Consider the following 106,071-nt stretch of genomic DNA (forward strand, 5'->3'; position numbering starts at 1 on the left):
ATAAGGAAGATGATAGCCAGTTACACCACACTGGACTCATTGGAAGATGGGCTGGTGGGGGCTGGCTGAGGGCAGACTAAGGATGGTGGGGCAGTGCTTCATTTGCCCATATGGACTAGCCTCCACTGGCCATTAGAAATATTACATTCAGGGTCTGCATTTTGTTTGCATTTCTGTTGGCCTGGACAGGGCGAGTTGCTTGGGGATGTTTCACTTCTGCTTCTGGTTTATTTCAAACAGTTTCCATTGTTCGTAGTGCCACCCAGCCTATAAATAACAGCCTATAGTTTTCGACACAGTCCCTGAGAGATTCTCATACTTATTATTTATAAGTGATGTGCTCCTTACCAGAGCGATGCTGACGACTGCTGGACGGATCACTGATTAATGCGTTCTACGTTGGCTATCAAGATACCTCAACGCAGGCTTCAAGGAAGGAAACCAAGGTGCAAATGAACACTCAAGCCCTTCCAAGATCCTATTAAGTGGGATTGCTTCCAAATTACTCTTAAGGACCACCAGTGTCGAAGCAATGATTCTTCAACATCAACTTCGTTGGACTGGTCATGTTGTGCCGATGCCTGATTATCATCTTCCAAAGCAACTAATCTATTCCCAACTCAATAATAGAAAGCAAAATACTGGTGGACAACGAAAGAGGTTTAGAGACTCTCTCAAGGCAAATCTTTAAAAATGTAGGATAAACACGGACAATTGTGAAACACTGGCCTGCGAGCACTCCAATTGGAGAACAGCCTTTGGAGAACAGTCATGGGCTTTGAAGACGCTCAAACTCAGGACGAAAGGGAAACATGTTAAGAGGAAGGCACATTTGGCAAACCCTCACCGTGATCAATTGCCGCCCAGAAAGCTATGTCCCCACTGTGGAACGACGTGTGGATCCAGAATTGGCCTTCACAGTCACTTAATTGACTCACTGTTAGACTGTGTTCATGAAAGACAATCTTACTCAGCTACAACTGATCACTAAAGAAGAAGAAGAAGATTTATATTCCATCTTTTCCCCTGACAGGGACTCCAGTCCAAATGGCTTACAGATAAAACAAGACCAGCTAAAAATATAGGGATGAAAAACAAAACAAAAAACTACAACAATTAAGCATTGATAGAATCAAAACTATAAATATAGTTTCCAAAAATGTTGTATGTTATGTCACAAAAGACTCCTGAGTAAGCTTGGCACCCATGGAACAAGGGGCGAAGTACTGTTGTAGGTTAGGAATTGGTTAAGTAGCAAAAACCAGAAAGCAGGAATAAATGTAGAAATGTAGAAGGTGGAGTTTCCCCAAGAAACTGTATTGGGACCTGTGCTTTTAACTTTTTCACATATCATTAAGAGTGAGGGGTGAGCAGTAAGGTAGCCAAGTTGCTGATGACACTCAGTTGTCTAGGTCCATTATAACAAAGAGAGATTGCGAAGAACTCCAAAGAACCTTTTCAAATAGGGTTAGTAAAGCAGCAAATGCAATTCAACATGCCCACCTATGCGTACAGACAACATAGCAAGTAGCTGCCTTTTTAGACTATACATTATCGTGCAAAGGCATGCAGAATGGCAAACCTCTATGAGGGTTAAACCACAGAGCCTAGGTCTTGCCGATCAGAAGGTTGGCAGTTCGAATCCCTGTGACGGTGTGAGCTCCCGTTGCTCGGTCCCTGCTCCTGCCAACCTAGCAGTTCAAAAGCACGAAGTGCAAGTAGATAAATAGGTACCGCTCCGGCAGGAAGGTAAACGGCGTTTCCATGCGCTGCTCTGGTTTTGCCAGATGAGTGGCTTAGTCATGCTGGCCACATGATCTGGAAGCTGTACGCCGGCTCCCATGGCCAGTAAAGCGAGATGAGTGCTGCAACCCCAGTGTAGTCCGTAAAATTTTACAACATCCGCGACTGGACCTAACGGTCAGTGGTCCCTTTACCTTTACCTTTTATGTACAAAAAATGCTATGACCCATGTGTGTTTTCAAAGGCTACATATGTATATAGAGCCTAGGGCTACAATCCTAGTAGGGGGTTATTGGGTTGCTGTTTTTATTTTTATTTTGTTCTGTGAACCGCCCTGAGACCTCCGGGCATAGGGCAGTAAATTAATAATAATAATAATAATAATAATAATAATAATAATAATAATACCCATTTGCCAGGGAGTAAACTACATTGAACTCAACAGGACTTACTTCTGAGTAGACATGAATAGTATGACAATTTTGGCGCAAGCCTCGGTGGACCTGATGAAAAGCTTATGCCATTAAAAAAAAATCTGTCTTTTAAAATCGACAACACAAGGGTGGCAGAATCCTACTGCTACGATGCCCATCCCGGCTTTGGCTCCACCCGGAAGTCAGTCTATATTATAGTTCTATGTTTCCCTCTATCATGACATCACATCCTGGAAAACCGGGCGGACTTTCCCCCTCCCCCGCTCTCCAGGAAAGAATTCCGGAGTCGCCGGTGCCTGTGGTCGCCATGGAGACGGTCGAGAGCCACCTGTCTGTCTCCGAGACCCTGGAGGCCTTGAACGCTGTTCTCCGAGGAAAGGCCGGGGTCCGTGCTCGCGGCCCGGTCTGGTTCAAGGAGAGCAGCGCCCGGAACTTACGTAGCAGGGATTTCCTGGCTCCGCAGGCTGCCTTGATGGCGATGTTCGCGGACGGACAGGTAAGGGGCGTGTCCTTCGCGAAAAGGGGGCGGGGCGATGGGGCGGCGCTGCCTTGCCTGTATCCATTTATTGGTATGCAAATAGTTAGTTCGGCTGTTAAAAACACAATAAAACATTAGACATTAAAAACTTCCCTAAACAGGGCTGCCTTCAGATGTCTTCTAAAAGTCAGATAGCTGCTTCTTTCCTTGACATCTGGAGGGAGGCCATTCCACAGGGGTCACTACCGAGAAGGCCTGGTTTCCTGTAGCTTCACTTTTCGCAGTGAGGGAACTGTCCGGGCTGAACGATGGGAGTGGAGACGCCCCTTCAGGTATACTGGGCTGAGGCTGTTTAGGGCTTTAAAGGTCAGCACCAATATTTATCATTCCATATTTTATTTATACTCATGTTTTCAGGTATCTTAGACATGACTTGACTGGAGAAGTCACAATTATTTCCCTGCAGCAGATTATTTTAGTGATCTAAAGGCCAGGTTTTAATATGCCACCCACAGCTGTGATCTATTTGTGCTTGAAACTTGGGTTGTCTTTTTTAAAATTTATTTAAATCTAACTACATGGTGAACTGCTTTGTTTCTGCTCCTGAACAGCCCAAAGCAGGAGGAATCCTTGACTCTTCTGCCTTTTCTTGTATCACAACAGGTTCCCGATGGCGTTGCTGAGTGTGTGTCTTCACTTAAACGCCCAGGGTTGCCACCCATCCGGAGTTGCCAAAAGAGCCCAGCTGGACTGACTGTGCAGTTAGAGAGGCCTGCTGTCTTTGAGCAGGTCCTGAAAGCCATTCCTGTGTATGCGGAGCCCCCTCAGACAGCCCATGGGCACAGCATCCTCCTAAATTGTGTGCCCCTGCACAGCTGCAAGGGCCTGAACTCGCTGACTTTGAGTCACCTGAGAGCCATCCTGGTCACTGACCACCTCGCAGGCACACTCCAAGCTCAAGGGTTAGTAGATGCAACTAGATGGACCTATTCTAATTGTCCGTCACGGATCCAGAAACATGTGTGGCTTTCTTATTTGTTTATTACAACTTTACACACAGTGAGAAGTAGATGCAACAATGTTCAGTAGGGCTGACTTCTATTTTTTTTTAAAAAAAAAATTTTATTAATTATAACGATCAATACAATCCATCTCATACATTAATTTCAAAGAAAAAACCACATACCAACAAAAAAATATAATACAAGCAAAAAAACGTAATGCAATACACCACCCTCCACCATCCCCCCCCCTCTGACTTCCCTCCACTACCTACTCGACTTCTGTTTCTAACATTGTTTTAATTCTGTAAATTCTATTATCTATATATTCCTATAAACATATATCTCTGCATGCATTCTATTTTCATATGTTTCTAAATCCATATCCTCTTTATCTCCAATTTTATCCTCTTGTGTCACTTCATATCTTTCATTCTAAGCATGGAAGCATATCATCCTTTGCAGTAGGGCTGACTTCTAAGTTGGCATGCAGACGATTGCAGCATTAATTTGTCCTCCCCACAGTTCAGAGCTGGTTATATAAGCTGTGGATGTGCTGTGTCCTGGAGAGAACAGTATTGTCCTTTCTAGGACTTCAGCACCGTTCTGAGAACCTTACCTGTTTTTAAGAGAGCTCTTGGTTCTAGTCTTCATTTCTGTGGAGGAGAAGTTCAGATTTGGAAAGCAGTGCTCTACCGCTGAGCCTTTAAATCTAGCACTCAGTTAATATGGGACATTTAGCTATTCTTTGAGTAGAATATGGAGAATTTTTCTTCTGCTCGCTTTGGCGGTTGTACGACCAATGTTCTGTGTGGTTCTTTGCCTTTCAGGGTGGATGTACACCTGGTCCCATCTTCGGTTGATGAGGAAATCCATAGATTCCTGCGTCGGCTACGAGTTGAGTGGCCTTCAGGTTTGGAAGCCTCCCAAAGCCCTGAGGATATTCTAGCCATGAAGGAAAACCTTCGCCAATGTTCTCATGCCACTTTTGACCAGACGGAGCAGAATGGAGTGGTGTGCAAAGTGCACTTGAAAGGGTTCCTTGAGGGGGAGCAGGAAGACTTGGAGGGCTATGACCCGAATGTGGACGTCTATCTTGGTAGGCGCTTTATTTTATCATTTTTAAACAGATGCTTGCCTTATCCCTAAGACAGGGGTCTTTTTGTATCTCTCTTCACAACAATGTAGGTTGAGGATTGAGAATAATAATAATAATAATAAATTTTTATTTATACCCCGCCCTCCCCAGTCAAAAAACGGGCTCAGGGCGGCTGACACCAACAGAACCACAATAAAACATAAAAACAATTAATTAAAATACAGGTTAAAATACAGTATTAAAATTTAAAGTGCAGCCTCATTTCAAGTAGGCCATAAGTGGCTGACACCAACAGAACCACAATAAAACATAAAAACAATTAGTTAAAATACAGATTAAAATACAGTATTAAAATTTAAAGTGCAGCCTCATTTCAAGTAGGCCATAAATCCAAGCCATGAGGGAGAAAAACACAGGGGTCAGGCTGAGTCTAACCCAAAGGCCAGGCGGAACAGCTCTGTCTTGCAGGCCCTGCGGAAAGATGACAAATCCCGCAGGGCCCTGGTCTCCTGGGAAAGAGCGTTCCACCAGGTTGGGGCCAGTACTGAAAAGGCCCTGGCTCTAGTAGAGGCCAATCTAGCCATCTTATGACTCGGGATCTCCAGAATATTATTGTTTGTGGACCTTAAGGTCCTCCGCGGGGCATTCCAGGAGAGGCGGTCCCGTAGGTACGAGGGTCCCAAGTCGCATAGGGCTTTAAAGGTCAAAACCAGCACCTTAAACCTGATCCTGTACTCCACCAGGAGCCAGTGCAGCTGGTAAAGCACTGGATGAATGTGATCCCGCGATCATCCCGAGAAGATGACTTGCCAAGCTAATAAGGGAGCCACTGTGGTGTAACACTTAGAGTGTTGGACTAGGGGACCCGGGATAAAAGGGTTCAAATTTTTGCTGAGTGACCTTGGGCCTGTCACTCTCTCTTAGCCTATTTAGCCTATTTATATATAAAATATAAAGAAAATAATTGGAAACCCAGTCCAATGCTGTTATACCAAGTCTATTGACCTGACAGGTGTTTTTATCAAGGAAAGCGCTGTGGTTGGATCATGGTTGAATTAGTTCCACTTGGTTGCGCTAAGCCCTAGGAAACAAGAGCTCTGGAGCTGCAGAAGCAGGCAGAGCAGAAACGGAACACCCTTCACACAATATTCCCTGAGAGCCAGTGTGAAATTGTGGTTGGAGTGTTGGGCTGGGACCTGGACCAGGGTTCAAGAGCTAACTCAGGCATGAAGATGACTGGGTAACCTTGGGACAGTTACTGACCCTCAGCCCAACCAACCTCACAAGGTTGTTGTGAAGATATAATGGGTTGGGGACGCATGAGGACAACTATATATCCCAGCTTGAGTTGTCCTTAGGAAAGGTGGGGCTGGGGCATTGTTTGGGTGGTTTAGTGTGGGGGGGGGGAGGTTGTTGCTGTTGGTTTTTTTTTTTTTGTATCTTCATTTTAGATTTTGTTGTGATTGGCGTGGAAATTTTTCAGCTTCATTTTGTATTTTTAAAATTTATCGGATTATGACTACTTTTGTTACGTTGTAGTTATGTATTTTTTTATATGTTGTAAGCTGCCTTGAGCGTGGTTTGAACTATGGGAAAAGTAAAAAAAGCTAAAGGACAGTTAAGTCCAGTCACAAACGACTCTGGGGTTGCGGCGCTCATCTCACTTCACTGGCCGAGGGAGCAGACAGACAGTTTTTCCGGGTCATGTGGCCAGCATGACTAAGCCGCTTCTGGCGAAACCAGAGCAGCGCACGGAAATGCCGTTTACCTTCCCGCCGGAGCACTACCTATTTATCTACTTGCACTGGTGTGCTTTTGAACTGCTAGGTTGGCAGGAGCAGGGACCGAACAACGGGAGCTCACCCTGTTGCGGGGATTCGAACCGCCGACCTTCCAATCGGCAAGCCCTAGGCTCAGTGGTTTAGACCACAACACATGGAAAGGCAGCGTGCAAATAAAATTATGTATGCATGCATACATGTAGTAATAGTAATAGTAATAATAATAATAATAATAATAATAATAATAATAATAATTTATTCCTTTTCAGTGACAGAGGAAAAGCTGCGCCATGTGGCTGAGCTGGAGCGTGTGGCCCTGCAGTGCACGGTGAGTAGACGGGTGAAAACTTTCAGCCGGGGGTGAACTGAGCTACCTTCTTGTGTGGTCGCTGCATCTCATGTGAGCTGCTGCTCTTCTGCAGGTGATTGCGCCAGAAAAACGCTGCAGCATTGTGCATGTGGTGAGCAGTGAGGAGGCCTTCCAGCAGCAAAAGGTGGACTTGCTATTGAGGCTGTTAGCCCCACGAGTGCTCGCAGTTTCACAGGTGAGGAGTGCCCTTTCTTTCCAGGATGGCCTGCAGTACAAGCTGTGTGTACAGCTCTTCTTGCTACGTTGGGTTGCTGTGGGGCCAGATTGAGACCGTGGGTTAGGAAAAGGGACCTTTACCTTTGACCTCACTGCAGCCCCACTTGGAATTTCCTCCTCCATTTTTTTTAAGAGGGGAGGAAAGCTTCCATTTATGCCAATAGGTGCATTCTTTTTATTGCAAAAAGCAGGCACATGGTGGTTGTGGGCGACTAATGCTTTGTTATCTACTTATTCCCTAGAAACACCTTGTCTGTGGGCCTGTCAAAGTCACACGCTGTGCCTCTCCCATGGGTGCTCTTCAGTATTTCCAGTAAGTTACTTTTCTCTGCCAGGACCCTTCCCACACAGGACCCTTCCGCTTTGCTAATAACAGTGGAGTGGTTATTTTTCCGCAAGGGCAAGCTGGCGATGAAAGCACGCTCTTGCTTGCGCCTACCTTCTGGGTATTCTGCGCTTACCTTTTGGTTGCCCACGGAAATTGCTGCATTACAACCGCTTGATAATCCACTGGTTTGTGATGCTCTCTTAAGCATTCATTCTTGACTTTGGACAAGCAGCTTTGTTTCCAGAGTCCTGAGCATGGTGGGGCTCCTGGCATTGTGGCCTGAGTAAGAATGCATTGAGAAACTTTACCAGTACTAAGCCTGCACATGTGGATGGGGTTTCTCTCCCCTCCTTTTCCCACCAGCACTAGTATTATTCAGCATTTGATTTTGCACCCGTGGCACTGTAAGTATGTATGACATGTTCTCTTTTCTGAGGGGCTGCAACATCTCCTTGCTTACAGGCTGCGTAATTCTCAGATGCATGAGGCTTCAGTGCTGAAATATGGAGACCTCTCTCAAGGTAAAGGTTTGTCTCTTCATTTGTTGCGTGCTGTTCTGTCTCCTTGTTTCTGCTTCTGGGAGGTTTAGATGTGTCCTACAGCTGGCACGTTGGGGGTTGTTCTTCCTATTATTCTGGGTTTCTTGCCCACTTCAGTTGGATGTCCTGCTCAAATGCTTGAAAAGACTTTGCTATGGTGCTAAAAGAGACTCTTGAGTGCCCCATGGACTGCAAGAAGATTAACCTATCCATTCTGAAGGAAATCAGCCCTGAGTGCTCCCTGGAAGGAGAGATCCTGAAGCTGAGGCTCCAATACTTTGGCCACCTCATGAGAAGAGAAGATATTGGGAAAGATGGAGGGCACAAGGAGAAGGGGACGACAGAGGACGAGATGGTTGGACAGTGTTCTCGAAGCTACCAACATGAGTTTGACCAAACTGCGGGAGGCAGTGGAAGACAGGAGTGCCTGGCGTGGTCTCGTTCATGGGGTCGCGAAGAGTTGGACATGACTAAATGACTAAACAACAAATGAGTCTACCAGACTTTCCTTTCACCCTGTCGGATAGGGGAGCCATAAGCATTTCCTCCTGGATGCCCCCCGGCCCCCAAATGGTCTCTTCCACCGAACACTCCAGTTCCACTGAGCTTCTTTTTATTTCTAAATTACTTATCTAACAAATTTATAGCCGTGCTTTCCCCCGCCACAAAGGAGTCGGTCAGAGCAGCTTATAAAAATGAAAGCAAACATTAAAACAACGGTTAACCCAATAATTGAAACACAAAAATGATCAAACTAAAAAAGAGCAGCAAAAGACAAGAGCCATTAAGTGGCAATAGAATCAAAAGCTTTTTTTTTTTTTTAAAAAGGAATGCTTTCAATTATCAATGGTTTTGTGACTGCTGGTCCTTTCCTCCCTGGCTTCCTTCCCCTAGACGACACTTGGACGGAAACAGTCGGCGTCTTGACATCAGCTGCCATCCGATTTGAGATGCTGAGCACGACCCACCGGAACCAGGTAAGCGGAGGAGTCCCTTTCAGGTGTGCTGCATTCGCAGTCAGGAGGCGATTGGGTTGCTGATGGGCGGAAGTGCCATAATTTCAGCTGCGTGGAACTGCTTTCTTTGGAAAAATCGCGAGGTTTATACTTGCGCTGCATTAAATGGTTCATGCCAGCATAAGAAGAGGCTGCTGTATTGCAATGAAGAATGCAAGACCCCTGCTAGTTTTGGCCAAATGCCCATCTAGTCTTTCTGTGTGCCAGTGGGAAGCTCACAAGATGCAACAGCTACCCTCCCCACTTCCAATTTCCAGCAACTGGTGTTTAGAGGCACACTGCCTTTGACAGAGGAGGTAGAAGATTGCCATTGTGGCTGGGCTCTACCGTCAGAGGCAGCACCTTTCTTTGTCTGTGTTTATGCATTTTATCCTGAATATAGAATTCGTTGGCAGGGTTTTTTAAGAGTTCATTGGCTGTGGGATACAGTTTCTATATATATCCCAGCTATTGTATAACCAGAAGCGTTTAAACAGGCATGGCCAAACTGTTTTGGGACTACAACGCCCATCATCCCTTGCTAACGGGGCCAGTGGTCAGGGATGATGGGAATTGTAGTCCCAAAACAGCTGAAGGGCCAAGTTTGGCCATGCCTGGTTTAAAAGGTGGATCATGCTTCATGTGGTAGCCGCTCCCTCACTTTACAGTCCCAAGTTACAGCAGCTGAGAAGGTCTCGCTTCAAAAGCAAGCCAAACCCATAACCCTTTTTTTAAAAACTGTGATTAGGTACACAGGTATGGGGACAGAGGCACTGCAACACTGGGGAGGGTAGATGAATTTGAGGACGTATAGCAAACCGGCTTAGAGTGAATAGAAAGAATGCAACAGGCTACTTTGGGCCAAGGGAAGGGGTGGTGGTTATCATCACCTTGACAGGTGTGGATGTGATGGGCCATGAATAAAGTACAGTTGCAAATGAACAGACAAAATTAGCCTTGTGCAGGCGGACTTGTCAGAATCCCTCTTCCAGGAGGAGGGAGTCTGGGTTGGCCTGGGCAAGGCCACCCTTTCTGGAAAGTGGAGGTAGATGGTGGCCGGTGCTCCCTTTACTTTCATTCTTTGGAGAAGAGCACCTTGGTAGCTTGCAGAGGAGGCCAAGGACTTCTTGGGCTAGACCTGGCATTTTCTGCCTGCTCCCCCCCCCCCCCGCATTGACTTTTGCATCATCCTCAGGTTCTCCTGGATGTGGAGGAGACCAGCATCTCCACCAAAGGAACCAAGAGTGGAGCCTTTGTGATGTACAACTGTGCTCGGCTGGCCACACTCTTTCAAACGTACCAGCGGGCAGTAGAGCAAGGTGAGAGCCCCCCCCCCTTCATGCAGACTGTGCCACAAAAAAAAAATTCCTTCCAGTAGCACCTTAGAGACCAACTAAGTTTGTTATTGGTATGAGCTTCCGTGTGCATGCACACTTCTTCAGATACTAATGGAATGATTTTTTTTATTGAATTTTCTGGAGGAGGGAGGGTCCCTTGCATTGGCCAGTGATTTGTAGCAGATGGCCAGAAACTATAAATCTCCTTGGCTTGGTTAAAAGCATTCAGAAAGGTACCTGATATTAAAACGTTTGCCATGTGTGGAATTGTGACACTTTCCCCCTTCACACACACACACACACACACACACACCTCATGACTACAGAGGCAGACTTTGAAACTTTCACACAGTGTCTCCCAGTCTTAGAAACAAGAAGGGCACATCCCTCTAGCGGTTGAGGGATGGTGTGCCCACACACCAGTTCATTTCTACTCAGCGTAGACCTGCTGGAATCAGTGAACCTAGGTTAGTCAAGTCTATTAACTTCAGTGGGCCTACTCTTGAGCAGAGCTCGCATTGCCTATAACCCTTTATGTCTTTCTGCATGGCCCAAGCTCCTTTTCCCTTTCATTGCTGCTCTCTCAAAAGGCCACGTAGCCCTTTATTTTGCTCTTTAGAACTGCTAAATATTGCAGCTTCCCCACCCACTTTTTAGTTGCAGTTGGGATTAATTACAAAAACAACAAAAAACAACAACTGAGTAAACTTAGGAAAGTTGGTTTAATCTGCATGGCTCTGTGTAACTGGCAGGTTTGGAGTTTTGCTGCAGGAAATGTGAATCCCTCGGTATGGCTATCATTGCATCCCCCGAAAGGCTTTTGCCTAAGGCTGTTGCCATCCTTGTTACCTATGATGGTAACAAATTTCTTCCATCATATTCCAGGTCTGTACCCAGCCTTTCCTCAACCTTCGGAGCTGAACTACGCATCTCTCAGGGAAGAGGTAAACAAAAGAATACAGTTGGCGACCATTGTAGGCACATTCAATAGATGCGTGATTTTCAATGCGTGGATCCTTTTGGACCTGGAAGAAGGCAGAACGGGGGCAGGGGGGGTATTTATACATGCTCCGCTGACAAGCACAGGGGCCAGAAATGGAACCCCTGTGTGAAATGGTCACCACCTGGACAACAATCCAGGCCTGCAGGGCTGCTCCTATAGGATCAGCTGGATTTGTTGGGAACACAAACATCATTTGGCAGGTTGAGCCAAGTTAGGGCAACTGATAGAAAGCATGGAGGAGGGTCTAAAGTATGCAGAGCCAGCCCACCCATGAAGCGGCGTGAAGCAACCACTTCAGGCAGCAGAAAGGCAAGCGGTTCCCCTACAGGCGCTCTGTGCTGCCCCCTGCAGAAGCAACGCAGGTATTCCACTACCCATCTTTGCTAGCGAATCTCCGCCCCCCCCCCCGAGCCCCCAGCCTGGTAGGGTGGCAAGGCTTTGTAAGGGCTTTTCCTCGAAGGGAAGCCCTTGCAGAGCCTCACACCCTCCCAACATTGTGGGTGCAGGGAGCCAAAATGTCTTGGGGCGCCCCTGAAAACATTATCTTGTCCAAACTTTCTGCTACAAAACAGGCCTCAAGACACCTGCCTTGCACAAATCCAGACCGCCGTGTGCTGCAGAGACCGCTTCTATGCCACAGTCAGGTGCTTGTGCTTGTTGTGTCTGAAATCTCATTGCTTAGTTCCCTTCTTGCTGATTAACAAACTGGGGGATGAGTATAGGGCCAATGATGATTGGACTACAACTCCCATCAGCCCCAGCAATCACGGCCAGTGGTCAAGGATGATGGGCGTCGTAGTCCAAAACATCTGGTTGGGGAAGGCTGGCCTACTGAGAGACTCCCACATGTTTCTCCTCTTTCCGCAGGGCGAATGGCTTTTGTTGTTCAACAGTATCCTGCCTTTCCAGGAGATCCTCAGCCAAGTGATGCAGGTGCCCATCTCCAGCGCTGGGCTCAGAGTCACAGCCAGCACGGAGGCGGTGAGCCGAGTTTTCAGATATTGTGAGGTGGGGCTGTTCCCCACCTCCCCTGTATCAGTTTGGCTTCCTCTTAGCCATAGGTGAATCTGGCATCGCTCTGCTTTGTGTTGCAGGTTTGCAAGTTCCTGATCCAGCTGAGCATGGATTTCAGTTCCTACTACAACCGGGTGCATATCCTAGGGGTAAGTGCTCTGGGAGGAGAGTCGCTGGGGTATACAGTGAGTTGCAAGTCCACACTGCACCGGCTCAGGCCCTCTCCACATAATGAACATCTGGACCGAAAGGTGCATTTGCTACAAGTCAGGTAAACTTGTATTAGGCTCGTTTTGAAATATACTGATCTTGAATCCTCAAATCTGGATTCAAGGCATGGCTTTGTAGAGTTGCGAAGCCTAGGGAGTGGCCAGCTTCGGGTTTGTCAGTTCTTGACTTCGAATGCCAGAAAATGTCCTGAGTTCTGCCCACCTTCAGACTGCTCCTTGGCAGCTATTTCACTCCTCCTTTAAGCCAGGAAACTGAAATTAACGGTGGTTTCCTGTTGTGTCTGAACTTGGAACTACAGTTAATGATTTCCAAATAAGCCACAATCTGTAACCCATCTTTGAGCAGCTTCACATCTTTGCTTGCTTAGAAACCATCAATCATAGTTTCCTGGTTCAGACAGAACAGGAAGCTGTGGTGAACTTTGGCTTCCTTGTTTGTTTAACCATTTTCATAAAGGGAAGAGTGAGGTGCAGCTTGGGCATAACCTGGCATATTTTATTTATTTCTGAGTCAGGTGGCTGTGTTGGCATCTTCAGTCATCCATGCTAAGGCTGCACTATACCTGGGGGGGAGGGAGAAGCCTCGCTCTATTTTATATCCTCTGCTCACTCTATTTTATATCCTCTGCATATTTTTTTGCAAGCATCATGGTAAAGAGGAAGATAGTTTTGGAGCAGAAGGCTCCAAAGACTTCTGTTCCCACCGTGTAAAGCTCATTTCTGAAGCTTTGCAAACTAGAAGCTTCCATTTAGGATGTACTAATATTTTCAAAACGTTGACTAAGGTGAAGAGTTAGACAAAAGGATCGGCTTTCTGAGCCTAAAGCCACAAGTGTAATTTGCCTTTGAGTGAGAGTGACAGGAATCAATTTTATAGCTCAGAGTCAGCTGATGCCGTCACCGTCACCGCTGTCATAGCATAGAAAGCTGTCAATAACATAATTTCTGGCACATTGGCCTCCGTTCCCACGAAATTCAGGTCTACCCAGCGCCCTCTGCGTGACAAAGGGGGCCCTGTCCATGGGCACTAATGGAGAAATTCACCCATTAAGGGAAGACACAAACCCACCACTCAGCCCTCAGAGCACCGGAGAGTTGCATCAGGCCCCTGTGACGATCCTATTTTTGCTCCCGACAGGAACCACGTCCCCACTTATTCGGTCAGATGTTTGCCCGGTTGCAGCTGATGAGAGCAGTGAGAGAAGTGTTCTGCAGTGCCTTGGCCACCCTCCACCTGCCTCCTCTGAGCCAGATCTGAGCAAGCCTGCAGGGGTGACTACAGGCAACCTGCACTGGCCCTCCCATTGGCCAGCTCTGTTGCGAGGAGCAATGGACAGCGCAGTCACATGATCAAGAACGGGGAGAGTGCGTGCAGCACTGTTGCTGTTGGACAACCATCCATCACAGCTCAGCCTGGCCTGGATACATGCCATGTTTTGGACTTGAAACAAAACGACCCAATCACAATGCTGGAGAGGAGAGAGAGAGGGCACAGACTTCACCTACATTCTGGATTGGGGGGGGGGGGGCTGCTCAAATTCTTTGCGGAGCCAAAGTTGTGACATTCCAGTTAGGAACGTATAGGCTAAAAACTCCCCCAGGGGGGCTAGGTACACAGGTTAAGCGTTGTAGTGGTGGCATTGCTTTTATCCCTCCCGTTTTGCTCACAGCGGGTCGAAGGCACAAAAGCAGACATTTGAGCTATCCAAAAGAAAGCACAGATGATGGATGCAAATGATGGTTCACTGGTTGTTTTTATTCTGTTCTGAGCTGACTGACACCCGCCCCCCAAATGTCCCTACCACATATGGAAAATCTTTGGCATCCTTATCAGAAAGGAAAGTTTGTAAACGAAGTTGCGTAGCCTCACACAAACACAGATGTCTGCCTGCTGTTTGGGCAGAAGGCAAAGTTGTTGCGTAGAGCAGGGGGAGTTTGTTGTCCATGGCAGTTGCAAAGATTTGCTCTGTGCATAGCAGGGTGGGCAGAGGCTTGTGTCTGCAGCATCAGCTTGCTGCTTAGGACAAGGATAAGGGAGGGAAAGAGGACTCAGATGTTGCCAGCGTTGATAAAATGTCCAGCGCCTCCTCTCAGCAGCTTCACTGTGGAGCAGAGAGGCAAACTGATTGAATGGGGGCTGTGTGTATCTTATGTCTATCACCAAGAGGACTCTTTCTCAAAGGCTTGACGCTGAATTTAGCCTATCTTCCTTTGAGAGGTGGTGCAAGTTGCCAATTCCACCCACTGCGCCTGGTTGCCGTCCCTCTTGTTTCGCACCCAGCGCCGCAGAGGTAGGCCGGGGCTCGCTACTGCAGCTGCTTCATCAGGAGGCGGATGAGCTGCTGGCGCTGCACCCAGTACTGGGGGCCCTGATGCGGAGGCAACTCAAAGAAGGAGAAGGTGAAATTGCGGCTGAAGCTGAGGTTGGTGATGCTGGGCACGGGCGGCAGCTTCACCCCCTGCCACTTGCTCCGGAAGTGCCTGGGTGAGCCTCTGCTCCGGGCCTTCTGCTTCGCCTTGCCTTGGAGCAGCAGGGTCCTCTGCCGTTGCTCCCCTTCGGCAGCCGGCACCTTCTCTCCGAGATGGTCTTGGAAGAAGCTGCAGGAGCTGGGTGTTCCTGCTGCTGAGAAAGGGACACTGTGCAAGAAGGACACGACAGGCTTGAAAAGGGCATGGAAGGAAGTCTCGGACTGAGAGGGCCCAGTCCAGGGCGCCATGTCAGGAGTGCCCAAAGGGGCTGCTTTGGCATGGGGGAAGCAGGCAGGGAGGCATGGCAGCTTCTGGCCTGGTTTCTCTGAGGCAAGAAAAATGGGAGCAGAGCAAGCGTTAGTGAGGCACGAGACAGGAGACTCAAGCACTGGGCTCAAGTGTGGCACTGGGCTGGGCACACAGGGAATCCCCGAGGCAGGGCAATGGGGGAAAGGATCTGGTTGATACAAGACCCCCCGGTTGACTCCCTGGGGAATGTCAGCACCAGCCTGCACCCCCTTCCTCTTGAGGAACACAGGTGCTCCCTGCTACCTCCATTCCCCGCAAAGAAAGCCCTTTGCCCCTGCATATGATCTCTGTGCCCTCCACAGAGGCCAGGGATTCAATGGAAGCCCCAATGTTAAGCAGCCCTAGAACCTGCTGCTTTCCCCCCCACAGCAGCCCAGCCTCCTTCCAATTACCAGCAAGAGAGCATTAGCCCAGCACCAGGCTCTCTGCTATCCTGCCAGTGGCAGGTGGGGCAGTGTCAGACACCAGAGCCTCACCAAAGACCTTGCCTCCTTTGGAAATCTGGGGAAGAGCCATCCTGTTTTGCCGTGGGGTTAAGGGAGTCTTGGGAGCAGTTTTATTCTGGTGCTTGTTTGCAGCTCCTACCTGGACGTGGAGGAGAAAAAGATATAGGAGGTTAAGTTTTGTAGCTCAATAAAGCAAACAGCAATCTGTGAGAGACGGGTTGTGACTCTTGGGGTCTAACATCTGCACATACTTGGTATCTGAAGAAGTTTGCATGCACACGAAAGCTCATACCAAAATAAAAACTTAGTTGGTCTTTAAGGTGCTACTGAAGGAATTTTTCTATCTGCACATACTATTCAGTTTCAGTCCCAGTATGCAGCTATTGTGAGTCTTGGGCAGGTGTAAACAGGACTAGGTGGACCTCAAACTCTCTCTGTTTTGATGTACAGCAGTGGAGTTTGTACTGCTGGTCAAGAGGTCTTAGGAGTACACCACGAGCAGAAAGCAGGCATCGCCCTGCTGCAGGGAGGAATAATACATAATCCTGATCATTCTGTCTATTCCAGCAACTCTGTAATGGGACTTCAGTAAAGCTGGAGCATCTCATACGGCCCTGCAAGGACATCTCAGCCTCAGCTAACATACCCCTTGTTCAGCCTTGTCGATGGCCGGTCTTTTCCTCTGCCCTGAAACCAGTGAACCAGCATGGAGGGATGCGGAAGCGCCACCAGGCAGCTTCCTTCTCCAGCACAGGCTCTGTACCAGGCATGTGAATTTCAAAGCACGAACCAGCAAACACAGCTGTGCTGTGAAGGCAGGAATATTCATGGATGCTGGTCCTCTGCATCAGTGCCATCCTGAATTCTGACCTGAGTTTAATACCCCACCACTGCTGCAGAGTTACATATATATTTATCCCTGGCAATGCACCAATATCTCCACCCTGCCCCACCAACAGGGCTTTCCCTACCTTCTCCAGCCAGCCTGTGCACTTCCCTCTGGCAGGGTCTTCTCTGGTCCTTGCATGGCCCTGGCACCGTCTGAAGCCGGGGGTCACACTCATCCTCATGGCGCAGCCGGGGTGGGTGGTGACACTCGCTGTGGGCAGGGCTGAACCTCGCTGAGCCACCGAAGGGAACAGGCCTGTTGCTTCCAGGGGTGCCATCTGCTGTGGCTGCTCTGAGCCAGCCCCCCTCTGCCTGGCTTTGGGGACAAAGTGTGGCTGGAACGGCATGTTTGAGTGGGCCGAACTGTAGCATCCCAGGTTTGTCGATGGCAATGTCAAGATGCTTGGAAGCAAGGTGCTCAACACAGCGCCTGCAGAGGTCTGGAACGGCGTGGAGAGCTTGCTACTCGGCGTCCTTCTGGTACCTACACCACTGGGTGCATCCTACGATCGGTGCAGCTTGGGACGGCATCGCCCTGCTTTGCAGTAAGCTTAGTGGTTCATCCAGGAGCCAAATAGATGGGAGGCCATTGGGAATCGGCAGTGCGTGACAGCAGCGCCCACGTGCTGAACCTTGCACACAAAGGGGCCTTGTTGTGACCTCCCCGTTGCTGAAATCTGGACCATGAAATATGCATGGCGCTGCTGGGGGGCCAGTAACCCCAGCCACTCCAGGGCTCAACCGCTGAATTATTGAGTGCAGGACAGGAGCAGCATACTCTGCGCAACTGAGCAAATCCCCCTGAACAGGTGCCACAAGCTGCAGCAGCCGAAAAGTGAAAAGTCCTGACTCGGAAGAGGAGTCTTGATTGGTGGAAATAGAAATCGGGTTGGGGGGGGGTAGAGAAAACTCAAGAGCATTTCCTATTGTAATGGGGGGGGACAGACCGAAAGCTAACCATTTCCCTGCAAGTCTGTACCTCCAGGATATTCCCATTCCATCCCAATTCCTGCACCAAATGGATCATGTGATTGAACTTGCCATCCCAGTTCTACTCCATGTGCGTTGTGTTTTTATCTTGCGTTTTTATGCTGAGAACCATAGAATCATAGAGTTGGAAGAGACCACAAGGGCCATCCAGTCCAACCCCCTGCCGAGCAGGAGACACCATCAAAGCATTCTTGACATATGCCTGTCAAGCCTCTGCTTAAAGACCTCCAAAGAAGGAGACTCCACCACACTCCTTGGCAGCAAATTCCACTGCCGAACAGCTCTTACTGTCAGGAAGTTCTTCCTAATGTTTAGGTGGAATCTTCTTTCTTGTAGTTTGAATCCATTGCTCCGTGACTGCTTCTCTGGAACAGCAGAAAACAACCTTTCTCTCTCCTCTATATGACCTCCTTTTATATATTTGAACATGGCTATCATATCACCCCTTGACCTTCTCTTCTCCAGGCTAAACATACCACCAAGAGCAGTATACAACTCTATTTATTTTTAAAAAACACACCATTATCTCCCACCTGGGTAGATATTATATGAACATCCCCACTCCCCAGCGACCCTCTTCTATCATTGCTACAGTCTAAAATGGATTCATTCAGCAGATGCACACAGGAATGTTGCTGTCCATTGAACTGATTAGCACCTGAAACTCCAGTGAGTTTGTAGCAATTCTGAGTTCTGTAGGCAGTGCAACAAGAAACCCTCCGCGGCAATGGGAGGACGGGTCTTGAAGTTCTGTGGGCCCTGGGCACCAGGTGATCAGCTCTTCCCCCAAATCCATGTGAATGGGATTCATCTGACCATACTGCAGGCTGGAAGGCAAATGGGATTAGGTCTCCTTAAGGAGTAAGATCACATCTCAGCATAGCTGCCAAGTACCCTGTTTTCCCCGGGAAACCCCCGTTTTTACTTACCTTTTCCCGGTGGCCCCCCCGTATCACTTCATCTCCCGTTTTTCTCCGTTATTTTCTCCTGCCGGCGGCCATTTTTTTCCTGATTTGCCCTTCTATGGGCACAAAAAATGGCCGTCGCTGGCTTCAAAAGTAGCTTCTACGCATGACCGGAAGTGCGTCGACGCAACTTTCGGTGTCGCCCCGCCCATCTATGGGCACCAAAAATGGCTCCTGCCGACACCGGTCATGTGTAGAAGCTACTTTTTAAGCCGGCGGCGGACATTTTTGGTGCCCATAGAAGGGCAAAGCGACACCGGAAGTTACGTCGATGCAACTTCTGGTGTCACACGGCTGCCGGTCCCAGATTCTGCAGTCCGGGACTTGGAAGGTAAGCATCTCAGAGGCAGTAAACGTTATTTGCACAGAGGTTCAATCCCTGGTATTGCCACTTAAAATTATCAAATAGGTAGCGTGGGGGGGAAAGACTTGCCTGAGAGCCTGGAGAAACCCTGGGGCAGTTGGACAAAGAAGTCTGTCCTGGTATAAAGTAGCTTCCTACGTTTCTCCGCGGTAATCAGAAGAGGAGGCTGAAATCCAGGACATATACATAGCTGTCAAACCTCCGGATTTGAAGATAAGGAAATCCTATTGTGCTGTCAACTCCTGGATATGAAAGTAAGGGCGCTGAATAAGGGAATTTCCCGCAAAAAAGGGGGGGGGGAGTTGACAGCATGGCATATATTTGCAAGGAAAAGGCATTTAAAGCCATTTAACCAGCGGATGCAGATTTATTACTACATTTCTCATGACAGGCCCTCTGTCAAAATAGGTTGGCTAAGCTCCGGTATAACTGCCCACAAGCCACAAGGCAAAGAAAAGCGGGCAAGCTACATCATATCAGGGACAGTATCTGCATGGTTCTGGAGGAAGCGGTTTCTCCCTGAAGAGAGGGGCAAAGTATTTCTTCCGGTCCTTGCTGCTTTCGCATGACAGCCCTCTGTGCCCCGGTGGGTCGCTCAAGCTCCTCTCCATCCCAGCAGAATAAAGGTGGTTACACAGTTCCTTCATACACCATTTTCTGTTTCTGCACCTGGCCCATCTAGGCTGCAGCGGAGGATTTCCAGCCCCTGTCCGCAGATCACGCTGTGGCAGTTACGGGCCCCAGCCTCCCAACACTCCAGGCCAGCTGCGTCGGCGACGTGGCAGAATTTGCTGCCGACGAAAGACAGGCTGTCCTCGTGAAGGTGCCAGAGGGCCAGGCGCTGGTCCACCGAGACGGAGAGGAGGAAGTCTGGCTGCAGGAGCCTCACCCCCGTCACATGAGCTGCATGGGCGCAGAGCCTCGAGGAGTTTCTGAGAAGGCGGATGCCGGTCCCAGCGATGGCTTCCTGGTCGGCGTCGCTTCCAGCATCCACTTCAACAGCACTGAGAGAGATGGAACCGTCATCACTGCCGCTGGCCACCAGGAAATGCCCGCCGGCTGCTTGCTGGATGTGGAGGCTGTTCACTCCACAGCTGTGAGCCTGGATGGTCAGGACTGGGGTACCCAGGCCTGGAAAACACACACAGGCAAAGGAAGTGTACAAGGCTGGGAGGAAGCGCAAAGGGTGATATATACATTTGAAAAAGAAGGTATACCCAGGAGGATCACAAACAGGGTGGGCCGGTACGGGGGACTCCCTGGTCCTGAATAGGGTAACTGCGCCCCTGAAGGACCAGGTGCGTAGCCTGGGGGTCATTTTGGACTCACAACTGTCCATGGAGGCGCAGGTCAACTCTGTGTCCAGGGCGGCTGTCTAGCTGCTCCATCTGGTACACCAGCTAAGACCCTATCTGCCTGCAGACTGTCTCGCCAGAGTGGTGCATGCTCTGGTTATCTCCCGCTTGAATTACTGTAATGCGCTCTACGTGGTGCTACCTTTGAAGGTGACCCGGAAACGACAACTAATCTAGAATGCGGGTGCTGGGACCATATAACACCAGTCCTAAAAGATCTAGATTGGCTCCCAGTACACATTTCCGAGCACAATTCAAAGTGCTGGTCCTGACCATTGAAGCCCTAAACGGCCTCTGCCCAGTATACCTGAAGGAGCGTCTCCACCCCCATCCTTCAGCCCAGACGCTGAGGTCCAGCACTGAGGGCCTTCTGGAGGTTCCCTCCTTGCGTAAAGTGGAGTGCTCTCCCGGCAGATGTCAAAGATTTAAGCAAATATATAAATTTCTGTAGACATCTGAAGGCAGCCCTGGTTTGGGAAGGTTCCAAGATTTGAATTGTGTTTATTTTTGCATTATTTATTCTTTCGCTGGAAGCTGCATCTCCCTAGCGGCTGGGGCAACCCAATCACATGGGCTGGGTATAAGAAATATAATCATAGTACCACAAAGTTGGAAGGGACCACAAGGGTCCTTTAGTCCTAACCCCTGCAATGCAGGAATCTTCTGCCCAACACGAGTCAACACAACCACCTACCCAGAAGCTTCATTTCTGTGCCTTCCACCTTCAAGGCCTCTGCAGCACGGTTAAGGGTAGGGGTGAAATCCCAGAATGCAATGCTCCCGTCGGTGGCAGCGCTGCTCAACCAGTGCCTTCTATAAAAGAAAGAGGAACGGGTGAAATTAGCTTTCTAGGGCTTGGTGGGTCGGCAGTAGTAAACTCAGGGGAGGTGCATCTCAAGCACGGGGTGTGTGTGTGTGGATGTAGCCATTCCATTCTCACCTTCCTCCACCTGCTGTTTTACATGCAAACGCCTGGACCTTCAGGACACAGTGCTGATGGTGAAAGGATTCTGCCACAAGCTGCAGCTTCTGGGCATGCTCAAGCAGCAGGAAGAGGCTATGTAGACAAGAGAGCAGTGAAGTCAGTCCAAGGAAAAGAGTCTCTGACTTTAAAGAGGGGGAAAGGGCCACATCCTTTGTACGGCTGCCAAGCGCTACAGCTTTTTTTTCCCTGTTCATGTTCCCTTCTCTAGTTTGGTGAAAGTGCTGCTCTGGGAAACGTAGGGAGAAGCATTTAGTCCATTCTGCCCCTCGTCTTCCCATCTCTGGATTTTTGCCTGGCATACAGGAAAATCCCACCCCCACCCCAATCCAACAGGCCCCTAAAAGGGAGAGCCCAACAATCCTCCTTACCGGACAGAGCCATCACTGCAAGCAGCAGCTAGGAAGAGCAAGGGAACAGGAAGCTCTGGGTACTCCACACCAGCCAGGACCTCAATAGACATATACCTGGAACACAGAAGTTATCAGTTGCCTTCTCTGGAACTCACTATCCAAACCCAGAGCAGTGAAAAAGTTACACACACACACACACAAGCTGGAAAGTGGCACGTGTTGCCTACTATGGACTCGGCGCCCAAAGTCCTACCTATTCTCTCTGTACTAACGTATTCTTAAGCATGAGCACAGCAGAATAGGGAAGAGGAGGAGAAAATTCCGAGACTGGAAAATCAAGCAAACTGACCTTTATTTTTTATTTTTTGCTGCTATTATTCACATTGTTTTATCCTGCTGGTTTTGTTTTTTAATCTCCTGCTGCTACAATATTGTTAGAACCCATTTGTGTATTTTGGGTTATTTATTTGATTTCTCACCCGCCTGTCATCATCGGATTTTGTGAGCTGCCCTGAGATCTGTGGATGAAGGGCAGTATACTAATTTGATAAATAAAATAAAATAAACAAGATCTCAGGGCGGGTTACAGCCATTTAAAAATACGCTAAAATATGTTTAAAACAAATTACAGCCAAAATAATAGGTAGGGTCTAGTGTAATATAATAATAATGATAATGATAATGATAATAATAATAATAATAATATTTGTACCCCGCCCATCAGGCTGGGTTTCCCCAGCCACTCTGGGTGGCTTCCAACAAAGATTAAAATACATTAAAATATCACACATTTAAAACTTCCCTAAACAGGGCTGCCTTCAGATGTTTTCTAAATGTCAGGTAGTTGTTTATCTCTTTGACATCTGACGGGAGGGCGTTCCACAGGGTAGGCGCCACCACCGAGAAGGCCCTCTGCCTGGTTCCCTGTAGCTTTGCTTATCACAGTGATGGAACCGCCAGAAGGCCCTCGGTACTGGACCTCAGTGTCCGGGCAGAACGATGGGGGTGGAGATGCTCCTTCAGGTTGATTTGACCGAGTGTAGTGTAGTGTAGTCCTGTATAGCCTAGCCTAGCCTAGCCTGCGTGCCTGCCTATCATCTATCTATCTATCATCTATCTATCTCAAGTCTTCCAGGCTGGATGTGAATATTGTTGTGCCCACTTGTGTGACAATAGGAAAAGCCTGTGTGTGAGACAGTATGTATGCTGGGGGGGGGGGCGTTTGTTGGTAAAGGAGTTAGCAAGAGAGGGTGCAGATTTCACATTCCCTATATGAGCATCAATAACATCCCCAGTCCAGATTGTCTGCTTTTTGAGAACCCATGACCCTGCCTAAGAATACAAACTCCTGGGAAAGGCCACGGCTGCTACCTGGTCTCCGGGTCCATTTTGACGAGCTTGTGCCTGTTCTTCCTGTGGTCCCACTGCTCATCCAGGCGGTGAGAAGCCACGTGGACCAGCTGGTGGACTACACCGCCGCCAGAGCTATGGCTGGGGCTGAGCAGCATCCGGTAACACTCAATCTGGGCCCGTCCTCCAGCTGAGAAGAGGATGGCAGAGATACTTCCTGCCTTGGGCTGAGTGTCCTTGGCCACAGCCAGAGCTCTCACGCTCGAGATGTGGTCGCCCAGAGCCGTGAGCTGGGTCACCGTACGAGACTGCGCCCTGTAGGTCAGAATATTGACCGTGCCGTCCTCGCTGCCGGTGGCAAGGGTGCTCACCGGCTCCTGCCCGGGTGCCTGCAAAACCCCGATGTGGCAAACGCACGTCAGTTCCCGCCCGTGCAGGGACTCCTTGAGGATGCGCTGCCCGCTGTGCGCATCTTGACTTTGGTACACCACCACATCCCCGGATTTGATGTAAGCAAAGGTTCCCACCTGGAGGCAGTGGGCATAGCTCCAAGAGCGGTGGCCGCCACCGCAAGGGACAGACAGCAGCATCTCGTTGCTGCTGGCGCTCCAGAGAACAAAGCGGTCAGCGTGGAAGCCCAGCACCCACACGCTCCCATCGGGGCCGAAGTGCAGCTCCTCCAGCCAATCCAGGCCCTTGCACGGCCTGTGCTTCCTCAGCACGCGCAGCTGGCGGCCTTGCACCTGCAGCTGGCGGTAGCAGCTGTCCCGACCGGTGCTGTAGATGAAGTCCTGGTGGCAGGTGATGGAGGTGACGCCCAGCTTTCCGTGCAGGCCAAAGAGCAGAGAGACGGGGCCCTCGGCGAGCGGCTCTTCCCCTGTGAGAGGAAAGGCCGGGCCGGGCAAACCGGAGACCCTCTCTGGGTCCGAGGAGCCGACTCCTGCTCCTCTGCTCAAGGCCTGAGCTGGCTCGCACTCAAACAGCATGAGGGAGCCCCTGCGGTCGCCGCAGAGCAGCAGCTCTCCCCGAGGCATGAAGGCAGCGCATGTGTGCCATCGCTGCTTGCAGAGAGGCAGGCGGAAGCATCGCTTCACCACCACAGCGACTCCCTCGGGTGGGCCAAGAGAGACCTCCAGCCACAGCAAGGAACCGGCTGCTCCGGAAACGAAGAGGCTGCAAGTGCCGGGATCCTGCCCTGCGTAGGAGGCCCAACTCAGGCTGTGTACTTTCCCCTCGTACAGCTTCAGCTCCTTGCTTTCTGCAGGGCTGCAGAGAGGGAAGACTTTAACCTGTCCCGACAGGTTGCCCATGGCACACGCCATGACACCGCTGATGAGCACGGAGACTTCGAGGAGGCTGTAAGACCGATACGCAGCATCCTCGAGGACCAACGCCCAGGCTTTAGAGGTCAAGTCATAGGCGTAGACAGCCCCGGCATCTGTCATCACAAGGAGGTGGTTTACATCCACCAGCTTCACCGCTCTGGGAGACCCTTTTGTGCGAGGTGAGGGGAAGTCCAGCCGCACAAGGCTGTCCCCGCCGTCGCTCTGCCCTTTAAGGAGCCACTGCCTGATGCCAGAATCGGCCCCTCCTGTGAACACCCAGCCCCGCCTCTCGTGGGCGGCGACTGCCCGGAGGCCACGCCCCTTGTGCCCTTTGAAACGGTGAACGATCTCGCCCTGGTAGTTCCACACGAGGCAAGCGGCGTCTTCCCCAATGCTGAGGATGTAGCTGCTCAGCAAGCGCACCGACCAGACCCGAGACTGGTGCCCGTAGCACACCAGCAAGCATGGGACAGGGTCAGGGGGCGATCTGAGGTCGCCGACGCCCCACAGCCGCAGGCTCCTGTCATCTGAGGCCGAGGCCAAGATGCTTTTGCTCTCTGAGAAGCAGATGCTGAAGATGACGCCCTTGTGCCCGTTGATCCTGCTGCGGGGCTTTACTCTGCCTGCGTTGTCCGTCGGGTCGGCTGCGCACCAGACCACCAGCTGGTTAAATACTGTGCCAGCCACCAGCACCAGCGTCTCCCAGCTGCTCCCAACCAGGTGGGCTGAGTAGAGGATGCACTTCTCCTGGCAGTGCACTTCCCGAAGGGTCCTCTGGCCAGCGCAGTCGTACAGTGCCAATGAGTTGTGGCCCAGGGCCAAAGCCACACAGCCAGGTGCCTCCAACCGCTGCAGGTCCCAGATCCAGTCGTGCAGCTCGCGGAAAGGAAAGAGTTCAGCTAGTTTTGCCGTGCCGCCCTGGAAGCTGAGCTGTAAAACGACAAGGCCTTTGCCTCCAAAGACAGCTAGGGTGGTTGCTCCTGGGGCCGCATCCTGCTGCTCCTTGATACCATGGACATTATGGTTTCGAAGGACCTTCTTATAGCATCTTGCTGACTGGCTGGCATCAGGCTCCAGGGAGTAGATGGCAATGTAGGGTCCTTCACCTGGAGGAAAAGAGGTTAGAATCACCTCTTTTGATATATATATATATATAGCATACTCTTTCCAGCAGCATCCGTCCTCACAAATACAATCCACACACAACCTCCATACCAGCCCAGGTACACCTTGAGCAGTGCCTGGTCCCAACATGAAAGACACATTGAGGCCGAATGTGGTATTGCTTCTGCTGCAGCTTTCCCACAGCTTCTTGTCAAACTGTCCCTGTGGAATCATGTTACTCACAACTTTTGCCTTGCTTGAAATGGGAACAGGCTTCTGATAGGTCCCCCACTTCCTATCATCTCTATGAGCATCATTTCCCCAGCAACAGGACGTATGAAATCAAAGAAACCAGCTTTCAGGAGCTCTGGTCTCCTCCCCTGACTTGGTGCCTGCCTGTCCCACTATAATGCACCATATTGCTGTGATTCCTGCTTTGCTTGGCTATTCAGCTGGGTAGAACAAGCCCTCCATTATCATGTTTCATTTCACCAAGTGTTCAGTGCCATGGCTTGGTATCTGACACACTTGACATAATGTTACCTGTTGCCCACCGGAAAGGACTCTGATCACCCTGTGGCTGTTGGGAGTTGGGACTCCAGCAACATGGGAAGGTTACTACGTGGGCTGCCATTGCCCCAGGATATTCTGGCCTACCACATACCTGCAACAAGGTGATCATCCACAATCTCCAGAGCTGTGATAGGAGCCAGCAGCAGTTCTGTTTCCATTGCTGAACAAGGATCGGAAGTGAAGACTCCTATTGATTCGCTTCCTCTTACATAAGACATCTGAGGAAGAAGGGGGAGGTGACGACAGTAATAAATGCTGCAGATATTCCATAGCTTGAGGTGATGGATATAAAAGTATACTGCCTTTTGGCTTGGAAGGTATACATTGTTTAGCGCTGCAGTAGGGCTACTCCAGATAAGAGTCAGCATGGTCTAACTGTGTTGGACTTACCCACATCACTGAGCACTAGGGATGGGGTGGGAAACCTCATTCCCTGGCCTAATTTCATGCAGATAGGAAGGAAGGAAAAATGGAAGGAAAAGGGGTAGCCAAGAGGGAGGGAGGAAGGGAGCTGGGAGAGACAAGGGAGTGCATTCTCCACTTTTTGTTCCAATCCTACCCACCACCAGCAGCATGTGCCCCCCCCCAACTACCCCTTAGGGAATGCTGCCCTTGACAATAAAAAAGGTCCCCACCCCTGGCATGCAGGAATGAGATGCCACCTGCTGGAGGGACAGCAATTGCAATGCTTATTCTCGGTTTAGACCAGAGAGGCCTCGGTTCAAACCCCGCCAAAGCCTCGGAGGTAAGATGCTTTGTTGGTTCTAACCACAATCTGTACAATGGGAACAAGCTAACTTTGCTCAGTTCTTATGAGAATGAAATGATTTTACCTCCTAAACACTTGGTAAACGGCGGGGCTTTTTGATAATAAAGTGGTCTGAACAGGCGTGTACTTGCCCATTCTGAGAAGCCCCTGGATGCCGCCGCGCGACAGTATTTTTGTGTGCGGCGAATGTTTGGTCAGCTTCTTATATTGGCAGATAGGAAACAAAATCAGAGAGGGCCGTTGACTGAATATATAAATGGGAGAACGACTGGATAAAAGAGCGCCCTCCCCGTGGAGGAACAGCAGGCGCAGAACGAATGGGATGCTGAAGCTGGAGAAACTGCGGCTTTGTTGGGACACATTACTGCCTGAAGTGGAAAGGACAACACACTTATCATGGCACAAGCTTCCCCAGACTAGGGCTTGCAGGAGGCAAAGTGGACCTGGGAGGCTATCTATAGTTGGCAGCTGCATGAGGTTCAAGTCAGGGATGGGGGGGGGGAATCTTGACCCAGCAACACTCACGGGCCCCGTCCTGGTTTAAGCCACGGAATGAGCGGGGCTGCTTCCAGCCTACTGCTTAGCGAAGCGGGGGCGCTGCAGGTCAGAGCTTCATGCATAGCCTGGGAAAGAGGCAGGGAAGGCGCGCGCGCGCGCACTCCCGCAGAGGTAGAGGCAGAGGAGCAAAGCAAAGCAGGGACTACCATATCGCGAGAAACCGGGTCGCCCTACCTCGCGCTCCCTCTCCGTCGCGCCCGCGCGCGAGCGCAGACCCCGTGAACCAATTGGGAGGCTTCTTCCGAGCTCCCAAGACACGGAGGGATGCTATTGGCCAGCGGTGGTTCTCTCCCCAGGCCGCCGAGACTGATTGGTAGTTAAAGGCCGGCAAAGGCAGGAAGATAATTTCTTAAAGGCACAGCTCTATCTAAATAGATAAAGTTACAGGTAGGTAGCCGTGTTGGTTTGACGTAGTCGAAACAAAAAAATAAAAAGTTCCTTCCAGTAGCACCTTAGGAGACCAACTAAGTGTCATTGGTATGAGCTTTCGTGTACATGCACACTTCTGTTTCAGTGTATCTGAAGAAGTGTGCATGCACACGAAAGCTCATACCAATGACAAACTTAGTTGGTCTCAAGGTGCTACTGGAAGGAACTTTTTTTATTTTTTGTTTTAAATAGATAAAGATAGCTATATAAGGTAAAAGGTAAATAGAAAGGTATATTACCTTTATAGCTATTATACACAGTACACATAATATGTATGTATTTACACACACACACACACACACACACACACACACACACACACACACACACACAGTGTACAGGTATGTGCCAAAACAACAAGAAGAAAAAATTTAAAATAAAAATAAGGTTACCAGCTGACATTAACAGTGATAATTTCCCATCAGTTAGTGGGGGGTGGGATTGGGGGGGGGATTTAAGTTACTTGAAAGAACACTGTAAACAATTGAAAACCTTGGCAGGTTTTTAAAAACACTTGCAATGAAGCGAGAATTATGATAAAAATTGAGATTTAAGAAAATATGATACGATGTTGTTTGAAAAGAATATCTGGGGAAACCATGGAAGGGTGGAGGGAAGTTTGGGGATTCTGAGAATCCTATTCGTAAAATTATTATGATTTGTGTATGATGATAAAAGTGAAAATGATTTTTTTTTTTAAAAAAAATTCCCATCAGTTAGGGTTGCCCAAAACCCACAACTTGCCAAAGATCCAGAACAAGCTGCTGCCTTCCTGAAATTAGCCTTGGATGTCCCTTCCGCCCTTAAAATTCTGGTAATGTATGGATGCATGGCAGCCCTACCATCAATCCCAATTTAAACATATAGGTAGGCAATCCATGTGTCCAAATACGGTAGTTATCTAAATGAGATTGACAATGGAAAGCCGTGCATTCAAATGTATAAAGGGCGCTGAGATCTTCAGACCACTGAGTAGATTATGGTGGTTTTGTTTTGTTTTTGTCCTTCCAGCGTTCTCGTATATCTCAGCCTCCACCGTAGGTTTTTTCTTCAAAAGCTCCCAAAGTTCTTATTCAAGCAATGCCTTTATTAAGCCAACCAAAAGGTCCACAAGATAGCAAGTTTTTGAGTTCTCCAGAACTCTACAGCAACTCCCAGAGAGTTCATCCAGCTCAACCACCAGCCTATGCAAGAAAATCAACAGCTCTAGCATGCCTCAAAAGTGGGCAGCTATCCCCTGCTTAAAAACCTAAGGACGCAGCGTTACCTTCCAAGACATTCTCTTCCACTGTTGAACAGCTCATCCCATCCCAATCAGAGTGTAGAACCATTGAAATTAATTGACACACCTAATTTAGGTCCATTCATTTCAACGGGTCTTCCTCTGAGTGGAACTTAGGCTATCTGGGAACCAGATGCAACAGGGTTGTTGCTGGGCCATCACATCACATGTGATGAAGCGGTAGCTACGGCAGCCACATCTCCAATAGCTTTAGTTCATTAACTCCCTCCACATGTGAGTGTTGCTTCCAGTAGTCCCTGATTGGTTTGTACTGAAGGAGTTTCCAGGGACACATGGGGTTGATTTTTAGTTTTCTTAGCTGTATGTGTTTTCCTCTCCTGTTCTGGGTGGAACACACATTGGATATAGTGCAGAGACAGTATCTTTCTGATACTGGCATAATTTAAATACAGGATTTATCTGGCCGTTACTTATCAAACAGGTGACCCAGTTGACTGTGTAAAAAGCCATAAAAACATTTCCCATAATTTGCAGTTTTCATATCAAGACATGCATTCGCAGAATATAACCAAGATTGTGACCAGAATGGAGCTAATAAAAGTGGGACCAGGGTTGAGAAACTGTCAACCTGTCATTTCGCAATATGATCAAAGGCTTTTTTTATTTTATTTACAGCCTGCTTTAACTTTGTGTTAGAAGCATTAGGACATGGCTCACAATCAAGGTCTACAAATGGAGCATTTGCTCCTAAAACTGGATCATGGTGTAAGAGACATACAAGAGATTTTTATCCTTCATGAGAAAATAATAATAATAATAACCTTTATTGTCAATGTACAACCTGTGTACAATGAAATTAACTGAGCCCGCCCCCACACAAACACTCAATCTCATTGCACTCTGTGTGCTTGTTGCACAACACACCAACCCTGAAAGTCAGTTGCACTATATTATTTTCCGCTCAGCAGCCTAACAGCCCACGGATAGAAACTGCTTTTTAGCCTGTTGCTACGACTGATTATAGTTCTATATCTCCTGCCTGAGGGTAGAAGATTAAAGAGGTTCAGGCCAGGGTGGGAATCGTGCCTGAGAATTTTTCTCGCTCTCCTAAGGCAACGATCCCTTGCGATGTCATGTAGCGGGCTCAGGGGACAGCCCATGATATAATGTGGTGTGTTCACCACCTTCTGTAAAGACTTTCTGTCCGTGGCTGTCAAGCCAACATACCACACTGTGATACAATATGAGAGGACACTTTCTATTGTGGACCAGTAGAAGGAGGTCATCAATTTTTGTTTAACATTGGTCTTTCGCAAGACCCTGAGAAAATGGAGTCTCTGTTGGGCCTTCCTAACCACCTGAGTTATATTGTTTTTCCAAGCGAGGTCTTCACTAAGGTAAACTCCCAGAAAAAGCTGCATCTGGCTTTATCTTACTTTTGTAATTTAAATGCTTTAGGAACACCACCACTGGATATAAATGGAAATGGGCAAGAACATCACCACTTTTGTAAAAAAAAATTTCTTATGCTTATAAAAAAGCATTTTAATCACAGTTAGAGAGAGCAGAAAATAAATAGATGAGTGGGGTGGGGGGATTGCTTGCAGTTTAATACCAAGCCCTGGAAATTCTAGGCACCAAGAGACTAATGAACAGAGGCTTGCTTTGGGCCCCACTACAAAATTTGATGGTACCCCAGTTCTTAAAGAGTAGAGAATAGTAATATGTGGAATGCATAACTTCATACCCCAATGAGGAATGGGAGGCGCAAAGAAAATCTACAGATAACAGCTAGGTTTCAAACTTTTATTTGCAGGATAGACAAGCTACCTGACATCTGTGTGTGGGAAACAATAAATAAAATAAATATTAAATAATAAGGGGAAAAACCCAACTTTTTGCAAAACACACAAGTGTAGGGAACACGCAGAAATTCCAAATCCAACGCCGACCAGTTACCTATCAATGCAACCGGCAACATGAAGTCACTTAAATTAGCTAAGGTTAGCAAAGGGTTCAGCTATGGGCTTGGATACGCATGTCATTAAGGACATGATTCACAAAGCAAACCACTCTGCTAACACCACCCTCCCCCCACTCCAGTACAGGTAGCTGAGCCCAGGCAAACAGCCATGCGGTCCTGGGTGTGGGATTCTGCACAATCCACAGAGCATGCAACTGCTTGCAGCACTTCCCCATTCGTGGCCCAGGGGTTTTTGGTTTTGTAGATTGCAAACTGGAAAAAGGTGGCATCAGATCCTTATCCAATTCATGGCTTCTTAAACCTGAATCAAAGCCCTACATTCTTCTACACTTTAAGTCTCTGCTAGTAAAGTATAAATATCTCAAGTTAGAGGTGAATAGCCTCTCTAGCACACACACACAAACACACTCAAAACAAAATTGCAAAGTCCTAGTTTGGAATGAACAGCAAAATAGGAGGTCTATTTCATGTCCAGCCTTTTGGCATTTCATAAGTACTAAATGAGACAGGACCTTTGAGCTGAGTCTAGATTCTTCTTATTAAACAGTTCCTAAAGGGGACCTCTAAGAACTTTAAATTGGCTTGCGAACTATCTGCTAAGTGGTTAAATTTCCAAAGTCATACCAGGGAAAGCAAGACGCTTCAAGGGATACTGAATCCTTGTTGTATCCTATCAGAAGAACACCTACTTCACTCTCCCCGCCCTACAAAACCTTGCAGCGGGACTGCAGTAAAGTCGCAACCTTAGGCATATTTCATTAAAATAACCTGCACCAAAATCAATAAAACTTACCAGGATATTGTGGAGGACCGAGATGACATTTTTTAAAATCTGGCCAGGGCCATGTAGTGGTCACAAGCCTTAACCTTTCTGCATTATAAAGCGCACTACTAAGGCTGATCTACACAACTTGTGACTCACCAAGCTGACTATAAGCCACCAGGACATGCCTGGGATTACAAGAATGGATGGGGTGGCAGAGCGGGGAAGCTGTTAAGCACCTGCCAGGTTGGTGGGTTGTGTTTGGCTTAGAAGGTCACATGTTGCACAGGTCTCTAACTAAGGCAACTGACAAGGACTCCAATAAAAAGGGATGCATGGGATGACCTCATTCCTTGGAATGGAAATTGACTTGCTGCCGACATAAACTGATTCAATATATACAACAATCAACATTCTACAATAACATCAGTCTCTGTCTTCAGGGAGACCTACCGTGTAGGAATGGCGACTTATCAAAGCAAGGAAAATGCCATACAACTTAGCATCCTTTGGACAGCAATGGAGGCACCCAGCTAGACAACTAGCTGCAAGACTGCCACCTTAAAGGCAGCTTGGTCTACTTCAGAAACCTCAAGGCATCAGGAGGAAACAATCATGTCAAAATAAAAAGTATCTGTGCGGGCGGGGGTACGGGACAATTATATATTTGCTCATCAGGATTGAGCAGCCGGTCTAGGATTTCCAACACCAACATTGAGAGCTACATGGCAGATAGATGCATATATTTTGGGTTAAATGCAGAGAGCTTTCCTAATGGATACAACTTATTACAAGCTATGAGCTGCAAGGCCAAAGCAAAAAGATCTCAGTTCTCTACAGTGATGGCTACAGCCAAACCCTGCATTTTGCCCTATGTGTAGATGTCAAACAGTCAGGGATTTTGTAACTGTAAATTATCTTTCAATTATATATTAAAAACACCACACAATTAATCCCAGCTTTCCTAACAGCGATGAAAGTGTTTCTCTACAGTCGCAAGCTTCCTGTGGTCTCACTGAATGCTACAGGAATCTTCTCTGTATCTTACTGAAGTTCCACTTTATCTTTCCACTTCATCTCCTTTTCCAACACCACTTCCTTTTTGTTACAGACACCTATTCGAAAGAAATATATCCTCAGGCCAACACAAAAGGGAAAAGGGCCAACTCTGGCTCAAGCTTCAAGTTCAATTACAGGGGGAAAGCCTCTCTGATTAGCCTCATCTCAAAAAAGATATTGTAGAGTTGGAACAGGTGCAGAAAAGGGCTGCAAAACCTTTCCTATAAGAAAAGGACTCTGTTGCTTGGGTTTTTTTAGTTTGGGGAGCAGGGAATTGAGTAAGGGGAAACATGAAAGAGGTTTGTAAAATTATGCATGGCGCAGAAGAGATTCTGGACAAACTGAAGGGAAGTACTTCTGGACACAATGAATAATACATTTATGGCATTCAAGATGATGGCCACTGGTTTAAATAGTTTTATAAAGGGATTAGACAAATTCATGAAGGATAAGGCAATCAACAACTACTCATGATGGCTATATGAAAGCTAAGGGAGGAATTCAACATTGCAATTAGGTGATTACTCCATCAAGACAAGCATTTTGGGTTGCCTCGTGAAATAATCCCCCCCTTTTCTCCCTCTGCATGCTGTTCCAGGGGTTCTCCCAATTCCCCAGGAACTAATTTCAGAGGGTGCAAAGCGGCAGCCCTTGCACAGGGCTTCCCTTGATGGGACTCATTAGTTGAATCCCACTCTCCGTGTTCAGATGCCATGTGTCTCTTGAGAAAACAGGTAAAGGTGAAAGAACCTTGGACGGTTAAGTCCAATCAAAGGCGACTATGGGGTTGCGGCGCTCATCTCGCTTTCAGGACGAGGGAGCTGGCGTTTGTCTGCAGACAGCTTTCCGGATCATGTGGCCAGCAGGACTAAACTGCTTCTGGCACAATGGAACACCGTGACGGAAACCAGAGCACACGGATTACCCTCCCCCCACAGCAGTATCTATTTATCTACTTGCACTTCTTGGCATGCTTTTGAACTGCTAGGTTGGCAGGAGCTGGGACAGAAGAGTTTGGATTTGATAGCCCGCTTTATCACTACCCGAAGCAAAGAGCTCACCCCGCTACAGGGATTTGAACTGCTGACCTTCTGATTGGCAAGCCCAAGAGGCTCAGTGGTTTAGACCACAGCGCCACCCGTGTCCCTACTGTCTCTTGAGCAGCAACAATGGAAAAGGACTATCAGTTTCATGTCCTGATCAGTTTCGTGTCCTGCTTTTCAGAGGAATCTGATTGGTGACTGTGGAAAACAGACTGCTGGTATACAGGGACCTTTAGTTTGATCCAACAGGAATCTTCTAACGTTCATGATTGTATATATCCATCTGCAAGAAGGAACATGATGTGAGTATGCTGTTGGCCCAAACCAGACACTAAATGGAGTGGACCATGTCTGGGGGTGGGAGAGAACCCCTTCCAAACAGACTCACAGAGGGGGAAAACCCAACTGAGCACACAAATCAAGTTACTGAAATGAAAATCTCAACAAATACAGCACACCAGCTGCTATTGCACACTTGGAACACTTCCCCCCCCCCCCCGATAATCAACACAATAAATATTTCAGAACCATGTCCTTATTCAGAACCAAGTCTGACCCTGAGAAAAATTATCCATGATGAGCATTAGAAATCATCCGGAATAACTCCAACACCTTCAACCCCTGCATCTTCCTTAACATACAGCTGCTCAAGACCCCCTTACAGAAAGTTTACCTATTATTATGAACTTAAGATGACAACCTGTGCCTGTGAGAAGAAGAAGAGTTTGGATTTGATATTCCGCTTTATCACTACCCGAAGGAGTCTCAAAGCGGCTAACAATCTCATTTCTCTTCCTCCCCCACAACAAACACTCTGTGAGGAGCGACAGCTTTGCCCCATAGAGAACCACCTAGAGACACTTTCTGAGATCAGGTTTGCTGCTTTACGGGGAGATCTTGTGACAGCAGGTGGGCAGGTGCCAGGAACAGACTGCAAACCCAGCTCAAGGAGAAGAACTGCATTCCAGCGGGGGGGAAATGGCTCAGGATGAAGAAGAGCAACAAACCTGGAGGCTAACTGACTGCGCATGCCATGGGGAAGGCTCGCTCAGAGACCTAGAACCAAAGCTAGGCATTTAAAAAAAGATGCAAGTGAGAACTGCACCCTAACAACCAAGCCACGGTAATTTCTCCTGCCTCGCCAGTTCTCTTTCGCAGTGCATTCCAGACCATACCTCCCTATCCAGTCTCTTGTTTTCTCCAGTCTAGGCTGGAGCGCAGCTAGCAATCTCTGCTGAGATATGCGGGGATGGGGGGAAAGTGGGAGATTAGAGGGCTGAAAATGGCTAGTGCAAAAAAAGTTTCTTCCAAGTCCACGAAAAGGCATCTCCAAGCACTACAGCTCCACATGTACGTTGCTGTAGGATTTGTCCACAGTCCATTCGCTTTGGTCTTCGTCCGCACTGTTTGTATATCGAGCCATCTCCTCTTGGAACTGGAGCTGCCGCCTCTTGTTGGGATCAACGTTGATCCAGTTGTTGGCAATCCACTTGGTTCCTTCAGTGACCAAGCAGCCTCCGTGCAAAGAATATTCATCTAGGTCGCCAACCCAGCCTGCAAGGAAATAAGAACCCATGAACCACTCCTAAGAGAAGCCGGGTTTCACACGACAACAGCTCAACCCCTGGGATTTCCTCCAATTCTTGACCCTCGGCTGGCAAATTGGCATGAAGGGCAATGCAGCCCAGACAACCTGGCAGACGGAGGCCACGAGAGGACATATTACCTTCTCCATCTGACAGGTAATTGTACCAGAAAACAGCAGTTCCTTGAAGGGGTTTCACACGTAGGTTTCCCTTATCACAGTGTTTACGAGTGTCGCGTAGGTCAATATCATTCTGGATGAGAGACTGGGAGAGAAAAAGGGTAATAATGCTTATTGTGCTGCATGCCAGGAAAGTAACAAATCAATCAATCAATGCACAGGACCTCCTATACTAGCATTACATATGTTCCCATTTACATAGAACAGTTCCATATTTTTTCAAGCCATCTTGATTTTAAGGAGAGGCGGGATTTTTTTTTATAAAAAAACCCCTCAGAAATGAAACAAACCATATAGATCATTTTATAGTTATAGGATGTTTGCATACTTCACCTGTCATGCTCAAGTACATATATTTTGAAGTATGTTCCACTGAAATTAATGGGGAGGTGTGCATTGCAGGTGAAATAAAGCATCTGGCCTTAAAAAGAGTATATATATATATATATATAGATAGATATAGATATAGATATATTTAAAAATCACAGTGCTAAGACACCAGTGCATGGAGAGAGAGGTAGCATTGGTGCTGTTTAGCAGTTGAAGGGCTACTTCAGTGCTTTCATGTTTGCATGGTAGAGTAAGGGAGCATTCACCTCACTTCTAGAGAATAAAAAAAGGGGTGGGAATCTTTTAGAAGTTCAGAAAATAACATGGGCTGGTGGTGGAGCACGGATTTGTTTTGCACATCCAAAATCTGTAGCACAAAATAGCCAGTACTTTCATGCTACCATATGCCATATAATAAGCTGCAATTTTTCTAGAAACAAAATGTTGCTAACAGAGTGCTGAGAGGAAGTGATTTCCTTGTAACAGGGGTGTTATCTTGAATAAAACCATGTGGATCCTATCGTGCCATGAACTGACACACCTGGAGGCATCCTTGGACTTCCCTTATCAGATTAAACACTTCCTATAATCTTGAATCACAGATCGTGAAGCTGAGGCTCCAATACTTTGGCCACCTCATGAGAAGAGAAGAATCCTTGGAAAAGACCCTGATGTTGGGAAAGATTGAGGGCACAAGGAGAAGGGGACGACAGAGGACAAGATGGTTGGACAGTGTTCTCGAAGCTACGAACATGAGTTTGACCAAACTGCGGGAGGCAGTGCAAGACAGGAGTGCCTGGCGTGCTATGGTCCATGGGGTCACGAAGAGTCGGACACGACTAAACGACTAAACAACAACAATAATCTTGAATTAACTAAAAAGATGCCCTATATCTATAGCAGAGCTTTCCAAACTGTTCATGTTGGTGACACACTTTTTAGACATGCATCATTTCACAACATAGTAACTCAGTTTTGCGACACAGTAATTCAGTTTTAATAGCAAACCAGAGGTTAAACTAACCCCTTTCCAGCCCTGGAATGAGCGTGGGGAGCGTTCACACAACACTAATGTGTCACAGCACACAGTTTGGAAAGCTCTGATCTATATCTATGGGCAATATTACAAATATTCCATAATACCATTAAAAGAGCAGCAAAAGTGCAACAAGCATTGCAGTATCAAAAAGACAGGATCCAGTTTAATGATCAGGGGAACCCGGGAGTGGGGAAACATCTTTAAAAGATTTCTGAAGCAGGTAACTGCTGGTGTTTCCTAAATGGTAGCAGGGGGAGCATTGCAAAGAACAGGGGCAATAGAAGAAGATGCCCCCTGTAACACAGTCACTAACAAAAGGTCTGCATATTATCTCAGCCGTCTACCAGGTGTTTGTGTATAACACAAGTACGCAAAGAAAACGGAGTTTTCCGAGAAAAACAGGCCACAAAGAAGGACAGAACCTTACCATCTCTTCATAGGTCCTATTGTCAGCTATCGGAAAAGTGGTCTCTCCTCCTCCGGTCACGTTATTTAGGTAGAACAGAACTGTCACGTAGCTGTGAAAGGCAGGGGCCATTAGCACAGGTTAGGCTTCAAAGTTATTGAAATTGCTTAGCCCTCCCCTTCCGGTTTGCAATGCAATGAAATACTATGCACATCTACTTGGAAGTTACGATTTCATGCCCACCTACTCACAAGTTAATCCCCCATTTTTGTGACCTAGGCTGAAATCCTATATGAATTCAGTGGGACTGACATCCCATAATTCCTACATCAGTCTCTCGTGCCAACTCATAGGTCAGAAAGTAAAAACATGCTCTGTTCTGTGCCCCCACCCTGAGCAAATGTATACAACAAACAGCAAACCAACTGAGGTTATAGAAAAACAGACCTTAGGTTTAGAGCAGAACCATGGTTATAGCTATAGACTCAAATAATACCAAGACAGGCAGAGTAGGACTCAGAGAAATTGTGCCCCTGTCTATCGCTGACAGTCTTCAGGTGCATAAAAAGCCTCCCACATAGAGAAGCATGATGTTCTGGAGGAATATTTGACTGAGCATTCCTCTTCATTAACTTATAACTGGAAAGCACACATGCATGCTGTGTTCTTTTGACCTCTCCATGGTTAAGGGAGGCCACCTGATTTGCACTTGAATGCTTATGTCCCTAAAAACATGATGGAGTCTCTGTTTCAGAACAAAACATGGAGCAACAGGGGAAAAACAGATTACAGATGGTTGGTTTCCTCTTCAGGCTCTAGACTAACCGGCATGAGGTCTCGAATGGAGCAGTTTCATTGGCAATCAGTTTGGTGTGACTGCAGGCAGTCTCAGGGAAGACTGGTCCACTGTCCATGTGAGCATGGTAGTGCCCGCCTTGGTCGTATCGCACTACCTGCAGGGGTTCACTGTGTTCCACAATCTCAGAGGGCAGACGGGTTAAGTGAATCACCCTAAAGGAGAAGCAGAGACATGCCCATTGAACTATTAAACTATACTTGCTACTAAACCAATGTCCCCACATGCCACTGTCATCCCCTTTGCCCTGGGAATAGGGTACTTGTTCACACATTGCACTGATCGTAGGTATAAGCTGTCTCGACACATGTAACTTAAGTGCTTAAGTACACAGGCTGTATACGTGTTGAATGTTACTAACTGTACAAATGTATAGCTCAGCACAGATCGTACACTTGTTGAATGTAACATGTGAACACCTGTAGGGACTGAAATGTTTTACTTGACAAGTTCAAGATGGTAAGCAACTGGCATTCACAGCAGCTATCTAAGTCAATGATAAAGAATATAATTATGCTTTTTATTATGTTCTTATGACTGTGCTCCAAAAAATGTGTTCTTAATGTTGTGCACCGCCCTGGGATCTTTTGATAAAAGGCAGTATATAAATTGAATCAATCATCATCATAATATTAACATTTGCTCCTCCTGGTGTGTTTGTGTGTGTGTGTGTGTGTGTGTGTGTGTGTGTAAACACACAGAGAGATCTTTTCAATGTTTATTTACAAAACATAATTGGGATTCTTTTTTATAAGACAATGGATTTGATCACTTGTATGATCAAATGGAAGAGAAGCATCTTTCTGTTCTCTGTCACGTTGTTTCCTTTGAATGCAGAAAACCCTGCCTCATACATAAAGAAGCATGGAAGTTAACCTCAGGAAGGACAGTCACTTTCACTTTCATCTAAGCATTTTTTGCACACACACAAAACCAAAACCAAAAACAAAAGGAGCAGGTGCTTTCAGGTTGCAGTCCTAAGCAGGCTTTCTAGGCAGTCTCAATGAAGTCAATGGGACTTACTTTAGCATAAACATGCTTAGGACTGCACTCCCAGTTATGTAGGAAGAGGGTTCTACTGGTGTTAGTGCAAGTTTTCTTCCCAGGGCAAATGCCTACTGGGCAGGGGTGGGGGTAGATTTTCACTGGAACTGCAGCACAGGGGGAAAAGATTAAAGCCTTTCCTGTGCACCACTGTCCTCCTACATTGGTTTATCTTAAAGTAAAAACAAGGCACGTTGAATGCACATACACATTTAACATACTGTCTAGTAGTTTGGCACTGAGCTGCCTCACTTTGGCTGCATCACTGCGTGGTTAGGTGGTCAGGGAATGAAATTTTAAAGCCTTTTCAAAGTGTAACTGAGCATTTTAAAGTTACTACGCCCTTATCAGTAATCACATTCTTTTAGCACCTTTTAAAGGAGCCCACGTGTGTTTAAATTTTAATTGATAACTAAAAAAAACCAGTTACAGGTAGGTAGCCGTGTTGGTCTGAGTCGAAGCAAAATAAAAAAATTCCTTCAGTAGCACCTTAAAGACCAACTAAGTTTATATTTTGGTATGAGCTTTCGTGTGCATGCACACTTCTTCAGATACACTAGAAACAGAAGTGTCAGACCCTATATATATATATACAGAGGGTGTATGTATATAAAACCATGGAAGCACCTGGGATGAATAGAGACATCGGATTCTTATCACATTATGCATGATCAAGCTTTCTTTAGCACCTCAGCCCAGGACTAATTGCACTAATTGCAGTCATCAGCAGCCATTAACATCCATCTACAGGTTTACCACTCCCATCAGCCCATCTCCCATTCCCACCCACCCCCACCACCCTCTGTATATATATAGGGTCTGACACTTCTGTTTCTAGTGTATCTGAAGAAGTGTGCATGCACACGAAAGCTCATACCAAAATATAAACTTAGTTGGTCTTTAAGGTGCTACTGAAGGAATGTTTTTATTTAAAAAAAACCAGGCAATTCATAATACAGAAACACTTTTTTAATCAGTTGAGAACTCTCTAATATAATAAAACCGAGTAGAATCCTAGTATGGCTGCTAGGAATGGCGATACTCTCTCTGTTTTAAATATCTGGGAGTCCCTCTTACCTTTGCTGTATGGAGCGCATGACGTGGTGGGCTCCCTCCCCTTGATACAGCCATGTGTGCTGGCTGTTCCGCACCAGGTCACTCATCTTCACCTTTTGGCTGCCCATATACTTGTGGAAATCCCGAATGTTCAGCTGCTTAAACTCCTCCAAACTCAGCACACCTAACGGAAGAATGAGACGGAAGCACAGGCTTGCGTTGCAGACCAGCATGCAGGTATTTGTCAACACGCTGCAACGGTTGACGCCAAATCAGAGCCAACCTTCTAGCAACCACTGCTATAATCCGCTCTCTCTTTAGCAGGAGGAAAGTATACCAGTTTAGATACATGTCACACACAGGACACCTTTTAAATAATAGCTGATGCACCACAGATGCCACGGGGAAGCTCTCATGAGGGGGAAATAACTATTTATGACCGGGGGGGGGAACCAGGTGACTTAGCAAAGACGTTATGACATCTTATGACATCAGAAGAAAAAGGAAGCCAAGTGAACAACTAAAGCCAACAATTTGAGGGGGGGGGGATAAGACAAAACCCCATCAAAGAGAAAGATTCCTACTGCTGCTGTCACAGCAGTCGGCGGAGAACTGAGTGGAAGGGCTCTTTTCCCTCCCCTTGGAAAGTGAAAACACAACCATGACTTTTTAGCTGAGGGGAGCCAGGGTGCCTATTTCCCAGCTAGAGATCTAGAACAGGCACCCCCAAACTTCAGCCCTCCAGATGTTTTGGACTACAATTCCCATCTTCCCCGACCACTGGTCCTGTTAGCTAGGGATCATGGGAGTTGCAGGCCAAAACATCTGGAGGGCCGCAGTTTGGGGATGCCTGATCTAGAAGGTTCTGAATGGCAGTTTAGTTAGGCATTGCTTGACTGCAGAAAGACCACCAGAGGAGAAGAATGCCCTTGAAATGAAGAGGCTGGCACCTAGTTCACAGCTTCCAGGTTACAAATACTACAGGTGAGCACTGAGGGACCAAAAACGCAACTGAAGCAGTGCATGCCCAGGAATTATTTGCATTATGACTGCTCCCAAAACCACCACAACATCAAGATGTACACATAAGGCACTGAACCATGCTGCCTCTCCATTGCGTATCGCAAGGTAATGGAACTAAGCCATGCTTCTGACATGAAAAATATAGGAAGGACAGAAAAGGTTTGCCTGTTCCAATGTTCACTTGTGATACCTCTGAAAATACATTTTAAAACTGGCTAAACACTCATTTGGGGAAACTGTATACCAATACTTGAATTTAAAATGGCACATGGTCCAAAAGAATTTTTTACCCTTTCTGTCTGTCTGTCTGTCTGTCTGTCTATCTATCTATCTATCTATCTATCTATCTATCTATCTATCTATCTATCTATCTATCTGATGGTCCTTGAGAGACTGGCGATCTTAAAAGTTTCCAATATTATCGCTTAGCTGATGGCTTCTGTCAGCCAAACAGGGAGAGAAGCAATTTTCAGTGGTTCCCCCTTCTGGTCTGCAGCCTCTCACACACTTCCCAAATGTGCTCCTGGGGGATGGGGGACCCTTCAGAATGGATTGGGGAGCCAGGGAGCTCACCACTGCTTGTTGTCCACTCAAGCAAAAGCTGCCAGTGTGCATGAGTCACATAAGGAGAGACACATGTGCTCTCCTGCTGGAGTGCATGGCCTTGACGGTTTGCCTCTTTGCCTGTTTTCTCGCTGTCTGTGACACATCAGGAAAAGGTGACTAGGTGAGAGAGCCAGCTAGCCCAGGCCAGCATCACGGGTGGCTGCCTCAGTCACTCTGGTAGAGCTGCCCCTTTCCCTTCCCAGCGCACTGTGACTGAACGTGTCCTGGATTAAGTAACCATAATGAGCCATTGCATCCAAACCAGGAACTAGGGTTATAGGGCTCAAAACAAACCGGGATCATAAACCAACCAGGCTACTAGCCACAATGGCTGTTTCTACCTCCATAGTCGGAGGCAGCACACCTCTGAATGTCAGCTGCTGGGAATCACAGAGTGCTGCTGCACTCGGGTCATGCTTTCAGATTTCTTACAGGCATGTGGTTGGCCACCATGCAAACAGGATGGAAGATGCAGATGGGGCACTGACCTCATCCAGAAGGCTCTTAAGATTCTGGTTATGCTGAACCTGGTAACCAGCGTTTCCTGGTTCAGATATAATAGGAAAATACGGCTAATCAATCTCTCTCTCTCTCTCTCTCTCTCTCTCTCTCTCTCTCTCTCTCTGTGTGTGTGTGTGTGTGTGTGTGTGTGTTCAACCACAGCACATGAAGAAGGGGGGCGAGAAGGGACTCTGCAAGGACAGTGCGCTCAGGCACAAGACTTGTGTGTATCTCGGCATAATATGCTGAGATATCTGAATTGGTCCTATACTTCAGTACTGCAAGTTTGGCATTGGTGGTCCAAATGCTGTGCACACATGAGTAACTAAAATAAGAAACTGGCAAGTCTATCAATGAATGAGAAATACTGAAAGCTTCAAGTCTAGGTAACTAACTAACTAACTAACTAACTAACTAACTAACTAACTAACTAACTAACTAATTACCATTGTATGTGCATAATAAATTGGAGCATCATATACAGGGAGCACCCAAATGCTTTCTCTGTGTACTGAGCAAACAAATATGCCTCTCTAGGGAGTACTGGGGGCACAATAGATATTTTGGAGAAAAGGGGACATGATTAGAGGCTTAGATGAAGGGACAGCAATGTAGGTTATAGCAGCACTGCCCTTGAGCGCTGGAGTTCTACAGACACTTCCATGTTTCTGTTCCAGCCTCCTCCCCACCAGAAAGGCTAAAGGTTTTAAAAACAAACATAAACCCCAATTTTGTTATTGACGCTAAACTCTAATCAAATTGCCATGTACACACAAACACCAACAGAACAATGGTCCTAGTCTACACTTAATTCCCTTAAGCGAAGGGAATAGATTTGGGAGGAGAGGTCAGCTTAGGACAGCCATGATCATCATTTATTTCCAGTGCATGCACACTTTTTCTACCCACTATTCCATCATCAGCTTCAGCCTTCCTTGATCTAGCACCACATCCAGGTTATGACCCTTGGGCTTTCTTGCTGCCACGTTGCTTACAATGGAAACAGCAGCCCTCAGAAAGTGAGGACACCCCAGACAGGGCACCGAGACCTTAATTGAAGCTCTTTAGTTCAGTGGTGTTTACAGTGCTGAAAAAACCAAACAGTGCATCCTCCCGGGTCTCTGCCAAAGACGTCACGAGCCCAGAGGGCACCAGGGCAAGGGCTTACACACCGGATTTGGAGCCCCGTCCTCCATTCACCAAAGTGCTCTTTCCCACTCCAAAGCAGGGCCGTGCAGATCATCAGGCAACCTGGCGGTGAATGGGTGCACTCTGCCCGCTGACTTAATTTGATTAGGAAACGGAGAGGCGTTCAACTTGAAGGCACTCTAATTAGAGCAGGAGAGATCGCAGCGCACATCCGGGCCAGCAGGAGGTCTGAAGAGGCCAGCGGGATGCTTGAAAGGCTCCTGGAACCATCGAACCACTAGCCTAAAGCTGAGGGGCTGGTGGGGAAACTGATGGAGAAAATCGACCTCTGCTTCCAACTGCCCAGCAAGAAGCAGACGAAGAAAAGGCACTCTCTCAAAACAGTGGACCTTCAGTGCTGGTGGAGTGCATGCTGATGAGCATACTACACCTCCAGGCAACTCTTTTACTATTGAAGCAAAACAAATATATGATTTTGTACGCACACTGTACACATTGCCATTGCATTTACACCTTGCCCAGCCTGCCTCAGGCAATGCCTCTCTCCCTCTATATGAAGCTTCTTTCTATTTGTGGTGTGTTATGGGGCGGGGTGGGAAGATGCAGCAGGGCCTTCTTGGTCACAATTCCAATGACACGGAATCCCCCTTCATGCAGAAACTGAACTCCCGATCTGCACGTGCCTTTAATCATTTATTAATTAAATACTGCTTAGATGCCCAAACGGCTTCTAAGTGGCTTGCAACTAAACAATCAACACATCATTAAAATACACAACTGAACTGGTCCTCAACCGTAATAATAATAATAATAAATCAACACAACAACACATCCATTGGTGCATTTAAGCATTCTTAATATAAACAACAACAACAACAACAACAACAACAATTAGGACAGCTACAATGCACAGTGTATCAGAAGGCAGCATTAATCTCACCATTGCCATCTGGGTCTGCTTTCACGGCAGAGTACATCTCCCGGATACTCTCAGGCGTCATCCACCTGCCGTTTCCTAGGCGAGTGTGTGTCAGTACCTGAAATTGCAAAGAGTTTGCTTTCTTGGCAACTATGGGTGAGAATGTAAAACTGAATCCAGCGTATATCCACACACACACACTTGGGAGAACTTGTACTGTGTTGCAGGGTGGGTGGGTGAAAGTTCAGTGGAAGCCCATGCTTGTTCCCATAGCCCTTATGCTATGGTTTAGCTGCATTACATCTGGCCATATGTGGTGGGCTTCCAGAAGAACAATAAAGTACTGGAGCGCAGATAATTATTTTTTCCGGCTTGATTTGGCAATCTATCCAGCTGTGTTTAATTAAGTGTTGTTAAAGGTTTGAGATCCACTTATAAGCGAGCATAAGTTTTATATATTCTAACAATTCTCAAACTTTAATATTCAAAAACTTGGAAAAGTAACTGAAAAGCAAGAAAGCTGGCAAAGAAATGATGGGAGCAAGAAGTTAATAGAAATCTAAGAAACCTAAACAAACAAGAACAGATGCTGAAAAGCTGGGAATCAATGATATGACAGTTAAGAGTTTGCCAATAAGGAGAATAAATGTTTGGCATTATGAATCAAGAATATCAACCCATCCTCTTCTCAGTACCTCCTTGAGCTGCAGTTGTCCATCCTGGTTGTGGTCCAGTAGATTAAATATATCCATCTGGCTGATATCTATCATTTCGATTGCTTCCTCATAGTCTTCTGTGGGCAGAATCTGACTCTTCTGCAGCCCTTTCAGCTGAGCCAAGTGGATAATTAACTTGCATTCATCCTCACTCAGGAAGTCTGGAATTTCTACCAGGAGAGAAAAGTGAATTTGTCTATCAAAAGGTGAACACCAAACAACGCAAGCAGCTTTCTTAACATTTTCACATTGTGAGGGAAGAATATTAAAAAGAAACTAATACACATATAACCACCATCTTTGATAGAATCAATGAAAAATTTAAAAACAGACACAGGGAACTAAACCATATGCTTGCCAAACCAAAAATGTTTTCAATTCATAGTGAGGATGCCTGCCTAAAGATTATTTCTCTGATTTGAACCTGGGACCTCTGCACATGAAATGTAAACTGTGCCACCTGGCTAGAGCCCCTGCTGGTATCTATGCTTTGGGCTGGAGAATGTGACTGCTCCGTGATGTGTCCAACTGCTTGCTGCTTGAGGGGATAGGGAAGAGAAATGCTCTGCGGTGATTATACTGTCTGTGGGTTTGGAGTCTCAACCTCTCTTGCCCCTAACACAATTGCTTTTGACTGAGCATGTGAGTGGAGCTACATTTGCTTCTCCTGGTGGGGCTCAAACTTCCTTCTCCTGCTTCCCTACTTCTTGCCCTACTGAGTGAGCCCCTGGAGGCGGCTGCTGTCGACGTCTCCACTTGCTGCGTGTCTGCTCCTTCAGTTCATTGGCAAAAGTCTATTGTCCTTGTCCCAAGAGGGTTGCGTTCCCTCTCTGCAGGCCTCTGGCCCAGGGTGCTCTGTGGGTGGGTCTCAACACAAGGATCTTATAAAACCCAGAGATGTTATAAAACAGGCATCCCCAAACTGCGGCCCTCCAGATGTTTTGGCCTACAACTCCCATGATCCCTAGCTAACAGGACCAGTGGTCGGGGAAGATGGGAATTGTAGTCCAAAACATCTGGAGGGCCGAAGTTTGGGGATGCCTGTTATAAAACATTCTAAAGGTCTGTTGACTGCAAATAAATGCCGATTGATAATGCAGGGAATGGGGATCCTCAGGTCCAGGGTGGTCCACCAGGCCTGCCTGTCTAGCCCATGGGATTTCCCCCAGGCCACACGCCCCTCTCCTCAAGTTGCACGCATCCCCAGCTGTGCTCAGCATCCTCCTCCAGGGCTCTGGCATGGCTGGAATGTGTCCTTGAACTCCTTTCGCTTGCCTGGATGAAGGAAGGAGAGATAAGGGTGTGCACAGAACCTTCCAACTACAGTATGGCTGGAAGAATGCAACTTGCTGTACAGAGAACAGCCCCATCCAGTGCTCTGCCCAGCTTTGCCTCTGGCCACGTGTGCCATTGGCAAGCTGCTCCCACCCCACACATGAAGGAATGCAGCACCACGCTGGAAAAGGTCCGTCATCCCAGCCTTGCGTTGTGCCCCACAAGCTGTTGTTGTAAGCAGCACAAGAGGAATCCGACTCCTCTCTGGAAGGGATGGCTGGGGACTGGCAGTGGTAAGGGCTGCTGCTGCCTGAGTCACAGGGCTGGTGGTGGATTATGGGTGCTGCACTGTGGGTGGTATTCAGCTATGTTTTACTCAGAGAGAACCACTGAAATTAATGAACATGGCTAGGTTAGGTGCATTGATTTCAAAAGGTCTGGGTAAAACGTCCATTGAATACCACTCCTTAATGCAGGAGTATGTGCAGGGGTCCTTTGTCTCTCCCCCTGTGTAGGCAGCATGTGGGCATCATCACTAGCTCACTGGTGAACTTTGGCGGCGTTTCCAATAACACTGGGGGCTTGCTTGGAATTCTAAAGCCTGTATTTTTCCCTCTCACACTGAGCAAGACACACCGCATCCTCCAAGAGGGGGTGGGGTGGCATTTCTCTCTCTCCCACCCCCCACCCCGTGATTGGCATATACAGAATTCCTCTGCCTGGTATTAAGATTTAAACAAAAGGCACTATTAAAATCTGGCACCTTTTATAGCTTTGCTGCTTTTATTTTGTTCATCCTCAAGACTATCCCATGAAATGCAATCTTAACTATTCCCACTTGGTGAGCGGGGCTTGGGGGCATAGCTGCCAAGTTTTCCCTTTTCTCACGAGGAAGCCTATTCAGCATAAAGGAATTTCCCTTTAAAAAAGGGATAACTTGGCAGCTATGCTTGGGGGTGGCAACTTCCACAATTCCTTGATGGATGCAGAAATTGAACTCAGATCTAAACCGAGCATTTTATCTCCTGATCTACATTTGAAGAAGTGAGATGCACAAAGATGAATTCCTTGTGCATCTTGATTAAAAATTTAACTGAGGTTTTACTTGGCACAGAGCTAGGAAAGTTGAAAGACTGCTACCTACTTCATGGGAAACAGAAAAGCAGAGAGCGCAACTGGCTATGGCCGTGTTAACCCTTAACAGAGAATGCTTTCTGTTACAAGGAGCGTGTAATCCTCTCCTCAGCTACCCCCAGCTATTAGTCAGAGTGGCATAAAACAAATTAACAATGAGCCAACACAACAAGCAATGCCCCCTAAGGCTCCGGGAGACCTACATTAAACTCCAATGAGATGACAATAAACGTTTTCGACAATTACCCAGGAATAGAGCTATCCACTCGTGTTTCACAGCAGCTCACTTCATGCCAAAATAAGAAGTACACCACCATCCACAATTAATTTCCTGTGCTATGGTTAGAAGATAAAAAAAGTTTGCCAATTACATCCTGTGTGTAAACAATGACCCCCAATGTTAAAACTACCCAAACTGGGGGAAATGCCTCCAAAACAGTTAAAAACCAGGATCCATGGGGCTGGCACTCCCCACCCCCTTGCCTCTTTAAACAATGGCTGGAGCTCAACAAATGTCTCTTAATTAACTTTGTGATTGCTTTGCCACAAAACACAATAGAGAGGAAAACAAGCAGTGTTTAGAAAATAATGATTAATCCCTGGGTAGGGGGCAAGGGGGTGGGCCTGAGGGAGTCTCAAACAATGATTCAATCAGAACTCCAAGATATTGGGAGGGGGGGGTCCATTCAAGCTGGTTTGACTGCCCTCATTTCAACACCTGCTAGCCTAAGCCAAAACCTCTGAAAAAAGGCAAACAATCGGGGGCCACACTGGCAAAGAGAAGAAAACAAAAACCCAGTGACACGGGAGCTTAATGAGAATGCGCGAATACAGGGGTGGCCTCTCTGCTATAATAAACCAACCCCACCAGGAAACCCCCTCAGTCTAGATTCCCCTTTGGGAAGGCAGAATTTAATCGGTCACATTTTGCTGGGGAGGGGCACGTTCGGAGAGATGAGGAAAGCAGCGCTTCACCACCATCCCAAGATGCTGGGCACACAACAGCCGGTTCTTGTCCTTTTGGGTTATCTGCTAATCTGGGAGTTCCCGGGGGGGTTTGGAAGCTACAGAAGAAGCTCTTCCAGGTGCACATTGATTCCAAGAAGCATGGCTTTGTGTTACGACATTGGGTACACAGAGATGAGACTCCCCAACCTGCTGGACCATGAGACTATGGCTGAAGCAATCCAGCAATCCACCAGCTGGCTGCCCTTGTTAGCCAGAGAGTGCCATCCGGATGCCAGGATCTTCCTCTGCTCCCTCTTTGCCCCAATCTGCCTGGACAGGTAAGGGCACTTCAGAGTTTACTGTTAAGTTTACTGTTAAGCGTAGTTTCATTTGCTCTTGTTCTATCTTGTCCCTCCACTCCAACCAGCTTCTGACCTTGCAGTAGCTTACATGGACATCCCATCTCCCACATCCCCAATCCTGGATCTCCCTTTTGCCCTTTGCTTTATATGCTCCGGCTATTTTCCCATACGCCGACTTAAATCAGTTTTTGCTTCAAGCAATCTGCAATGAGACTGTAAATGCGGTATTAGCTGCATTTGATACCTCTTTCACATTTGCAGTATTTGGCATAGTAAGTATTGGATAATCATAAACACGTTTAAGCCTTGTGTAAAAATGCTTGTGTGTAATTTATATGTAAACACTTCAGTCACTCTGTGAATAGAGCCAGCAATTGTCTTGCTGATGACTCAGCTCCTCTCAATATGACAGTGTGATTTGAAATCTGCTAACTCAATAAATCGAAGACAAGCACAAGACATTGCTGTCTGCTCTGCAATAGCATACTACTTGAAGAATGCCCAAAGTGCAATTTGCACCAACATTTTTACTGTTTCGGCATCAAGACGAGACCGATCAGCTTGCCCAGGATTCGATCATTCAATTGATCCATCAATCAAATCTGGACTGGTGTTAGATGAGCAAGCTTTTCTCACAAGAGAAAAATGTGTTTTGAAAAAAACAGATTCCAAAGATCCATGAACACCATAGCTGTCAAGTTCTCCCTTTTTTAAAAGGGAAATTCCCTTATGCTGAATAGGCTTCCTCGCGAGAAAGGGAAAACTTGACAGCTATGATGCACACACAGCTGGAAATTCTGAAACCCTGCCAGTCAGTGCAGACAACACTGAGCTTGATTTGTTTGTTTGTTTGTTTGTTTGTTTGGTAAGTAAGTAAGTAAGTAAGTAAGTAAGTAAGTAAGTAAGTAAGTAAAGGACTTAAAAGCCACCATTTTTAGGTACACAAGGTGGTGTACAAGAAATGCAAAACAAAACAACTTTATATAAAACCGGGATGGGGGGCATTTTTAAAAAGCGGTTTGCTCCTTTTAAAATGAGGAAAAGCAAGGATTTAAAACATAGTCAAAATAAAAAAAAATCTTAAGAGTTCTCTTAAAGGTAAACAAAGATGGGGATGTACCTATTTCCTGAGAGAGAGAATTCCATAAATGTGACACCACTGGCAACTTTATGCATCTTACCAACAGGCCAAAGAGCAGGGCCTCAGATGCTGATCCTTCAATTCAGAAATGCCAGGCAGTGCACAGTGCTGAGCTATATGGATCAATGGTATGACTGTACATAAGGCACCCTCCTAAAGATTCAAGCACTATAGCAGCAAAACCAAGCTAAAACTCTGTAATACTTAATTGCTCTGTTTCTCTGCCTGCACGAGGATGAGAGTCACAAAAGTTAGAACAATGTGCTCCTCTTTGGAAGAAAATGAACATTTATCAACTCAGTAACAATATTGCATTGGAATAACATAACATAACATAACATAACATAACATAACATAACATAACATAACATAACATAACATAACATAACATAACATAACATAACACATAATGCCAGAAGATAGGGGAAAGAATTATCCCCATCTACTATGAACCTAGCAGTTCAAAAGCACGTCAAAGTGCAAGTAGATAAATAGGTACCGCTCTGGCGGGAAGGTAAACGGTGTTTCCATGTGCTGCTCTGGTTCGCCAGAAGCAGCTTAGTCATGCTGGTCACATGACCTGGAAGCTGTATGCCGGCTCCCTCGGCCAGTAAAATGAGATGAGCGCCGCAACCCCAGAGTCATCCATGACTGGACCTAACGGTCAGGGGTCTCTTTACCTTTACTATGGAATTTGGCTTCATCCTTCAATACACTAAGCAAGATGCTTGATCCTTAAATTTCTAAGCTTGAAGGCATGATATGTCCAAAAGTTTCCATTCAGTGCAATTTGGTACAAGGGTAATCATAATGAGGATCATCGGGGTGGTCTACAAAACATTAGGCGAACCTGAGTAACCCTTAACTTAAATCTCAGCATAGCTGATTGCAGTTAGTAAACAACAGAATGTTGCTATCAGAATGAACAACAATGATGCCACATTTCAGTGGGTCAATTGTCCAGTAGCATCTTGGAGACCAACTAAGTAGTTCTGGGTATAAGCACACAAAAGCTTATACCCAGAACTACTTAGTTGGTCTCCAAGGTGCTACTGGACAATTTTTTATTTTTTTAAGAAAATACAAAACTATTCAAGTCTTCAAATGACTTTAGAATCATGGAGTAAGATGGGGTCTGCTCCATGAAGCAAGGACATCCAGAGCTAGAGCATCCCCAAGAGGTGGCTGTCCAGCCTCTGCTTGAGGGCTTCCAACAAGGGAAAGGCCCCCCCTCCTTTGTGGGTAATTGGATCCGGTGTTGGCTTGCTCTTAATCAGGCATCCCCAAACTGCGGCCCTCCAGATTTTTGGCCTACAACTCCCATGATCCCTAGCTAACAGGACCAGTGGTCAGGGATGATGGGAATTGTAGTCCAAAACATCTGGAGGGCCAAAGTTTGGGGATGCCTGCTCTTAATCATGAATAAATTTATCCTAATGTTCAAACCTATTTTATTAAAATGATGCTTTGCTCTCCGAAATAAACCCTTCAAGGCTGACACTGAATACTCTCTAATGCAAAGAATTTTGTTATTGTTTTACTATAAACACGAGCAGGGTTGTGTTAACAACCTAGCTTTCTAAAGTCACATGTCACAGCTGCTTACTGAGAGGGGGAGAGGGAGGCAGTGAGGAGCTCAGTATGAGCGCAGTGGAAGAAGCATCAGACTGTCTTCGCTGCTGCACCCATACTGCACTCTCTGTTGCCTCCCTGTCCCTAGTAAGTGGCAGCGACACAAGTGTTGGGAAGCCAGGCCAGCAACTCAGCCCTGACTACAATACTGCTGTAAATATAACCACAGCAGCAGAAGCAGTGATGGTAAACAAAGAGATAAGGCAGAGTGGGGAACCTCTGGCCTTGCCCTTAGCTGCTAGTGGTTGCTCTAGGTCAGGCATCCCCAAACTGAGGCCCTCCAGATGTTTTGGCCTACAACTCCCATGATCCCTAGCTAACAGGACCTGTGGTCAGGGATGATGGGAATTGTAGTCCAAAACATCTGGAGGGCCGAAGTTTGGGGATGCCTGCTCTAGGTAGCTTAACAGGAACTATGAATCATAGAATTGTAGAATTGGAAGGCACCCCGAATGTCTTCTCGTCCAACTTTGCTCACAAAGTTTTGAAATGAGTTCATCTTTCTCTCTCTAGGCTCATCTACCCTTGCCAAAGTTTGTGCAAAGCTGTCAGGAATAGCTGTGCCCCAGTCATGGCTTGCTATGGCTACCCTTGGCCTGAAATCCTGAACTGTAACAAATTCCCTGAAGATCATGAGTTGTGCATCTCCTCAATCACGGATGAAAGTGCTCCAAGCAGAAGAAGTAAGGCTTTTTGCTGTTTGTACTTGTCATGGAACACATATACCCTGTCGCAACTGCACAATCTGGACAGAAATCCACAAAGCTGGGAAGGTGGGAGGGTGTTTAGATTCTACGGTATGTGTTAAAGCTTAAGTCTGGCTTTTTCTCAATTCAGAGGAACCTGTAAGAGCCAAAAAGCTTGTGAAGTACCAACATCTTTTAATCAGGAAACTGAGAAAAAACCATTCAAAACCGTACCAAGGTTTTGAACATAGATTTTACAGTTAGAGCTGTAAAAGTAACCTCTGAAGTTAGTTCTTCATAGCCTCCCCTATTACAAAGGCTTTTGGCAAGATACCTGAGGGAGATAATAATTATATCTAATTTTTTTAAAAAATGTGCCTATTTAAAGGTGAGAGATAAAGACTTACCCAAAGTCACACCAGTTATTTCACATCAGCGTGTATGAAGCCACCAAGATAGCAAGCAACTGACCTATTTTCTAGAATCATAGAAGGGAAGAGATGGAAGGGACCACAAGAGTCATCTAGTCCAGGCATCCCCAAACTGCGGCCCTCCAGATGTTTTGGCCTACAACTCCCATGATCCCTAGCTAACAGAACCAGTGGTCAGGGATGATGGGAATTGTAGTCCAAAACATCTGGAGGGCCGAAGTTTGGGGATGCCTGATCTAGCCCAACCCCCCAAAATCTGCAACCATGAGTAGAGAACCCAAAATTCTCTGGGTTACATTAGGCTCAAACGAATTCTGTAACTTACGATGTGTTCCAGCAGTGCCCCAGGCCAGCTGCAGGGACTGTGAACTTGAAGAACCCAACTCTCCAAAGGACATCCTGGAAAACCTTTGCACCAACGATTTTGGTGAGTAAACCACTGCTCTCTGCCTCTTAATTGCTCGGACTGAGAAAACAGTCCTCTAGTCTCAGAATACAAGTCCATTGGCTCACCACATTTTCAGAAAGGGCAAAACTGGATAAGAGAACAAAGATCCATGACTGGTACTATTCTCTCTATAAATTTTGGCAAACAGCAGCTGGAGGGGGACTTTCAGTGGGAACATGGGGTGGGGAGAGTTAGCTCTCACAGCATCACAATCTGAGCATGGATCACTTCCCCGATTCCTGACTTCTACTTGCTAAAATTTGAAGAGGTGTGGAGTATGATCCTGGATCTCTAGTATGTTGTCTAGCATGGCTCTGAAATTTGCAGGAACTGTTTGGAAGTATGAGTTCCTTCATACTTGTTCAGACCCGTCCACCTGCCCCCTGTCATTTGCACACACTCTTCTCTTAAAGCAGGAGTTGGACTACAGCTTCCATCAGCTCAAGCCAACATAGTCATGGGTGATGGGAGCTGGAGTCCGGTAACATCTTAAGGGCAACACACTGGCTACCCCTACCTTAAAGCTATGGAGAAATGGCAAGCTGGTCAAAGGAAGTTACCTTTCTCCTTTATGCAGACTAAAGCAAAGGACAAACAGAAAACCTTCACAAAATTAGCAGGCTCCTTAAATTTCAGCAGAACACCCCCCTGCTTCCTATTAAAACATAAATATTAAAAGTTAAAGGTTGAAGTTAAAAGTACATTGTGGTAGTGTCTAGCACTATTTTAATACACAAAAAACATGGGGCGATCTTACACAGTGCTTTAAAAAAGCAAGCAAATTATAAGAGTATCTGTGTATGTGTGTGTGTGTGAGAGAGAGAGAGAGAGAGGGAGAGAGAGAGAGAGAGGGAGAAGATGCTTGGACATATTTGTTATCAGTGATCATCAGCTAAACCAGGCATCCCCAAACTTCGGCCCTCCAGATGTTTTGGACTACAATTCCCATCTTCCCCAACCACTGGTCCTGTTAGCTAGGGATCATGGGAGTTGTAGGCCAAAACATCTGGAGGGCTGCAGTTTGGGGATGCCTGAGCTAAACTAATCTTCCTAAAATGAACTTGTTTTTGTAACGGAAACTGGGTAATAAATTCCGGAGATATGAGAATTTCGCTGGACTAGAACCGTTGTCTAAGCTTGCTACACGAAGTGCAGAACAAAGGTGTACATCACTAGGACTGGGGAACCTTTGGCTCTCCAGAGGTTGCTGAACTACAATTCCCATTATCCCTGGCCATTAGCCATGCTTGCTGGCGGGTCAAAAGTTTCCCACCCCTAGTGGAGGTTGCAAGGCAATGGATAGCATCCATTCTTTGCATCACTAAAACAGTAAGTGAGGAAGCAGCTAAGTTACCTATTTTATTGGCAGTTTGATGTCTCCAGTCTAATGTGCATTTGTTCCAGCTGTGAAAATAAGGATTTCCAGGAAGAACAAGACCTCCACCATTGCTGACTTTGACCTTGACGCCAGGCTGGAAGTTCTGAAGCATGGCCCCCTTCTGAAGACTGAAACCCACTCCAAACTCCAGCAGTGGCTGAACTTAGATGCTACCTGTGTACACAACATTATGAGAGGGACAAACACAGGCGTCTATCTGATCTGCGGTGAGGTGCAGAATGACAAAGTTGTGGTGGTGAACAAGGCCTATGCATGGCACAAGAGGAACCGAAATCTACAGGCTGCTGTGCGGCGATGGAAACATTACAAGTGCCGGGTCTGAACTGCTTATACGCTCTGGTATGAAATGATAGAAAGATGCTCTCTTGTTTGTAGCTGAAAGGTCTTCTTCAGCATATCTGGAGCAGAGTTTAAAAAGTAATAGATACAGTCTATAGTAAAAACCATACACCACTGCACCAAGAAAGTAGTTTTCAAACTGCTCTGAGAAGCCCTGGAGTTTCCTACAAGCCTAATTGGGGTTTCTCAACGAGAAAATCAGTAATGGTTCACCAGCTTCTTTGAAAGACAGTTTGTCCACCATTGTAGATATTCTGCAGTGCTGGACTCTTTATCTTACTGCATGGGAAGCACCAGGAGACAAACCACAAGTACTTATAGTAATAGGCTGATTGCTTGACTTCGTCTCCTGCAAACCTACTTTCCTGGCCACTTCTTTCACCCATACCATGCAGGAATGGCTCACCTGGTGGAACCGGAGCTTCAACAATAACCTTGAGGCAGCAGTGTTGCAATGGCTTCCTGGGAGAGCTGAAGTGGCAGCTAGGCTGGGGCTGAATGGGTAGCCTGTGGGTGCACGATTGGCTTTAGCAGTCTGCCTGCACAGCCCTGACCTTGCTGCTGCCTCACCTCCTCCCACTACTGGTAAGTGGCAATGACTAGGCTGAGCTGCCACAGGCTCTGTCAAGCTGACCTGTCAAGCTGCTCCTGATTCCCCTTCATCTTCTACCCATCAGGCTTTTTGCCATCACCCATCCTTCCCTCACTCCAGGACATTTTATTTTGCAGTTTTACACAAAATATGTAAAAAAAAACACAAAATCCACACACTGCCTGAGGGACACCCTTGTGATCTGCAAGCTATGAATACTATGTATTTAAAAACTAATGACAGCAGTGTGTGTTCCTTAAAAATGCTGGTTGCATTAAAAGGATTTAACAAGAAAGATGTTTAGTTTCTCATTAAGACTTTCCTTTGAAAAAACACAGTTAACAACATGGGAATCTTTTATGCAGATTTTTTTATATAAAAAAACAAAACAAAACCTGTGGCATATAACTGTTCTTGCTAGAAGCTCCTGCTTCAAGTTAAATGTGTGTTTGTGGAGTGCCTGTCATATTGCTGCTGGTTGTTTCTGAACCTCAGGCAATGCTGAGGTTCAGAAACAACAAATTCCTCAGGCAATGCTGACAACAGCAGTGCTTCCAAGAGGAGGATGAAAAATGGGCATGTGTGTGTGTGTGTGTACGTACACACACACATGTATTTCTTGCTGGCTACAGAAATTATTGTTGCCTATCAAGCTCAATTGCAATTTGTAAACCCTCAATTAATACTATTCCCTGATGTAACCAGTTCAATCCAGTAAAGATTGATCTATAGCTGGTGGAAATGGATTAGTCAGGCACCAATGTAAGAGGAGTTGAGCATGTGTCACATCACCATTTTCTATCATTGTACCTACCCCCATCCACCCACTTTCTCTTAAGGAGCAAAGAAGGGAGGGGCAATGAGAACTGTGGAGTTTCTATGAAATTTCAGCTGTCAACACTTTGTGCATTCCTACATGAGAAAGAGGCAAAATCTGCTCTTCTAAACAGCGGTTAAAGGCAAAGGACTCTTGTCTTCTTTTGCACCTGGTTACTCTAGAGAGAGCAGGTGAAAGACCATAGAACATAGTAAAAAAAAAATCAAAATCAGTTGGGGTTAAGAAATGGATCCTGGGTCTGAAAAATTAACAGACTACTGCTGTAAAGGATGTTCACATGTGCTCGGGAGCCACAGTAATAATTACTGTCATGAATGGGACAGAGTTTCTGTGCCCAAAGGCAACAAAAGATGAGGCAATAAGAAGCCGCCAAACTTAGATATATGGTACATCTCATTCCCTCTTCTACCAATAGGTCATCTGGATATATCTCCAGTAGCCTCTTTTTCTTACCAAAAAGGAGTGGTTTCAAGCTGAGAGTTTTCATGAGATGGATTTTGTTAGGAATCAGCTCCACCTTCTGTTTATGGCCCACCTTGAAAAGAAAGTAAAATAAATTAATTTTGACTGCTATACACCAAATATAGTTAGCTCCAGTATATGGTATTATTGGAGGCCTTTGGTCAATATCTTTACATACACAACGACCCTGCTAAATCATGACATGGCAAATTCTGAAATACAAAATATCACAAAGCTCATCTACATGGTTCAAAACTATATGACATCAGCTGCTAGCAAATACAGGATATACTAGTTCTAGGCTCAGTGTGGAAGCAGCACTCACCACAGAAGGTTTAGGGTTCTTCTGCATTATCACTCCTCTGCACAATAAATGCACAGTTTACTCATCTGCCGTCACAGTGTGTGCACGAGTGTGTGCACGAGAGAATAACACATCTTGCTAGCATCTAACTGAAAATTTCACAAGGTGCTACAAGAGAATGGTTACTACTGACTCACCTGGATAGTTTTGACTACCATTTTAAAAAGTATTCTTTTAACTTTAACTTTTTAAATTACTGAAATTCTTTTGCTGTGCCAATTGAATATAGGAGCTTTATTTCTTTAAAGAGTGGATATTGGCAGCAAAATTAACCTCCATTGCAACAGCATAGGGAATGTGTCCATCCATAATTATTGTGTTGATTCTAGCTGCTGCTGCTGCTGCTGCTGCTGCTGCTGCAGCTTTTTGTTTTAAAAGGTAGGCAATCCCAATCTGGACCAAGGAACAGACAAAGTTGCAGCCCAGTGAATTTACAATAAAGTCATATTGATGTTGCTCATATTAGATCCTACTGTATCACTCTAGAATTTAGTATACTGCACTAAATCTATTACCGTAGGCCAGCCCAACATCGAAACAAACCACATCAATCAGGCCAGTCTATAGTACATCACATTATGCAAAGCATAAATCAATCCTAGCCGTGACAAATAGACAAACTCAACCCACAGTTTAAGTACTTCTCCCAATAATGCATGACTGCTCAAATTATTTAAAGGCTTGAATTATTTAAAGGCAAAGGCAATAAAAAGTTTTTTAAAAAATAAAATAACTTCATTATAAAATAAAATACTTGGGGAGGCAGCTGCCCCCCCACTATGCCCATTATCCCTAAATGACTTGTGTGATGATGTCCCTTGAGACTGGAGGGGTGTGTGACTGAGGACAGAGGAGAAAACTTTCTTTCCCCTGACGCAGTTTAACAGCTGCATAAAAATCAGAAACTCAGCAAGTGCAAAAAACTTTTCATATCACTGCATCAGCGTGCTGGGGAAAGCATCACCTTGGAGGGGCTAGACGGCACTTAGCCCATTATGCTTCTTTTAAAGATCCACGAGGGCTTGCCACTTATCAGAACTAGCAGCCGCCGAAGGAGGAGACGGCCCCTGTCGGGGCTGCAGCAGCAGTGGACAGGGATATTATATAAAATAATGTATATTTCCAGACCCCCCCTCCCTTTGTAGGGTAACATTTTCTACAGGAACACGGTTGACTTGACACCCCTCGGCCGATTTCCTGACGAGGGGGGGGGGAAATCCCCCTGCAGCCCCATTACAAACAAACACAACGACGACAACAACAACCGGAATTCCCTAAGGGGCAACTCTAGAAAAAAAGCCAAGGAAGCAAAAATATTGTAATAATCACCATGAGACGAGGATGTTGCTGCATACCTCCAAATACGGATATACCGTATGGCAGCTGAAAGCTGGGAGGGCAAGAAATAATTTGGGGGTAAGCGCAGGAAGTCGTCCCCGCTGCCCCCGAAACTGCTGGGGGTTTTTTTGCACAGAAACCTTGGGAGGAGGGAGGTTTTTTTTTCTTTTCTTTTGGAAGGGTCGAGGAAAGGGAAAAACTCGCCCCTACCCTTGAAACTTTAAAAACAGCAGCAAAACGGAGACCTGCCCTCTTGAATGACCCCAAGAGAACAGCAGTGCTTGTTTCCATCCTCGCGCAGAAGATGGTTTTGGGACGCTACTTGCCTTGATGCCCTCGAGGCGAGGCAGGCTGTGAGGGCGAGAGCCTCCCGGGGAGCGGGAGGAGAAGGGCGGCGCGGGCGGGTCCTGTGCGGGGTCCGGGGGTCTCTCCTTGCCCGGCTCCGTCTCCCCGTCGTCGGAGCTGATGTGCACGAAGAGCAGCAAGCCCAGCACGTTGAGCACGTAGAGGTGCGCGAACACCATCAGCACCACGAAGTAGGGTCGGGAGCACACGGCCCTCCGCCCAAAGGAAGGCCCCGGCAGCGGGCGGGGGTCTTCGTCCGGCGTCGCCGTCGCCGCCGCAGCCACAGCTGCCCCCGCCGCAGCAGCCATGGCTAGGCCCGGCCCGCTCCGGCCTTGGAGCTGGGCACCGTTACCACGGCAACCACCCCGCGAATAGCGGCGGCGGCCGGGCAGGGGCTTCTCCGAGAGGGCTCCCCTCACGTCATCACGCACGAAGGAAGAGCGCACGGCCGGGCCCGTTAGTTTGGCCGGGGGGGGGGGGAGGAGAGTGGAGGGAAGGCGACTGTACGGCGCTGGCCAGGACGAAGTCCTAGAGGGTGCTGGCCTGTACTGTAGGGATTTTTTTAAAAAGTGTTTTGGCTCTGCCCACGGTAGAAGCCGGTCATTTTAGGTCCTGGCAACTTTGCCTCTCCTCCCCTAGCAGTGTGATGGGAAGCCATTTTGAGAAAGGGCATCGGCTCCCCCCCTTGCGGATGAATATGAAACTGCAGCCATTTTTGATAAGGGCAGAACGTCCACCGCTTTCCTGACGTACCGTAGTTGTTTTGTTGACAGAGCAGTAGCTGGTGTGAAGGCATATTTTAAGCGAAGTGAATTAGCTAGTTCTACTAATACTTTTTTAAATTAAAAAAACACCTGACATAAAGCCCGAGTTTTTTTCTTTCTTTTTTTGGAACTCAAATGTTCCTAGACATGTACAGAGTGCCTTTTTCAGCGGCAACGTAATGAATCGTCCTCGTAGGTCAAGAACCATCTAGGTAAAAGCTCCTCCTGCCTTTCAATTATATGTATAAAATAGAATATAGAACAGCTGCTCTCAATTTCAGTAATGAAAGCCAGTTGAACAGCATGTAAAGCCCATATTGAGTATGTAAAACCAACATTCGATATCCTCCTCACACCTTATGCAACCAGTGCCTGAGAGCTGCTGGTAGCTTTTGTATAATCCTCTACCTTTGAGATTTACTTCAGGATTATGAAGTAGATCCAAGAGCACAAATTCGGGTTTTGTTTCAAAGAGGAAGGGCAACACCTTTGCCCATATTAATTCCTCAAAAACTTGTACATCTTGAAGGAGATACAACTTCACAGGCTTTTTTTTAAAAAAAAACAAATGAGAACATGACAGCTGGTAAAGAACTTCCCTCCCCATCCTCTTTTCCTTTTGTACCAGTGTCTTTTTTACATAGCACATTCCCTGCCTTCAGACTTGCTATTTTGACATGTAAGCCACTCTACAAACCTTTTTAAGTTAGCAAGCAGGCTATAAATGCTTTGCATAAATAAACGAGGAAGTTGAACACAAAGCAATGTTTTGGAGAGAACAAAAAACTGGATTGGGGGACTGACTTGTTTTGAGTCTGAAAGGCTGAACCTATTTTAATAGGTTGCTGGAAATCGGTGGTACTGTTCAAGCAGCTCCCAGTTTATATTAAAACTCTCAACATTCCGCTTCCTCATCCCCTTTCTCACTGTATAATGGGAAATGGTGTATCAGTAAGGGAGGGAGGAAAAAAAAAGACACTACGCACATTTAAAATTAGAAATTCACAATTTATTTCAAATAAACAATTTCAGGAAAGGGAAACTGCAAGGGCTCTTTCCTTTGCCCCTTCCCCTCCTAATGCCGGAAAAGTGTTGGCAGTTTCTTGAGATTGCTTCCCCCCCACCCATACCTCAGTGAGGGACAGAGCAAAGGCAGCCATGATAATGTAGCACTCTGCATAATAATAAAAAAGCTCCCATAGCAGAAGCTACTACCTGAAAACTTGGAACAGTCCAGACTTGAGTGAGCACACATAAGAACTTTCCTAGAAAAAGCTATTGAGAAATCTGATTTTTTGAAACAAAAACAAGTTTTGAGTGAATTGAGACAGTGCAATAATAAGAGAACTCTCCAGTTCCTGAAGAAGTCACATGGCACACAGCTGACATAAAAATTTAGGTTGTCAACAGAAAACTGGTCGCTGCTGCAGAGGAAGGAGTGCTATAGAGAGAGCAAGTATAAAACTTGATTAGAGCAGGGATGGGGAACTTTTGGCCATCCAGAAGCTATTGGACTCCCAGCTCCCATCAGTCTCAGCCAATGGTCAGGGATGGTGTGAGCAGCAACATCTGCAAGGCCAAAGGTTTTCCCCATCTCTGGATTAGAGGAACTCTCTCCTATTGAACAGCCTCTTTTGGTGTATATGTATGCAAGCTTTTGAGTTATAGAGACTTCTATTTGCCAGGAGATTTGGTGTAACTTGAGAGCTCGGTTTGTTCAGTATCAGAAGTTGTGCGAAGACAGTTTTGGATCTCTTTCATATAGAAAACTGTGGCAGGTAATACTAAATGTAAGCGAAAAACCAAAACAAAGTCAGCATTGAAGGTGAATCAAGCCAAGTATTAAAAAGTAAGAGTGATAGGATGACAACAGGTGCCAGGCTGGCTGAGAGTCAAGCCTTACAGAAAGCGACAAAAAGCTCCCAGTTTAGGATGTTAGCCTGGTATGAGGAAAATGTCCTTACACTCTGAGCTCAGGTGCCACTAATTCTTAATTGCTGTCTTGCTATTCCTACCAGCTTGTTGCAGAATGGCAAGGATTTTCTGAGGCAACAAACTGTTTTGAGTTCTGCTTTAGAACCATTAGCTTCTTTTTCCAGAGTGAAGAGGATGCTTTCCTATAGCACAGCCTAATCTTATCAGTGGCAAAACCTCTCTGGCAAAGTCTGAACATAATGGAATTCTAATACAGGGAGCCTGTATCGGGGAAGAATAAAAATGCTGATCTATCAACTGTCTGGGACTTAAAAGTGTTAGTTTATACATATATGAATGCTACCTGCTCTAAACTGGGAGGCAGCTATTAATACGCGATGCAATACTGGCTTAATATAGCACATCTAAAAGCACTGTAAGGGGTTGGTGCCAGCCATGTGGAGGCTACAAGTTTTGAAAACATGACTTTTTAACATTGAAAGTTGTCAATGTGCTACCATCAAGTTGACCAGCTACAACTGGATGTCAGATGTAAGTGCAAAGCCACACATCACTCCCTTTTGCACTGGACAGTTCTGAGCTACAGAAAACATGTGTGACTTAACTTCTCTTATTCAATGAGACCCACCGCTCAGTCTGAATGCAAAGTTTAAAGATAAAAAGATCCTCATGTCCTTCAGAGGCTGAACACTGTGTTAAGCTAGCAGGAGATCAGGTCAGCATTTAACAGAAATAAGTCGTAAGCCATACCTTCCCACAGCTCTTCTGGTCACAAGGCTTATCTTTATCCAACTGCAGCTGGGTTAATGAAATAATCCCATGCTAGCACTTTATGCACCACATCTCATCAAAACAATAACAAAATGAATGCTAACATACTGTGCAATTAAAATCACACACACGCTGAACTTCTTGCACTTTGCTAAAAGATTTTCGTCTGTTTCTATATATCAAGGCCCAGATTGGACTTCATGCAGAGAAATGGAAAACATCTACAGCCAAGAGAACACAATCACATGATCTCCGCTTACAGCAGATAAGACATGGGTTAAAAGGAGCAAGCCTGATGAGGTCATCGTGCCGCATCAGCTACAAGAGACCTATAAAATGGCCAATGGAAGAGAAAAGGTGAACAAAGCAGGAAATGGGGGGGGGGGCGGAGAGAGAAGAGTTTCTCTTCACGGTACTTTTTCTTAGCCTAGTACACACACCCCCTTTTCAAGGCCCTGCTTGCGTAATCTGTGGTTAACTGGCAATGGGGTAGGAAGAGAGTAATATTAAAAAAGGTACTAGGGTCATTTACTAAGGAAGCAAGCAGGTAGTTGGTATAATCATTTTCCTTGGAGTGCTTGAGGTAGTATTAGCAGCACGTGAAGGGCGAAAGGGTGGCATGGCAGATTGCTCCCACCCCCCAAGAGCTAGGACAGGTCAACATCCAGAAATGCTAATAAAATAGCTCCCGCTAAAAGGCCAGAAAGGTAGGTGCATAAAGCACAGAATAATGATCCTAGCTTGCCAGTCCTCCCTTGTCCAAACCAAAAAGATCATCAATCAATGTACAAACAAAAGTTCAGTGCAACATATTTTTTTTTTAAACAGGTAGCAAGATGTTATTTCAAATCGAATCAGAGTAACTTCAGGAGAGAGCCAGCTGTTCAGTCTTCTTTTCTAGGTGAATAATCAACTTAAGCAGGCATGTTGACCATGCACTATACATACCCTACACTGCACGGTTTTTTTACTGTTTCGAAACTGGCCTCCCACATGAATGCGAGGAAAATTTGACCTTTTACACATTCAAGTGTTCGGAGTCCCCTACTAATAATAAGCCACCCGTGAACATAGGTTTGTATCTGACCAAGTCCTACTGAAATTAATGGGACTAAGTCAGGCCCATAAATTTGAATGGTCTACTTCAAGCAGGACTAGTGGTGGAAAGAACTCCTTAATATTCATTCAGCTTCATTCTCGCCAATTTTGCTGGCTGTTTTTCAGCCAGCCATAGTTTTTAGGACAGTGGTGTACGTTTACCATTGGCACATGTTTCTCAGGACTTGTCTTAGGCTGCCAAGATTTTTCTTTACCCTCTCTACCCCACCCCTTACCAAGCACCATGTTAAGTGCAACAGCTTTCCCTCGATACACAGTGAGGAAGTCTGGTCTTGTCAGGGCAAGACAGGGCCAGGCTTGACGTATCACCTTACAGCCATGTCAAAAATCAGGTTGTGTATGACTGGACTGCACAGATACGCAAGGCATGGATGGAACGTGGCTTGTCCTTTTGCCTCCAAGCAAAGCCAGTGCCTGCTACAATGCTATCAAGAGGCAAGGTTGTGTGTTCCCATAACCCCTCAAATGATTTTAGTTTCGGCAGATGAGATCAGTCCAGAGAAACAAAGCAACAAATCCACGCAAGAGACAACCTAAAGCTGATGGGACATCAGGACCACGACTGTTTCCCATGCCGGCCTGAACTTTGCCCAACTGCCCCTGCATAGCCAGGGAAGAATAGGAGAGCTACTCGGCCGTACGCTGACCTCTGGCCGCAGCTGTTGTCTCCTAGGCTAGCACTGTTCACGTCATGTAGTCACAGGGCAAGCAGCAGAGCACACATAAGAGAGGTGCCAAACAGACAGCTGGACTACTTCATAGCCTTCAGCGCAAAAGAGGATTTGGAGGGGAAAGAAGAAAAGCAGCCATTTAGTTTACAAGCAGCTTATTAAAAAGGAAACACTCCAATTCCAATTTATTTTTAAAAAGGGTTGTGTGTTATTCTAGGGTTTGTTTTGTATAATTGTACAACCGTTTGAAAATTACATATGTTTGTAATGATCTAACACTATTAACAGCCATTCGGGGGAGGAGGAAGAAGGAGGAGGAGGAGAAGAAGAAGAAGAAGAAAAATAAAATAAAAGAACTCCTTCCCAGAACAATCCAAGAGCCGGGGAGGAAAACGTCCCAGGAAAAAAAAAGGTGCCAATCTGAACTCCAGCCTCTAGCCTGGCAAAAACGAAAAGCAGAAAGAGAAGAGAAAACAGAAGACTAAGCTGTGGTACTAGCTCGTGTCTGGCTTGCAAGGGGAGGGTGCAGTTTTGTCCTCCGCCCTTCTCTGTGGTGGGGGCGGGGGCCAGCTTCTCGTGTTGCTTCTTCTTCTGCTGCTCTCACCGCCACCTCGCTCTTTGCGCTCACCCCTGCGCCCTGACATCTCCTGCTACTTTATGTGTCATGGAAGTCTTTCAGCAGGGTCCTTCTCCTCTGCTCGGCTATGTGCATCTGATTTTCCAAGTCCTGGGTGGGCAGAGAAAGAGGGCGTAAAACCAGGTTAATTTCTAGTTTGTGGTGGCAGGGAAATGGATCCACAGACTTGAACGATAAGCAGAAAGGAGGGAAGGAACACCAGTCATCTCTCTTGGTACCAGTCTCCTCACAGAAACAAGCCCTCTTCAGGTATTCAAGTCTAGATAAGGAATAGCGTGGTAGTTTGAGAAGCAAAAGTGTGTAGTCAGGAGTCAAGGGGGCATATCCAGGACGAACACCTGAATAGGGCTAAGGTTGTGAAAAAAGGATGTGTGGTTTAGAATAGGAACTCAAAACTTCCTGGTCCCAGTGCCTCGCTCTATTAATCACATCAAATAGTTAAGAAAATAACACCTAACTGGTGGTCCTTATAGAAGCCAAAAATTGATATCCATTAAAAAAATTCACACGCACCAGCTTGGATCTAGAATTCCAACAACTGGAACTCCACCAAGAAGATGCTCCTACAGAAGGAGTGTGCCTGCTGAAAAGCTGGACTAGATAGTTGGGGGATTCCTCCCCCCCAGTGCACTTGGGGAGGTTGTTGGGGGGGGGGGACTGGTGGAACCTGTCTCCCCTCTGGAAGATGCACTGGAAGTCAGTCTCAGAACAGAAAGTGGCCTCCCATTCATTGTGCCTATCGCAGTTGCCGAGATCAACCCAAAAATATGTGGGCATTTTCTCCTAACTGTACAGAACCTCCAGGTGGCAAGAAAAGGACACCAAGGGATCTGGAGTGCCATCTCCTCCAGCCCAATGCCAATTCCTCTGCTTCCTCATAGGATTTGCTTAAGCCCTTCTGTGCAGGTAATGAGCTCCTGGGATGAGAAGATGAGGTGGCAGGAGGTTGAACAACACTTGTTTACTCACCCCTCTGTCATAACTATCTGCTCTCTCCACCTTCCATGAGAGGTTTTCTATTTCCGCTTCCAGCTGAGCCTGTTGGTATTCAAACTGAAAACATGAAACAGATTGTTGAAGGAAAGAGATACAGGAACAGCAGCTTCTCATCATCCTCATTCTACCCTACATCTGCTGTTACCATTCACGCCAGAAGGCTCTTCTGAAAAGAATGAAATACAACAAGCAAAAACCGAAGCACGTTCAATAGATGCAAAGTCATTTCGCCCGTTCTGATGTGCAACAGTACAAGAGCACCAGCAAGCTTATGGATTCAAAGCTGGGCAAGTTCCCAGTTCAGAGCTCCCTATGTTATAATCTGAGGGATATTAATCAATGGTTACGTGGATGATGGAATCCAGGAATTTTTTTTATTCATTCATTCATTCATACCACTCTGGCTGGGGAACATCAGTCATTAAAAACTTCCCTAAACAAGGCTGTCTTCTAAACGTCAGATGTTTATTTCTTTGATATCTGATGGGAGGGCGTTCCACAGGGCGGGCCCCACTATCGAGAAGGGCCTCTGCCTTGTTCCCTGCAACCTCGTTTCTCGCAGAAGGCCCTCGGCGCTGGACCTCAGTGTCCGGGTTGAATGATGGGGGTGGAGACACTTCTTCAGGTATACTGGGGCCAAGGCCGTTTAGGGCTTTAAAGGTCAGCACCAACACTTTGAATTGTGCTCGGAAACGTACTGGAGCCAATGTGTTATGTGGTCTCGGAGGCCGCTCCCAGTCACCAGTCTAGCTGCTGCATTCTGGATTAGTTTTACTTTCTGGGTCACCTTCAAAGGTAGTCCCACGTAGAGCGTGTAAGACTTTCGTAAGATGTGCTAGTAATTTAAGGTTTCCTATAGGACTGTGGCAGCGGTGCTTGGATGGAAGCGTGGAGTGGCAGCTACTGGGGCTACCACTGCCACCAACCTGGAGCTCCCCTGACCTTGCTGCCGCCTTTCCCCACCCCCATTCTGAAGTGCCACAGCATCTCCACCAGCACAGAAAGCCCTGCCCCCTTTATAAGTCTCTGTTGTTTTTACAAGTTGGTAAAATTGGGAAGATTAACAAACAAAGCTTAAATAGCACATTGACTCATCTTTTACTTGCCGAATGCAGTTTGTTTTGTATCCCCTTCCTTACGAAACAAAAGCAAAGCAGCAAACAGAAGCAGCTACCGTGTTTCCCCTTTTTTAAGACGTAGTCATAAAGTAAGCCATGGCAGGATTTTTAAGCTTTTGCAAAATATAAGACATACCCCGAAAATAAGACATACACCCATGACATGTGGAGCGAGACCGCCGAGCGCCCCAGCCAGCCAGCGGGACCTAGCACGCCAGCTATGGCAGCAGCAGGAGGGGGAGGCCTGCATGCTGTCCCGCCGCCCGGAACTGGCTGCTGGAGCGGCAGCGCCCAGCAACTCAGAGCACCGGGCGGAGTGCCGGAGCCAGCGGCCTCACCTCCACCCGGCCAAGGAGGCCTGCCATCCCACGGCCCTGAACCGGCTGCTGGAGTGCACAGAGCACCCAGCAGCTCGGAGGATCCAGCAGTGCCGAGCGGAGCGCCGGAGCCAGCGGACTCGCCTCCACCCGGCCGAGGAAGCCTGCCATCCCGCCACCCTGAACCGGCTGCTGGAGCGCGTGGAGCGCCCAGCAGCTCGGAGAACCCAGCAGCGCCGGGCAGAGCGCCGGAGCCAACGGCCTCGCCTCCGCCCAGCCGAGGACGCCCGCCATCCCGCCGCCCTGAACCGGCTGCTGGAGCGCGCGGAGCGCTCAGCAGCTCGGAGAACCCAGCAGCGCCGGAGCCAACAGCCTCGCCTCCACCCAGCCGAGGACGCCCGCCATCTCGCCGCCCTGAACCGGCTGCTGGAGCGCGCGGAGCGCCCAGCAGCTCAGAGAACCCAGCAGCGCCGGGCGGAGCGCCGGAGCCAACGGCCTCGCCTCCGCCCAGCCGAGGACGCCTGCCATCCCGCCGCCCAGAGCAAAACAAGCGCATGCTTTCCCTTGGCTTGTAAGGCTCTTGCTGCAGACAAGTGTGCTTCACGGCACTCCATCCTCTGTTGTTTTCCCCAGCAGAAAGTGCCATGCGGGCACTCATCCATACCACAGCAGAGTGTGTCTGCTTCAAAGGATGAGTTTGCCCCTGACGAGAGCCAAGTGTGGCTTGCTAGCCCAGTATTTCTGTGGTCCCTGCTCAGGCATTCCTGTATTGAGATACCCAGTTCTGGTGACAACTGGGGTGTCTTTTAAAACCTCCAATTTACAGAGCTACCTGACCTTCTGGAGGCAGCTGCATTCTGATCTGGTAGATTCTAAACTTGCTCTTTTTCAGTCAGTGGGATACTTCCAGACTCTGCTTCTGCTCTATCTGCCCTGGCTCTGTCTTCCAGCCCTGTCTCGAGGGCTATTGTTTTTCAAAACAAAAGTCTGCAATCCCATACAGTATCCCCGTAAGTGAACATATCTAACAATTGCTCATAAAATTATGCTGATGCCCTTCTCCTTCCTCAGAACAGGTCTCAAGCCAAATCATTCTGAAGTTGAAATTTAAGACACAAGCTAGCCTAATGGCTGGATTTCCAAAAGATAAAAACACAATTCTGACAACCCTTTGAATAAGCAGCATTGCCATTTGGGCCAGGGCATGGGAATCTGGTATCTGTGGACAATGGTGAGTGGAACTGGCGGCTGCTGCAGCGCCGAGCACTCAGAGAGCCCAGCAGTGCCCCGAGCCAGCGGCCCGGGCGAGGAGACCGTAAAGTAAAAACCATAATAAAAAAATAAGACATCCCACTGAAAATAAGCCACCCAGTGTTTTTTTGAGAGAAAAAAGTTATAAGACGGTGTCTTAAAAAAGGGGAAACATGGTATGCAACTCTGAAGAAGAGGAGAATACAAAACTAGGAAGCTTAAACAGTTACTAGGAAGATTCTGAATTAGTGAGTCATCTCCCTGTAAATAAAAATAACCATGGAAAGTGGATTTGATCTATATAGTTTTAAAAATGCATATCCCACCACTGCTGTCAAGAGCATACGGTAGCTAACAACTAACTAATCAGCATACCGTACTTAATCTATTACATTCTCTACTGTTTTTCCTCTGCAGAACTCAACAGTGGTTCACATGTGGTACCCAGGTGGTTTTCCGTGCCAACCCTGCAGTTAGAACCTGCTTAGCTACTGCAGTTGCAATTCCCGTAACGTGACTCTGGACTGTTTCCAGCTATCGGCAAGAGGCCTGACATTTCCCAGCTCGGTTCTGTAAGAAATTTAGGTGACCATTAAACACGGAGCCACAATTCTTACCAGTTTCTTTCTGGGGCCAGATTCCATGTAGTAGGCATATGGATATGTGTACTGCAGCGTGTAACGACACTACAATGAAAAGAGAATGAAAGGAAGACAGCTGTTTTTTTAACGCCGTGTGCCTGCACAAAAGTTCTCTGTGGGTCTTCCAAATGTCGGGGACACCCGTTTGTCAGTTCTGTGAAGACTGTGCCCACCTTCAGCAGCTAAACCCGCCCAATGTGCTATATACAAGGCCATCATGCAACACAGCGAGCAGAGGCAGAAATAAAATACACTCTATACACCAAATGAATGGCATGCCAGAGTGGAGATTCCCAAGGGATGCAGTAGCCACAGAACTTCAGCAGGCTGCGTGGAAAAAGTGAAAGGTCCACAATACGCTCCCTCACCCTAACCTCCCCACCAAGCAGCTCCAAGTGGTGCTAAGCAGGTTAAAAACAACCCACCCCCTAATCTATAATCCTGCAAAGATCAACCCAGAGTGCTAAGGAAGACAATCTGGCACCTTCCTTGGCAATAGCTTGCAGTTGATGCCAGGCCCCTGATTACTATTTAAGCTCTCACAATCAACAAAGTTTAAGACCAGCATATACCATTGCCACTCCCACCCCAAATTTGGAGGTCTTTAAGCAGAGGCTTGACAGGCATATGTCAAGAATGCTTTGATGGTGTTTCCTGCTTGGCAGGGGGTTGGACTGGATGGGCCTTGTGGTCTCTTCCAACTCTATGATTCTAAATATCACCCCATCCTCTTTCTGCACACAGTGGAAAGCATCTTACAATTAACAGCTAGGCACGCCCACCTTAGCTAGCAGCTTTGCTGCATTCTGTAGATACTGCCAGTCTATCCACGTTCCCAAGTTGTTCATCACCCTTTCTTGTATCTTCTCTTGAATTCGCTGGTATGTCTGTGCCTCCAGCTGTAAGCTCTTGTTGTGGTTTTCCCACTGTGAAAATGGTGTAAGGTGTAAGACGACGATGAGGAATAAAGGGGAGGGAAAGACAGGCTGGGAAACAGCAGGCCACAGCAACGCATTGGAAAAGACTGCACGGAAGCACCTTAGAATGCAAAGTCCCTCCTTTGGAAAAGGCAAGATGTACCAGAAAGCAAACATATCGTTGCTGCTTTCTAACAAAATATTACCACATTATCTTTCGGTAAGTGACTCCAGAAGAGCTAAGACAATTCCATTCACATTAGCATTCCCACTTCAAATCTGCAGCGATATCAAACTGGAGCAAGGTTTTGCCACGTTTTAAATAGAAAAGCTTCCTGAAGCACTGTCTGAAGAAAGCAAAGCTTTTCATATATGCCCTTTTTAAATTTGTGATGTGGAACACACACACATATATGCAAACATCGTATTTCCATAATATATTTTGGAGGGGACAATCTAGGTGTTTACACAATGCAGATACTTGATTAAATAGGGATTAAGAATGACAAGCCAAGAGGCAGCTTTAAGCAGTTTTGGTGCAGAGTTATGCAGATTTACAGAAGGCAAACTGTACACTTGTAGGAAGATTCCACTGCAGAGCACCAGAAAATTTTAAGCAACCTATTGCTCTTGGCTTCAAGGAAAGAGCACTATCATTACAGGACAGGCAGAGATTATCACTGAAAAGGAGCTTGCTTCTGGAAGAATAACCTTGAGGAATGATCTGGATCTGTGGCTACAGAACGTTTTGTTCAATGAGCGCTTTCTCACAATCATCATTAGCATTGCCCTTTGCATAAGGTGAGGTTCATGAAAAAGGCTACAGTTAGCTCCAGCCAAGGAGATGCCTCCTACCCTTTCAAAATAGAACAGGTACTTCTTAAGGGCCTCCCTGGCCTGTGCTTGCTGACTCTGGTTTACAATATCAGGATTCTCTTTGTACCGACTGCATTCGTAGTACTCGCTGCCATGAGTCTTCCAATCCCCTAGACACATCCAGCAGAAGTCTGCAGAGGACAGGAGAGTATACGTTATTGCACAGGGCAATAAATAAAGCAATGCTTCTTTGAGGAACGAGATCAACACCTCTCCCTCTAAGTGGCAAAGATGCTACCATAGAGCTTGCACATTAACTAGAAGAGCTCTATGGGACCAGTGGGATAGTATCCAAATCAGAGGGATAAACATTTGCCCCAACTTTAACACACAAAAAACCTGGTGCTGTCTGCTTACCATGTTTGCATTTGGAGCATTGCTGGAGGAGAGAGAGAGGTGGGGGAGAGAGAAGGCATTAATAAGAAGCAGGCAATGATTTCACCTAAAATTAAGCAGTATAGGATTTCTGATCTTGTCCACAATCTACTCACCATGTGATTGCAGCCACCATTCTTTTCAATACAGATATTGCACTTGGGACACTGGAGGTAGAGGGGAAAAGAGAGGACACAGCTTAGATTGCCCCATGTGTTTCAACAATCAGGAGTTTGGTCTTTGACAACTCTTCATACTCCTCCCTTGTGCAAGAATTATCAGGCCTGTCTATGTCGTCAATCCCTTTTCCCTCTCTTTGCTTGGACACAATTATATTTCAGTCTTGTTCTACTTGGGAACATAGGAAACTGCCTTACACCAAGATTTGCATGTAGGTATTAAGGTTTGAGCCTTGGAATCTCCAGTTAAAGAAGCCACAGATCCATGCTAGGGAAAACTTCCGCCTGAGACTTTGGAGACCCACTGACAGTTATGTTATATGCTACATGGCTAGATGGACCAATGGATAGATTATAAAACATCTCTTTACCATAGCTGCCAAGTTTTCCCTTTTCTCGCAAGGAAGCCTATTCAGCATAAGGGAAAATCCCTTAAAAAAAGGGATAACTTGGCAGCTATGCTCTTTACTTCCCTTCAATGCTATCCCATGCTGCCCAATATTTCTTCATTAGTTTCTCCTTACATTCGATTTACTTTGCACATTCTTCACCAGTACTACAATTAAAATGCCTTCAGATTCCTTTTACCTTCTGCTCACACTTCCTTTCTTCTAGAGTTCAGGGTTTCTCAAACTTGGGTCTCCAGCTGTTGTTGGACTACAGCTCCCATCATCCCTAGCTAGCAGGACCAGTGGTCTGGGATGGTGGGAATTGTAATCCAAAAATAGGTGGCGACCCAAGTTTGGGAAACCCTGTTCTAACTTGTCTAACTTCTCTCTAGTGTGATCTGAAAAACGTAAATAAGACCTGGTTCTCCGTTCTGGGAGATCCAAGTATCAGGTATGCAAACAGGAAGATTAGACCAATACTTTCCACCCACCCCTTTCACCTTCTTTCCATTTTGTGTAACTGTGCCTTTAGTCTGCTTGGTGGGCACTGGTGAGTCATGTATTAGGAGGAGATGGAGATGAGAATGAAAGAAGGGATGGTACTAGGTAGGGGGCGAAATGTTCTATACTCAACATTCTCTATTTAGAATACAGCACACATTAGCTATAGAAACGTTTGAAAATAGATTGAGAGAAAACCATAAACAAACATCTAGCATGTAAGAGCAGCTTGCTGCAACCCCCCACTGAAAAAAACTGAAAAGGAGCAAAGTTATAAATGGAAAGGTCACTCCCACACACACACTTACATCTTTAGTGTGAGCACTGATATAGTTGGCTGTTTCAGAGTCATCTGCACACTTGGTGAGCCATTTTCGAATGGTGGCACAATCTGTGGGAGCATGGTACATCTGCCGACACTTGAAACTTAAAACAAAGAGAAAGGCATGTCCACTTTCCAGAAATCATATTGCATGCAACCAATGACTTTTAAAAAAAGGTAGCAGAAAAGGGACTCGTACACAGTGTTATGTTTTCTCTGTAATGCTGCACAAGCACCGTTCAGACTCTTGGTAGGGTGCATGCAAGTGCACGTGCGCACGCACGCACGCATGCACGCACACACACACGCACACACACACACACACACACACACACACACATCATGAAAGACCTGTATTTGGTACTGCAACAAAACTTAGTATCTTGCAAGTCTCAATTAAAAAAATGAAAGAAGCCAAACTCAAAAAACATTTCAGCTCTTGTTTATGCCAAGGTAAGCTCGGGACAGGTTATGTGGGCAGAGTATCATGTAAGCTCTGGGGAAGGGCTGAGTGAACTTTCCAGGAGCCAGACGACTGGGCTACAATGACCCTCTTCACTCCATGCACACACTCCACCTTGACCAATTAGGGGAAAAAACAGTGGGAGGAATTCACTGCAGCGTTATGGCAATCATATAGTCAGTGCAAGCATTTCAGCTTGCCAGATGGAACAATTCCACCTCGTTTCACTCTGTGCACTGTTCAAGAGGTTCACCTGCCGCCCCCATCAAGGAATTTTTTTGGGGGGAGGAGGAAAGCCCTGTCACACTAGCAGAAGTCCTTTCACCCCTACTCCATCCTCTGATGGCAGAGTTCAGGTTTTTATTTTTTTTGGCAGTATATTCACAGCCTTACCCATTTGTCACTAATGTACAGTCATACACGTAGCCAAAGAATGCTCCAACTACTGCACAATTGCGCTCATTTTACACGCTAGCAAGGTTATGCTTAAAATTCTACAAGGCAGGCTTAAGCAGTATGTGGACCGAGAACTCCCAGAAGTGCAAGCTGGATTTCGAAGGGGCAGAGGAACCAGAGACCAAATAGCAAACATGCGCTGGATTATGGAGAAAGCTAGAGAGTTCCAGAAAAACATCTACTTCTGCTTCATTGACTACACAAAAGCATTTGACTGTGTTGACCACAGCAAATGATGGAAAGTTCTTAAAGAAATGGGAGTGCCTGATCATCTCATCTGTCTCCTGAGAAATCTCTATGTGGGACAAGAAGCTACAGTTAGAACTGGATATGGAATAAATGATTAGTTCAAAATTGGGAAAGGAGTACAACAAGGCTGTATATTGTCTCCTTGCTTATTTAACTTATATGCAGAATTCATCATTAGAAAGGCTGGACTGGATGAATCCCAAGCCGGAATGAAGATTGCCGGAAGAAATATCAACAACCTCAGATATGCAGATGATACAACCTTGATGGCAGAAAGTGAGGAGGAATTAAAGAACCTTTTAATGAGGGTGAAAGAGGAGAGCGCAAAATATGGTCTGAAGCTCAACATAAAAAAAACTAAGATCATGGCTACTGGTCCCATCACCTCCTGGCAAATAGAAGGGGAAGAAATGGAGGCAGTGAGAGATTTTACTTCCTTGGGTTCCATGATCACTGCAGATGGTGACAGCAGTCACAAAATTAAAAGATGCCTGCTTCTTAGGAGAAAAGCAATGACAAACCTAGACAGCATCTTAAAAAGCAGAGACATCACCTTGCCAACAAAGGTCCGTATAGTTAAAGCTATGGTTTTCCCAGTAGTGATGTATGGAAGTGAGAGCCGGACCATAAAGAAGGCTTATCGCCGAAGAATTGATGCTTTTGAATTATGGTGCTGGAGGAGACTCTTGAGAGTCCCATGGACTGCTAGAAGATCAAACCTATCCATCCTGAAGGAAATCAGCCCTGAGTGCTCACTGGAAGGACAGATCCTGAAGCTGAGGCTCTAATACTTTGGCCACCTCATGAGAAGAGAAGACTCCCTGGAAAAGACCCTGATGTTGGGAAAGATGGAGGGCACAAGGAGAAGGGGACGACAGAGGACGAGATGGTTGGATAGTGTTCTCGAAGCCACCAACATGAGTCTGACCAAACTGCGGGAGGCAGTGCAAGACAGGAGTGCCTGGCGTGCTCTGGTCCATGTGGTCACGAAGAGTCAGACACGACTGAGCGACTAAACAACAACAACACAGTCGTACCTTGGAAGTCAAACGGAATCCGTTCCAGAAGTCCGTTTGACTTCCAAAATGTTCGGAAACCAAAGCGCTGCTTCTGATTGGCTGCAGGAAGCTCCTGCAGCCAATCAGAAGCCACGGAAGCCCTGTCGGACGTTCGGGTTTCAAAGAATGTTCGCAAACCAGAACACTCACTTCTGGGTTTGCGGTGCTTGGGAGCCAAAACATCAAAGTAACAAGGTGTTCGGGATCCAGGTACAACTGTATTGTAGTAAAGTATTGCTGTCTTCTTCAAAGTCCTTATAAGCACTTCTTCTCCCTACGCTTATTCCATCCCTCAGGTGTCAGTTCACTCAGGACAGGTTATTTGAAGACTGTGCCATCCAAGACTGGCTTGATTGTGAATAGCCATCATGCACTCCTGGCAAATTATTTCTACTGTAGCAGAGGGATGGGGAACCTCAGACCCGGAAAACCAAACACCTGGTCCTTAAGACTCTCCCAGGTTACACCCCTCAGCAGCCCTGCTCCATGGCTTCTCTGAGGGCTTTTGCCTGCTTACAATGTACTATTAATCTGCAATAATTCCTCCTGCTTGTCTGGATGGAGGCTGACAAGATGTGTGGACTTTTGGGGGCTGGAATGTAGTTGAGGTGGTACAAAAGACAGGAGACACACTCATCGCTACATCCACTTTTGCTCCTGGCCCTGCCCAGGTGGTTTACCATGGGGGAATGTAACCCTCGAGCTGAGAAAAGGTCCATACCCCTGTTGTAGCATCTCCTTTAGGTGTTCATTCAACGCTCACAACTTTAATGGGGATTGTCTGTAGCTCAGTGGCAGAGCACATACTTGGCATGAAAAAGGATCCAGGTTCGATCCGCGGCATCTCCAGGGAGGGCCGAGGAGGACTCCATTCTGGAGAGCCGCTGCGGCTCAGTGTCAACAATAACAGAGTTAGAAGCACCACTGGTCCAACTTGGTGTAAGGCAGTTTCCCGTATCCCTAATACATCAATTTGGCCAGCCATTGACAATTCTGCCTTAGAGATAGCTGTGTATAGCTGTGTTTGCAAGCTTCTTCAGCCACGAGGGACACTTCCAAAGCTCGACTGGAGAAGCACCCTTGAGAGCTAATTTGGCATGGGCAATTTGATCTCACCAAGTTTTATTTTCATATACTTTGCATAGGATGGCCTAAGCAGCTCTTGTCAAGTAGTCTCCCTCTCTGGACTATTCTGGTTACTTGGCTAAGGAAAACTCGTGCCTTGCTGTCCCTCTGCTCACAACTCAAGTTTAATTTTCTTACCAGAAAACTTCATTGCATCGATTGCACTGCACTCTGCGAGCTTTGGGCTCCTGTACCTGTATGACCATAGGACAGTCTGCGCCGGGACAGAGCTGCAGCTGGAAATGGCTCTGCAAAGAAACCCATCACAAGCCTCTGTTAGAAATTGGCCCAGCTGAGTAGGAAGGAATCATTACTTCTGATCAATCAGGTGTAAAAAGGCCCATCATATCATATTGAAAATCTAACCTATGGGAGACCCAATGTAGGTCCTTGGTATCCTTGTGAAAAAAAAAAGGAGGGGAAATTCTCCTGCAGACTACCAAGAAAAATAAAAAGCTTTTTAATGTGCCCTGGCAGCCAGTCTGATCCATACATTATATTTACATTGTTTTCTTCTAACTGCTTTATGAAACCGATATTATGCCCTTACTTCTTGCTACAGTTGTTTATAAAGCATCCCTTCAGGTCAGTTGTAAATTCAATCAAGAAATTAAACTGATTTAAAGAACTGCAATTCTTCTCTTTATCAAGTGGAAGAAATAATCAAGAAATGGTATTTAAATCTCTTGTGGGGGTATAGATCCACTGCATTTCCTTTTTTCATGTACATCAGTGGTTTGGCTTTTTTTTTTTTAAAGAAAAACAAAGCCTGAACAAGGAATTTTTAAAAAAAGTATAAGGAAGCCTTGATAAAATAAAGAGACTGGGTAACTGTATATTTTATAGTGATCGAGTAAAACTGGAGCATTTGGCAGCTAAGTGAATCTGTCAGGATAGAGGACTATGAGTTTTAATGAAATGATGCTAATTCACAGAAATGTATCACAGTGGTGCCTCGCAAGACGAATTTAATTCATTCTGTGAGTCAATTCGTTTTGCGAAAAATTCGTCTTGCGAATTCCATAGGAATGCATTGAATTTTTGTTTTTGTTTTTTCCCATAGGAACGCATTAAATGAATTTCAATGCATTCCTATGGGAAACCGCAATTCGCTAGACGAATTTTTCACAAAACGAATTCGTCTTGCGAGGCAACCTCCAATCGCAAAACCCATTTGTCTAGCAAAAAATTCGTCTAGCAGGGCATTCGTCTAGCGAGGTACCACTGTATGTGCATTTCCATTGGCATTGAAGAACACACAGAACACCCTGATGGCAAAACAGAAAACAATACCTCAATGTAATCCCTGAAGAGGTAGCGTCTGTATTTGTCTTTCAGCTCCTCGCTAGGTAGCAATGGAAACACAAAATCTTCAGGAGTCCGGAGCAGGCAGTCCTGAGCCATGCAGGAGACACCTGTTTAAAAAGCCAGAGGAGCTATTGCATGTGACGACCACATTACTGTGTCACCAGGGACAAAGCAGAGGTTTATGTTTATTCTCTCTCTCTCTCTATTGAACCAAGAGAACAGAGAAGACTGAGGCAGTTGACCGTATGACTGAATCTGTAGGTGGAGATCAGGAAGTTGCAGAAAAGGCTGCATGGGATTGACCGATGTCCCACAACAAGTTCTGTAACTGCTGGGGTGATAAACATAAATGCGACTTAAGGCGATTGCCTTGGATCGGCCACGCTCCATGTATCGGGGGTTGGAGGGTCGCAGGCTCCCCACCTCTGCTCACATAAGATTATGAAAAGTTTTTAAAGTTGAAAGAAGACGGGAGGGAAAGAGGCATGTGATAGGGTACAGAAGGGGTACGTTGCTCTGAGCTCACCAACTCCGACTCCATCCTTGACGAGAACTGTACAGTGCTGCTCCCAACAGCTGCGGCAGAACTGGTGCTGACAAGCCAGAGACAACAAGTTTTCCTTTCGGACAAACTGCATACACACCGCGCAGTGCTGGGAGGAATGTACCATGGCCTGGAATTCGAAAAGGGGGGAAGGGAGGGAGAGAAAGCTAAAATTACTGACAAGAGCCCAAACTGCAGTTTGCAGCGAACGGTCTGCATGAGTTGCGGCGTCACTTTCTCTCGTTTCATCCTATGTGGGAACAGTTAGCAAGAATGCAACGAAATGCAACACACTGTAGTTTCTCGGGATGCATTCACACTTCGCTGGCTCCTAGATTACTGCACCCATTTAATTTATGCTGGTTACATGTCACTTTGAGCTTCTGACAACTGCTTCTCACTGTTCTTTTCATAATCGATTTCATGGCTATCCCCCAAGGGCTTGGTCAAATGGGAGGATGAATTTAAAAAAGGGAGGAGGACAAACTAGGTTTCACTCTGCGGCCAGATCAAAGAGGGAGCCATTTATTTATGTTGCTCATATTACAGAATGAAGCAGCAGCAAGAATGATTAGAAGGGGGTATTCCTTTATTAGCTAATCCTCAAACTCAGACTTGATCATCAAAGAGTGAATATTGCAGCAGTCATAACTGGATCAGATAAAAACAATGGAGAAACAGTTGTAAGCAAGCATATCAACAAAGCCACAACTCATTCATATGGGAACTCATTCATTAAAGTTATGTGACCTACAGTATATTAAATGCATGTTTATTAGCCGCACATCTCCAGCTCCCGTTTGAGACACTTTGTGCCCAGTTATATCTTGTTGATCTACCAAACAATGTTAACAAGTCTCCAGCATTGGATAATATACATGGGCTTCTACATATCGATACACTTTTATTGACAGCAATGTATGTTGTATGTTAAGTGAGCTTAGGTACATGGAATCTAATTGTGATCCGTGGAGACACTTGTACAAGTTAGGCCCACTTATCTGCCAATGGCAAAAGAAGCTGTTCCCTCTCAGAGGTCTCTGGATTTGCAGTTTCCAGCAGTTACCTTAATTTAGGCATCCCCAAACTTTGGCCCTCCAGATGTTTTGGACTACAATTCCCATCTTCCCCGACCACTGGTCCTGTTAGCTAGGGATCATGGGAGTTGTAGGCAAAAACATCTGGAGGGCTGCAGTTTGGGGATGCCTGCCTTGATTACATCAGCACTGCAGGATGGCAAGTGGACACTAGATCAGCTATTGCAGCAACTATATACCATCCTGTTCTACAAAAAAAAAAATTGCTCTACATCAGGGTTGGGGAACCTGTGACCCTCCCTGATTTTGGACTCCAGCTCCCATTGACTCAAGCCAGCATAGACAATGTTCAGGGGTGATGGGAATTGTAGTCCAGCGACATATGCAGGGTCACAAGTTTCCCCATCTCTACAGGGTAAGACATGTTGAGAGCAACTAAATATATTTCAGGTAAAAGGGGAGAAGCACAAGGCCCGATCTTTTGGATAGTGAAGAGCTGAGCAAGCAGCTCAGCACAGTATTGGGTGCTTTCTGTGAGACAGTAGGGCAGCGAGGCTGGTTTTGATCTCAGGGCAATTACATACATTACCAACAAACTCATTTATGGTTTGGAATATAGCTCAAAAGAACCCTCCAACTTGCACATCCTGTTTAGAGCCCAAGAGAGCTACCTTTCTGCTAACAGAATTCCCCAAGATGTGCAAATGTCCCAACCGCACTTGTAAAAAGGTTAAACTTATGAACCAGAAGCTTATCTAATTCATTTCCCAAGTCAACTAGGCTTGGAAATCACAGAGAGCTTTCTGGATACACAAGACCTTTCTGCTTGAAAGTAAAAAGGCAACCTCTTTCCAGAGCTGGTAGCTTGGTTAGCCATACTCTTAAAACAACACAGTTCAGGGTAACTTTCAAGAACTGACGATAATACCAGAGAACTAATCCTTTACTCTGCAGATTAAACCCTACAGATCCTGGCCACCACTGCTGTACAACTGGCAGCAGAAGTGCATTTCACTGCTTCCTGCGGCAAAATCTCAAAGATCCGACCAGATCCAAAGAAGTGTACGAGGTCAGGATCGTAGCTTTACGCCAGAATTTTATTACTGAACCCACAAGAGCCACTTCTCTTGTGCAGCGGCACTACATGAACCAGCAGAGAGCAGGCAAGGAGGCAAGAACTAGTCTCTGGGGAACTATACAAGGAGTTTTAGCATCAAGCATGCAGGAACAGTCCGTTACTCACGTGTTTGGATGAGGCAGGCTGAACTTGTGCTTCCACTAGCAACTGGACAGAATTGGAATTGTGCCTGAAGGAAGAGTTAAAACTTCAAATCAGCACAGAACCATAGCTGCAGAGCTGATGAAACAAGAGCTACAGATTTCAGCGGGAAACGTCTACATTCATAATTTTATTCAGCATCACAGCCACCAAGGAAAGCAGGTCATTATGATAAACAAAGTATAAGGTTGGGGGGGGAATCCTGTCCCAAACCAAGGCCATGCACGAAAAGGCCGATTTGAAAATTTCAATTTACGTAAATAGTAGTGTCTTCAGCATCAAATGCTAATGAGCAAAAAAGAGTTGCAACCAATTAAATTTGTGTAGAAGTATAACTGAGATACAATAGGATTTGGCATTAAGATCAGGGCACCAGGGAAGTTTTTGTTTGTTTGTTTGTTTCAGTGAAGCTTGTATGATCATAAGATTGGTAAGCAACAATTATGTAGTAACAATTTATTAGCCGAAGTGATTATATTATGGCTGTAGTAGCTTTTGGAGTATTTTTATATAACTTTTATTATATTAATGAAATTTATTATTTATATCAGCAGGGCCTTATTGTTTTAAAATGTTTATAGGCGGTATATTGAACAGATGTTAATTGTTTTGTGTGTTTGGCCTTAACAGCAAAATGTATGAAGGATGCATTTTGAAATGGGTGCTTTATGCTAACTACTACTATTCACATAAATTGAATTTCCAAATCAGCGTTTTTGTGCGCGTTTTTGATTTTTTTACTTTAGCCTACACGTGCACCCCTTGTTTTTTTCCAAACCAAGGCCGGCCAATGAACCATATTCTTCATCAGCCATGGATCATTATCCCTTTTTTCAATTTTCAAAGTAGCCAGCATCTGCTTACTTGAAAATTAAATCCCAGTGTGCAATACCAAGTGTTCATAGGATTGCAACTCTGGAAACGGCTCAAAGAAAAAGAAAATATGATACTCCAAGGGCAGTGAAAAGAAAACCACAGTAATAATGCTCCACAGCTTGAAGACGTGCTTACCTTTCCAAAATTTCTGATATTTGCCAGTGGAAGCTAACTAATACAAGCTTAGCAACTGCATGAGATACCTAAAGAAGGAAAGGGGGAGGGAGAAAAACCAGATTAAATTAACGTGTCAAACATACCCGCTGCAAGGACATATCTACCTCCCATATCTACAAAACAAGGCCAATTTGTATTTTCGCAATGCTACCAACATTCCCAAGGAAAAGCAAAGATCTACCCCTCTCAAATGTTCTTCCCCTTAGCCACCATATTACTTAGTTTTCCACTTATGTCTCAAGACCAAGAACAAAAACATGGGCAGGATTCAACTAACGGGTCCCACTAGCGCAGGGTTTCCCAAACTTGGGTCTCCAGCTGATTGTGGACTACAATTCCCATCATCCCTGACAACTGATCCTGCTAGCTAGGGATGATGGGAGCTGTAGCCCAAAAACAGCTGGAAACCCAAGTTTGGGAAATCCCGCACTAGCGAAAGCCCCTTACTCCAGATTTGATAACTGAAATATTGGAAGAATTATGCAAGCAGAAGAATGCATTTCATAAGGTTGACTGTGCCAAGCAAACTTAATAGCTCTGCCCAAGACTCCATTGATTCAAGTGACATTCAAGGGAGAATTAAGTTCTCTGCAATGAGTGGTTTAAACAGGCTTCATATTACAGTGTACTTGCAGGGTTATATCTGCACAGATTTGGGCACCAGTTCCTCTCATAGGAGGTAGGTGCCTGCAAAATTGATTTAGCAGGAATTAATAGGCAATGGAAGACGTTTTTGCTTCTCCAGGTTCTTCCTCATGCACTGAAACAGGAACAGGGCCCAGAGAAACATCACTGTGGTTTCTTTTAGTTCCTCAGTCTCCTTACAGAAAAGCACGCCACAACTTGCACCTCAATTTCACTCTCAAAACCATTCCTCCCTGTTTCTCCGGATGTTGCGACATTCAGAAGAATGAGTAAGTGAAAATTACTCTGTTTAATACAACCTAGGGGACCCAGGTGGCGCTGTGGGTTAAACCACAGCGTCTAGGGCTTGCTGATCAGAAGGTCGGCGGTTCGAATCCCTGCAAAGGGGTGAGCTCCTGTTGCTCGGTCCCAGCTCCTGCCCACCTAGCAGTTCGAAAGCACACCAAAGTGCAAGTAGATAAATAGGGAGCGCTCCGGCAGGAAGGTAAATGGAGTTTCCGTGCGCTGCTCTGGTTCGTCAGAAGCAGCTTTGTCATGCTGGTCACATGACCCGGAGGCCTATAGAGCGAGATGAGCGCCGCAACCCCAAAGTCGGACACGACTGGACCTGATGGTCAGAGGCCCCTTTACCCTTTACCTTAATACAACCTATCTGTAGGGAAAATATATTTTTTTTTATTGTAACCGTTATCAGCAGCAATTCACAATTCAAAACTAGAGATTAACTGGCAAATTGTTGACCATGTGGGGAAAGGGCAGCCATAAAGATGAGCAGCAACTGAGCGACTGGACGTGTGTTGGTTGTTTACTACTACTACTACTACTACTACTACTACTACTACTATCAGCATTTGTCAGTTGCTTTATACAAAATACAGTAAAGGCTCAAAGAAAATTAAGAGAAAATGCAAATAGATAAAATCAGTTAAAAGCTGGAAAATTTTTAAACACAATGTCCAATAACAAAACTCTTAAAATGCTCATGCAATAACACAATAAGCAGGACACGCTCTACCCCACCCTAGAGGCTACCTTAACTACCAAAAGTCTGGGTAAATAGAAATGTCTTCGTCTGGTGGTTTGCGTGCTGTTATGCAGAGACAGGATCCATAGGGCAGGATTCAGCAGTTGCACTTTTTGCATGGCTTCCGTGACATTTGTGCATGACATTTTTTGCTGAGGTTGTCTTGGGTTTGTTGCACTCGATAGCAGGTGGCTTTGTTTTCTTGTTAGAGGATAAAACCAACAAAATATATGCAAATACTATTTATAAGTGAATGGCAAATTTTTGTTAGCTTGTTTTTAGATCCATTTTGAATTGTTTAAAAAGATGGCAACATTTGTATTATGTATTTTATTATGCAGGGTTACTTATTTATCAGCTTTTAAATATTTATATTTCTTGCATGTTTTTAAGTTGTGCCTGGTTTTAAACTATGCTGTGAGCTGCCTTGCTTTTGAGTCCTGCCCTGGGAGAAAGGTGGGATATTAAATAAATAAATAAATAAAATGCAATTTTATAATTTTAACTTATGAAAGTATTTACGTCACCCTTTCACAAAACATCACAGTAGTATAAAAAAAACTTTAAAGGCAGTACAGCCTATTTCTATGGGTTGTAAACCATATTTGAGTATACAGTGGTGCCTCGCTAGACGAATTTAATTCGTTCCATGGGTCTTTTCTTATAACGAAAAATTCGTCTAGCGAATCCCATAGGAATGCATTGAATTTTTTTGAATTTTTTTTTTGCCCATAGGAACGCATTAATTGAATTTCAATGTATTCCTATGGGAAACCGCGATTCGCTAGACGATTTTTTCGTAAAACGAATTCGTCTAGCGAGGCAACCTCCACTAGAAAAAAACCTTTCATTAAGCGGAAATTTCATTAAGCAGGGCATTCATTCAGCGAGGCACCACTGTAGTACTAGAGTAAAAATGCAAAAAATGAAGTGACCATTTGTTCCTAACAAATAGGGATGAAGATGATTTTTCTCCAGCTGCTGCTTACACTCTTTCTGAGCCCAAGTGCTTACGTCATGGAACAAATTAAATGTCAGCATGACAACCATTTCTGCAGTTTGACCACTTGTGCACAAATGCTCATCAGCCTATTAATTCAGAGTAGAGATGGGTTCTCGTTTTAGTCTTGCCGGCATTCAATCATAGGTCCATTTTGTCCTGTTTTGCTTCATGCACAAAAGGTCTGCCTTTGAAGTGTATGCATTTAATGTAATTGTACACCCTAACTTGACACACAGCAGGAAAAAATATGTGTTTGTTTCAGGATGCTTTAGTTTTTAAATTGTGGGTCTATTTACTGCCCTGGGCTTCTTCGGGAGGAAGGGCAGAATATAAATTTAATAAATAAAATAAAAATAACATGAAATATGTCAACTGCCAACAATGCCGCTCTGCATTCTATGTAAAAGCATGAATGGGCACAAATCTTTAAACAGAAATGGAATAAAAAAAAAAAACCAGCAGAAGAACATTTCAGCTTCCCTAGATGCTATAATGTCACTAACTTTAAGGTGACCAGCCTTGAACAAAGGAACTTCAGAAGGGAACTGCAATGTGAAACTACTGAATTCAACACATCAAGAGGTTCAACCCTATTACTTATGGACTGAAACCACACTGCATGTGTTAATTGGCTTACCAATAACAAGATGCCTGTTGTTAAACACTGCTTTCTGTGAATGGCGGCTATTAATAACATAATTAACACAGTCTGTCATTTTCTGCATTCCATTACAAAAAAACCCCAGCCATGTGTGTTTAAGAAAGCTTGTGCCATAACACAATACAATACAGGGCAATACAGTCTAAGACTGTGGCATTCTGCTTGTGCATAGAGGACGTCCCCTTCCTCTCCCTCCTGCAGCCCCGCAAACATGCTCTGTAGGGATGGATGCTCAGAGCCAGTTGTGGAGGCTACAGGGGGAGGAGGAAGAACTTGCACCCACTGCCTTCTGATCTCACCCCTAGACTTTAAAGGTGCCATAAGACTGTTATGGCAGTGCTGCAAAAGACAAAAATAGCTACTCCTCTGGAAAATGTGCTTCCCCTGGTCTCCACATGCTACAAAGATCCAACTGCTGTGAGACAAAAACTTTACTTCTTGCAAATCCACAAGAGTGGTAGCCTTAGGGATCCATGAATCAAAAGAGAAGTAGGATGGATTTTGAACTGCCTCTGTACACTTGTCAAACAAGGAGGAAGTGAAAGGTATCAAAGTAGCTTTTGTGCAAATATAGCTACGCAAGATTGCCCGGTAAGTGGTTACCCCTGGGAAGAGGCTCAGGTCTTCCTGATAGCACTATATTCAGGCTTGCCAAGGAAACACACCAGACATCCTGATACTTTGCCTTACGAGACATTAATTTTTTCTTTATGCAGTGTGACCACAGCATACCAAAACAAGGGCTAAGATAATGGAAAAAGGAAAGATCTCTTTTAAATGCTAGAACAAGAATAATTGTTGGCTACCACTATTGCAGTGACAAATCGCGTTGCTTTAAGTAAGAGGGGTGGGGCAAAAGGAATTGGGATGTGCGGTAGGGGGGGGGAATAATGAGCTGGCTCTGTTGCTGCAAAGAGAAAGATAGGGAGGGCATTGAGGAGCAGCGGCAAAGCATTGGTGGTAGCTGTTGACCAGACCTGCCAAGAGCCCCCACATGGCTGATGCAGACCCTGTTTCCAACGCGACAAATAAAGCAGCCAACCAAGGCAGGTCTCTGAAGGACCAATTTGGCAGCACAACACACTAGAAGCAGTCACAAAAGGATTAGCTCAGGATTATCAAAACTGTTTAGGTGACCATAATCACAGTACGGTTTAAGCACTGCTAAGAATAATTGCTCAAGGTATCGAAGGTGACATGGCGCTAATTGCAAAGCGTGACACGTTTGTAATTAGGAGGCTCCCTGGATTCAATGGAGGCTGCTCATATAATGATATCCAGAATACCATTTAACCAAATGGGAAGTGAGCCTGGCTAAAAAGCACCAACTCCAATTAATAGAGGACTCTTTTTTGCAGGCTGGAGAAAAGCAAGACAGCACACTAAAACCATTCCCAGAGTTTACAACTGCTTGATTTCTCCACCGTGAATTGCCTCAAACTTGGCTTAGCCTAGAAATATATCCTCTTTCCTACTGAAGGGGATGCAGCGTGACAATGCGTTTGAAGAGCACAATGTCAATTAAGAATCCAGGTTATTTCTGCTGTCAAATCTAGACGGCAGTTCAAAAATTGAGGAAAACCAGCTTCTAAAGAGCAAATAAGATTCCACAATGAAACTATGAACTTTAATAAGTGTGGAAGAGGGCCATGCATCCATTAGCACACCTTCAGAGAATTCAGAGCTGCACCGTCCTTTCCAGGAACTTGCAGGCACTTTATGTGCACATACAGAACAAGACTGGCATTCTCAATTATGTCTTGATAAGCTTCACAGAATTTATTGTGTCCAGAGTTTCATTTGGTTCATTTAGCCTGGTGAATCTGAGGTTTCAAGTGCCCATAATGCTGTTAAAAGACAGAAACCTATTCCGTGCATTACTTTCTTGGTGATAAGTGTTGTTAGTGGCTTTAAGTTCACGGCAGTCCACTACTATGTGTCACGATTATGCCAGTTGGCTTGCACCAAGTGTCAAATGCTGGCTTCTGCTCAGAAATTGAACTCAGCTCTGAGCATCTGCAAAAGGGCTTGAAAGCTTCTGGATTACGGCTACCGCCCAAGCATTATTAACCAAATACTTACAGAAGATTATTGTTCTCTTCCCTTCAGCACGTATAGAAATTGTCTCTCCCCCCCCCCCCCCGAGGAGCAATTAGTCACTGGTACAGCAGCAGGCAACAGCGCCCACCTCTAACAATCCATTTGTCATGGTAATTATAGGATTTCAGGAGACCCAGTCTGCTTCTCCTGAAGTCTATGATTATTTCTCCTTAAGATGCACAACACATTATCAAATTTCTGAACTGGAACTTTTAATGTGTCTTTTCTCCATGTACTCACTTGGAATCTATTTTAGCTCCACAGTTATTTGCATATCATCTTGGGCTTCCTCTTTTGCAATAACTTCTGGGGCCAAATGTGCAATGCAGAAGTAAGACCCAATTATGATGCAACGAAGAACGACAAATAAAGTGCTTTCCAGTTGCACTGAGAACTTTTAAGCAACCCAATACGAAGCTCAGATCAAGAGCTACCATTTTGCTTAATGCAAGCTAGCACAGTATAACACTTTGCCTTATTTATTCTAGATTTTATCCCGGGGGAGCAGCATGGGCATCACTGCCTATATAAAACAGCCAGTAACTTCAGGCTCTCGAAGCTACGAACATGAGTTTGACCAAACTGCGGGAGGCAGTGCAAGACAGTAGTGCCTGGAGTGCTATGGTCCATGGGGTCACGAAGAGTCGGACACGACTAAACGACTAAACAACAACAAACTTCAGGCTCACAACCTACACATCACCCTTCCATTTTCCTAATGCCCCTATAAATGATTTCTCATTCTGGTTTGGCCCCAGCTTCTCCATGCAATATGGTGAATGTGGGAGCTTGGTTTGATAGATCTCTTAGCACAGGTGCAATTGACTTTTTTTCCTCCTTTGAGATGCTTTGCAAAAGAAAAGGGTCTTGCAGTTGACCGGAGTTTATACCAACTGCAATATTGCATTTTACAGCAGTCATTTTAGAAAGGGCTGAAATGGCAGTGGCAAGTGAAGAGGAGACGCATTTGCAAAGATGTTACTACAGATAAGGAGATTAGCACTGAAAGACCATGGGAAGAAATGAGAGCCATAGTATGAACAGTGACCAAAAGGGAGAGAACTCCTACCCCAAATCCCATTTGACCTTAAGCCTAGAACAGACACCACCACAAAAATATACAGCACTGAGCACTAGAAACTTTTTTAAACAAGAAGTGTTAAGTCAGGCATAGGCAAACTCGGCCCTCCAGATGTTTTGGGCCTACAACTCCCATGATCCCTAGCTAACAGGACCGGTGGTCAGGGATGATGGGAATTGTAGTCCCAAACATCTATAGGGCAGAGTTTGCCTATGCCTGCGTTAAGTACTAGGAAGTCAGTAAAGGAGAGTGCCTATGGGTATTAAAGTACTTGTGCTCTGTGAAAGGGGGCACACACACAAAGTGAAACTGGAAACACAGCCACCCCAGATCCACAGCAGTTTTGGTCATTTTTTCACTTACAGCTCTGATGGCAGACCAAGCGATTCAAGTTTTCCTTGTCCGTTTTGCAGCCCTTAAAGGTGCACCTTCATCGCATGCCACAGTGCTGCTCACCTTTAATGCAGAGGCCAAGCTGACCATGTGCTCATTCAGGGTACTCTCCGATTCCTTGTAAGTCAGGCAGCTAAATTGATATTCCTCAGGGTCAAAGGCATCTGCTCCCTGTTGCTCCACGTCATTTGCCACCCCCACATAGTAATCCTCAATGTCCCCAGGCTCTTCGTCCTCTTCCTCCTCATCACAGTTTGGATCATAGTCCTCTTCATTGCTGTCAGAGCCCTGGCTGTTCATGTCCACAGACATCTTAGTGCTCAGCCAAACTGCGGAGCAGGAGCGTAGAGTCCGTTTCTTTTTCAACAACTCTTATTGCTCTGTTGACTTCATTCGACTTCTCTGCCTCCTAAATTTGGGGCAGGGGCGGGGGGGGGGGAGAGGAAAATATATGAGTAAGTTTAATGCCTGCAAATAACCTGACAAGAACAACAGAATTCATATGGGGGGCAGGGCGGGAATTCAACAAAGTTAAAATAGTAAGTAGCGATGTTCATACGCAATGAAGGCAGACCACTTTTTTTTGGTAAGACACCGAATGCTTATGCCCAGGTCGCTTCAGGAGTCATGTTCAGATTCCTGCTCCATGCCACACTCCCCCTATTCAGTCTACCTCACAGGGCTCCTCCAGCTGCTGAAAATCTGAGCAGGAAAAGAACTGCAACAGACTTGGTCCTCTGAAAAGTGCCACAGAAATATATAAGGGGGCGCATGGTCTCCCAGTTCTCCATCTTCTGTCTTAATTGCACATGTTTGTATTTGTTTCAGTCTGTCCCTTGTTTTCTAACAGAGAGAAAGTCAGCTTGCAAAAATCAAAAACCGTACACTACACCATACAGATGCAAATAGCCCAATTTAAAATAATCAAAACATTTTTTAAAAAATCTTAACGGCAGACATTCAAATTGCCCACCTAGAAGTGTTAAGGGTTTCCAACTCTCATGAAATTATTTCACAAAGGACAAAAAGTCCTTCTAAAGGTCTTCTAAACCTAACTCCATTTCTGATCCTTCTAAAGGAGTGGAGTGGGCTGACCAGAGGCACAGTGGGGGCCATACATCTGATGGTAGCAGCACCCTCCGCTGTCTCTCATCGGATGAGCTGCAAAAATGGGAAGAGAACACAACGGAGAAAGCATTCCTTCAGGCCATGTACGCATAACTTTATGGATCAAAGTTAACACTCTGAGTAGTGCTTCAAAAGTAAGTGGGGCAGCTCACGGACGATCAGTAAAATATGATCTAGCCACTGCATGCTGGAGTAGTCGAAGTTCCTCAACAGCCTTCAAAGACGGCCCTGTGTCTATAGATGGTATTTGACCCCGGTAAAGTTAGCTAAGATTTATCATAAACAAGATAATAAATGTTGGAAATGTAAAAATCAAGAAGGAACCTTCTTCCACATGTGGTGGACGTGCCCCCAAGTGAGAGACTTCTGGGAAAAGATTTATAATTAATTGAAAAAAGTGTTGAAAAACACCTTTGTTAAGAAACCAGAAGCCTTCTTACTCGGGATAATTGGAGATGAAATACCTAGGAAGGACGTTGCTTTTCTTCTGTATGCCACAACAGCTGCAATAATTTTAATTGCAAAGAATTGGAAGAATGAAGAATTACCAACAGTGGATGAATGGCAGGCGAAGTTGATAGAATACATGGAACTGGCTGAGTTGACTGGGAGACTTCGGGATTGGAGTGAAGAAGCAGTGGAAGAAGATTGGAAGAAATTTAAAGTTTATTTAAAGAATAAGAGTATAATAGAATAGAATTAATGGAAGTGAGGGAGATATAAAGAGGTTGTAGATAATACAATGGTAAGAGATAAGTATTGTTAGAATTAGATATAATTGAGTAAAAAGAAAGGATATAGTTGGGAATGTACAATATTAAGAATTAAAAGGTATAGAAATAAGTTAGTATTAAGTAAAATTTAGAGATGTAAGATTTAGAAATTACTAAAGATGATTTATAATGGAACGCAGAAAGAGGAGGAATGAGGAAGTCAATAGATTAGAAATAAGGTTTAAAAGTGAGAGTTTTTGATTTTGCTTTTTAATTTTGTGTTTTTTTTGTATGTTTGTTGTTTTTTGTATTTTGTATTTTGGCAGTTTTATATATTGTGTAGAGTGTGTTTTGTAGTTGTATGTTGTTGTTGTTATAAAATCCTAATAAATATATTGTAAAAAAAACAATACAAAAAAACAAAGACAGCCCTATGTCAAGTGCATTACAGTGACCCAGGTTGGCTCTTCCTGGGGGGCAGAGCTGGTGCAGCTGAATAAGGAGCTCCTGACGACAGCTGCCAAGTGTGCATCCAGTAGAAACGCAGGCTCCAGGAGCTCCTCCAAGCTGAAAACCTGTTGATGCCTACTGTGCTTATAGACTGGAGAGGAGATAAGGCAACCTGTTGAGATGGCTTGTGCTTTAGGAGGAAGGCAACTCTACCCAGGACAGGTTGTCTACATGCTTCCAAGTCTACTGGCTACACCCCTATCCCTATGGCCTGAACTTCAGTTTGATGCAGCACTGGAAAACTGAATCTGACCAGAGGGCTGGATCCAGGATTTATTTTTCATTTTTTAAATTTCACTTTTAATTTGTATACCACCTTTCTATATTGCTATACATAAGGATTCCAATATCTCACAATTGTATTCATTTTACTTTCTTTGCATCTCCGCATGGTGTTCTGTACACTTATGACTGTTCTCTACCTCCTGCTTCCAAAAGCCACTTTTCTGCAAAGTCATCTCTGAAGTACCACCCCTTTTCACACTGCCCGCTACCAGTTTACCCTCCCCAAACTTTCGCATCTGCCATTTACTTGCCTCATCTGGATGATAACCTTTCTTGGCAAAAAAAATGTACCTCTGTATAACTAATGGTACTAAATTCTATGCAGAAGCAGTGACAGTGCATAACTCAGGTTCCCATGACCTTTTAAAGTGTCACCATCCCCTTGCTTCACAGCTGAAAAGCAAGCTGGTTGAATTAATAGCTGAATGGTGAAATGGAGAGATATGCCTGCCTATTGGCCAAGGTCTGAAAGATAAGCACACCAAAAGATATCACATTTTAACACATCAAATATTCCAAGCTCAGAAGGCAGGAAATTATTAACAAAGCAACTAATGCAGAGCCCAGCTTAGCCCCTAATATTATCTACAGTATTTAAAAGCACACTGGTCCTTAGGAGATATTGGAATAGCTAAAGGCAGAATTCTATCTATACCGTTTTAAATTTGTTTGTTTGTTTGTTTGTCTCTTTACATTTGATTACTGCTAGCAACCATGACTAGAAGCATTCTCTAAAGAGCTCATCAGCAAAATGAGCAAATCACAGCTTTAGCAAGCTGCAACTTACATCTTCTGATCCTCACAATAAGTAAATCAGAATTACTCATTAAGGTGCATAAAATAGGCCAGAATTAAATACTATACTTCTCTCAGACTGGTCTAGAGGAGTATACACTTAGATCCAGTCTCAGAGTTGGTTTACATCCATTAAAAAAAATAACCCGTTTAGCTGCAGGAAAACACAGTCAAATATCAAACACAATCTGATTCTATGCATGTTTACTTGGAAATAAATATCAGCTATTTCAATTAGACTTACTCCCAGGGAAATGTCCTTATGATTGCTCCCAGAGACTCTCTAAACTCCATATTACTTCTTGGCTTCTGATCCCCAATAATCCTCTAGGCAACTTAACAAGTTCACAGGAGAACATAATGCACCCATCTGACTATAAAACCACAGCAGGGACTTTCCTATACAAGGCAGTAATATTCTATATTTACCTAAATAAAAGCTAGTCCATCACACACACTTTAGAACCTGCACTTCTATTTTAATGATTCTTTTAAATTCACAGCTGTAAATTTGCCAGTAACTGTGAGAAATATAACTTTAAAATTCCAGAATGCAAAACATGGGGAGAAAAATCTCAGTTAACTCAAAACATTTCCCATCCCTTAATTTTATAGTATGTTAGGTAGGTATTGCAGTCACTCCAACACACATTTGATTTGCCCTGTCCTGAGCTCCGCCAGCATCCTTCAGCGCAAGAGAACGATGATCAAATGCTAAATGACCACAAATTTGTTCAAGTGCCCCCAAAATGTGCCACAGCCAAATCCTTTATATCAGTCTTGCAAACAGTACTAAGGAAATAATCGATCCCCTTCCTCACTCCCACTCATCCAAGTTCCTCCTCTTTTCCACCCCCATTATTACAACCACAATCAATCAATTCCCTACGGGGTTGTCATGGAGTACTTACCCAGTACTGTAAGTACATGGAGTAATTACCCAGGTACTCCATGTGAGAAAGGTGGAGAGGGAAAAGTCCACACGCATACCCTATAATGACCTAAGAAAAGCCTTGGTGGATGAGGTCAAAAGGGTCATCTAGCCTAGCTTTGTTCTCCGCATGGCCAGCCAGGCATCTATGGGAAGCTCATAGGCAGCACAAAAGCACTCCACTGCCTGTGACCCCAGCAAATGGCATACTGCCTTCAATACGGGAGGCAGTGCACCACCATCATGCTTAGTAGCCACAAGTAGCCTCATCTTCCATAAATTTATCTAATCTCCCTTTAAAGCTTTCTAAGTTTCCATTTAGCTGGCGAGATTAATCTGGGGACTCTAGTATAATGAAAGAGGGGGAAAGACTACACATTGTGTCTGATTTGTATACCTCTTTCCTAAAGCAGCCCCAAAGGTTGTATGTAACCTTTCATTATAGTAGAGTTGCTCCAGCCCCTTGATCTTGGTTGTCACCTTCTGAACTTTTCCCCAGCTCTACAATATTCTTTTTTAAAAGCACAGATCTGTTTCTCGCCTAGCCTTTGAGGAATGCTGTAACTCGTTCTGTTTAAAGGCAGACTCAGGGAACAAATGCAGCCCTCCCCATCTGGTCCTCAAGACTCTCCCCAGGCAGAGGGAGAGCATGGCCTACTGTACAGACCTAACATTTACACTTGTTGTTCTGCCCACTGCTAGTTCCCCACCCGTGGTTTAAGGCTAAAGAAATACACATAGGTAAGAACTACGCATAGGAGAACAGCATTACATCAAATGCATATGTTACTCTTTCTCTGTGGCAGTAGATATTTGTCAGAAAGCAGAAGAAAATGGATAATTTCTAGCTTTTAGTATCACTTGCAACCATTGGTTACGGCAGTGGTTTTCAATCAGGGTGCTGTGGCACCCTGGGGTGCCTTGAATGATCGTCAGGGGTGCCGCAGGCAACACTGGCCTCCGTCCTTCTTTCCTTCCCTCCCTCCTCTGATAGCCTCTCGCATCTCTGCCTTTCAAAGGCTGGCGTGGCTGTTTTTTGCAGCAGCCTGGCTACACGGTCCCCAGACAAATGGTGCCTCTGGGGCTGGCCAAGGGTGAGGAGAGATGGGGAGGCTGAGGGAACACTCCACAAGGGGAATTGTTTGAAAATGGGTGAGGGGCTGCCAGCTCTAAGGGCAAGGGCTGATATAACTGGGCTTCTGAGGCTCAGAGCACATTTCCCCAGAGGGGAGCCACAGAAAGAATATAGGTGATCAAGGGAGCTGTGGAGTCTAAAAGGTTGAAAACCTCTGGGTTATGGTATAAACCAGGGGTGTCCAACAGGTCAATCGCGATCAACTGGTAGATCCCCGGAAGGTTTTGGTCGATTGCGGTCGATCACTGGGTCACTTTCCTTATCGTTGGTAAAACAGAATCCTGCCCCGCCCCATTGCCCTGCATGATCTGCAGAACAGCAGACGGAGTATACTCCCTCAACAACTTCGCCCTGAACCCCCCCCCCAAAAAAAAGGCTGTCCTCCTCCCTTAAAAAAGCTCAACAAGTTTTTCCTGAACCCGTAAAAAATGGGGCTGTCCTCCTCCCTAAAAAAAGTTCAACAACTTTGACCTGAGCATTGCCAGTTTGTAATCCTGTGAGTAGATCGCAGTCTCTTGGAAGTTGGCCGCCCCTGGTATAAACTAATGGAATATAAAGGGGAAACATGAGAGAAATTTCTATTCAGGCTTCATGCTGTCGTAGAATATTGATTTTCATTGTCAAGAGCATACAACAACTGCAATACTATACTGGAAATTTAATACACTACTAAAAAGGCCAACTTACACATGCTTTTCAGAGGCAGGCACTCTGAAAAGAATTAGAGCAATTGCCAGAGGAACTAGTCAACATGGAAACATTAAGTGGGAGGGTCAATAAGTATTTAACAATCCTCATTTGCTAGTAAAAAGAGTATTTGGATGCTTTCTCCCTTCAGAATCCAAGCCTCTTTCAGGCCTTTTGTTGGTGAATAAAATTCTGTTGTATAAAAAACTCATGCCACACTCTTTAGTTCATATAGTGCCCTGATCCTCGGAATGGTAAAACCCATACACAACTACAGCAAACATATTGTCTTTGGGATGGTGTGGCAGGAACAGCCCCCATCCTCTTGGTCTGGACACTGTCACCTGCTGCTCTGCTTCCTAATCTGATCTGGGAGACAGGTACTGCCAAGGTGGGGTTGTTGTTTGTTGAGGCCAAGACAACCAGAACTGCCACTGCCTTTGGCAAGAGAGGATGGGGGCTCCATCAAGCCCTCCCATGTGAGGATTCCAGTGCCATTAAGTCAGCTGCTTGAGGAACCGTGTGCCATCCATATCTTTTGGCGTGGACACTGTCGCCTGCTCTGCTCCCACATCTGAGCTGGGTGGGGAAGAGTGCTTCCTGGGAAGGACTTCTCTTTATCAAGGGCAAGTCAGCTGGCATAGGCAAGAAGCTGCTGCTCTCCTGGACAACCAGAATCTTCACAGACAGATCCATGTAAGTGCATTATAAGAACTTGTGCTTGAGTTTGCTTTCCCTTCTCTCTCCCATTCTTTTTTCCTCATATGCCATGTCTTTTTAGATTACAAGCCTTAGGGAAAGGATCATCTTATCATTGGTTAAGTCAGTTGCTCTAAGAACCTTTGTGGCTAAAGGGAAGTGAATAAATGTCTTAAATAAATAAAATAATTAATTGGTCAATTTCCAGGATTCTACAGATTTTGTAGATTCCACAGGATTCTACTAAAAATTACACCCAGTTTACTTTTGTTTTGGACCCAGAAGAGGGCAGAACAGGCTTATGTGCACTTCCCTGATGCACACAGGGGCCAGGAACACAACCCACACACAAATCAGGGGTTGCCTGTACCAGCATTCTCCAACCTGATGTAATACTAAACATCTGGAGGGCACCAGGTTAGAGAAGGATGCCCAATGCATTCACATCTGAATTCTGGGATCAGACACTCCCCCCTGCTCCAAATCAAGTCTCTTGTCCTGCAGCCTGTTTGTTTTCATTACTGTCAACAGTAGCCACTAGGAACTGATTAACTCTGTACTTGAGTCAGTTGTCTTAGGCAAACTGTAGTGTGACATGAATTGGACCAAGGAATTCTATTATCCACATGGGTAGCAGTAGTTTCATATCTGTTCCCAAACCTAAGTATGCCGGATTAGGACATTAAGACTATTGCAATTATTTTGCTACAACAACTTGACTCGCATAGTGAAACAACTACAGAGAAACTTCATTTTTTGAAAGGTGACTGGTCCTTTGGATTTTTTGGCATAGCTCTGACATGCAAGATCAGCTCAATGTATCATGGAGAATGTATGAAATTTGTGTTGAGCACTTATCTACTACTGTATATGAAATGCCCAGTTTTAAAAGCAGATTATATAATGCCTTCAAGAGACAGAACTACCCATGAATGCTACAGATATCCAGAAATAATTTGCCACTATTACGAGCCTTAGCCCAAAACTACTTTAAGTAATATCCACACACAAGGGTAAATTTCAACCAGAAGCAAATAATTACATGACTCTTGAGCAGAAACAGCGAACCTGTGACTCTCCAAATGTTGTTGGGACTTCAGCTCCCATCATTTCCAGCCAGCATAGCCAATGGCCAGGGATTATGGGAGTGGCAGACCAGTAACACCTGGAAACCCACAGATTCTCTCCCCCCCCCACTGTAATATAACTCCTCAATAAATCAAGAGTATTCCTTTCAGAACAGGGACCACTTAACATAACAAAAGCAAAGCAGCCTGCTCAGTAGCAACCTATCCCTTAACCATCCAAGTCCCCAGCACATTTTGCAAATGTGGCTGGGACCACAGACTTAGTTGGTCTGTATGTCAGTTAACTATGCTTTAGAAGCAAAGCTCACACATTTAAACCTGCCCAGGCAAAAGCTTCCAGTTAGAAGTGCCTTGTGTACTACATTGCAAATGCTACCTGTACATACAAAATGTAAAAGTTTAATACATTTCCACACAGACCCCATCAACTCCTACTCTGTGGCGATACCCCTCCCCATCTTATGAACAGTTAAATGTAGACTGTATGTCTTCTGCAATATACACATTTTGCTTCCTTCCAAGGGATATTATTTACAACCTGTACGCGGACTCACACACAGATGGCACTACTTAAACATCAGCCTATCCCAGATGTTTTGGACACGCGTGGGTGACGGTAGGTTGAGGGAGGCCAACTTAAAGCGTTTAGCACCCACTTGCAGAAATACCTAACGCTAGAGCAGCCACTCTGATGCGGAGGCAGGTACGGGGGGGGGCGGGTCATTTCGCATGCGAGTGGTGGTGCTGGGACAAAGAGGCAGCTCCGGCACCAATAACCTACAACGGACCTCTCCCACCACCACCCTCCCCGCCCGCCCCCGTTTCCCTTTCTTTAGGGAGGCTCAGGAAGTGCCCGAGCGCATAGCCTACATTCTTTGTATGAAGCTGGCAGGGCCAAGTGAGCTGGTCCCAAAGGCGGGGGTGGGAGAATGTTTCGCCCACATTTCCCCTCACCCACCCACTCTTCCCAATATTCCGCCTGTCTGTGGGAGTGGGGAGAGCGCCGGGACCCCCTCGCTGATTCCCGTGCACTCTGCACCCCTTGTGGGTCTAACGGGAAAGGACCCCCCCCCAAAACCCGCACCCCTTGCGATCCAAGCTCTGAAACTCACCCTTAGCCCCCACCGCCCAAAGGAAGGCGGAACCTCTCCCCGCTCGCCCTCCCCTTCCATGTAAACAAGGCCCGGCTCATTTCCCCCCCCCCCGCTCCTCCTCCTCGGCTCTCACCCAGATTGCGTGTAGGGCGGCGTAGAGGCCGCGATTTCGGGGGAAGCAGCTCCCACAGCGGCAGCGAGCGAGGCGGGGGGACGCCGGAAGAGAGCCGGGAAGGGAGAGGGAAATGGGGAGGAGAAGCAAAAGAAAAAGAAGAAGGAAAATCACCTCCCCGCGGGCTCCTCCATTGGTAGCCGGGCCACTGTGGCCTGCGCACCGGAAGCCCCGGCCTCCGGCATGGCGTCACTTCCGCCGCCGGGAAAAGAAAGGGGGCGGGGAGGACGGCGCACTGGGGCGGAGCTGAGCGTCCGTGACGTAGGAGCGCCCTTCAGGGGATTTTAAAAAAACCTAAAGGCGGGAACGAGCCATTGTGCGTAGTCAGGAGGGGGGGTGTCCGTGGGCTGAACCATTAGCTTGGGTGGCTGAGGGGGAGGGCGCTTCCTTCACTCTCGCGCAATTTTTCCTCGTGATAAGTTGGTCTCATCCTCCACGAATTGCAAACATGGGAGAGCCACCGGTTCTGCAATTCCCACCGCTGCCACTTTCTCTTTTAGTGGATTTGTAAGCTGATTTGTAAGTGATGTATGGAAGTGAGAGCTGGACCATAAAGAAGGCTGATCGCCGAAGAATTGATGCTTTTGAATTATGATGCTAGAGGAGACTCTTGAGAGTCCCATGTACTGCAAGAAGATCAAACCTATCCATTCTGAAGGAAATCAGCCCTGAGTGCTCACTGGAAGGACAGATCCTGAAGCTGAGGCTCCAATACTTTGGCCACCTCATGAGAAGAGAAGAATCCTTGGAAAAGACCTTGATGTTGGGAAAGATGGAGGGCACTAGGAGAAGGGGACGACAGAGGACGAGACGGTTGGACAGTGTTCTCGAAGCTACGAACATGAGTTTGACCAAACTGTGGGAGGCAGTGGGAGACAGGAGTGCCTGGCGTGCTATGGTCCATGGGGTCACGAAGAGTCAGACACGACTAGACTAAACAACAACAAGCTGCTCTGGGAGACTCTTGGCTGAAGAACAGGATTTTTAAATACATACATACCCTGAAATTTATGCATCTTTATTTGACTGGCATGGGAGGGGAATGGGTATGGCCAGCTCAATGGCTAAGGATCTGTTTCATGTGCAGAAGTTCCCAGGTAGGGCTAGAAGTACTACGTGTCTGAAATTCTGGAGAGCCACTGCCAGTCAGGGTAGACCACGGGCAGCCAACTTGGTGCCTTCCTCTCACTTGACTACAACACCCATTATCCCTGGCCATTGGCTGGCTGGGATTTATGGGAGTTGTAGTCCAGCAACATCTGGAGCGCACACAACATTGGCTACCACTGGTTTATACGACGCTGAGCTAGATGGTCTGGCTTGGTATAAGGCGGCTTCCTATATTCTTAATGCCTGCAGATCAAGCTGCCTTTACTGGCACAAGAACAGGGGATGTTAGGGAAAGAAGTTGTCAACCCCTCTCCCAAGAATGTGGGCAAAGGACTATATCCTATGCCTGCCTCCCCCAGATCTCACCCTAGATACTTTCCCAGCAACCCAGAACATTATAGTACCCACACTGTACTTCGAAAAGGTTTATAGTACCCACATTATAGTACCCACACTACATCGGAAAGGTTTTTTTTTTTTGATCCAGACTTGCTAACTGCCTTAAAGGCCCTTTGGGAATGTGCCCTGGGTGCAATAATAGGCAACATTCATTGGGAACAGAAGGCAGCCCTGTAACAGGGAGTTTTTAATGTTTGATGTTTTATTATTTTACCCAACAAACTATAGTTACACTTGTGTGCCTGCCTGGGCCTCCCTTCACTAATTAAGACAGTAGGATTTGCCCTGGAATCTTCTGCAGAAGATCCTCAGCTGACAAATCAATGAAAAGTTAGGAAGTTTGAAAGCTGCTATTTAAGACATCAGTTTGCATTAACCCTGAGCTGGTACAACAGCCTTGTTGCGGAGCTCTTGGCTACCTGAACTTTGCTTATCAAGCTTACTTTGAATTGTCACTCTTCTTCACATTTCATTGCCATTTGCACCCTTTCTTTTTCTCTCTCTACCATAGGTAGCAGGTGGCAGATCAGGATAAACTGGTAGCTCTCTGAGTGATTTGAAGTACTACCGGTATACATAAATGTAACCCCAGGCAGGTGACAGCAGAGAGGCTGCAGCGGCGACAGGGGTGCATTGCGAGAGCAAACTCCAGCAGGTGGCAGCAGAGAGGCTCCTGTGGCTCTGCAGTTCCAAGCCAAATGCGAATTGCTTGGAGCAAGTCTAAGGTGCTGTGGGTAGCCTGACACACCTCCCCTTCTAGATGTGATTTCAGCCACCGGTGATTTGGCCATTTGCCCTCTCAAGCATTCTGAAGAATATCTCAGCTCCTCAGTCTTCTCTCCTGTTTGCGAAGAGAATGGGAACCCTTCTCCCTGACTGCATCTGTCTCCTGAGGCCACTTGTGTTTGGGCAAAACCAGCATCTAGCCGTTACTGAGGGTGACTAGCTGGCAAGAAAGTACAGCCCAGGCAACCTTCTGTTCATCAACTTATTCCAACAGTTAGCCGTAAAACATAGGGTCAGATTCAACTAACTGGTTCCACTAGTGGAAGCCTGTGCAAGGACTTTTGCTAGGGCCGTGGGGCTTCTGCTCCCTCCTGATCTGCCCCACAACCACCTCAGTGGCGGAGTCTGGAGACACCCCACCCCCAATCCTCCCAGAACAGCATGCGGGGGGGAAGGAGAGAGGCAGTCATTCCATCCATTAGCCAAGCAGCAATGCTCACACTGACCGAACAATCTCCATAGCGCTACATTAATTTTCTCCCCATAAAGCGTGATTCTATCCAACATGCAAATGCAGGCAGACCACTGGGTTCGGATACCACGTTTCCTCTGCACTTCCTACTTCCGTCACTTGGGGGAGTGTATTATTATTTAATACAGTTTTAAATAAAAAGAGCCCCACTGGCTCGGGCTGGTACATGGGGTGGGAATTGGAAATTCCATGGGGGTCAATGTGGTAGAAATGGCAGGGGGTTGGCGAGCAGAGTGAGCAGGGACGCAGCCTGTCATTTTAATGTAAAGATAGAGGCAGTCATTTTTATCCTCCCCAAGAATGCATGTGAGCAGTGCTGTGTCGCTCTGTGCCAGGAATCTGGCTGGGCTTCTGAGAACAATGTGGGCATCAGGCGTAAATTTCTTTTTTTTCCCTTCTTCTTTCAGATCACTGATCCTTCTGGAGGATAAATTTTAGTTGCCGCCATCCCCAACTCCCAACTGCATATGCTGTAGAAATGTGGACACTTCATAATCATGGGACGGGCCCAGAAAATCCGCCAAGCTCCTTGTGGAATTCCACAGTTCAGTCTGTGGCAAGGCGGAGACTAAGAAGTCAATACTGTTAGGTTTTTCCTTTAAGACTGATGTGGTCAATGGTGCTACACAGAGATGTGTGTTTGTAGCCCTGATCTGAATGATAGCACACCTGTGAGCTTTTGCTAATTTGAATAATTGAAGGTAGAGTTTGCTCACTGCAATGTGATTGGGTAATTGACTATTTTGAATTCTGTATTTAAGCTACCCAAATGGTTCATGGGTGTGGTGGTGATGGATTGTGAAATGAGAGGAATGGAGTGGAGGAGTGTGGTGTATATAATTGTAAATAAAAGCAAGCAAAGATACTGAAGACGACTTTGTTATTTCGTCGACCCTGCCGCTGTTGCCACTCGGTTGGTGCGTATTATTGCCCAACAAATACACCCCTCACTAAGGAATCAAGCAGATGGAGCATTCAAAGCCATTTTCTTACTCTTGAAAGAAAAGGGGCCTCAAATGGACACTGTGGGTGTCTGCCCCGGTTTCCTCCCATTCGCTTATTTGCTTTGCCTTATAATATTTGGAAGCTGGGGCGATTGGCCTGGCCTCCCACAACTTCTGACAAAGCTTGGCATTTCTATGTTCAGAATGATTTCTTCCTTTTTGCAATTGTAACCTGCAGTAAGGCCAGGAGTGAGAGGGGTCCTGGTGAATCAGATCAAAGACCCACCAAGGCTAACGAGACTCTTGCACCTTTTAATGGGTGCAAGAAGAAGGAATCTCAGCAGAAGAACAAAAACAAACACAAACCCTTAACTATACAGTACCAAAAAAAAACCTGAAAGATATTTATCTTTAAATAATAATAATAATAATAATAAGCTTTTAAGAAACAAACTATAAGACTCCAGAGTCTCTGTCCTCTTTTGCATCTAATCACTCTGTTCAAAGAGTGGTGTTTTGAAAATATTTCTTGGTTGCCTTTCAATTGCAGTAGTCTACTAAACAGGTAGAAAAAGCCACCATTAGTAAGAAGCTCAACTTGGTGCTTGGAAAGGGGCTGTTTCCCCCCGACTTGTAGGGACACCATTTTAGGCTGTGAGTTGCAACAGCATCAGCTGTTTGGAAGAGCATTTCCTGGAAATCCACCCAAAGTGGAGAACGCAGAAGGGGCCTTGCCCACCACACGTAGATTCCTCCTGCTGCTACCAGCTCCCAATGTGACTGGGACGAGATAAATTTTAGAACAGTTAGTGGCGAGCCCTACAGCTGCTCATCTTGTTTTTGGAAGCAAGGCTTAAAGAGTATTGTGTTTCTTCCTGCGTTTTTCAACGGGGCAGGGGGGATAAAATAAATAATTTCTAAGAATGTACAAAGTGCTTTTCTCTGACTGTTGAACAACACATCTCTCTGAAGAAGTGTGCATGCACACGAAAGCTCATACCAATGACAAACTTAGTTGGTCTCTAAGGTGCTACTGTGGGGACGCGGGTGGCGCTGTGGGTTAAACCACAGAGCCTAGGGCTTGCCGATCAGAAGGTCGGCGGTTCGAATCCCCGCGATGGGGTGAGCTCCTGTTGCTCAGTCCCAGCTCCTGCCACCGTAGCACTTCGAAAGCATGTCAAAGTACAAGTAGATAAATAGGTACCGCTCCAAGCGGGAAGGTAAACGGTGTTTCCGTGTGCTGCTCTGGTTCACCAGAAACAGCTTTGTCATGTTGGCCACATGACCTGGAAGCTGTACGCCAGCTCCCTCGGCCAGTAAAGCGAGATGAGCGCCGCAACCTAAGAGTCGTCTGCGACTGGACCTAATGGTCAGGGGTCCCTTTACCTTTTAAGGTGCTACTGGAAGAAAAAAATGTGGTTTTTTTAAAATTTGTTTTAACACATCTCTCTGTGTGAGTTATTGAGGCACAGAACCTCCAGGTCTAAGTTTGTGGCTTTCAGCTTGAGGTCTGGCATTTCTCTTGTTATAAAGCGACTAGCTGACCCGGCCACACATTGCTGTGGTTCTTTCCTGTGATCCCCCCCCCTGTCCCGATCCATGACGTATCCTGCCCCTCCTCCCTCCACCCCGGCTCATCCCTGTGTTTCAGTAGGATACCCTTTCCTCTGTTGTCCCTGGGGAGTATTGGCCCCTCCCCCATGTATCTCCATACATTGGCCCCTGCGCACGCATCGCGAACATTTCTATATATTTAGATTAAGGATCGGGAGAGAAAGTGCATGGTTGGTTTTTTTTATAAAAAAAAAAGACGCAGAGGGTTGCATTCAGTCGTAGTATATGTGAAATGGAGCGTAATAGCCCCCCTTCAGATCCCCCTGAGCCTCAGAGTCCCTCTGAGTCGAGGCGAGATACTGCGGAGAGGGCAGGTTTCATCCCTGTGTCTCCCCCCACCCTGTTCTGACCCATTACGTATCCCTGCCATAGCTGCCAAGTTTTCCCTTTTCTCGCGAGGAAGCCTATTCAGCATAAGGGAATTTCCCTTAAAAAAAGGGAGAACTTGGCAGCTATGATCCCTGCTCCCTATTCGGCCCCCCATCCCCCCCCAGGCAGGCCCCTACCTCCACTTCGCAATGTTGGGCCTTGTTGCTGGAAAAGGCCTGTTTTCAGTTGAAACAAAATAAAAATATTCCTTCCAGCAGCACCTTAAAGACCAACTAAGGTGCTGCTGGAAGGAATTTTTTTATTTCAGACGTTGTGGCTAATCCCTGTGACTGCCCCCACGTGTCCCGATCCATGATCTATTCTGTTTGTTCCCCCCCCCTCCGTGACCGGCGTATCTCATGACGTTTTGAAGGATGGTATTTATTTTTGTCTTATGGTTATTTGGTGGGGGATTTTTTGGGGGGAGGATTAAGTGGTGCTAAATTGTAAAGTAAAAACCCCTTGCCGTGCCCCCAAGTGCGTTGCTGTGGCTTATCCCCTCCCCCAGGCCTAGTGGGCGCCTAGCAGCCTGACAGGAGCCTAGGGGTCTGATAATGGCCGCCTTGGCGGTTTCAGTTGCTTGGTTGATGATGTCATTTGGTTTGTGGGTGTGGCTTAGATTTCACAGGAAGGGAGGGGGTGGAGGAGGGTATAACGCCACTTGAGGGCGCTGTTTGACTTGGTGGAAAACCAGGTTTCTACCTGCCCAGATGCGAAATTTGAGGGATTTTTGTCCCCAACAACGCTCGGGGAGTGATCTGGATCATTGTGTCAAAATTTCAGGACAATCGGTCAAGCGGTTACGGAGAAAAGTGAGACCGACACGATTTTTACATTTTTATATATATAGATAAAAGTCAATGAGAGCGATCTTAGAAATTAAGTGTGTTTTTCTGGCGTTTTTCTGTGCAGTGCAATGTTAGGACATGCTTTCCAACCATGATGCTGGTTTGCTCCAATGTTCAGATACTCAAGGTGTTTTATATCTTCCAAGGAGAGCAGACAGGCAGGGTCCAATTGCTGACACATGGTGTGAAACGGCTTCACTGCTATGACGCAACACAAACAGAAGGACTTGTTACAAGTTCAGACGTTCCACAGCCGAGCATGTTTTGTAAGTTCTGGAGCTGAGGCCATGCTTGAAACGAAGCACTAGCACCTTTGAAAAAGTTAGAATGGAGAGCATCGAGCGCTGCTTTCTGCCAACTAGGTCCCACTATCTGTCTGTCTAAGCCTCTAGATATTTCGGACTACAATGCTGGAGCTGCAGGGAACTGCCGTCCAAATCATCTGGGGGGTCCCAAGTTGGTTAAGGCTGATCTAGACTGTCTGTCTGTCTGTTTATTATTATTTATATCCCACCCTTAATCTGAAGATCACAGACAAGGGAACAACAATGCCATTAAAATACGGTAGGGCAATAAAAATCACAATTAAAAAACATAAAACCTACAGCATATCATACATATCTCCACCGAACTCCAGCAACAGATTCAATATCCGTAAACCTGTGTAAAGAAAACACACACACCATGTTTTGGTCTGGCATTGAAATGACAACATTGCAGACTAGGGCAGGGAGTTCCAAAGCCAGGGGGCCACCACAGAAAAAGTCCTGTTCTATGCATATGATTCCTCATGGCGCAATGTAGAGAAAGGCCTCCCAGGGCTATACTCCCAGAGTAGCGGTGGTTCTCTAAGGACAGGGAAAACTCTCCTACCAAGCCTTTCCTGATCCTTTTAGCTGGAGATGCTAGGACATTGAACCAGGATATTTTGCTTGCTATGAATGTGCTCTTCCACCGGTCTATGGTCCCAAGGAGAGCCGCCCCTGCCAACAGGGCCGTCTTAAGCATATCGGGTGCCCTGGCACCGTGGTGCGACAATCCCTCCAGCGCCCCCCCTGCCCCGTTCCCCAACGTGGCTGGCTGGCGGGCGTAGCGCGGCTTCTGCGGGTGCCGCAGTGTGGCACCCCCTGGCAGCCCCGCACCACCCAGCCTTGCCCTAGGGCCGGCCCTGCCTGCCAATAAACAAAGCGAGGCAGTTTAATATGTTACTGCTGAACTCTTGCTGTTTAAGAGCTGGAAAGTGCTTGTAGGATTCTCATCCTCAGGAGTCAATATAACTTGACAGTCTTGAGCATTATGCATCTTGGGGTGGGGGGTGGGGGTCACTCACTGCTCTGCTAACATCCAGCAAAACATTTTGGGCTGGCCTTGGTTCCTGCTCTATAATTTATTCTCCTACAGATGCCAACTGCAATGTTTCTTATCTACAAATAAGAGGCCCTTCAGCATAAGTACCCACATAAACATCTTTCCTATGTACGTCTTCTAGCCAAAAATACACAGTTCATAGACTTGCCACATCCTCCTAGCATGGCTCTAGCTATGATCCCAGAGGAAAAATAAATTTATTTTCATTCATTCTACATAGCTACAACATTTATGTACTGCATTTCCGCTCAACTGGCAATTTACATCAGAAGTTAAAGCAGAGCATTGCCAGAACATAAAACTGAAATGAATATTAGATGCATGATAATCCAATAGAAATGGAGTCAGGGTCCTCTTATTTTGCATTTACACTGATCTAAATTAAAATTGCCTTTCAGCCATGAAGCTCAGCCTTCCACAGCATGGTGCTTTCCAGCTGTTGTTGGACTACAGCTCCCATCATCCCTGACTGCTAGCCATGTAGCAGGGGCTGATGGGAACTGGAGTCGAGAACATCTGGAGGGCACCTGGAGGAAATGCTAGCCTAGCTAGTATCTCTAATCTACCCCATTTTTGAAGGAACAGATTTTTTGTGGTCCTAGACTCCTTTGTGGAAGGGCAGATACCAACACA

The 106,071-nt window shown here is 46.0% G+C and overlaps 5 protein-coding genes across 9 annotated transcripts; 1 reads left to right on the forward strand and 4 right to left on the reverse strand.

The window, feature by feature from the left end:
* The first annotated feature begins 2,227 nt into the window (after positions 1-2,227).
* Positions 2,228-14,124, forward strand: DALRD3 (DALR anticodon binding domain containing 3). Of its 2 annotated transcripts, none has more exons than XM_035106829.2 (13): positions 2,228-2,673; positions 3,319-3,617; positions 4,487-4,755; positions 6,806-6,864; positions 6,959-7,081; positions 7,365-7,435; positions 7,913-7,971; positions 8,884-8,966; positions 10,180-10,303; positions 11,207-11,265; positions 12,192-12,305; positions 12,419-12,487; positions 13,707-14,124. In XM_035106829.2, the coding sequence occupies exons 1-13, from the start codon at positions 2,380-2,382 to the stop codon at positions 13,824-13,826; spliced, it is 1,743 nt and encodes a 580-aa protein (XP_034962720.2). In that variant the 5' UTR covers positions 2,228-2,379; the 3' UTR covers positions 13,827-14,124. The 2 variants fall into 2 exon arrangements, with proteins under 2 accessions (XP_034962720.2, XP_060127258.1); XM_060271275.1 differs by lacking the exon at positions 2,228-2,673 and adding an exon at positions 2,745-2,987.
* Positions 14,125-14,874: 750 nt separating this feature from the next.
* Positions 14,875-18,718, reverse strand: LOC118080870 (uncharacterized). The gene is made up of 3 exons (XM_035106830.2): positions 16,764-18,718; positions 15,823-15,931; positions 14,875-15,362 (listed from the first exon to the last, which is right to left on the reverse strand). Exons 1-3 carry the CDS (start codon positions 17,025-17,027, stop codon positions 14,875-14,877), a joined length of 861 nt encoding a protein of 286 aa, XP_034962721.2. The 5' UTR covers positions 17,028-18,718.
* Positions 18,719-19,033: 315 nt separating this feature from the next.
* WDR6 (WD repeat domain 6) lies at positions 19,034-26,616 on the reverse strand. 2 transcript variants are annotated; one of them, XM_060271273.1, is made up of 6 exons: positions 26,133-26,615; positions 23,061-25,470; positions 21,708-21,803; positions 21,295-21,411; positions 21,049-21,167; positions 19,035-20,130 (listed from the first exon to the last, which is right to left on the reverse strand). In XM_060271273.1, exons 1-6 carry the CDS (start codon positions 26,407-26,409, stop codon positions 19,643-19,645), a joined length of 3,507 nt encoding a protein of 1,168 aa, XP_060127256.1. In that variant the 5' UTR covers positions 26,410-26,615; the 3' UTR covers positions 19,035-19,642. The 2 variants fall into 2 exon arrangements, with proteins under 2 accessions (XP_060127257.1, XP_060127256.1); XM_060271274.1 differs by lacking the exon at positions 21,295-21,411 and having other exon boundaries at positions 19,034-20,130; positions 26,133-26,616.
* A 3,936-nt stretch (positions 26,617-30,552) lies between these two features.
* P4HTM (prolyl 4-hydroxylase, transmembrane) lies at positions 30,553-64,307 on the reverse strand. Its single transcript, XM_035106821.2, has 9 exons — positions 59,015-64,307; positions 56,978-57,059; positions 45,279-45,469; positions 44,605-44,701; positions 40,407-40,569; positions 38,255-38,440; positions 37,451-37,541; positions 35,616-35,739; positions 30,553-35,443 (listed from the first exon to the last, which is right to left on the reverse strand). Exons 1-9 carry the CDS (start codon positions 59,339-59,341, stop codon positions 35,226-35,228), a joined length of 1,479 nt encoding a protein of 492 aa, XP_034962712.2. The 5' UTR covers positions 59,342-64,307; the 3' UTR covers positions 30,553-35,225.
* Positions 64,308-64,461: 154 nt separating this feature from the next.
* Positions 64,462-97,719, reverse strand: ARIH2 (ariadne RBR E3 ubiquitin protein ligase 2). Of its 3 annotated transcripts, none has more exons than XM_035106823.2 (15): positions 97,643-97,719; positions 88,355-88,700; positions 81,343-81,410; positions 80,296-80,359; positions 77,998-78,145; positions 77,457-77,578; positions 76,302-76,411; positions 72,799-72,916; positions 71,538-71,588; positions 71,404-71,425; positions 71,026-71,177; positions 70,036-70,179; positions 69,230-69,298; positions 65,900-65,983; positions 64,462-65,020 (listed from the first exon to the last, which is right to left on the reverse strand). In XM_035106823.2, exons 2-15 carry the CDS (start codon positions 88,601-88,603, stop codon positions 64,949-64,951), a joined length of 1,473 nt encoding a protein of 490 aa, XP_034962714.1. In that variant the 5' UTR covers positions 88,604-88,700; positions 97,643-97,719; the 3' UTR covers positions 64,462-64,948. The 3 variants fall into 3 exon arrangements, with proteins under 3 accessions (XP_034962714.1, XP_034962715.1, XP_034962716.1); XM_035106824.2 differs by having other exon boundaries at positions 97,490-97,692; XM_035106825.2 differs by lacking the exon at positions 97,643-97,719 and adding an exon at positions 97,375-97,395.
* Positions 97,720-106,071: the final 8,352 nt, after the last annotated feature.

This window comes from Zootoca vivipara, chromosome 2 (genome assembly GCF_963506605.1).
Source record: "Zootoca vivipara chromosome 2, rZooViv1.1, whole genome shotgun sequence".
In the NCBI taxonomy this organism is placed as follows: Eukaryota; Metazoa; Chordata; class Lepidosauria; order Squamata; family Lacertidae; genus Zootoca; species Zootoca vivipara.

What these genes read in the sequence shown, in the direction of transcription:
- DALRD3 (XM_035106829.2), top strand. Translation starts at nt 2,380, where the DNA reads ATGTTTCCCTCTATCATGACATCACATCCTGGAAAACCGGGCGGACTT. An exon ending in GAATGTGGACGTCTATCTTG is followed by an intron (nt 4,756 to 6,805) that starts GTAGGCGCTTTA and finishes ATTCCTTTTCAG; the next exon opens with TGACAGAGGAAAAGCTGCGC. An exon ending in ACCGGGTGCATATCCTAGGG is followed by an intron (nt 12,488 to 13,706) that starts GTAAGTGCTCTG and finishes TGCTCCCGACAG; the next exon opens with GAACCACGTCCCCACTTATT.
- LOC118080870 (XM_035106830.2), bottom strand. Translation starts at nt 17,027, where the DNA reads ATGCCGTTCCAGCCACACTTTGTCCCCAAAGCCAGGCAGAGGGGGGCT. An exon ending in GCACAGGCTGGCTGGAGAAG is followed by an intron (nt 15,932 to 16,763) that starts GTAGGGAAAGCC and finishes CTCCACGTCCAG; the next exon opens with GTAGGAGCTGCAAACAAGCA. An exon ending in CAAAGGAGGCAAGGTCTTTG is followed by an intron (nt 15,363 to 15,822) that starts GTGAGGCTCTGG and finishes TTCTTGCCTCAG; the next exon opens with AGAAACCAGGCCAGAAGCTG.
- WDR6 (XM_060271273.1), bottom strand. Translation starts at nt 26,409, where the DNA reads ATGCTGACTCTTATCTGGAGTAGCCCTACTGCAGCGCTAAACAATGTA. An exon ending in GGATGATCACCTTGTTGCAG is followed by an intron (nt 25,471 to 26,132) that starts GTATGTGGTAGG and finishes CTTTTCCTCCAG; the next exon opens with GTGAAGGACCCTACATTGCC. An exon ending in AAAACAGCAGGTGGAGGAAG is followed by an intron (nt 21,168 to 21,294) that starts GTGAGAATGGAA and finishes TTTCTTTTATAG; the next exon opens with AAGGCACTGGTTGAGCAGCG.
- P4HTM (XM_035106821.2), bottom strand. Translation starts at nt 59,341, where the DNA reads ATGGCTGCTGCGGCGGGGGCAGCTGTGGCTGCGGCGGCGACGGCGACG. An exon ending in CTTGAAACCACTCCTTTTTG is followed by an intron (nt 45,470 to 56,977) that starts GTAAGAAAAAGA and finishes CTCTCCTGGTAG; the next exon opens with AAATTCCAGACTTCCTGAGT. An exon ending in TTACCTGTCAGATGGAGAAG is followed by an intron (nt 35,444 to 35,615) that starts GTAATATGTCCT and finishes ATTTCCTTGCAG; the next exon opens with GCTGGGTTGGCGACCTAGAT.
- ARIH2 (XM_035106823.2), bottom strand. Translation starts at nt 88,603, where the DNA reads ATGTCTGTGGACATGAACAGCCAGGGCTCTGACAGCAATGAAGAGGAC. An exon ending in CAGCAAAGCTGCTAGCTAAG is followed by an intron (nt 69,299 to 70,035) that starts GTGGGCGTGCCT and finishes TTTTCATTGTAG; the next exon opens with TGTCGTTACACGCTGCAGTA. An exon ending in CTGGCCCCAGAAAGAAACTG is followed by an intron (nt 65,984 to 69,229) that starts GTAAGAATTGTG and finishes TCATGTTTTCAG; the next exon opens with TTTGAATACCAACAGGCTCA.